Below are 143,076 nucleotides of genomic sequence, written 5' to 3'. Positions count from 1 at the left end.
GGCAAAAGAAAAGCTTTGGAAGTTCCTGTGAAGCACTTGTTTTTGTCTGCTGTCTCACACACCTGTGGGCACATGCTCACGTCCCTTCAGTCCACCTGCCTCCCACTTGTGCAAGCTCTTCACGCAGGCCTCCTGGCACTGTCCCTCCCCAGCCGCGTGACTGTGAGACGACTGGGCCTTGTTCTCCTCCTCTCTCCAGTGGAGACAGCGCTAGTCAGGGCCTGCTTCTCTCTGTAATCAGCCCTGTTGTCTACAGCAACCCTTCCACGTGTGCACTTACCATGAACGCTCTGGCGTTGCCTGGGGAAACATGCCGAGAGGAGTCCAGGAATGTACACGTACAGAAGAGTTTTCTGATTGTTCCTTTGGAACTGATTTCAGGCTAAGAAATTTCTGGTTCAGAGGGCATGAAGTCTTGTGCTTTAGTAGAATGTATGTATTGAGTTGTGTCAAGTTAGTCACCTGCAATGTAGTTTACCTAAATCCTCATCATTATTGCAATTTTGGGGGGTTTGTGCAGAAATGTTGCTTCCAGCTCCCACAGTATTAGAACCTCAGTCCCTAGGTCCTAGGATCTTTGTCTGCTCTGGCTTTGACTACCATCCCTCCCACCTGTCTCTTCCATCTGTCTGTTTGTTTAAGATACAAGGAGGATGGCTTTCATTTTGATCTACCTTTGGTTGGGCACTGTGGGCCAGGCTCTGTCCTCAGCACTGGCACGTGGTAGAGAAGCAAACCAGTAAAAGTCTAGCTGACATCCCATGGGTAGGTTTGCACAGTGTCTCCCACTTAGAAAGTACAGGGGCTCAGTGATTACACGTGCTTTATTTGGTGGTGACTTCAGTTTGGTTTGCTTCATTTCAGTCCATCATAGACAGCATGAAGCCAAAACTGGCTCCACTTCATGAAGGTGGAGCGGCAGAACTCCTGAACAAGGTAATGTTGCCGTCACTGTGAGAAATGCAGCTCTCAGGGTGTGTGCTGGCTGCCTGCGCAGCTCTAGGTGGACATGGGGTGGAAGGTCCGGCCCTGTCCACTGAGCGTAATTAGTCCGTCAAAGTAGTTGTCCTTAATGGTACTTAGTAAGAGGTTTATAAAAAATAATTACCAATATACAACTATTTTTCATGACTCTTGTGTTTTCAACATTATGCTAGATGTTGTTACATAAAAAGAAAAGTAATACCTGGCCTTTTGCCTTCAAGACCTTACGGTCTTGTTTAGAAGGGATAACTAACATTCTAGAAATGGAGACAGGAGACTGCTAACCTTTGTACCACAGGGTGGCAGAGAAGACACAGTGCCATGTGGATGAGAGTCGTGGAGGACTGGCTGTTGGGTACGGTGCTGCCCAAGCTGGGCTGAAAGGCAAAGACACAGTGAATTGTCAGAAGAGAAAGGCCAGCAGGGGACAGAGTGGGCAGCAGTCCAAGGCAGGCCCGAGGCTGGCGTGCCTTGGAGCAGAGTGCAGGCTCTCCTCCGGGCAGTGGTGTGTGTGCTAGAGTGTGGTGAGACTGCGCTGACAGGCGATGCTCGTGGTGGAGCTGGTAACGAGCGAGGGCCGTGGGCCTCTGCTCATAGGGACCCTTAGGGGCTGGACACAGGGTATGGAGTGGTGGTGATTGTGCTTAGAGGATAAGTGGCAGGTGCCATGCTGTGGAGGCCAAGAACAGAACAAGAGTTTCAGGATCAGCTAGGTGAGAGATGGCAGAGGAGGGGACTTTGGGAAAAGGCTGAGAATAGAAGGCTGAAAAAAGTCTGAGAGACTGTGAAGGAAGGAACTAGAAGTCTTAGAGCCAGAGATGACTCATAAATGTTGAGGCTGGCGGACTGGGTGAAGCTGGGATATTACTAGTAGCCAGAGCATCCAGACTCTGGAGTTTCTATGTAATTTAAAAATTCAAAGTATGAGTGAAACAATTTCAAGGATGAAAAGTACTTTGGCTAACATAGTAAAACTTGAATTTACTCACAAAGGAAATTATAAGACTTCAAGAAGAGAATGAGAAATTGAAGTCAAGACTGAAGACCATTGAATCACAGGTAACTGAGAAATACCTAAAATTATTGAAAGCATTCCTTACAGACTGAATATTGCATGTTTTCCGTTTGCTCTTGATTTTAGGCAACAGATGCATTGGATGAGAAGTCAAAGCTGGAGAGAGCACTGCAAGATTTACAGCTTGAGCACGGGAGTCAAAAGGTGAAGTCAGTTTTAGCTTTTTCATGTTTTCCAGATAGAATCAAGTTAGAAACTTCCATGAAGTCTTAGTTGCTATCATGCCCCACCACCGGCCACTCCCCAAGAAGGAGGCCACCGCTGCTGTCCTGCATCGAGACAGCCTTGTCCAGGAAAGGCCACGTGAGCGCCTGCTCAGGGCAGAGGGGGCACATGCATGGCTCACGTGCTTCGCGTGTCCCAGAGCACATGGCATCTAAGATTTGCCTAATTTTTTTTTTTTTTAAGTTCTTTTCCCTTTCACTTTCCCATTCCAATTCCAATAGGAAAGAGAGAAGAATGGAAGAGTTCTTAGTTAATTGGATTTGTTGTTGTGATTTAGTCACTAAGTCCTGTCAGAGGCTTTGCAATCCCATGGGCTGTAGCCCACCAGGCACCTCTGTCCATGGGCTTTCCCAGGCAAGAATACAGAGTGAGCTGCCATTTCTTCCTCCAGGGGATCTTCCCGACCCAGGGATCGAACCCCGGGCCTCCTGCATTGACATCTTCAGGAGTATGATAAAATGAAATTAATTTATTAGTTGTGCATCTTCAGATCCATCTGTATCTAGCAGAGTTTGTGTAAAACAGTGAAATTCAGTGTTAAAGTTCTCCAGGTTTGTCTGAGTGGAGTGACTGAGCCCCGCTCCAGCCTGGAAGCCATCGTGGGCACAGTTCTGCCTCGTGTGGCCTTTGCATGGAGATGAGACGCTATAGTAGGACCCCGCCAGCACGGCGGTTTGACTGAGTCTTCTTTGCAGCACTGGCTTTCCTAGTGGGTTTAGTGCCACTGTAAATGTCTACCAAATAATCCCCAAACTCGCTTCATTAGACGTTGGTTACCCTTTTTCTGTGGAAAATTTCAAACATGTATAAGCATAGAAAGAATAGTGTAATGTAACCCAGGCACTCGTCACTCAACTGAGCGGTAGCTCAGTCGCCAAGGCGTGGCCAGCCTGTTTCATGTTAACCTCTACTTTCTTCTCTTCTCCCCCATGATTTTTGAAACGAATTTAAGATATTACATTATTTCATCTGTAGATACTTTTTTAAAATAAAAGGATACTTCTTACATGGCTAAAATGAAAGGAAATATATATGAGTTTCAATCATTATATACCAAGGACCATAAATTTATAAAACAGCTGAATACTGTGGAACAGTTGTATAATTTCTCAAAAGTAGAACAGTTGCATTTTTGGATGATAAATTTGTTTTACAAGCTATTGAAGATTTTGCTCCAATTTTACTTTTTTAAGATTTGGCAAAAGCAAAATGAATACAGAGATACAGTGAAATAAAATCATTTTCAAGACCAGATTTCAAAAATAAGGAATTTTTCTTCTGTTGATAGCAGTGCTCCATGTTCATAGTTAGCAATTATGGACCATTTTCCTGTCTTATTAATATTATTCTTCTTTACATTATAAATGGTATCTGGTAGAAAACATGATCCAAGTAGAGAGAAGATCCAACTGCTTATGTTACACAAAGTGTACGAAAATGTGTATTTCAAATTAAGATAAAAACTTTGTCTTGTAAATGTAGCAAGCCATATACTCAATAAGTGTTAATTAGGCTCTTATAATATTGTGAAACATGTCACCCCAACTCTGGGAAACACAACCTTGTCAAATTTAGGATCTCACCTCTCTCGTTCTCCCTTTGGAATTCCAACAGCTCATAAATCATCCTTGACATACTTGGAAATCAGTGACTGCTGAGTGACCCTGTGTGTGCAGGACACCATGCACTGGGTACCGAGTGACCCTCCAGGACTGCAGCGGCAGAGGAGGCTGGTGGGGGGGCTGGCGTGCACACGCAACACACAGCCTCCTCTTTCCATCGCTGAGGTGTTGAGTCTAAAGCCGTTACTATTTAGGATGTCAGCGTGAACTTATGTGGGTGTACGTATTTTTCATAGGATTTTATAAAGGCCCAAGACTTGAGTGACTTGGAAAACACAGTTGCTGCTTTGAAGAGTGAGTTTCAGAAGACACTTAATGACCAGACAGAAAACCAGAAATCCCTGGAAGAGAATCTAGCAACGGCCAAGCACGACCTGCTGAGGGTACAGGAGCAGCTGAGCATGGCTGAAAAGGTCAGGTTTGTCTGTCCGCGTCGGACTGAGTGATGACTGCAGTCTAACTAAGGGGAATGTGGATAGCTGCAGGCTCACTGTATTTTTTCTCAAGGTATTAGGCACTTTGTGTTCTAAGAGATCTGTCACTTTTGGTAGAAAGATTGCTCTCTGACACTAAAGTATCTGTAGTAATAAAAAGCCTGTACTCCTTCCTGGTGTATGCTCACACCCACCACCCTGCACCCCCATGTTGCTTGTCCTGATCATCCCGTTTATAGTCTGGCAGAGGGTTGGGTGGTGTTTTTCTGAAGGGGTCTGTCCCTGTTTCTTAATTTACAAGCAGCATGCAGAGAACTCGGAGAAGGCAATGGCAACCCACTCCAGTACTCTTGCCTGGAAAATCCCATGGATAGAGGAGCCTGGTAGGCTGCAGTCCATGGGGTCGCTAAGAGTCGGACACGACTGAGTGACTTCACTTTCACTTTTCACTTTCATGCATTGGAGAAGGAAATGGCAACCCACTCCAGTGTTCTTGCCTGGAGAATCCCAGGGACGGCGGGGCCTGGTGGGCTGCCGTCTATGGGGTCGCACAGAGTCGGACACGACTGAAGCGACTTAGCAGCAGCAGCAGCAGCAGCATGCAGAGAACTATTCTTTTCACTTTAGGGATTAGACTCTTAAGAATATACAAGCTAAACTGTAATTAAATTTAAAATCCTCTTCTTAAAATACTTTGGGATTTAGAAAGAAGAGCATGTCTATTTTATCTGAAAATGAATTGACTGTTTCAAATAGATTTCCCATATCTGTGACATAGTATGTTTGAATTATTTGTTAATAATGTACTTGGGAAATGTTACCATTTTATTGGCTTCTCACTTGAAAGAATGTATTTTTAAAGTTTGAATAGTTTTAATTTTATATAAATACATTAAAAATAAATTAAAAAAGCACAGTATTAGTAAATTAGGGCAAAAATGTATATTTTCATCAGATGTGTTCTTTCTTTCCTTAACTATTTCTTATTAATGGACTGAAATTTTTCCTTATGTAGGAATTAGAGAAGAAATTCCAACAAACAGCAGCTTTTCGAAACATGAAAGAGATTCTTACCAAGAAGAATGATCAAATCAAAGACCTGAGGAAAAGACTGGCAAAGTAAGCTGTGCTGATCTTGCCCCTTGGATTGTCCCCCTACCGGGTTGATGTCTGTCCTTCATTAAGTCTAATCTCGTGTCTCGAGAGGTCAGACCAGTGGGGAGTTGCTTTGTCATTCAGTCCAGCAGCCTGTGCTTGGGGAAGGCAAAGGGGCTCTGGCCAGGCCTCATTCGTCACACCCACTAGGGTCTCTTTTCAGGTTCAGCTGGACCTTTAGAGTCACTCAGGGCCACCCTGGGCTGCTTTTGCCATGGATTCTCTCAGCAGGATGTTGGACAGACACCTCAGCAAGCACATAGGGCAGCACCGGGCGTTTCTGCTCAGTGGTGTCCTTGCTGCAGTCCAGGGCCTGCTCACACTGTGCTCCCACGTGACACTTCTGTTGCTTAATTGCTCAGTTGTGTCTGACTCTTTGTGACCCCGTGGACTGTAGCCTGCCAGGCTGCTCTGTCCACGGAATTTTCCAGGCAAGAATACTGGAGTGGGTTTCTGTTTCTTTCTCCACGGGATCTTCCCAACCCAGGGATCAAACCTGAGTCTCTTGCACCTCCTGCATTGGCAGGTGGATTCTTTACCATCTGAGTCACCAGAGAAGCCCCCAGATGACAATTCAGGTGCTACAAAATGAGATCTGTGTGTGGATGCCAGAGCCAGCGTGCCTTAGAAGTGCATGCCCCACGTAGGAGTGGTGTCTCTGGTACAGTTATGTGACACTCTGGCAGGGGTGTGTCCAAGAACTCCCTGCACATGGGGAAGCCTAAGCCCTGGTTTCTGCCGTGGATGTAGGGTTAGCCACAGTTCTTGTGGTCCAGATGGAGTCTTCTAATCAGGGTCATTTCTGCCATCTGTGGTTCTGCCTGGAAACTCAGCTGACATTTTACTTTTATCAGAGTTCCAGGGTACCAGAGCTGAAAAGTGAATCCCAGGTCAAACACTTCCTTAGAGAAGGGGGTTGGTTAACCTTGTACTCACAAGGCCATATCAGCTGTTTGTGTCCATCAACCTTCGACTAGATAATAATCTACTAAGCTGACACGGGTGTAGATGCCACATGTAGTAAAGACTTGGAGCCTGATGGTACGTCAGTGGTTTTCTGGTCCATTCTCTGGTCCAGGAATCCTCCGACTCACCCCCATCATGCCTTAAACGAATCTGACTTGTACCACAGCGGGGATTTTAGATGAAGGATGCAACATTACTGGCTTAGTCACTGGAAGTGTTTCAGGTAAACTCATTTGGTACAACAATTGACATTATGCTCTTAATTAAATACATATTTCTTTCCAGATATGAACCTGAAGATTAGAAACTGATGATTTCATCTGGAAGCTGCCACAACATGAAAGTACAAGCCCTTTCTCAGCTCAGGCATGTATTTGAAGCAGTTTGTTATATTCCCTCTGTTTATTTTTCGAAGATTTAGACTTTGCTTATGATATTTAGAGCTAGAGTTCCTATTTCAGTTACCTAATTGAGAAGAGAGAAAACCTCCTGACTGATTCTGGCTGGTCATCCCAAACTCCTCTCTGCGAGTACTCCAGTTTCTTAGTTCAAAGGCGGTGAGAATTCTTTAGAGTAAAGAAAGAGTTACCATTTTGCATTAATATAAAGAGTACACCTTTTCAATACCTGTTAAAGCTAGCTTTGTCTACAGTTGCGCGTTCCCTAGAATTCAAAATATAGAATTATTAAAGATAGTTTATTATAAATAAACCTTATTTTTAAAAATGAAATCCAAATTGTTTTCTCTATGTGATCAACAAAAAATATATATGTAAATTTGTTGAAAATGCGAATGCCATTTATTATAGGCATCATTTTTACCAATGACCATGAGGATTTGATTAACTCCTTGAGTCAGACATGTTTTGCAGCATACCTTTTCATAAATCCGTATTACTGATGAAGAAGGCAGAGGCATCCTTGTACTTCTACAGTTGAGAAAGTATCTGGACTCAGAATAAATGTAATCTTTACACTTCAGTTTATACAATATTCTATTAAATTATATGTTGAATAAGAACACTTTTTTAAAGATCTCTATTCAACATAGAATCAGTTACTAGACTTGAGATTCAGCTTTTGATTATAGTTTATTTATTTAGGTACACTATAGTAACTTCATTTTCAAGAGGTTTTGATTATATCTCTGTTGGCCTGCTTTTCTTGTGTTTGTTTTTGGGATAAATCATTAGAAATTAGGTATCTGGTATCTGTACTTGGATGATGCAACAATATACTATAAGGATAAACAAAATAAAGTTCATAATGCTTCAGAAGGAAAGTACTTGCTTTTAACACATTATTTAGAAAGTAATCATTCCCATTTCCACAAGATTCTATTCACCAAGAAGAGTTTACTGATTCGAGGAAAAGGTTTGTTATTTTTTTTCAAGTTTTTAATACTAGCCTTGAATTTGTTGTTTTTCTTGTAGGTTTTATATTAAAATACTGAAGGAACAAATGATAAAGGGTAAGATAACTCCCCCCAAAAAGAACACAGAAGGCAGTCTTTAAAAGGTGATTGAATGAGAGAAGCGAGGGAGAAAGAGCCGGTCATGAGCCAGCACTTCCTGCAGGGTCACTCCTCACCCGTCCCCGATGTGCAGGTCACTCCTTGGGTTCTGTGTCCTTCTAGAGCTTTCACTGAGTATTCCAGTCACACACCATACTTCTTCAGGCCAGAATTTATTCTCTCTCCAAAAACTATTCCATTGTTTAATGGGCCAGGATATTCTATTAAATTCAGAAACAGACTTTTTTTAAATGACTTGGTATCTTTTAAAAACCATTTATTTTCTTCTTACCTTAGTTTGATGCATAGGGAAGAAAGTTACGTTGAAAAACCTATGTCGCTAGGTAGAATTTCAACTGAGTATTTTTTTCTTTTTTGATAGCAACTTTGAAATATTCTGTATATCCAGTTCAATAATAAATCAAAAGTCTTTATGATACTGTAAAACTTAACTATGCCCTGCATTAAGATAAACAAACATGACATTTTTTGGCATAAATTAACATAATTCTTCACCATATAAATACTTTTGTGCCTGGTGTGTCGCTGTGTGTGTAACTCAAGTGCTTAGCAAAATGCAGTAGTGAAGCAGTTTTTTTTAACATTTTCCTAGTCTTAAGACTTATCTCATTTAACTAAGAAAGTCTTTTTAGTTGTTGTATTTTGCATTTGTAAGAAGGCTGCCTCAAGCCCTGACTGAACTTTCAGTGTGCTTAGCTCTACAGACTGTGCACGGTGGCTGCCACAATGCAGCTTTAGTTCAGCGTAAATACTCAAGGCTTCTGCTAAGTTATGACTCAGACCTTTATGGACAAAAATAAAATGTAAAGGGTTTTTGTTACTAATTTCCTCTGCTCAGAATTTAAGTGTTCATTTTTTCCTCATAATCCATTTTGAGTCATGTTAGTGTTTAATGATCATTTGTTTATGGCTTATATAACTCATAAGGAAAATACTGCCCTACATTGAGCTTATTATCCTGTGTGATAAAACCGTTGCTATTTGTTATTCCATTCTGATGAGTTGAAAAGAGTTGACAGAGATGTTTACTTGTTTATTTATTATTAATGTTGAAGTCTAGTTGGCTTACAGTGTTGTGCTAATTTCTGTTATACGGAAAAGTGACTCAGCCACACACATGCATATGCTTTTTTATGTTCTTTTCCATTACGGCTTATCCCAGGAGACTGCATATAGTTCCCTGTGCTCTACAGTAGGGCCTTGTTTGTCTGTTCTAAAGGTGGTAGTTTGCGTCTACTAACCCCAACTCCCAGTCCATCCCTCTCCCTCCACCTCCCTCCTGGCAGTCACAAGTCTGTTCGCTAAGTCTATGAGTCTGTTTCTGCTTTGTAAGTTCATTTGGATCATTTCTTTAGATACCATGTGTAAGTGATGTCATGTGATACTTGTCTTTGTCTGATTTACCTCACTTAGTATAATAATCTCCAGGTCCATCCCTGTCGCTGCAGAGGGCATTATTTCATTCTTTTTTGATGGCCGAGTGATATTTCGTTGTATATACATGCCACAGCTGCTTCATCCACTCCTCTGCCAGGGGACATTTAGGCTGCTCCCATGTCTTGGCTGCTGTAAACAGTGCTGCAGTGAACATTGGGGTGCGTGTATCCTTTCAGAACCATGGTTTTCTCCAGGTATACATTGGAGATATACTGGATTGCTGGACCTTATTGTGCCTTTTTTTTCCAAGGAACCTCCATACTGTTCTCCACAGTGGCTGGACCAATTACATTGCCACCAACAGTGCAGAAGGGTTCCCTTGTCTCCACCCCCTCTCCAACATTTATTGTTTGTAGACTTTTTGATGATGGCCACTCTGACTGGTGTGAGGTGATACCTCATTTTAGTTTTGATCTGCATTTCTCTAATAATTAATGATGTTGATCGTCTTTTCATGTGCTTCTTGGCCGTCTGTGTATCTTCTTTGGAGAAATGTCTGTATAGGCCTTCTGCCCGATTTTTTTGATTGGGTGGTTTGTTTTTTCTTTGACATTGAGCCATGTGAGATGTTTGTAAATTTTGGAGATTGATCCCTTGTTGGTCACATCGTTTGCAAATATTTTCCCCCATTCTGAGGGTTTTGTGTATGGTTTTCTTGTTTGTCTGTTGATGGATACTTGGGTTGCTTCCGTGTCTTAGCTATTGTAAATAGTGCTGCTGTGAATATTGGATGCACGTGTGCTTTTGAATTAGTCTTTTCGTTTTTTTTCTGGATATGTCCCCTGGAGTGGAATTGCTGGATCATTGGGCAGGTCTGTCTGAAGCTTTTTGAGGACCTTCTCTGTTGTTTCCCGCCGTGGCCGCACCAGTTCACATCCCTCCGGAGTACATTCTTGCCATGCGTTTTCGTGCGCTAAAGTAACATCTTTAGAGCTGCTCCAGAGTCCGCTGAGATCGTTATATATTTTAAACAAATAAGCCATCTTATGGCTACTCACCTTTTTGAGGTAAACTTTACAGTAATAACATACATGCATTTTAAGGTCCTGTTGGACGGATTTTGGTTGATGCAGTCACCTGTGTATGCGCTACCACAGTTAAGATACAGACATTTTCACCACCTACAAGCTCCTTCCTGCCCCTCTACAGATGGTCTTCTTCACCCTGGGCCCTGGGAAGCCACTGATGTGCTGTCTCTCATGATAGGTTAGATTTGCCTTTTCTAAAATTTTCATATGATCTCACATAGTGTGTCATCCTCTATGCCTGGCTTCTTTAGCTCAGCAAAATGTATTTAAGATTATCCATGTTGGTGCGTGTATCAATAGTTCATTCCTATTATTATTGCATCGTATCCCATCATAGGCTATCTCACAATTTTATCTACCCAACTAAGGAGAAGGCAATGGCACCCCACTCCAGTACTCTTGGCTGGAAAATCCCGTGGATGGAGGAGCTTGGTAGGCTGCAGTCCATGGGGTCGCGAAGAGTCGGACACAACTGAGCGACTTCCCTTTCACTTTTCACTTTCCTGCATTGGAGAGGGAAATGGCAACCCACTCCAGTGTTCTTGCCTGGAGAATGCCAGGGACGGGGGAGCCTGGTGGGCTGCTGTCTATGGGGTCGCACAGAGTCGGACACGACTGAAGTGACTTAGCAGCAGCAGCAACCCAACTAAACCTTAGAATACCTTAAGCAGTATTTACTACACTTCACTTGGGAGTTGAAGATTAGACACTCTCTTTGGACAAATTTGAGATGCCTCCCTTCCCTGACTTCCAAATGGGGATTTGGGTAGGTGGTAGACACACAAGTCCAAACATTAAGGTGTGGTCAGGGCTGAAGCTACAGCGTCGTGAGTTACAAATGTAGAGGTGGCTTGTAAAACACAGTTACGAAAGATGCAGAGGTGAGTGGAGATGAAAAGCCCGGGGCCCTCCAGTATCACGGATCATGGAAAGAGGAGGAAGAAGCAGAGGAGAGCAAGGAGGGGAACCAGAAGACAGTGCCGCCCTGGCAGCAAGCCTGCAAGGCTACCAGGAGGGCGGAGCGACCACCTGGCTCAGACTCGGCTGGGTGGCCATGGGAGGGAGGCCTGAGAACTGGCTGCTGAAGTCAGCCACGTGGGCTCATCAGTGACCTGGGCAGTTTGTTAGAGTGGCGATAGCCTGCCTGGAGCAGGAGACTGTTAGCACCAATAGGAGGAGAGAGTCTGCAGACAGAGTGGGTGTAGACATCTTTTGATGAGTTTTCCTAGAAAATAAAGTAGAAACAGGGTAGAGGCCAGAAGGAAAAGTGGGATCAAGCAGAGGGATTGTTTTTCTTGAGCTGGAGAAGCCACAGTGTGTGTTCTTACCAGAATGCCTATCCCAGAGAGCTGGGGTCTGGGCTGTCCTGTTTATTCATGCCTGCCCAGTACCTAGAGCAGGGTCCACCCAGCACAGGGGGACAGTCAGTAATTACCTCTAAGTAAACTGACGAATCAGACCTGATAAACCAGAAACTCACATTATATGCTAGATGGTGATAAGGGCCAAGGAGATAGCATGAAGCAGGCGAGAAGGGCATAAAACGTGGGGTGGTGGTTGACTTGTTAGCTAAGCTTATCTCTGAGGCCTTGGGAGAAGCTGACTTTTGAGCAAAACTCTGAGGAAGTACAAACAGCTGTGAAAAGAAGTGAAGCAAAAGGCAAAGGAGAGCAGGAAAGATATACCTATTTGAATGCGGAGTTCTAGAGAATAGCAAGGGGAGATAAGAAAGCCTTACTCGGCGATCAGTGCAAAGAAATAGATGAAAACAATAGAATGGGAAAAACTAGAGATCTCTTCAAGAAAATTAGACATACCAAAATCATGCAAAGAGGGGCTCAATAAAGGACAGAAATGGTATAGACCTAACAGAAGCAAAAGATATTAAGAAGGGGTGGCAAGAATACATAGAACTATAAAAAAAGATCTTCATGACCCAGATAATGACGAAGGTGTGATCACTCACCTAGAGCCAGACATCCTGGAATGTGAAGTCCAGAGGGCCTTAGGAAGCATCACTACAAACAAAGCTAGTGGAGGTGATGGAATTCCAGTTGAGCTATTTCAAATCCTGAAAGATGATGCTGTGAAAGTGCTGCACTCAATATGCCAGCAAATTTGGAAGACTCAGCAGTGGCCACAGGACTGGAAAAGGTCAGTTTTCATTCCCAGCCCAAAGTAAGGCAATGCCAAAGAATGCTCAAACTGCCACACAATTGCACTCATCTCACACGCTAGTAAAGTAATACTCAAAATTCTCCAAGCCAGGCTTCAACAATACGTGAACCATGAATTTCCATATGTTCAAGCTGGTTTTAGAAAAGGCGGAGGAACCAGAGATCAAATTGCCAACATCTGCTGGATCATCGAAAAAGCAAGAGAGTTCCAGAAAAACATCTATTTCTGCTTCATTGATTAGGCCAGAGCCTTTGACTGGGTGGATCACAACAAACTGGAAAATTCTGAAAGAGATGGGAATACCAGACCACCTGACCTACCTCTTGAGAAATCTGTATGCAGGTCAGGAAGCAACAGTTAGAACTGGACATGGAACAACAGACTGGTTCCAAATAGGAAAAGGAGTTCGTCAAGGCTGTATATTGCCACCCTGCTTATTTAACTTATATGCAGAGTACATTATGAGGAACACTGGGCTGGAGGAAGCACAAGCTGGAATCAAGATTGCTGGGAAAAATATCAATAACCTCAGATATACAGATGACACCACCCTTATGGCAGAAAGTGAAAAGGAACTAAGGAGCCTCTTGATGAAACTGAAAGAGGAGAGTGAAAAAGTTGGCTTAAAGCTCAACATTCAGAAAACTAAGATCATGGCATCCGGTCCCATCACTACATGGGAAATAGATGGGGAAACAGTGACAGACTTATTTGGCGGGGGGGGGGGGGGCTCCAAAATCACTGCAGATGGTGACTGCAGCCATGAAATTAAAAGACGCTTACTCCTTGGAAGAAAAGTTATGACCAACCTAGACAGCATATTAAAAAGCAGAGACATTACTTTGTCAACAAAGGTCCATCTAGTCAAGGCTATGGTTTTTCCAGGAGTCATATATGGATGTGAGAGTTGGACTATAAAGAAAGCTGAGCGCCGAAGAACTGATGCTTTTTAACTGTGGTGTTGGAGAAGACTCTTGAGAGTTCCTTGGACTACAAGGAGATCCAACTAGTCCTGAATATTCATTGGAGGTAATAATGTTGAAGCTGAAACTCCAGTACTTTGGCCACCTGATGCAAAGCACTAACTCATTTGAAAAGACCCTGATGCTGGGAAAGAGTGAAGACAGGAGGAGAAGGAGACGACAGAGGTGAGATGGTTGGATGGCATCACCGACTCGATGGACATGAGTTTGAGTAAACTCCTGGAGTTGCTGATGGACAGGGAGGCCTGGCGTGCTGCAGTCCATGGGGTCGAAAAGAGTCAGACAGGACTGAGCGACTGAACTGAACTGAGAAAGTAAGAGAGCCTGGCTCTCTCCAGGCAGCATGGCACCTTGGTTAAGTAAGCAGGGAAAATATTTCAAGCTCCTCAGGTTCAGGAGGAGACATTTTTGTTGTATATACAACAAAATTATCTTTCAGATATTTTTTTGTTGACTCAAGTGTATTTTAGAGAGGAAATTGAAAAGGTGGAAAAAGGCAGGTAGAAAGGGACCATTTACAAGGGGCCCTGGGGACATGGGAAGTGGAAAATGGAGTGGAATTTTGAGGGGAGATGTGCAGCCATGAATAAAATGAGTGTGGCATGGTGGCAGTAAGGCTCCTTCTTCTACTGGAAAAGGTAGCCGGAGCCAGCTCCCACGTGACTTCTAAAGGGCGCATTCACTGGGATCCTGCGTGTGTGCTTTAAAGCTGCATAGAGGGTCCTGCCGTGAAACCAGGTTGAAGAACGCAGCGGTGCTCCTGAGACCTTGACATCCCTGCAGAGCCCCTGGGGGTCTTGCTGAAATGTAGGCTGTGACTCAGGAGGCCTGGAGCGGGGCCCAGGAGTCTGCGTTCCTCAGTCTCCCCGGTGGTGCTCCTGCTGGGCCAGTGACCACATTCTGAATGCGCACAGGCACAAGGAGTCCAGTATAACTTGAAATGTTGAGCTTGTGAAACGAAGCGTGTGTTTTCTGGCAGAGTGAGATTCACAGGGCTCTCCTGTTATGAAATGAGAGAACAGGCGCAGAACAGCGCAGCAGGGCATGGTGAAGCCCCTTAGGGGCCACTAATTGAGCTGTCCGTGTGCTCTGACCCTGGGAAATATTTTCACAGGGCTCTGTCTGTTTTTCTCCACCAGATTATGCCTTCTAGTGGGTCCTGATTGCTTGTTCCTGGCAAACAATATTTGAGCTGAAGAAATAAGTTTAGCCAACACCAACACAAAGCACAGAAGGGTTCTTCGCGGCTCTCGGGCTGCTGTTTTCATAGCGCTTGGCTGGATCTTCCTCAGGCAGGTGATCAGCTGAGTGGTCGTGGGGAGAAACTGCGCTGTTTTCCAGATAAGCTTGTTTCTCCATCTGTTCCCTCTGACCTGAAAAAAGCCTCTTTGTTCCGTCCAGGCCTTTCTTTGTGTGTGTGTGTGTGTGTGTGTGTGTGTGTGTGTGTAATAAAGTTTTATTAAAGTATAAAGGAGATAGAGAAAGCTTCTGACATAGGCATCAGAAGGGGGCAGAAAGGGTACCTGCTTGCTAGTGTTAACAATGAAGTTATATAATCCAAAGAATATCTGGAGGTTGTAAAGACCTCATCAGTCCTACTCCCATAATTTACATTTTAAAATAACACTGTCCTCAGGCAAGATACATCCTTGTAAAGACCAGGTCTACTCCCATAATTAACATTTTAAGATAACAGGAGGTTGAATCCAAAGACTGTCCTTAGGCAGGATACATTATTGTTATATAATCCTAAGGAATGTGGAGAAAGAAAAATAGTTCGTCCTTTCTTCCTCCTTGAGAATTCCAGAGCCCTCTCTCCTTGGGGACCCCTAGACTCTTTATCAACCTGCGTAGGAAATGACTCTCTCATTCCTCCCTTTTCTTTTAGGAGAATTATATTGCCTAGGGAAAAGGGGCATCGTTCTCGTTCCATAACTGCTTCCGAGTGACCAGGGGCGTTGTCCCTAAATTGGTGAGGCAACATATTCTCCTAATCCTCATATTGAGGATATATGATCCAGGGGCCCCAAATAGTAGCTGTAGGAAGCTACAGCAGTAGCAGGAGTTTGAGCAACCATTTGTAACTTAAAAGCTTTCATGCGGCTAGAAACAAATCCAGTTATACAATTACAGATGCAGGGAGCAAACAGCAAGAACAAAACAACCAGAATTATTGTAATTAAGATAATTGTCCACCATGGGGAACTAGTTAACGTCTCCCAAAGTGAGGCAATTGAGGCTTCAGGAGTGTCCATGGCCCTAATCATCTTGTTCATGTGGTTAGTAAAATGAGTACCATTCGTGCTCATATCAGGTATATATGTACAGCACTGGGTATGAACAATGGCACAAGTTCCTCCTTGTGCAGCTGTCAGAATATCTAGGGCCAATCTGTTTTGTAAAACCACCTTTCTAATTTGTGCTTGTTCAGCATTAAGAGCTGAAATAGCCTTTTGAGAATCTTGTAATACCTGTTGAGTAAAATTAGTCAAAGCATCCACTTGTAACATAACATCTGTAGTTCCCAAAGAGGGAACAAAGACTTCAGCCAAATAATCATACCAATGAAATACAGACCTTGCCCACCGAGTTCTAAGGTGGGGTAAATTAGCAGGCTTTTCTGGAAGCTCTGAAAATATAAAGCCGTGAGTAAAGGCTAGACCCAGGGTGCATCTCCCTATCCAACCAGGGGGGAGCCATGCCCATAGGTAAGAGCCACATATCCAATAAGTCCCGTTTGGAGCAAGCCAGCGCGACTGAGATATCCAGTCCCAATTCGTGCCTAGCCAGACAAAGGGAGAACCGGAACTGGGATTGGAAAACACAGGAATGATTACATTGCATGTTTCCTGAGACAAATATCCCAATTGTTTCCAATCATTGTAATTAACTTGTTGGCTAACTTTTGGGGAGGGCTCTGTTTGTTCCCAGCATATAGAGGCAGTAGATATTAAACGTCCTTTTTCAGGAGTTAGCCATGTAACCTCATCCCATATTTGATAAACGTCAGGTAAAAAACCATTAGATCTAGACCTATTTACCTTATATGTAGCAAAATAGTCATTGAATCGAGACAATGTATAATCAAAATTAAAAGTCACATTATGTCCATAGTTAGAGTACAAAGTGTTGCACCAGTCCATTTTAGGGTTGGTAGATGTCATCAGATGAAGAAGAGGCATCGCATGTGATTGTTGTCGAAGATATTCACAGACTTGGAGAAAGTCTTTTCCTTGACTGGGGATGTCCACCACGGGAAGCCTTCCACTGACGAAGAGGGGAGGGCTCCACAGACCCAGCAGTTAGACCGATTGTGGAATGCAGCACAGGAGTGAGCGCAGGATGGGAAGACATTGTCTTGAGGATCCAACGGCAGACTCAGGATATTTGGAGTCAACAGAAGTAAGCTCACATAGGTTATCAGGTCCATCTTGTCCTGAAGGATCCCGGACGAGCCCCCAAGATGAAAGGTTGTTGTTGAATCACGCGAATACACCGGGATTCTTGGCCCCCGGAGGAGAAGAATTCAATCCGGGGCCAGAGACGAGGCTTGATCGCTCAGAGCTTTTGTGTAATAAAGTTTTATTAAAGTATAAAGGAGGTAGAGAAAGCTTCTGACACAGGCATCAGAAGGGGGCAGAAAGGGTACCCCCGTCCAGGCCTTTCTAAATAATGCCCACTTGGTGCACTTTACACATAGGAGTTCCTGCAGACAGCAGAAGGATCGACGTACAGAAAAGCCTTGCAGGTTGCTCAGCTGAAACAGTTGTCCTTTGGAAGTGAGCCTGTGGACAAAAGCGCGCAGCATGTTGAATGTGTTATTTTCTGTAACCTTACTCTGAGTCTCACAAAGCCCTGAGTTTTGACCCGTAATTAATAGTAAAGTTGCTGTTGTTCAGTCACTCTGTCATGTCCAACTCTGTGCCACCCGATGGACTGCAGCATGCCAGACTTTCCTGCCCTTCACTGTCTCCTGGATCTTGCTCAGACTCACATGCATTGAGTCGGTGATGCCATCCAACCATCTCATCCTCTGTCATCCCCTTCCCCTCCTGCCTTCAGCCTTTCCCAGAATCAGAGTCATTCGGACACAAAGAGTAAGTAATACAAATTCAGACATTTATATTATGACTTCCCTATCATTTTAGATGAAATCTTTGCATTCAAGCCTTAGACTTCTCATTCTCTTTTATCTTAAACTGCCATCCGAGTCATCTGTGTCCCATCAGTTTTCCTGTCTCACAGCAGAAACAACACTGGAAACACAGCCCCAGCCTGCAGCTGCCACGCCGGGCCCAGCTCTGTGCGGCCACCGGACTTCAGTTCTGGCCAGCAGTTCTTCAACATCCTAGGCACTCTCGGCTTCACTGACACATGCCAGATAATCGCAGTTTAGTGGAGAACTTCAGTTCGGTTCAGTCGCTCAGTCATGTCCGATTCTTTGCGACCCCAGGGACTGCAGCACACCAGGCTTCCATCTCCGTTGCCAACTCCTGGAGCTTGCTCAAACTCATGTCCACTGAGTCAGCGATGCCGTCCAACCATCCCATCCTCTGTTGCCCGTTTCTCCTCCTGCCAGCAGTCTTTCCCAGCATCAGGGTTTTTTCCAGTGAGTCGTTTCTTCACATCAGGTGGAGATACATCACAAAGGAGCGGAGCTTCAGCATCAGTCCTTCCAATGAATATTCAGGACTGATGTCCTTTAGGATTGATTGGTTGTATCTCTTTGCAGTCCAAGGGACTTTCGGGAGTCTTCTCTTAACACCACAGTTCCAAAGCATCAATTCTTCGGCTCTCAGCTTTCTTTATAGTCCAACTCTCACATCCATACGTGACTACTGGAAAAACCATAGCTTTGACTAGATGGACCTTGTCGGCAAAGTAATGTCTCTGCTTTATAATATGCTGTCTAGGTTGGTCATAGCTTTTCTTCCAAGGAGCAAGTGTCTTTTAATTTCATGGCTGCAGTCACCATCTGCAGTGATTTTTGAAGCCCAGGAAAATAAAATCTGTCACTGTTGCCATTGTTTCCCCATCTATTTGCCATGAAGTGATGGGACCGGATGCCATGATCTTAGTTGCTTGAATGTTGAGTTTTAATCCAGCTTTTTTCACTCTCCTCTTTCACTTTCATCAAGAAGCTCTTTAGTTCCTCTTCACTTTCTGCCATAATGGTGGTGTCATCTGTATATCTGAGATTACTGATATTTCTCCCAGCCATCTTGATTCCATCTGTGCTTCATCCAGTCCAGCATTTTGCATGATGTACTCTGCATATAAGTTAAATAAGCAGAGTGACAATATACAGCCTTGACGTACAGATTTCTCAGGAAGCAGGTCAGGTGGTCTGGTATTCCCATCTTTTGAAGAATTTTCCACAGTTTATTGTGATTCACACAGTCAAAGGCTTTGGCGTAGTCAGTAAAGCAGAAGTAGTTGTTTTACTGGAAGTCTGTTGCTTTTTCTATGATCCAGTGGATGTTGGCAATTTTATTTCTGGTTCCTCTGCCTTTTCTAAATCCACCTTGAACATCTGGCACTGTCTCCCATTTTACAAATGTAAAATGTAAATGTAAAATGTAAATGTATACACTCATTTTTTTCCAAAGTCTGGCAATAGCAAATATAATTAAATGCCTAAGTGTATTTACAATGCTATAATATGTATTATACATGCCATATAAAAACTAAATTAAACACATTCTCTGCAAGTTATAGGGAGAAAAAAGGTGTTAAGTAACCCCCAACGAAACAGTCGGGCAAATCCTGAATGTAAAACATACTGCAATTTAAACAATCAGTTTCGTCTCTTCAGAAAGTCAATGTCATGAAATTTAAAAGTTGGGAAAACTGTCCTAAAATGAACTCTGTTCTTACCAACTTCATGCAATCTGTGACCCTGATTAGATCCTGGGGAGCTATGAAAATCATTAGGGCCGAGCCCCCTGAAATGTTCACTGTGCATATACCATCACAGAGTCTAAAGTTATTCACCTCTGGGGAACGTTTGAATTCTTGTGCTATGCTGTGCTCAGTCACTCAGTGTGTCGACTCTGCGACCCCACGGGCTGTAGCCTTCCAGGCTCCTCTCTCCGTGGGATTCCCCGGGCAAGAATACTGGAGTGGGTTGGCATCTCCTTCTCCAGGGGATCTTCTGAACCAGGGGTTGTGTCTTCTGGGTCTCCTGCATTGGCAGGCAGGTTCTTTACCACTGTGCCCACTCTTGTAAATTACGGCTATTCTACTTTTTCAGACCTAAGTTCTGTTTTCTAGTTTTTCAAAATCCCCCAAATTGAACAGTCCTCTGCAGCGAGACCTTTGTCGTGGATTAAGGGCTCACCCTGATGTTCTGGAGCTTCATCATGAGCCTCCTATACATATTTCATTCTTTTTTTTTAATCGTGCATAAGATTGACTGGACTAAATGAGTCCATAGTGGAAAATGCTGAGCCCTAGTACTTGTATAAGTATGGGTCTGTCTCAGTTTCTTTTCTCATTCTAGAGATGTAAAGAAGCGTGTACTACTTTATTGCCCTGTGTATCTTATCTGTATCTTCTCCTATATTTTTTACCTGTTTCTGTGCAATCTTCCAGAAAATTTCTGACATATCTTTGAGTTCAACAAATCTCTTTTCAGCTGTGTCTAATCCACTTTTAAACCCATTCACTGGGTTTCTGATTTCAGTTATTTTTCATTTCTAAAAGCTCCATTTGGCTCGTTTAATAATCTGGGTCATTTTTCGTTCCTTGTTCTTTACTTTTAATTATCTGCTTTATCAGCAATGGAGAGAGGAGTATGGAAATCTCCGTCATGATGTGTCCATTTCTCCTCGTTGTTGTTCAGTTGCTCAGTCGCATCTGACTCTCTGTGACCCCATGGACTGCAGCACCAGGCCTCCCTGTCCGTCACTCTTTCCTGGAGTTTGCTCAAACTCATGTCTGTTGAGTCAGTGATGCCATCCAACCATCTCATCCTCTGTCGTCCCCTTCTCCTCCTGCCTTCAATCTTTCCCAGCATCAGGGTCTTTTCCAATAAGTCGACTCTTCTCATCATGTGGCCAAAGTATTGAAGCTTCATCTTCAGCATCAGTCCTTCCCATGAATATTCAAGGTTGATTTCCTTTGCTTCCCAGCTTTTGAAGCTATATCTTTCTGGCGATAGATGTTATTTCTATCATCAATAATACTCTATTTAGAGTCTATTTTGTCTGATGTAATATAGCTTTCCTTAGCTTTCTTTTAGATAATGTTTTCCTGCTGTTTTCCTTTTATCATTTTACTGTAAATCTTCCTGTGATCTTCTATTTGATTTTTCTCTTGTATATGGCATGTAAATGTATGTGTGAATTTTTAAATTCTGGTCTTATAAGTCTCTGTCACCATACACATTACTGATGACATCAAAGACATGTTCCCACCAATTAATCCAACAAGCCTACCATAACTGCAATACCAGATAGTAATTTAGTATTGAGTATTTCCCAGATCATGTGAATCTGAAATTCATTCTGATCCATTTCCTTTGTATTTCCAAGAATTTATGTAAGCACTGATTTCATTGCAGCATATGTACTCTTTATTGCAGCATGTAGAATTTAGTTCCCTGACCAGGGCTCGAACCCTGGGCCCTCTGCATTGGGAACCACAGAGTCTTAGCCACTGGACCACCAGGGAAGTCCTTCCTGCTTCCCGTTCTTTTTAGTCTCAGGAATTGGAGAGGGTCAGAAAAGATCAGTTGAGAGTCCTGGTAGAACACTTACATCTCAAAGGCACAGGGTGAAAAGAAACGGGTTCCTCTTACAAGACCAGCGTCTTCTAACTGCGAATGCAAAAACCCGTTTTGGAATGTCAACAGAGCCCCATCTTGGCCATTTCATGCTGGTATACTTCAGTTCTCAAATAGCCAGTTCAGTTTAGACAAATCACAGTAATATTTAGTAACACATGTCATTCACTCACCTTCACACTTCCAGACAAACTTACCTGTTCTGAATCAGGCTCAAGACCACATTTAAACTGTCAGTTTCTAAGAGTGTCTCGACCACATTTTCAAGTTACCAAGGACTGTCTAAATGGTCAAAACCAAGGATAGAAGACTTGAACGTGTGTGTCAAGACACTCATGCACACACACACAAGATGAAAACCAAACCAATTCCAAAAGACTTGTGTTGGAACACTAGGATAAAGTAGGATAAAAGCCTACACGTAAGCAATGTCATCCCGGGTTCTTCGCTTTTACAAAGCAGCTCTAATGGAAAGATGGTGTTACAGTCTAAAGAGCCATTGAGGGGTTGTTGTTCTCCAGATCCCAAGGAGTACTGAGGCTAAGCAGTATTACAATAAAATACCATTTTTTTCTTTTATGGGAACATAACTGAAGATCTCCCAGTTTTGAAAAATACACCCTAGGAAACTCCAAAATGGAATAGAGTTACGGTTTCCCATTATTCTTTCACATGGCTGGTATTAGTAGAAACAGGCAGATCAGTATCCGATGCCTCTCAGAGTCACAGTTCCCTAGCACAGGAATGGAAAATTTCCCAGATGGGGCTGCAGACAAGCCTTGGTCTAACAGGGAGTTTCTCTCTTACCACTCAGGCGATACCTGATAGCCCAAGGACTCCTCGACCCAGAATGGGAAATCCAGTAAAGCAGTGCCCCACTCAAAACCAGATGACCGAGTCTCATGCCTTCCCCTCCCCAGGAAGGGAAATTCTAATCAGGGCAACCCAGTAGGGAAGAATAGCCTGGTGGCATCACTTAGAGGTTCTGCCACTTGCCAGAGAAGTCTTAGACACCAGGCTCAAAGCCTTGTTTCTGTCACTGTGAATCAAGAGCACCTGGGTTAGCAGCAAGTTTGGGGGGTTTGTCCCTGAGACAGGGGCACTCAGGCAGCTACCGGACAGGATCCACCTGCCACCACCAGCCAGGGATCAGGGTGCCATGGGCAAGATGCCCACTTGAGACAGCTGTCCTTTCGTGGTTGCCAGTGTTTTAAGTGAACTTGAGTTCTGCTCACCCGCTGCACAACAGCAGGTTGAGGTGAAGGAAAGTGCAGCATTTGTTTGCAGAGCATCAAGCAAGGAAAACAGGGAGCTCAGGCTCAAAAGACCCTAACTCTCTGCATCTTTCAAGAAGGGGTTTCTAAAGGCAGCCTTTGGGGTGGGGGCTGCAAGGTGGAAGACTGCCTTTGGATTGCTTGGGTGAGGTAACTGGTTGGTGTTTCAGCAATCTAATTATCAGCCTTCTGATTCCAGTCTGAAGTCTGTATGCTTGGAGTCAGCAGAGTCACCATCCTCCACCTGGGTAGCAGTCTTAGTTTCTGCCTAAAAACTCAGATCTGTGTCACATTGTTACGTGTGTCCCCTGAGGGGAGTTAGGGCTGTGTTTTATCACTGAAGTAATTGGTTTTCCTGCTGAACTGCTCGCTTTTCCTTCTTTGTGTGTTCCCTCACTTCCCTAATTAGTAACAGGCTTGAGTCTGCTCTTTGGAATTCAGGCAAGGCCTAGGAGACTAAAGCCTTTTTCTCCAGACAAGAAGCAGGGCACATGGAGAAACTTCTGTACCCAGGAAGGCCTCGCAGGACCCTGCTCGGTTTCACCGTCTCCTCAGCACCACACACACACACACAGCAGAGGCCTGTGCACACATCGATGCACACACAAATACACATTTATATACATGTGTACATGCACTCACAAGCACATATGCAGGCACACGTGCAGGCACACACAAATACATGCACATGCATATGTGCTCACACTCAGCCCTGGGGCAGGGGCTCCCCCAGACTCTTTGGAAGACCCTCCTCTTTACTACCTAGGCTGGACCAGTGCAGCATTTCTTCTGCAGGACCTCCTCCTGGTGGGTGCCACATGCCTGTGCACACCGTGTGTGTGTGTGTGTGTGTGTGCGCGCGCACGCACGCCCCACAGGAGAATGAGCAGGTGCCTCAGACAGCAGAGGAGGGAGGATCATCAGTGTGCAGAGGTTTTACCTCAAGTCCCCAAGCCGGCTCCAGGCACACAGTAGAAGGTGGGCAAGAAAGACTTGAATGTCTGCAGAAACCTGCAACACGGGCGACTCAGGGTCTTGGATGAAATCTATACTGAAGTGCTCAGATCCTGCAGCAGGCTTCTCATGTACCCACAGCCTCACTGAGACTCAGCCATGCGCCTGGCATTGGGGAGTAAAGGATGACTGTAAGACACGATTCCAGCCACAGCCCGAGGGGACGTGTATGTATCTTGTAGTTTTCCTGCCAAGGCAGCACAGAAAGTGTTAGAAACCAGATATGTACCCAGTCCTGAGGGCAGGGGAGAAGAAGGAATAGATTCTGCCTGGGGATAGAGCTGCTGGCGCTTCTGGAAAAGAGTAATATTCCATCTGAGTCGAGAACAACGGACTGGCTTTCCCCTGGTCAAGAAAGGAGAGCCTGTTCCTGGTTGAGGGAACTGCCCTGAAGTATAAAACCGCACAGCTGTTTTCAGGAGGTGAAAAGTCTAGCCTCTCCTGGAACCTAGGTGAGCAAGGGTCAAATTCCTCAGGGCCCAATTAAAGAGAAAAAAATTCCCAGAGCCTCACCGACCAGGCTGAGGAGTTTGGACTTTTATCTTGTGGGGAACCGAGAGCCACTGATGGGATTAAGTAACAGCGGGGTCAGTAGGGTGAGCGCATTACTGAAAGCTGCGTGGCTGTAACTTGTGGGGTAAGAATCTGGAATCCTGGCACGGGGCTGTGACCCACACCCACACCGCTGAGTCAGGGCCACCATCCCTGGCTCCACCCTCGTCCAGAAATCAGATAAGGCGCACAGGCTGGCTTATCCTTTGGGGAGTGTGTCCCGTGTGACGTGGCCCAGTGAGACCGGACAGGCCGGTCCACGGGAAGGTTTGTCCCACACTGCCCGTCGCGGCCCCCCAGGAGCACTCGGGGCGGGGCTTCGCTGAGCCGAAAACCCTGCTGCCTGTGGGCCCTGGCCCTGAGAGCTGAACTGCCCCCGTCGCCCCTGCCATACAGAAGTTGTTCCCCAGCCCCGGGTCCTTATAGGGCGCTGGGACAGGGCCTGTGGGCTGGTGAGCACCACCAGGTACATACTCAGGAATTGTGTGTGGGAGCTGATTTCCAAACACAGTCATTATTAAAAACTGAGTGTTAGAAACCAGATATGCACCCAGTCTTGAGGGCGAGGGAGAGGAAGGAATAGATTCTAGCGGCGGATAGAGCTGCTGGGGTTTCTTAAAAAGGGTAGTAGTCCATCTTTTTGAGGAGAATGGACCAGCTAACAATGTAAATCAGAAGTAGTAAATCCCCAAAGGCCATCGCTACCTAAATTATCTCCTACACTATTAGCTCTGTTCTTACTGAGGTTGCTTTGTCATTGCATTTGTACGGTGGACATTCAGTTTCATGGTGAGCTCCTGTACTTCTCTCCAAACTCCTCGTTCGGTGACACCATGTTGGTAGCTTGGAATCAGCCCTAGTGGAGGCATCTACACCATAGAAACTGGTTAACTGACGTATCAGCGCTCTTCCCGCAGGGAGCCGGTTGTTAGACGCCTGCCAGCCCGCCGCTGCTCTGCTGGCCCCCCATGGAAGCACACTCCCCTTCCCAGGCCTGTTCTGTTCTCTCCAAGTGGCCACAGCAGCACAGTGGGGCTTGTCAGGTTACAGTCTTGTCAGATGGGGTTCAGGAAGGTGTGGGGACCTTAGCAGGACTCCTGAATATTAGTCCTGTTATGGGGGTGTCCCCGGGTGCTGCCCACGACCCACCCAGGGCCTCATGCCATGAACAGGCCCCCACGATGTCTGGCCGTGTGACTGGACGGAGGTGCTGGCTTGATCCCCAGGGTAGGGAATTGAAGAGGAGTATGGCCTATGTCAGACCAACAAATGCCAAGCAGCCTCCTGTTTCAGGTCATAGGCTGGGCATCTCCCTAAGGTGTCCTGTTCCTGAGCCACCGTATAGCCAGCTTCCCTCTGGGCAAACTCATCTATGAGAATAAGAAAATGCCAAGTGAATGGCTAGAGACAGCAACATGCCTTCTTTACCATTCAACAGCATTAAAAGGCTGCCAATCTATGTGTCACCGAGGCTTATTTTGCCACAGATTTTAATTATCTCATCATGACCCTGGAGTTGAGAGATTTATAAAAATTAAAGAAACCAAAGGGGAACACTGAAATTAACCATTGGTAAATTCTGACTTTATTAAAATTAAGTGTCTATTCATTGGTAGGTGAAGACACCGGAAGAATAAAAAGGCAACTCACTGAGAAGAAATCTGTAATACACAAAACTGACAAAGGGCTCATATCCAGAATATGTAAAGAACCAAACCCACAAGCCATTTAACAGTTGGCAGAAGACTTAGGCCCTCCAGGAAAGGATGTGCAAATAACCCCATCGGCCTATGGCAAGGTACGCAATACGGAGCTTAAAAGCTACCGTTAAGGATCACTGCACACCCACCAGGTAGGGTAGACCTTTGAAAACAGCGACAAGTGTCAGAGGCACAGCCAGTGTGTCAACTGGCGCAACCTCTGGTGCACACATGCCTGCCTTAGGGCCCCGAGTTCACTCAGTGAGTGGGTTCACGCACCCAAGGACTCATACTAGATGTCGTTAACACTTTATTCATCACGGCCACAAACTGGAAACAACACAGATGCCCATCAGCCGTGATGGACGCACATTCACACCTCCGAATACTAGGCGGCAGGGATAAAGGACACTGTCCACTGCACGCTGGGATGTGAGTAAGTCCCCCTGAGGAAGCCAGGCAGCACAGCACACATTGCAAAAGCTCAGTTTTGTAAAGGTCAAAGCAGCTGAAATGGACCCATGGGGTAGAAACCAGGGGGGTGGGTTCCTCGGGCGAGGAGGGCAAGGGGTTAAAAAAAAACACAATAAAACCCCTCTGTCTAGAATATGAAATCTAAAAGTCAAAATCATCTCCCTGTTGCATCAAGAATTTGTTCTGCTTTGGTTTTTGGAGGTAGGAAGGTTGAAGACAGGTAATATGTCTAAGGAGCCCCTACCTTCCTCACGACACCCCACTTTCTCTTCTGCCACCAGCCAGGGGCAAGTCTAACCAGAGACTGAGGCGCAATGGTGATTTCCTTTTGGCATCACATAAGATTTCCACTGGCAACTCTGCTTTTTGTCTCTCTAATTTTACTTATCAAGTATTTTCTTAACTGTTACTATATACCAAGTGGACTGTTTAAAGTATGTAATTATTATTTAGTGTATTACCTGTTCATTTATTCAGCCTATAATAACGGCTTCTTTATTGAGCACTTAGTGTGTGCCAGATAATAGGCTAAATTGTTAATTCTCACATTAACCCATGGAAAGGGGAATATATTTGTTCGCACTATAGATAAGGAAACAGAGGCTCAGAGAGGTTAAATGCCTTGTTCAAGGTCACAGCCAAGTCAGAGGCTTTGAATCAGAACCGAGATTCAAAGCCAGATCCTGCATTATTCCAAAGCACCCAACTTAGTTGTTGCTAGGGTCCTCCTTAAACCCAATCACCTTGAGAGACTGACAGAAACAGGAGGCTTCTTAGGTCCAGACCTGAGGCTAGTGAATCGGAATCTCTGGCCCCAGGAGTAGAATGTCCCACAGTGGCGGTGGGAAACCTGGTCCAGCCTCATCTCTCCCTCGGAGCCATACTCCCGGCCCCGCACACAGTAGGCACACAGCCTGTCTGTAGATGGAAGCAGATGGCTGCGTGGGCCACTCCCGGTCCGCTGGGGAGGTGGGGGAGCCCCTCACTTTTTCCTGGTCCCTGAACAAATATAAGCCCCCTCCTCCGGGAAGCCCTCCTTGACCACCCCAGCGCCCCCCCCCCCCGCCCCGCCCCGCCCCGTAACTGCTGACCCCTTTGCTTTGCCTTAGTTGCCCTCCTTGTGCGTTTCTGTCTTAAATATGGAGTAAGATAAACCATATGGAGTTATCCTTTCTGGGGGTAAAACCTGGTTGAAAACGGGCTCTTTCGTCCAGTCCATTGAAGCAATTCCCTTTACCAGAGTGTCAGCTCCAGGAGGGCTGGGGGCTATCTGTGTCGTTCACAGCCCCATCCACAAAGAGTGGCACACAGGTGGCCACGCTGTAAATAGCCCCTCCCCGGAGCTCGCAGCCGAGACACCAGCCCCCGCGTGGAACCGGAGGGGCCGGGGCGCCTCCCTGTTCGGCGCAGTGTCGGGCGCCTTCCCGGCCGCGGCGGCCCGGCGGCGGGGTGGGGCTCGCCGTCACCCATTTACTAGCCTCGCCCCTCCGACGGGCGCGCCGTTAATGAGATTAGCAATTAAAAAGCCGGCGAGAGGCAGAGGCGTGGGGCCATCCCCTGGCCAAGCCGGGCGGTACGGCGCTCCTGGCGGCCGCGCACCCACCGCGCCGCGCGCCGAGCCCGGGGGCCATGGAGAAAACGCGGCCGCTGTGGGCCACCCCGCTGCAGTTCGTGTTCGCCTGCATCTCGTACGCCGTGGGCCTGGGCAACGTGTGGCGCTTCCCCTACCTGTGCCAGATGTACGGCGGAGGTGAGTGCCGGCGCCCGGGCTGTGCCCACCCCGCCAGACCGGCGCGCGCCCCTTCCGAGCCGGGGGGCCCGGGCGCGCTGGGCTTGGTCCCGTGTTGCGTGCCAGGAAACAGGCTCAGAGAGCGAAGCGATTTGCCCAGAATCACGGAGCCCGGAATTGGACCTAGGACATCCCAGTCCACAGCTGGAGCCCTTTTCCAGAGCTCCCTCCCGAGCCCTCTGGGGCGGCCAAGCGCCCCCCCAGCATCCCTGTCACCCCGGTCGGTCAGGCTGCCGCGCTAGGAGCAGTAGGAGCCGTCAGGGACACTCTTTTCCTCCCTCCGGAGCAGTGGCAATGATCTGACTGCTAGTGTGTAAACCTCACGTTTAAGTGTAAAAAGTGAGCAGGAAATTGTGTTGTTTAACAGAAACTCGTTATACAACTTTCAGATCCGAAGCATATTCCTGGCAGCATGACTTGAAACTCAGGATAAAATGATCCTGAGCTAGGCTTTTTTTTTTTTTAACTTTTTAATCACAAGATTAATTTGGGTTTGGAACCACAGTAGGCAGGAAGGCTAATCACTCTATTTCAGTTTAGTTCGTTTGTTTTCTGCAAAATTTCCCTCATGTCGCAGGGCATCCCAGCCTTTCACTGGACAGCCGCACACCCACATAGCATTCCCCCGCCTTGCAGGGAGCTGGACGCACCTTCCAGGACCTGCCAAGGAGCCTCTGACAAGGCCAAGTGCATTTTTGGGAGGCAAGGTGGCAATAGGGATTGAAGTCTCAGCATTAAAAAAGTTTTTGAAGTATTCCGTTTCTAGAACTTTACCTAAGTAAAATCGTTCTGAGAGAAGGCAGACACCAGAAGGATAGCCTCCGTCTTTAAATAAGAGCAAGACGTTGGAGACTTCCTAAGCCCTCAATTAAAGGGGACTGCTTCCAAAAAAAGGGGGGGGGGCGGGGACTGCTTCCATGCGTTATGGGACCTGCACGCCACGCACGGTGCTCTTGGAAGCCATTAAGATGGTGTTTTCAAAAAAAGTATTTGAGTATTGTTTCATGTCATAGATTAAACAGAGGGAGGGAAGTCAGATTCGAATCTGTATAAAATGCTATGCTATGCTATGCTATGCTAAGTCACTTCAGTCGTGTCCGACTCTGTGTGACCCCATAGACGGCAGTCCACCAGGCTCCCCCATCCCTGGGATCCTCCAGGCAAGAACACTGGAGTGGGTTGCCATTTCCTTCTCCAATGCAGGAAAGTGAATGAGTGCTCTTAATTATGTTTGAAACAATGCAGAAAAAAGGGAATGAGCAAAAACATAGCCAAGAGAATAAAACAACAGATATCTCTGGGTGGTTTTTGCTGACCTCGTACTGTGTGTGCGTGTGTGGTGTCTTCTATAATCAACACGAGCTGTTTTTTTCACAATAAAGGACAATGAAAGATGTTAGGTCAAAGGATTTACCAAATTTCAGACATTTAAGAAGACTAAGACTAAAACACTGCTCCATCAGTCACTCTCACCCCCAACTCCCAGCTCAAAAAAAAGAAAAAAAAACTTGACAAAAGGTTGTACAGGTTTTTTAATATAGTGCAATCTTAACCCTCTGACTCCTTTTTAAATTTGAAAGACATGTATATTATATATCATAATTATGTGAAGTGCATGGGTTCTCATATGCTATAACAGCTTGATAATTGACTTTTGAAAGCGTCAGGATGAGATTTCCACATCATTCTGTGTTCAGCACACCTACCCGCAGTACCTGTATCCTGGCTACACGTTTCCCAAACATCAGGTCGGGTGAGCCGTACTGTCAGGGCTATTTAATCCCTTGTTGCTAACAACACCATCACCTGGATAGTCTGCAGGTAGACACGGGTAGGGAGGGGTAGTTCTGAGGTAGAACATAATTGACCCTGGACCGACATGGGGGTGAAGGCACCCATCCTCTGTGCTGTGGAAAATCCCATATAACTTACAGCCGGCTCTTTGTATCCATATTTCCTCTAGATCCACAGTTCAGCCAAATGGGGATTATATAGTATTATTGGATTTACTGTTGAAAAAAGTGTGCGTATAAGTGGGTTCATGCCGTTAAATCAGGGTGGTTTAAGGGTCAACGGTGTATATAAGTTGCTGGGGAGATGGTAAGACCTTCAACACGCAGGAAAAGAAGGAAGAAATCTTGTACCTGGTACAGGTGTCCGCTGATAGGTGGACAGGTTGATGGATGGGTGATGGTTGAGCAGAGAATGGATACTGGAGAAAGGATGGATTAGGGGGTGGGGGAGTGGATGGATGAATGGATGGATCTAGGGTGGACAGATGTAGCTTAGTTGGGTGGCATCCTCTCAGTCATGTGTCTGCAGATCAAGGACCAAAGAGTTTATCCTATCTCACTGAGCATGTGACCACCCAGCACCTACCCCTGTTCTCACCTCATCTTCCAGCACGCTCTCCAGTTATCCTGAACAGCTGTTTGTTTACTGAACACTCACTCTGCCTGCACACTTTGCTCAAGCTACTCGTCCACCTGGACGTTAGCCTGGGGCACTCCCAGCACTTGGTCTGAAGGACTACACTTTGTTCTAGAGTTTCTCCCCCGTCTCTGTGAAGTGGTGACGTCAAAGGCGGTGCCCAGTCAATGTCTGTTGAATGAAGAAGGCAGGTCTGCGAGGAAAAGCTGCCGAGTTTGGGAGGCGGGGGAGTGGGGGGCTTTCCTGAGCCTCTCACTGCCCAGTGATGTCACCTACAATCAGTGTATTTACACTCCCATCCTGTACCTGACTGCTAACCAACCACATCATGAAAAGCTCTAGTGGGGTGTCTAACTTCCCTCCGCACAGAGCCCTGGCTTCCACCACCCCTACCCCCCACCCTCCAGCCAACAAAGAGCTTGTTTATAAACCGCACAGCCAGGCCATGCCCAAACACTCCCGGGAATAAAAAGGATTAGGGTCCCGCTTCTCTCATCAGGCTCTGCCCGTGACCAGGGAGGCTGGTTTCCTGGCTGCTCTGCGGGCCGGGCGGCACGAGGAATGTTAATTCTGAAGATTACAGGCCAGCTGCCGGCCCAGAGCAAAGGAAAGGCAGCGGAAGGGACTGGTTGCAGTCTGTGCTCTGCGAGGCCAGCAGGCCTTGGCGGCTGTGCCAAAGTCTAAGGCCGTGGTGTTCGGGAAGAAGTCAGGATACAAACGTGTTGCATCCTAACGTGTGGAAAACGAGTGCACCCACGGTTGACTTTTATATAAATTTTCTCTTCCTCGATGGCTCAGCAGGTAAAGAATCTGCCTGCAGTCCAGGAGACACAGGACACACGGGCTCAGTCCCTGGGTGGGGAAGACCCCCTGGAGGAGGGCATGGGAGTTCCACTGCAGGATTCTTGCCTGGAGAATCCCATGGACAAAGGAGCCTGGCGAGCTACAGTCCCTGGGGCTCGCAGAGTCGGACTCAACTGAGCGTGCGCTCAGATCATGGAGGAATAACCGGTTCTGTGGCTGATGGAAAGGTGGATTATTTTTTCCCCCCTAAATTTTCTCTATATGATATTTACCCTTTACGGGGAGGGGGGCAGTTAGGGGACACCTGACTCGGAAGTAAGATGATGGGACTTTTCCTCAAAGCCCCTCCTGCTCCTCCCTGGTACTTAGATCTTTGCATCTCGGATTTGCCCACGAAGCTTCTTGATGAACTACTGGCCCCACCCTTAGAGATTCTGACACGGAGACCTGGGGCAGAGGGCAAACTGCATTCCACACTTTAGAGGAATCCCACCCCACCAGGCTACTAGCTGCTGGGAGCCAGGCACTGGGGCTCCATTCATGTAGTGCTGGCTTTGCAAGGAGGAGCAGGACTTAATTTATAGTGTTTGCTGGTGTGTGATGTAAACACCCACACGATGGCCAGCTTCAGACGGCAAGTGTGTTGTCCAGTGTAGTGTGGGGTTTGAGGAGACGTGCAGCTCTCGACAGCTGGTGTGAGCGGGCCCCGGCACGCCTGGAGCTACAGCCCTCTGGGCAGCACCCAGCCTGGGACTGAGCCGCACTGGGTCAGTCCACGGACGGACAGGCGGACGGCACGACCACTGCTCCCTTGTACTGTGTGTGCGTGTGTGTGCGTGCGTGTGTGTGTGTGCTCACGCACTCAGTCTCTGGATCTTGATGTTTCTGCAGTGCTCCTGGATGGAGCAGAATCCGGAGTTTCAGAGGCTGTAAAGTGTCAAGCACAATTTGGCAAGTAAGCTTGAGATGCTGGGTCCCAGGCGTCAGGAAATGTGGCCGGGCGGTCCCTTGAGAGAACACGTCTGTGGCTCATCCTGGGGATTCTGGGTTCAGTCCCAGTAACAACCAAGCTCTTGGGCTCCCAACACGTGCTGGGCACCTGGAAGGGGGACACAGGGAACTGCACAGAGATGCCAGCAGAGTTATCCTGGGGTTAGGCTGGGCCCAAAATAGGGAAGAACCTTTGTATTCTAGCACAAGTAAATCACTAAAGGGATGTTGCCTAAAGCTTGAATTATACATAATGAGCCATCTCTGGGAACCCTGGCTCCCAGGGTAAGACGCATCAAGCTAAAATAGCTTTATTTAGCTCACGGGAGGGACTGTCCAGGTGGCTCAGTGGTAAAAAAAATTTACCTGCCGATGCAGGAGACCCAGGAGACGTGGGTTCGATCCATGGGTCAGGAAGATCCCCTGGAGGAGGAAATGGCAACCCACTCCAGTAGTCCTGCCTGGAGCATCCCCTGGACAGAGGAGCCTGGCGGGCTATGATCCTTGGAGTCGCAAGAGTTGGACACAACCGAGCGACTGAGCACTCACGGCTCAGAAACATCCTGGTCAGGCCACGAGTGAATTGGCTGCATTGCTCTCCCCCACGCCCCCAATCAGGCTGACCGGAAGCAGGAAATGCTTGGCTTTACGCCCTCCCCCTTACTATAAAAGAGCCTAATTTCTTACTCTCGGCTTTGAGTCCGCCATCTTCTCAGTCTGCTAGCTTTCCAACTAGAGTTGCTATTCCTTGCCCCAGCAACTCATGTTTCCATTAATTGGCCCGTCATTCAGTCAGGAGCACAAACTTGGAGTAAGTAACAGATTTGGGGGAATGTTTGAGTAAGGCCCTAGCAGCCCTCAGGACCGCTCCTTCTGTGCACCTGGGCTTCAAAAGTCTCCGAAGCAGCACTGGCTTCTCCAGTGCTTGGCGTTTGGAGCTAGGAATTGATATCTGGGATCCGATGGATTTCATATAGTAAGGTAAATCACTCTGGTGTGTACAGCCGGAAACTTTATTTCCTTTGGGTGTGGGGCTTTTTCTTCAAAATAAGGCAAGTTGTTATGTATTTGAGTGGGCTACCCTGTTGGAGACAGGAAAGAGTTGCTGGACTTTTACCAGGTTCGTTTGATTCTTTGTTTTCTGTTCTTTTGTACAGATTTATTTTTTGGCTGCACTGCATCTTCGTTGCTGTGCTCAGGCTCTCGCTGCGAGCGCGGGCTCCAGGGCACGTGGGATCTTCTTGGACCTGGAACCCGTGTCCCCTGCATGGCAGGCGTGTTCTTTACCCTGGGACCACCTGCTTTCTCGGATGTTAGCATGTGTATGGGCCGTCTATATTTTGTCTTGAATTTCTGTCTTTAAAATGGGAAATGTTTCAACTGTCCCTAAAGAAAGCCCTCTGAGGCGTGTTTTGGGTGAGTGATCTGATTCCAGCTGTGCGTGGAAGGTGATTTCACTGTAACCCCGAGTGGCCACGGTACCTGTTAGGGTCTCCTCCCCAGGGGGCTCCAGCGGCGTGCCCCAGGGGCCCTGTGCACCAGGCACTGCCGCCCTTGCTGTGTTAGTGACGTCGCCTGTGGCCTCCTGCGTTGTTGGCATATGCAAAACCCCGAGACCAAACTGGAGGTTTATTTAGGATTTTCTGATTGTCTTTAGGGTTTTTTGTTTCATTTTGTTTGGCCCTGTTCCTCCACTTACAACCAAATCAATTTGATGATACTTAAAATACTTAATGATGTCACATGGAGGAGAGTAATAGAAAAGAAAAAAACAAAAACCTCTTCTTATCCCAGGGATAATAGAAAGGTTCTGCTTGGTTCCTAAAATCACCAAACGCCCCAGCCCAGCATTCAGCCTGGTTGTTTGATACCAAAAGGCACCCTTTTGTAGTTAGAGATAATCCATTGCTATTTATGGTCTTAGGGTGGCTGTTCTGTGAAGAATGGGGGGAAAATGGTGACATTCTCTACATGCAAGCGTTTGTGCTATTACATCAGAGAAAATAAGAAAAAGATGATAAGGAGAGTGAGGACAGGTTGCTGCAAACCTTAACTCCTCCAGCTGAGCCCAGGACAGCCCCTCCTTCAAGGGATCAACCAGAAAACCCCGTGTGAGCGCTGGGACGCCGGGACCCGGTCTGGTATCACCATCTAAGACCCGACAGGCACCAGTTGGGGCCAGAAGCCACTCCCGGGACAGGGCAACTTGGTTACCCCGTCGTCTCCTGGGGGCCTCAATGCCAACCACCTGCTGGCTAGGTTCGGATGAGTTTATTTGGAAAGATTGTGACCCCCTTACAAGGAGGCTGTCCTACAGCTGAACCCACTTAGCAGTATCATAGCTGAACCAAATTGGGTCCCAACGAGGGAGGCCTGCTCTTATTCAAACGTTGCTTCTCAGTACGTCCTAGCCGGGCTTTGAAAAGCGGACCCGAAGCAAAAGAGTCTGAACAAAATTCAAGCAATTCAACAAAAACCAGTGAAGACCCTTCTAAATTTTTGGAAAAGATTTATCAGGCCTATAGACATTATACTAATACAGATCCTGAGGCCCCTGAAAATATAAGAACGGTAAACTTGGCCTTTTTTTGGCGGGGGTTAGGGAATACCTTACAGCAGGAGAAAGTTGCAAAAATTAGTGCGTTTGGAATGAACCTTCTCAGTCGGTAGATGTTGCTTCCTAAAAGGGTTCAGCAGGGAACAGCAACAGAAGAAAGAAAAGACAAAATGAAATGCCACTTTTTTGGAAGTGGCACTGGATTCCGTCAAAGATGAATAACTCAAAGAGTTTAAAACCTTGGGCACTATACTAAGCTCTCCACGAGTTTGCCTCCAAGAGGTCTGCCTGTCCAATGAAGTAAATGGTCATTTCATTGTAACTGGAGACGTGTCAACCTGTTTAATTTTGTCCAAGTAAAAAGTCACAGCTAACACGGTTTCCTCACGCTTCTGTCAGTGGCTGGGCGCTTCTCTTCCAGGCTCATCAGGCCTGGTTCACACAGCTACATTTGCTGGTGGGTCAGCTGGGGTGGAAGGCCCCCCACGAGTTGGCAGTTGGTGTTGCGTTGGCTGGACCCCTTGGCTCTCCTTCGTGTGGCCCCTCATCCCCAGGTGGCCTGTGCGTGGTGGCCTCAGGGCTGGGCTCCAAAAGGATGAGGCTGGAGCTGGAAGGCATCTTGAGGTCTGGATTCTGTAACCATCATGGTGCCCCCTTCCCCACATTCTAGTGGACAAAGTAAGTCCCAGGGCCTCTGCCCAGACCCACGGGCGGAAATAGACTCCGTGTCTCTGCAGGAGCGGCCAAGAGCACGCCTGTGGTGGTGGGGGGTGGCGGTTAGTCTCCCACTTTTGCCCCATTGACATGCAGGGGAGCAGGTTCACCAGCCTCAGGCCTCTGTTAGCTTATCTCTGATGCCAGGCTCTCCTCATACAGAGCCTGGGTCAGAACTCTTATATAAAAGGAGTTTGAGGAATAGTCCAGTTGGAAGAGGGTTTGCTGAGTGGGCTTGTACTCAAACTGATCACAAAACAAAATTCTTTTATTGAGATTTTTTTGCATACAGAAAAATCGACATTTTTTGGTGAACAGTTACATGAATTTTGACCAGTGCAGGCAGCTGTGTTATCGGCACCACAATCCCGAGTAGTCAGCCCCTCCTCACTCCAGCCAGCCCCCGAAGCCACAGCTTTTCCCCTATAGTTTTGCCTGTTTCAGAATGTCGTATGAATGGAATCACACAGTATGTCGCATCTTTTGAATCTGGTATCTTCCATGGAATCACACAGTATGTCGCATCTTTTGAATCTGGTATCTTCCATGGAATCACACAGTATGTCGCATCTTTTGAATCTGGTATCTTCCACTTAGCATAATGCTTTTGAGATTCTCCCATGTTGCTGCTTGGGAGAGCTTGTTTTTTTTTTAATTGGCTGAGTACCATTTCCTTATATAGATACACCAGGATTTATTTATCCATGCACTCACTGAAGGACAGTTAGATTGTTTCTAGTTTATGACAGCTGTGAATACAGACCCTGTAAATGTCAGTGTATAGGCTTTTGTGTGAATGTAAGTTTTCATTTCTCTGGAGTCAATACCCAGGAGTGGGATTTCTGGGTCATACGGTAAATGTGTGCTGAACTTTAGAAGCAGCTACCAAGCTGCTTTCTAGAGTGGCTGAACCATCTTACATTCCCACTAGGGATGTATGAGAATTCGCAAATCCTCATCAGCACTTGGAATCATCAGCATTTCCTATTGCCGGCATTCTGTTCGGTGTATGCTGACATCTCATGAAGGGTCAAAAATGCATTCTCCTAACAAACACCACTTATGTATTGTCTTCAGTGAAATGTCTTCATTTTTGTACATTTCTGAACGTGTTTTCTCATTTCTGAGTTTTTATTAATATATATTCTGGATATGAAGAAACGTGGATGTCTTTGTCAGATGTGTTTCCCTGATGCTTTCTCCCAGTTCGTAGCTTGTCGGTTTGTTTTCCAGATTTCTTTCATGAAGCACAGTTTTAAAATGAAGCCCAATATCTTACCAACATTTATCAATATTTTCTTTCACAAAAAGTTTTTCTGATGTTGTATCTAAGAAATCTAGGCCTAACCCAAGGTCAGAAAGACTTTCTCTTGTGTTTTCTTCTAGAAGTTTTATAGTTTTAGGTTGTCCGTTTGGTCAGTGGTCCATTTTAAGGGCCTTTTTTGGGGGGGGGGTGAGCGGTGTATAAAATGTGAGACATGGGTTGAGGTTCACTTTTTCTGCATATGGATGGATTGTTCCAGCATCATTTGTTGAGAAAGTGATTGTAGACAGATCCACTTGGGACTGTGTGTCTGTTGGATGGTTGGGTGATGGGAGAGGATAGTAAAACCCACCGCAGGAAGGGCAGGGCTGCAGAGCCCTCATATCCCCATCTGGGCGCCAGGCCTTGAAGTTCCAACCTTCGCACGGACAGTGGACCATCAGGCAGGGCCTGTGAGAGAGAAGAACGTTCTGTGGACCTTGCCAGGCCTCCCGTGGTTACTGTTTAACACCTTGGGTGAAATGAAGCTTTTCTTACAACCACTGAAGGCTGCTCCAGGCAGGCTGTATCAGCACAGCCTGTACGGATGGTGTCTGTTGGGCGCGAGCCCCCCGCGGCCTCTCGGACTCCTTGCTGTTGAGAGGAGCCGGTGAGATGCTGAAGCCCGGCGAGGGCCTGGCAGAGTCCAGAGATGAGGGGGCAGGATTTGCCGTCACCCTGATGTGAGCAGGGAGTTCGGAGCTGGGTGTGCAGAGCCCGCTGGCGTGCGGCCTGCTCTGGTGAGCACACGCTCGCACCGTTCTCTCCGAGGTGAGAGGGTCGGGTGGGGGTGGGCAGGGGTGGGCGGGGGCTCTGCATGGCCTTGGTGCCAGCCGCCTCCTTCTGGGATTTCTCTCCCGAGGAGATAAACGCACGGACCAGGCTTTGCTTACGATGGCAGAGGACCGGCAACAGCCTAAGCGTCCAGGGCCCGATGAGGACTTGTGGGCACGTTGTCCTAGTGGAATGTACACGCTGTGGTCCAGAGAGTGGTCGTGAGAGAAGCGTGGGCTACGGGACAGCACGAGTGTGCGGTGGCGGCTCTAAAAGGAAGCCTGTTGGCCGGGTTGGGCCTTAGTAGCTGCGCGGCATCTTGGGTTGCGGGACGCAGAATCTTTTTCTTACGGCCCACGGGCTCAGTTGCCCCGCGGCATGTGGGGTCCTAGTTCCCTGACCAGGGAGTGAACCCGAGGACCCTGCATTGGAAGGCGGGTTCTTCACCACTGAACCACCAGGCCAGTCCCCAAGGGAGCATTTTTGTGAGTATTAGATGTGTCTGTGAACATATGTATTCTGTTTACCTTGATACTTCCAGAGCCAGTTCCTTGTGTAAGCAGCCCTTAATCCCTGCAGCTGTAGGGTCAGGGTTTTCTTTCACTCAGAGTCCTGCCCTCCTCTCCCAGCGAACGTTTTTTCAGGTCCACTGACAAGGAGCCAGGAGCTGGGGGAGAGGTGTCCGAGGGCATCTGGAGGAGGAGACGGGACCAGCAGCAGAAACAGTGGGGCGGCTGGGCCGGGGCCCCCCTCCAGCAGGCTGCCAGCCCCTTTCCATGTGTCTGCGGGTGGGGGGCTCCTTTCTTGGCTCTGTTCACTCCCCCTGCTCCCCACCATCACCAAGGGTCCGCGTCTGCAGATGGCGCCTTAGGAACCAGTGGCTCAAATCTGCGCTAGTCACAGTGGTGGTGGTGTGCAGTCGCTCAGTCGAGTCTGACTCGGTGCGACCCCGTGGACTGGAGCCCACTAGGCTCCTCTGTCCATGGGATTTCCCAGGCAAGAATACTGGGGTGGGTTGCCATTTCCTTCTCCAGGGGATCACCCCGACCCAGGGATAGAACCTGCATCTCCTGCATTGCAGACAATTCTTTACCACTGAGCCACTTGGTAACCTGTTATTAAAATGAAAATTTAGGCCAAGGGCCACTGTATAAAATGGACATATATACAACAGAAGTGCTCCTTCAAGGGAGGCGGTGGCCTGGGTTCTGTCTACTGGGGACCCCTTGTCTCCACACATACCTATCAAGCCCCAGCCTCATCTCTGAAGACATAGGCCCTGCAGAGTACCTGTGGTTCTTGACAATCATAAGGCCACTGAAATTTTTCTGCCTGGGTGACCCCTCGTGGGCAGGAAGCAGGGCTGCTATTCTCCTATCCTCCGCACACTCAGCTCGGGGCCTGGCCCAGACTAAGTGTTCAGTGAGGCACCTGTTTAGGGTAACACCCGCTGTGGGGCACCATGCGGGCCCCGTGAAAAGCCCAAGGGAAGTACGTGGAGGTGGGTGGCTGTCTGGCCGGATCGAGGGGCGATGTTCAGAACAGGTAACCACTCAGCGGCCTGGGCTCTGACCAGCCATTAGCTGCTTTAGTAGAAATGGAATCGGGGCTTCTGGCAGAGGGGCGGGGGCAGCTGAGGCACTGAAGGCGCTCAAGGGTCTTGGGTCAGGGCACTTTACCACGCAGGATGGAAGTATTTAGAGACATTAAGGACTGATGTGGGTGCATATGATCCGTGGGTGGCACGGTGAGTCGAAAGGTAAAAGGATAGAAGGATGGGTGGATGGAAGGACAGACGAGTGGACAGGTGGAGGGATGGATTCTGGGGAAAAGGGAAAATTCAGGAATGGATGGATGGGGCTTCCCTGGTGGGTCTCTGGTAAAGAATCCAATGCAGGAGACACGGGTTCGATCCCTGATCCAGGAAGATCCCACATGCCACAGAGCAACTAAGCCCCTATGCCGTGACTACTGAACCTGACTCTAGCGCCCCGGGGAACCACAGCTACTGAAGGCTTCTCACTGCAGCTGGAGAGTAGCCCCCACTAGCTGCAACCAGAGAAAGCCCGCGTGCAGCAACGAAGACCAAAAGTAAACGAAGACCACAGCCAAAAGTAAACAATATATTTTAAAACTGTGTTTAAGAACGGATGGATGAAGGGAAAGTTAGGAGAAGGAAGTGGCGAGTAGAATGTGGGGGGGTGGTGGAGAGGAAGGGTGTGTGTGGGGGTCCCCGGGGGGAGCCCCGGGTGACGGCCCAGCTTTGTCTCTGCCCGCCTGCAGGGAGCTTCCTGGTGCCCTACATCATCATGCTGGTCGTGGAGGGCATGCCGCTGCTGTACCTGGAGCTGGCGGTGGGGCAGCGCATGCGCCAGGGCAGCATCGGGGCCTGGAGGACCGTCAGCCCCTACCTCAGCGGCGTCGGTAAGTGGGCACCCCTCAGTCCCCTCTGGAACAGGGAAGTAGGGCTTCCCTGGTGACTCCACAGCACAGAATCTGCCTGCCAACTCAGGAGATGTGGGTTCCATCCCTGGGTTGAAAATACCTGCTAGAGGAGAAAATGCAACCCACTCCGGTATTTGCCAAGACTTGGACACCACTGAGCGATTTAACTCATGCTACTTATGGCTTGCCAGTGTTCTTGCCTGAAAAGTCCCATGGACAGAGAAGCCTGGCCGGCTACCATCCAGAGGGTCTCAAAGAGTCAGACGAGGGGGCGGTTCCACTGGATGTGTGAGGCCTGGACAGCTGTACACACACATAAGAAAGAAATGCCCAAGACAAGAGCTGTAACCCAGTGTCTGGGCCCTGCCACCGGCCGCTGCGGGACCACACAGTGGCTCCTGCTAATTACTGACGTCTCCCCCCATCAGCGAGCACCAGTGCTAGGCGCTGGCCTGTGTGAGTGTGAGCTTACGAATCATCATCACACCAGAGGGCTTGTGGGGTGCTGCTAATATCCCTGGTGCATGGAAGTAGGGGCCCAGTGAGTAGCAAGAGGGGTACTGCCTTCCCTCTCGCCTCCTGAGTTACTTTCAGCCAGTGTCTGGGGTGCCCTCGTGGGATCTTTGTCTGCCCAGCACGGCCCTCATGTGCCAGGCTCCCCTGGGAGCAGGACGAACTTTGGCCAGCAGTGGCCACGGTCTGTTCTGCTCACCTCTCTCACACCCACACCCACACACACATACAGGCAGAAAGGGGAACAGGAAAACACAGGAAAGTTTCAGGAACAGGACACGTGTGAACTGGCACATAACTTCATCTCAGGTGCAGAAGAAGTGTGTCCAGAGGCCTCACACATCCAAGCGGAACTGCCCCCTCGTCTTGAACGGCTGTTAATTTTTAACACAGAGGTGTGTGGTTTTATGATGGGCCCAAGCCGTCAATCACAGAGGGCTCCTCCGAGGCAGCGTTTGCGGCCTAATAGGAAAAACACCAGATGTGGGTGCCAGCTGGGGATGCTGGTGAATGTTTACCAGCCAGCTCTGCAAGGCGGGGTGGGGTAGGGAAGGCCCGAGGAGAGGTCCCGGAGCAGGGGCTCGGCCCGGAGGCGTGCACTGGCTCTCCAGACCCCCACACTCTGCTCCGGGTCCCCCGGCACCCCGACTGGTTCCCCGCAGGTCTGCTCAGCTCAGGGGCAGCCCCGTCCCCTCCACGCCTGACACTGCTCCCAGCCTGCTCCCCACCGCCACCGAGCAGGGTGTGGCGCCAGCGACCCCGCTGTAGGCAGGCCGAGGAGCGGGCAGCTGTGACGTCTGGCATCAGTGACACGAGGCGCGAATCCCAGCTCCACCGCTTCATAGCGGCGTGGCCTCGGGGAAGTGCTGTGTTGGCTTCCCCTCTGCAAAGTGGGCCTGAGGTCGCGCTGCAGTTGTCAGGCCCCTAGAAGAGCGCCACCGGCTTCACTCACGGCCCAGGAGGCGGGGAGGGCGGCAGAAGGCGAGACCGACCCTTAGAGGGCGCTCGCGGGTGCCAGGCCCCACAGCGGGCCCTGCCGTGGCGAGCGGGCCCTGCGGGCGTGTCCTGGCTCCGGGCGCTCCTCAGGGCCCCGCGTCCTGTCTCCGCAGGCGTGGCCAGCGTGGTGGTGTCCTTCTTCCTCTGCATGTACTACAACGTGGTCAACGCCTGGGCCTTCTGGTACCTCTTCCACTCCTTCCAGGTGAGCGGACGCGGGCGGCAGCAGGGCCCGGGGGGCGGGGGCGAGGGGCGCCGGCCTCAAGGGCGCCGCGCCAGGCCAGGGGCGGCCAGGCACCCCGGACCGAGCAGAGGGCTTCCAAGCCGGGGATCTGTGGACCCCTGCTGTTGTGTGCAATGTGTGCGTACATTTTTGGGGAGCAGGCCCCCAGATCTCATCAGGCGCTCTCTGAAGGATGTGACCCCCTCCAGAATATCAAGACCCGCTGCCTGCTGGGCTGGGGGAACCTGTGGGGACAGCTGATGGGGACGGCCCCCCGCTGAGCGTGACCTCCTGGCCTCCCCCCCCTCCACCTCCTGCCTCTCATCACGTGTCCTCCCAGGTTTCTGACCCCAGCCGGGTCCCTTCTTGTGTTTGCAAAAGTTCTAGAAGAACCACCGTCACCCTGTAACACAAAGATGCGCATTTGAAACACGCATTTCTGACTGTAGCCCTAGCTGATGCTCACTGTAGAAAATGTGGAAGGGACTGGGGCTTGTGGCGAAGAGAGGACCCTAATTCCACACCGAGAGGGGGTCTTAGTGTCCAAAGCTTCCCCTCGTGGCCTGTGTCCACATCTTTTCCTCAGAGTCTGTCTGTCCGCCCCCAGGGCCCCTCTTCATGCGGCCTCCTGCACCTCAGCCTCTTCCCAGACGGGGAAAGATGGGGAGACGGGAGCCCCCGGGGGGGATGCCTGCCCCTTCGCCACTGAGCCAGGCCTTCACGAGCCAGACCCTGTCTCCAAGGTCAGAAGCTATGTGGGCCTGGTCGTGGACTCGGAACTGACCCCAGCTTGTGAGGCCAGTCTCTGGAGCATTTGAGTACACCCTTGAATCTTTGGGGCCCTGAGAAATGCTTGGGTGAATATTCGACCTCAATAGTCAAGGGCTGGCATCCTTCTCAGAAGATGCTATATCCACATCCAGCGGTAGCTTTCCACTCTGCCACACCCAGGTCATCTGGTTGGAAAATGCCCTGACAGGACGGACTCTGCTCTGAGCTCACCTGTGCCTCCCTTCCTCCCCCTGGCTCAGCCTAGAGTTCCATGAAGACTAATCGCAACCGTGCCCCTCCTCCACCTTCTGGGTGGCAGCGGGGCAGCCTCTCTGCTCTCCTGCCTAGGGACCATTCCCTTCCTCCATGCTGGGCTACCATGTGTGGCTGGGCAGGCTGTGCGCTGCACGATGCCATTCCAACTGCGGCGTTGTCATACATGCTGCAGGCATTATATATAGGCATCCTGAAGGCCGTTTTCCAAAAGTGGAAGCATTGTGTGAACAAATCAAGATGATTTGACCATTTTCCAAAGGCAAAAATAAACTATATAAAGTAAGGGGGTACCATTTTCTAACCCTCAGAAGTGTCAAAGTCACGGATTCCTGGAAATCACTTGGCTGTTCATTCCGGCCCTCACAGGTCCATGTGCCTCTCCCGCATCCCTCTGCCGTGAGGCTGCCTCCATGGTCCCGAGGAATGACCGTGCCTCCAGCTGCAGACACTCACTCACACTTGCTCCGGGCCAGCTAGCGCCACCAGCACTTTAGAACTATGCCCTTGTGTAATCACAACCACACCCTGCGATACTGATGCCCCAGGTTCCAGAGGGGCGAAGTTGGAAGGCTGGACGCAGCAGCCTGGCCGTGGGGTCTGTGCTCTGGTCCAACCAAGTCGGGCTTTCCAGCTTTTCCCCGTGGGAGCTCCAGGCTAATAAGCATGTGAATGCAGGGATCTCGGCCTGCTCACCTAGTGATTCAGGGGGAGAGAGGCTGGGTGCTGAGAAGTGGTCAGTCTAAGTCCTTCCATGCTTAAAGCTTCTCCATGCTGGCTGCGAGCTGGAATCACCTGGGGGAGCTTTTAAAACTCAGACCCAGGCCCCACCCAGACCAGTGAAATCTGAGTCACTGCCCGATGCAGCCTGGGTGTCAGAGTTTTTAAAGCCTCCCTTCCTCTGAGTGATTTAAGTCATGTTTGTGTAGCCAAGGTTGGCGACCAGGCTGTGCTGAACAACAATGAATGGACGCAGTCAGTCCCCCCTAGGCCAGGCGGACCCAGGGGGGCTGTGGTCTGGGCTTCAGATCCACAGGGACCCCCCGCCTGATGGGGGCGCAGTCCCGGCTGTCACTCCACTTTGGTTTGCTCCACGCGGCCTTTCTCTCCACCAGTCCGCCTCGCTCAGCAGTCCAGCCCGAGGGTCTGTGCAGGGTGCTGGTCCACGAGGGTGAAAGTAAAAGCTGCAAGGCCTCGGATGTGAGGCCAGGAGGTCATGCAGCCGCACGTTGCCTCCTGTTGGTCAGACCTGGACACAGGTCAGCCCGGGTCACGGGCAGGGGCAGAGGGCACCGCCTCTCAAGGGGAGTTGCTGGTGGTCACCTTTGGAAGCATTTTAGGTCAAAGCTAGAAACCGGCTTGGAGGGGTCGTTTTCTGCCAGGGGTCCCAGCAGCACAGGGGCCTAAGCACTTTCCAGGTGACAGACGTGGGCTCCAGCTCCTTACCAGCAGAGTGGCCCTAGCCCATCAGGTAATGCTGTTGGGGCTCATTTCTGTTTCCTGTGAAATATAGGGGTTGAACCCATTGGGGTTAGACTTGCTTCTGTCAGCGGGGAGTTTTTATCTAATGAAATCTGATCCACGTGGGGCTGGTTTTTGGCAGAGCAGAGGTGGGACCCTAACCCCCCTCCCTCCCCCACTCAGTTCAGCATTTCTCTTTAGCTCTTGGCCTTGGGTCATGTTCATCATACCTGCACCATCTCAGTTCAGTTCAGTCTCTCAGTTGTGTCCAACTCTTTGCGACCCCATGAACCGCAACACGCCAGGCCTCCCTGTCCATCACCAACTCCCGGAGTTCACCCAACCCTCTGCACCATTTAGGCACTCTGGTTTCTAAGGGAGAGAGAACCCAGCTGGAACTAGCTGATGCAGAAGAAGCCCTTCCTGGCTCTACCTGCAAAGTCCAGGAGTGGAACTGCTTCAGGTGTAGCTTGACTCAGGCTTAACAGGAGTCATCAGTACCTGCTCGTCTGTCTTAGATACAGAAGAAGGCTGCGGTGGGAACAAACCGCAGTCCCCTCGAACTTCCAGACACAGTGACTGTTAGGAAATGCCCGTCTCCACCCAGGTAGCAAGGACAGGACCCAAGTCTTATTCCTGCTGGGCCTTGCTAGGGGCTTGTGGAAATAAAGACCACCCAGATGAGAGCAAGCAGAGGCTATTTATCCGGAGTTTGTTACGACGAGGGAGTCCCATCACTTGCATTTGACAGAGACTCCAGGGCAGGCAGAGGACTGGGGATTGTGTTGGGTGTGTGACTGCTTAGGCAGGGGGTCTCTGGCTTTTTCCTCTTGGTCCTGAGTTGGAGGGAACACAGGTTCAGAAAGCTGCAGTCAGTGACCCAGTCCTGACCGCTCCTAGCTGATGACTGCAGGTACTGCGGTTTGGGTTCCTGGGCTGGAGGCTACAGAGGTTGTGGGCCAGAGTTCATTTGTCATAGACAATCTGGCCATTGTCCCTTTGATTCGATCTCTCCCACCCAGCATAGAGCCGAGATGTTTTCAGCAGACACCCACGAGATTGGTGGGAGTGTGGGGCCCCTGCCCGCCTGTCCCTCTGCCCAAGCCCCACCTGTGCCCGGGGTGGGGGACAGCCTTTGGCTCCTGGTCTGCCTTCAGGAGCTCCTGCCCTTTGGGGACCAGTGACCTCTTCCAAGAGCCTCCCCTCAGGGCCGCCTCCCGTCCTCCCACCCCAACCTTTGGCCTCCACCCGCACCTCTGAGTGTTTCTTTTGACCCCGCAGGACCCCCTGCCGTGGTCCGTGTGCCCGCTGAATGGCAACCGCACGGGCTACATCGAGGAGTGTGAGAAGGCCTCGTCCACGCAGTACTTCTGGTACCGGAAGACCCTCAACATCTCGCCATCCATCCAGGAGAGCGGGGCGGTGCAGTGGGAGCCGGCGCTGTGCCTCATCCTGGCCTGGCTGGTGGTGTACCTGTGCATCCTGCGGGGCACCGAGTCCACCGGCAGGGTAGGACTTGGGGGGTTAGTGCCCCAGGCAGCGGCGAGGCCGCCTCCGCAGCCATACGAGTCCACCTGGCCCCTTGCTCCTGGCCAGCCCGGTCACCTTCTCCAGCCCGCCTTGTGTCTCTAACACTGGCTGGTCTGTTTATGCTGTTAGTCCTAGCGTGGCGCCGTCCTCGCTGTAGCCTGTGGCATCTTTTGATGCGGTGTGCGCGCCTCTCTCCGGCTGTGGCATGTAGTCTCAGGAGGTGTGGTGTGCTGGTTTACTTGCCCCACAGCACATGGGATCCTAGTTCTCTAACCAGGGATCAGACCCCTGTCCCCTGCACCAGAAGGCGGGTCCGAGACCACCGGACCACCAGGGTAGTCCCCCCACTGTGTGTTTCTTGAGGCATCGAGACCAGAGCTACCCACAGTATTTTAGGTGTCCAGTGACACCCCAGTACCGTGTCTAGTAGGTTATCTTCTTTCGGTTTCCGGGGCCCCGTGATGGCCAGCATCTTAGTCCCAATAACCCCCATCTCACCATCAAAAAGCTGAGATTCTACAGCAACTCACTCTGTCCCATCTTGAAGTTTGGAGGATATTTTATGCTCAGAAAAAAGGTTTCACCAATGGCCTCTGCCAAATTATCATGAACATGATCCAGAAGATCCAAGGGCAGTATCTGCAAATGTGGAGATTCAGTGTTCAGTTCAGTTCAGTCGCTCAGTCATGTCCGACTTTGCGACCCCATGAACCGCAGCTTGCCAGGCCTCCCTGTCCATCACCAGCTCCTGGAGTCCAGCCAAACCCATGTCCATCAAGTCGGTGATGCCATCCAACCATCTCATCCTCTGTTGTCCCCTTCTCCTCCTGCCTTCAATCTTTCCTAGCATCAGGGTCTTTTCAAATGAGTCAGCTCTTTGCATCTGGTGGCCAAAATATTGGAGTTTCAGCGATGAGGCCATCCCTTTTCCAGATCACTGAGAAACTTGCTAAATGAGGACACGTCATGACAGGAAGACTGACTATTTCCTCGGCTTAAGCTACGCCCCCCTCCATGACAAAAGTGCCCAACAGTTGTTAGTTTATGGTGTACAGCAAAGCGATTCAGTTGTGGGTATTCTTTTCATATTCTTTTCCTTTATGGTTTATTACAGGATATTTAGTGCATCCTGCGCTAGACAATAGTGAAAGGTTGTTGTTGAATCACGGGAATACACCGGGATTCTTGGCCCCCGGAGGAGAAGAATTCAATCAGGGGCCAGAGACGAGGCTTGATCGCTCAGAGCTTTTGTGTAATAAAGTTTTATTAAAGTATAAAGGAGATAGAGAAAGCTTCTGACATAGGCATCAGAAGAGGGTAGAAAGAGTACCCCCTTGCTAGTGTTAACAATGAAGTTATCTAATCCAAAGAATATCTGGGGGTTGTAAAGACCTCACCAGACCTACTCCCATAATTTACATTTTAAGATAACACTGTCCTCAGGCAAGATACATCCTTGTAAAGACCAGGTCTACTCCCATAATTAACATTTTAAGATAACAGAAGGTTGAATCCAAAGACTGTCCTTAGGCAGGATACATTATTGTTATATAATCCTAAGGAATGTGGAGAAAGAAAAAAAGTTTGTCCTTTCTTCCTCCTTGAGAATTCCAGAGCCCTCTCTCCTTGGGGACCCCTAGACTCCCTATCAACCTGCCTAGGAAATGACTCTCTCAATGGGACTTTGCTGTTTATCCATTATATGTATATATGTTTTATAGTTTGCATCGGCTAATCCCAGACTCCAGTCCAAGCCCCCCACCCCCTTTTCCTTAGCAACCACAAATCTGTTCTCTGTTTTGTAGCTACGTTCATTTCTGTCATATTTTGGATTCCACGTGTAAGTGATATCATATGGTACTTGTCATTCTGACTGACTTCAGTTAGTACAACTTGTGGGCCCATCCGTGTCACTGCAGATGGCATGATTTCATTCTCTTTATGGCTGAGTCGGAGAAGGCAGTGGCACCCCACTCCAGTCCTCTTGCCTGGAAAATCCCATGGACGGAGGAGCCCAGTAGGCTGCAGTCCGTAGGGTCGCTGAGAGTCTGACCCGACTTCACTTTCACTTTTCACTTTCATGCATTGGAGAAGGAAATGGCAACCCACTCCAGTGTTCTTGCCTGGAGAATCCCAGGGATGGTGGAGCCTGAAGTGACTTGGCAGCAGTAGCAGCAGCATGGCTGAGTAATAGTCCATTGCTTACATATATCACATCTTCTTTATTCATCTGTTGACGGACATTCAGGCTGTCCCCATGTCTTGTCTGTCATGAATAGCGCTGCTGTGAACGTAAGGGTGCATGTATCTTTTTTACTTTTAGTTTTGTCTGAGTATATGCCCAGGAGTGGGACTGCTGGGTCATATGGCGACTCTAGTTTTCGGAGGCTTTCTCTAGTGGCTGTGCCATCTTACATTCCCACCAACAGTGTGGGAGGGCTCCCTTTTCTGCACACTCTCTCCAGCATTTGCTATTTGTAGACTTTTTTTAATGACGGCCACTCTGACCGGTGTGAGGCGATGCCTCATTGTAGTTTTGATTTGTCTAGTGACTAGCGACGTTGAACATCTTTTCATGTGCCCATTGTCCATCTGAGTGTCTTTGGGGAAATGTCTCTTTAGGGCTTCTGCCCATCTTTGGATTGGGTTGTGTTTTTTTTTGTTTTTTGTTGTAGCTGTTACTGAGTCATAGGAGCTCCAACAGCTGTATTTATGGGGGTGAATTTTGTTAAACCCTGGGTGCTGTATGTTGGCTTTCTTTGTTGGACTCTGCTTTCTTCCCCTCCCAGGTTTGTTTTCAGATTATTCACAAACGGTTTTTCCAAGTAGTTTAGCCTGGATCACACATCCAGCAATCCTTCTAGCTTCTCTGACTGGGGAGAGGTGAGCCAGCCTGGTCTCGACTGAAGAGAGCTCTCCAGGAAACGTGCCGACCTGAGGGGGACCAAGGTCACCAAACCTTGCTGACCTTGGGGGCGACCAAGGCCTGGCTCCGTGTGTCCCCCGAGTGCCCCTGGTTACAGACAGTGGTCACCCCTTCCCTGTTGTCTCTTGATTTCCTTCAGCTCACTGGCCAGATGCCCTCTCTTTCCACTTTCCCATTCCCATCTTGAACCTGGTTTATCTTCGTGTAATCTCATGTGGCTGTATTACACATCTCAAGTTACAATATCCTCACTTAAGAAGCAATCATAGAAGACACACCTGACTTTTGCCTGCTGTCCCCAGGGTGACAGGGCAGAGCACCACTCAGGTGTCCTTGGAAATTCTTGGGAAGATAGTGCCACACCTCAGTGGGAGTGGAGGGCCGGGTGCAGCTGGACTTGAGTCACCAGCTCTGGTTCTCACAGGGGGACCCAAACATGACGGGAACTGCTTTTACTTAAAAAAAAAAAAAAAACAAAAAACAAGAAAGAAAAGAAACAAACCCAAAACAATCCCCTCCCGCAGCCACAGAAGATAACCACGCAGACAAAAAAATGTGCACAGTGTTGGAAAAGGGGCTCTGCTGCACATACAAGTTGATCTGCAGAAAAACTAATTCCAGCCCCGTGTGGGCATCCGTGCACTCGAAGGCCTCTATTGTAAGACTTTGTGGAAACACTGTGCAGTGTGGAAAAGCTACCATGAAAGTCGAAGATAAAACATCAGTGAACCCATGACATACGTCAGCAGGGAAAGAACTGGTTGACAAAAAACATCCCACTGATATGCGCCTTTAAAGCCCAGGGAAGGCCTCTCTCACCTTCTGAGGTGGCCCACACTCTATGTGGGGTGTGCTTCCCTCTGAATACATCTACTTTGTACCTTAAAGAAAAAGCCCGTGGAAGTGAGGCCTTTCATGAAAACCATTGCATTGCTATTGTATTTTTCACAGGAACACCAGATGACACTGCTTTTCCTTTATACACTCATGGCCAAGCTTGTCTCGGGCCCCAGTCCTGGGGGTGCCTGACCTTCCTCCAAGCTCCTGGGTTTTTTTTGCCTTTCAGAGATGATATAAATCCTGTGTGACTGCTTCCTGCTCTGCCTGGGCCATGAGGAAGCTCAGATCAGTCTGGCTCAGAATCTGGGTAGCACCTCACCTCTTCTGTGAGCCGCCTTTTCCTCAGGGCGCATCTTCCTGGATTGCCCACATTTTCTTTTTACACGGATATCTCATGATGTATTCCTGTGGGCAGCCTTGAGTCCTTTCTGGAATAAGGTTGAGTTGCAGGGAGGCTGGAGGACAGAGCTTTCCAGGACCTGTTCCTCTTCTCCACTGAACAGGAGATTTCCTGGGGGTCACACGCATGGGCATCCATGTCCACCACCCAGTTCCCCAAACTCAGAACCCGTGTCTGACCAAGAACCACAATACCTTCCCAGCTGTCGGTCACCCAAACAGCCAAGATGGTGCTGTGGCGTTCCGTGGGGGTGGCGGGTCTGCCTTCCTTGGGCCTGAGAGCCCTGTGGTCCCCGCTTCTCCAGGGAGCTGACTCTGTGCTCTGGGGCCCACAGGTGGTGTACTTCACTGCATTGCTGCCCTACTGTGTGCTCATCATCTACCTGGTCAGGGGCCTCACGCTCCATGGAGCCACCAATGGCCTGGCATACATGTTCACTCCCAAGGTATGGGCTGGAGGGGAGGGGCCCCAAGGGTACCCCCATTCATTCCCCCACCTTCCAGGACGGGTGGAAGGGTGAGACCAAGCGGGAGTGGAGCAGTCGTGAGCCCGCCAGGCAGTGAGGGTCATGGCTTCCCTGTCCTCAGCCAGGGAGCCCCCACGCCTGTGAATGCTGTGGCGTGACCCTGTGGTCCACCTTCATGCTCATCCTCCCTGCCCCCAACCTCTGCTGCCCCAGTCTCACCCCAAACCCTCCACTCCAGCTGCGGACCAAGTTGTTCACCAGGAGCATCCCTGCAGTCAGCTCACCCTCCTGCTCGCACTTCTAGGCACCCCTTTCCCTATGGGGGTGAACCCACACACGGCAGGGCCCCTCATGATCCTGTTGAGAGAGCCCCTGTTGCCTTTGGGACGCGACAGTCATTTAGCAAGTCTGGTCCCTGGAAACAGTGACTGGAGCAGCATTGCCCCTAACGTCAGTGCCGGAGCACAAGTCAGCCTTGGGCACCAGCACCTCCATTTCTGGAGGCCGAGACCCATGCAGTGCGTGGGTCATGGATCAGGGGCTCAATTCCTTTGAGAACTATTTTATCTGACACCATCTCCTCTGGGTAAGAGGCAGTGGGGGCTGTGACATGAGGATGTGTTTTATCCGCTGAGAACCTGGCCCTGCCAGGTTCGAGCCTCAGGCCTGCCCTGGCTGGCTCTGTGCCGCAGGCCAGTTCCTTCCCCTCTCTGGGCCCCCGCCCCCTGCTGGTCTGAGAGCCTGGGGTTCCCACCTGGGGTTCACCCACGCTGTCCCCACTGGCTTTCCCCCCCAACCGCTCCCCACAGATGGAGCAGTTGGCCAACCCCAAGGCCTGGATCAACGCAGCCACCCAGATCTTCTTCTCACTCGGCCTGGGGTTCGGCAGCCTCATCGCCTTTGCCAGCTACAACGAGCCCTCCAACAACTGCCAGAAGCACGCCATTATCGTGTCCATCATCAACAGCTCCACCTCCATCTTTGCCAGCATCGTCACCTTCTCCATCTATGGCTTCAAGGCCACCTTCAACTACGAGAGCTGCTTGAACAAGTAAGCCTGGGCCACCTGGTGGGCCCCAGGTCTCAAGGGGGGCAGTGAGCCTGCACGGGCCTGAGCTGAAGGGCCTCTGAGAAGAGGCAGAGCCCGGAAATCAAGGGGTATTTTGATACCCCTTGGGGCAAAGGGCACTGTCTTTGCCACCCTCGATCCAGGGTTCAAATCAGAACCACTGGCATCTGCCTGAGGGGATGAGGGCAGTTTTGTGTATTCAGAGCACTTAGCACCAAAGGGCATTCAATACATGGGAAACCAGCTTCTTCTGCCCCATCTCCCCCACCTCAGAGGTAACCAAGAGCTCCCCAGCTGAGCCGTGGAGCCTGCAGAATCTTTCTGGTGCCCCCTTACCCAAAACAAGAAACATCATCCAGAAGCTATGCTGGCCAGTACAGCAGTCCCTAGCCACAAGGGCTATTTACAAATTTAAGTGTAAATTGGTTTAACACTAGCTAAAATTTTGTTCTGTTGTTGTTGTTCAGTGGGTAAGTCGTATCTGACTTTGCCACCCCATGGACTGCAGCACACCAGGCTTCCCTGTCGTCCACTGTCTCCCAGAGTTTGCTCAAACTCATGTCCATTGAGTCAGTGATGCCATCCAACCATCTCATCCTCTGTCACCCCCTTTTCCTGCCTTCAATCTTGCCCAACATCAGGGTCTTTTCCAGTGAGTCAGCTCTTCGCATCAGGTGGCCAGAGTATTGGAGCTTCAGCATCAGTCCTTCCAATGAATATTCAGGGTCCGATGTCCTTTTAGGATTGACTGGTTTAATCTTTTGCTGTCCAGGGCACTCTCAAGAACCTTCTCCAGCACCACAGTTCAAAAACATCCATTCTTGATTTAAGATTGGTCTCCATCTCGGCGTAAGGTAGTTGAAATCAGCCTCTCAGCGGCTCTAGCCTCATTCGAGTACTCAGTGGCCACGTGTGGCGAGTGGGTACGAGATTGGAGAGCACTCAAGTAGAACTTGCCCATCGTTGCTGGAGGTTCTCTGACAACGCTGATCCTGAGGTTAAAATAGCCCACCCAGCCATGTGGGTTTGGTTCCTTTGGTCATCACCGTTTCTATCTGAGGCTCCTTCAAAGTCATTTACAATCACCCTGTCCTTTAAAAGCTCACCAATCAACACATTCCATAGGTGGGAGAGGGTTTGGTGACAGCCACCTTTGTAACCAACTGCTGTGCTTGCAGGGTGATTCTGCTGCTGACCAACTCTTTCGACCTTGAAGATGGCTTTTTGACAGCCAACAACCTGGAGCAAGTGAAAGATTACCTGGCATCTGCGTACCCCAGCAAGTACAGCGAGGTGTTCCCACAGATTAAAAACTGCAGCTTGGAAACGGAGCTGGAGACGGTAAGCTGCTGGCAAAATCGTGACTTGCTTCACCCACACTCTTCACAGGGGCCTTTGACCCTGCCCATGAGAAAAAGCGACTTGAGGGGTACACACACCCCGTGAAAATCAGGGAAAACTCTGAATTGTCTTCCCTGTGCCTCTTAGAGGATGAGCGCCCTGCCCACCATTCTCCCGGGTGCTGCATGGGCATCCCAGTCACTACACAGCTCCTTTGGGAACCCTGTGTCCTTTGCTTCTTTAACTTGGCTCTTTTCAAAATTTAAAAATAGAAGAAAGGATGAAGAGTACTTAAACAAACACCCACCTGTCCACCTCTCAGAATGAAAAATTTAAACATTTTGTCAATTTGGGGCTCAGATTTTCTTTTTTATGTAAAAGGAAAGAACATTTTAGGGACAAAGGTAGAATTCTCTTTGTTACTCTCCCGAAAAATCTATCCTATTCCCAGAGCCCAGAACCTTCGTTCTGACGACTTTATTTCCCATATATATCATGGGTAATGTCGTTTTTCTTGGCAGTTTTTAAGTGGAAATAAGTGGTCCTAAGAGAGACCTTTCTCATTCAGCATTTTATTTGAGATTGCTCTGTGGGGATACACATGGACTCCCATCCATTCACTGTAAGAGTGACACTTGGTTCTATCATACATACCCCACACTTGATTGAACCTGAGCCACCGGCACTGGAAGCCTGGAGTCCCCAGCTGGACCCCAGAGAATGCTCTGTGACCTTCCCTACTGATAAATATTAGGGCTTTTCAAAAAACTTCTGCTACAAAAATCGCTCTTGAATACATTTTACAGAATTAAATTGCTATGCTGGGACCTCTATTTTTAAAAATGTTAAAAAAAATTTGAACTCTGCTTGATTTAAAATCTGTTATTTTCTTATAAACATCACAGTGATTCAGTTACACATAAATTTTTCTTCATATACTTTTGCATTAAGGGTTAGTATAGATTATTGAATACAGTTCCTTGTGCTATAAGTATTACCTTGTTTATCCAATATATCAATAGATTGTGTGTGTGTGTGTGTGTGTGTGTGTGTGTGTGTAAGTTTTCATCTCCAGGTCTAACTCCCAATTCAACCTTCCTTAGCACCACCCTCCATGCAATCACAAGAATATTCTCAATGTTTGTGGCTTTCTTCTTTCATAGAAAAGTTCCTTTTAGTCATATTATTTTGTAAATTATTATTAATATAATTTTATTTTATGAGTACAGTTGATTCATGCTATTGTGTTTGTTTTGGGTATCCATCAACTTCAAACAGTTATACATAAAAGTATATCTATTATTTTTCAGATTCTTTTCCCATATAGGTTATTAAAGACTGTAGAGTACAATTTCCTGTGTTATAGAGTAGGTATAATTGATACCTCTTTTATATATATATTAGTGTGTATATATTAATTCCAACCTAAATATTTATACTTCCCCAACCTGGCTTTTCCCCTGTGGTAACCATAAGTTTCTTTGTGAATCTATGAGTTTGTTGCTATTTTGTAAACAACTACATTGGTATCCATTTTTTAAAATTTATTTATTTAAATTTATTCATTTTAATTGGAGGCTAATTACTTTACAATATTGTAGTGGTTTTGCCATACACTGACATGAATCAGCCTCGGGTGTACACGTGTTCCCCATCCTGAACTCCCCTCCCTCCTGCCTCCCCATCCCATTCCTCTGGGTCATCCCAGTGCACCAGCCCTGAGCACCCTGTTTCATGCATCGAACCTGGACTGGCAATCTGTTTCACATATGATAACATACATGTTTCAATGCCATTCTCCGATATCAGCCTGCCCTCACCCTCTCCCACAGAGTCCAAACGACCGTTCTATACATGTGTGTCTCTTTTGCTGTCTCACATATATGGTTATCATTACTATCTTTCTGAATTCCATATATATGCATTGGCTATGGTTTTTCCTGTGGTCATGTATGGATGTGAGAGTTGGTCTGTGAAGAAGGCTGAGCGCTGAAGAATTGATGCTTTTGAACTGTGGTGTTGGAGAAGACTCTTGAGAGTCCCTTGGACTGCAAGGAGATCCAACCAGTCCATTCTGAAGGAGATCAGCCCTGGGTTTCTTTGGAAGGAATGATGCTAAAGCTGAAACTCCAGTACTTTGGCCACCTCATGCGAAGAGTTGACTCATTGGAAAAGACTCTGATGCTGGGAGGGATTGGGTGTAGGAGGAGAAGGGGACGACAGAGGATGAGATGGCTGGATGGCATCACTGACTCGATGGACATGAGTCTGAGTGAACTCCGGGAGTTGGTGATGGACAGGGAGGCCTGGCGTGCTGCGATTCATGGGCTCGCAAGGAGTTGGACACGACTGAGTGACTTAACTGAACTGATACTGTACTGATGTTTTTCTTTCTGGCTTACTTCACTCTGTATAATAGGCTCCAGTTTCATCCACTTCATTAGAACTGATTCAAATGTATCCTTTTTAATGGCTGAGTAATACTCCATTGTGTATATGTACCATAGCTTTCTTATCCATTCATCTGCTGATGGACATCTAGGTTGCTTCCATGTCCTGGCTATTATAAACAGTGCTGTGATGAACATTGGGGTACATGTGTCTCTTTCAATTCTGGTTTCCTCAGTGTATATGCCCAGCAGTGGGATTGCTGGGTCATAAGGCAGTTCTATTTCCAGTTTTTTTTAAGGAATCTCCACACTGTTCTCCATAGTGGCTGTACTAGTTTGCATTCCCACAAACTGTGTAAGAGGGCCCTTTTCTCCATACCCTCTCCAGCATTTACTGTTTGTAGACTTTTTGATAGTAGCCATTCTGACTGGAATGAAATGGTACCTCGTTGTGGTTTTGATTTGCATTTCTCTGATAATGAGTGATGTTGAGCATCTTTTCATGTGTTTGTTAGCCATCTGTATGTCTTCTTTGGAGAAATGTCTATTTAGTTCTTCGGCCCATTATTTGATTGGGTTGTTTATTTTTCTGGAATTGAGCTGCAGGAGTTGCTTGTATATTTTTGAGATTAATTCTTTGTCAGTTGCTTCATTTGCTATTATTTTCTCCCATTCTGAAGGCTATCTTTTCACCTTGCTTACAGTTTCCTTTGTTATGCAAAAGCTTTTAATTTTAATTAGGTCCCTTTTGTTTATTTTTGCTTCTATTTCCATTACTCTGAGAGGTGGGTCATAGAGGATCCTACTGTGATTTATGTTGGAGAGTGTTTTGCCTATGTTTTCCTCTAGGAGTTTTATAGTTTCTGGTCTTATGTTTACATCTTTAATCCATTTTGAATTTATTTTTGTGTATGGTGTTAGAAAGTGTTCTAGTTTCATTCTTTTACAAGTGGTTGACCAGTTTTCCCAGCACCACTTGTTAAAGAGATTGTCTTTAATCCATTGTATATTCTTGCCTCCTTTGTCAAAGATAAGGTGTCCATAGGTGTGTGGATTTATCTCTGGGCTTTCTATTTTGTTCCATTGATCTATATTTATGTCTTTGTGCCAGTACCATACTGTCTTGATGACTGTAGCTTTGTAGTATAGCCTGAAGTCAGGCAGGTTGATTCCTCCAGTTCCATTCTTCTTTCTCCAGATTGCTTTGGCTATTCGAGGTTTTTTGTATTTCCATAAAAATTGTGAAGTTATTTCTTCTAGCTCTGTGAAAAATACTATTGGTAGCTTGATAGGGATTGCATTGAATCTATAGATTGCTTTGGGTAGTATACTCATTTTTACTATATTGATTCACCCGATCCATGAACATGGTATGTTTCTCTATCTATTAGTGTCCTCTTTGATTTCTTTCACCAGTGTTTTATAGTTTTCTATATATAGGTCCTTTGTTTCTTTAGGTAGATATATTCCTAAGTATTTTATTCTTTTCATTGCAGTGGTGAATGGAATTGTTTCCTTAATTTCTCCTTCTGTTTTCTCATTATTAGTGTATAGGAATGCAAGGGATTTCTGTGTGTTGATTTTATATCCTGCAACTTCACTATATTCATTGATCAGCGCTAGTAATTTTCTGGTGGAGTCTTTAGGGTTCTCTATGTAGAGGATCATGTCATCTGCAAACAGTGAGAGTTTTACTTCTTTTCCAATCTGGATTCCTTTTATTTCATTTTCTGCTCTGATTGCCATGGCCAAAACTTCCAAAACTATGTTGAATAGTAGTGGTGAAAGTGGCCACCCTTGTCTTGTTCCTGGCTTTACGGGAAATGCTTTCAGTTTTTCACCATTGAGGATAATGTTTGCTGTGGGTTTGTCATATATAGCTTTTATTATGTTGAGGTATGTTCCTTCTATTCCTGCTTTCTGGAGAGTTTTTATCATAAATGGATGTTGAATTCTGTCAAAGGCTTTGTCTGCATCTATTGAGATAATCATATGGCTTTTATTTTTCAATTTGTTAACGTGGTGTATTACATTGATTGATTTGCGGATATTGAAGAATCCTTGCATCCCTCGTTTAAAGCCCACTTGGTCATGGTGTATGATCTTTTTAATGTGTTGTTGGATTCTGATTGCTAGAATTTTGTTAAGGATTTTTGCATCTAAGTTCATCAGTGATATTGGCCTGTAGTTTTCTTTTTTTGTGGCATCTTTGTCAGGTTTTGGTATTAGGGTGATGGTGGCCTCATAGAATGAGTTTGGAAGTTTATCTTCCTCTGCAGTTTTCTGGAAGAGTTTGAGTAGGATAGGTGTTAGCTCTTCTCTAAATTTTTGGTAGAATTCAGCTGTGAAGCCATCTGGACCTGGGCTTTTGTTTGCTGGAAGATTTCTGATTACAGTTTCAATTTCCGTGCTTGTGATGTGTCTGTTAAGATTTTCTATTTCTTCCTGGTTCAGTTTTGGAAAGTTGTACTTTTCCAAGAATTTGTCCATTTCTTCCACGTTGTCCATTTTATTGGCATATAATTGCCAATTATATGTAGTCTCTGGAAGGAATGATGCTAAAGCTGAAACTCCAGTACTCTGGCTACCTCATGTGAAGAGTAGACTCATTGGAAAAGACTCTGATGCTGGGAGGGTTTGGGGGCAGGAGAAGGGGACGACAGAGGATGAGATGGCTGGATGGCACCACTGACTCGATGGACTTGAGTCTGAGTGAACTCCGGGAGTTGGTGATGGACAGGGAGGCCTGGCGTGCTGCGATTCATGGGGTCGCAAAGAGGCGGACATGACTGAGCAACTGAACTGAACTGAAGTCTCTTATGATCCTTTGTATTTCTGTGTTGTCATGATCTCTCCATTTTCATTTCTACTTTTGTTGATTTGATTTTTCTCTCGTTGTTTCTTGATGAGTCTGGCTAATGGTTTGTCAATTTTATTTATCCTTTCAAAGAACCAGCTTTTAGCTTTGTTGATTTTTGCTATGGTCTCTTTTGTTTCTTTTGCATTTATTTCTGCCGTAATTTTTAAAATTTCTTTCCTTTTACTAACCCTGGGGTTCTTCATTTCTTCCTTTCTAGTTGCTTTAGGTGTAGAGTTAGGTTATTTATATGACTTTTTTCTTGTTTCTTGAGGTATGCCTGTATTGCTATGAACTTTCCCCTTAGCACTGCTTTTACAGTGTCCCACAGGTGTTAGGTTGTTGTGTTTTCATTTTCATTCATTTCTATGCATATTTTTATTTCTTCTGTGATTTGTTGGTTATTCAGCAGCATGTTGTTCAGCCTCCATATGTTGGCATTTTTAATAGTTTTTCTCCTGTAATTGAGATCTAATCTTACTGCATTGTGGTCAGAAAAGATGCTTGGAATGATTTCAATTTTTTTGAATTTACCAAGGCTAGATTTATGCCCCAGGATGTGATCTATCCTGGAGAAGGTTCCGTGTGCCCTTGAGAAAAAGGTGAAATTCATTGTTTTGGGGTGAAATGTCCTGTAGATATCAATTAGGTCTAACTGGTCTCTTGTATCATTTAAAGTTTGTGTTTCCTTGTTAATTTTCTGTTTAGTTGATCTATCCATAGGTGTGAGTGGGGTATTAAAGTCTCCCACTATTATTGTGTTATTGTTAATTTCCTCTTTCATACTTGTTAGCATTTGTCTTACATATTGTGGTGCTCCTATGTTGAGTGCATATATATTTATCATTGTTATATCTTCTTCTTGGATTGATCCTTTGATCATTATGTAGTGAGCTTTTTGTCTCTTTTTACAGCCTTTATTTTAAAGTCTATTTTATCTGATGTGAGTATTGCTACTCCTGCTTTCTTTTGGTCTCTATTTGCATGGAATATCTTTTTCCAGCCCTTCACTTTCAGTCTGTATGTGTCCCTTGTTTTGAGGTGGGTCTCTTGTAGACAACATATATAGGGATCTTGTTTTTGTATCCATTCAGCCAGTCTTTGTCTTTTGGTTGGGGCATCCAGCCCATTTACGTTTAAGGTAATTATTGATAAGTATGATCCCATCGCCATTTACTTTGTTGTTTTGGGTTCGAATTTATACACCCTTTTTGTGTTTCCTGTCTAGAGAATATCCTTTAGCATTTGTTGGAGAGCTGGTTTGGTGGTGCTGAATTCTCTCAGCTTTTGCTTGTCTGTGAAGCTTTTGATTTCTCCTTCATATTTGAATGAGATCCTTGCTGGGTACAGTAATCTGGGCTATAGGTTATTTTCTTTCATCACTTTAAGTATGTCTTGCCATTCCCTCCTGGCCTGAAGAGTTTCTACTGAAAGATCAGCTGTTATCCTTATGGGAATTCCCTTGTGTGTTATTTGTTGTTTTTTCTTTGCTGCTTTTAGTATTTGTTCTTTGTGTTTGATCTTTGTTGATTTGATTAATATGTGTTTTGGGGTGTTTCTCCTTGAGTTTATCCTGTTTGGGACTCTCTGGGTTTCTTGGACTTGGGTGATTATTTCTTTCCCCATTTTAAGTTTTCAACTATTATCTCCTCAAGCATTTTCTCATGGTCTTTCTTTTTGTCTTCTTCTTCTGGGACTCCTATGATTCCAATGTTGGAGCGTTTAATATTATACTGGAGGTCTCTGAGATTGTCCTCAATTCTTTTAATTCATTTTTCTTTTTTCCTCTCTGATTCATTTATTTCTACCATTCTATCTTCTACTTCACTAATCGTATGTTCTGCTTCCATTATTCTACTATTTGTTGCCTCCAGAGTGTTTTTTATCTCATTTATTGCATTATTCATTATATATTGACTCTCTTTTATTTCTTCTAGGTCCTTGTTAAACCTTTCTTGCATCTTCTCAATCCGTGTCTCCAGGTTATTTATCTGTGATTCCATTTTGATTTCAAGATTTTGGATCGTTTTCACTATCATTATTTGGAATTGTTTATCAGGTAGATTCCCTATCTCTTCCTCTTTGGTTTGCTTTGGTGGGCATTTATCCTGTTCCTTTACCTGCTGGGTATTCCTCTGTCTCTTCATCTTGTTTATATTGCTGAATTTGGGGTGGCCTTTCTGTTTTCTGGCAGTTTGTGGAGTTCTCTTTATTGTGGAGGTTCCTCACTCTGTGTGGGTTTGTACTGGTGGCTTGTCAAGGTTTCTTGGTTAGGGAAGCTTGTGTTGGTGTTCTGGTGGGTGAAGCTGGATTTCTTCTCTCTGGAGTGCAGTGAAGTGCCCAGTAATGGGTTATGAGATGTCAATGGTTTTGGAGTAACTTTGGGCAGCCTGTATATTGAAGCTCAGCACTGTGTTCCTGTGTTGCTGGAGAATTTGCGTGATATGTCTTGCTTTGCAACTTGTTGGCCCTTGGGTGGTGCTTGGTATCAGTGTAGGTATGGAGGCGTTTGATGAGCTCCTGTCGATTAATGTTACCTGGAGTCAGGAGTTCTCTGGTGTTCTCAGGATTTTGGACTTAAGCCTCATGCTTCTGGTTTTCAGTCTTATTTTTACAGTAGTCTCAAGACTTCTCCTTCTATACAGCACCAACGATAAAACATCTAAAGGTGAAAAGTTTCTCCACAGTGAGGGACACCCAGAGATGTTCACAGAATTACATGGAGAAGAGAAGAGGGAGGAGGGAGTTAGAGGTGACCCGAATCAGATGAGGTGGAATCAAAAGAGGAGAGAGCAAGCTAGCCAGTAATCACTTCCTTATGTGCGCTCCACAGTCTGGACTGCTCAGAGATGTTCACAGAGTTATACAGAGAAGAGGGAGGAAGGAGACAAGAGGTGACCAGGAGGATAAAAAGGGGAGAATCAAAAGGAGAGAGAAGTTATCAGTTCCCTAAGTGTTCTCCACCGTCCGGAACACACTGGTGATTCACAGAGTTGGGTAGAGAAGAGAAGGGGGAGGGAGGAGACAGAGGTGACCTGGTGGAGGAAGAGGAGAGTCCAAAGGGGGAGAGAGCAGTCAAGCCAGTAATCTCGCTCCCAGGTAAAAATGGGTACTGAAGATTGGGTTCTTAAAGGTACAAAATTGATAACAAATATCAAAAAGCAAAGATTAAAAATCTAGAGTAGAGGTTGGATTTTCAAAAATACAATATTAAAGAAAAGAATAAGAAGAAAAAGACAAAGTCACAAAAATTATAAAACATATATATGAAGTTTGATTTTAAAAAATAGGGTCTTTTTTTTTTGCAAAGTAATAGTAGGTTATAAAATTTAAAATTAAAGGAATAATAGAGGATTTAAAAATTTTTTTAATTAAAAAAAAATAAAAGAATGATCGTAAAAATAGTAAAAGTATATCTAGGACTTTCTCTGGTGGTGTTGTGGGCAGGGTGGGGTCAGTTCATTTTCATATAGTTCCTTGGTCCAGCTTATATTTCTCAAGATCTGTAGGCCCCTTCCTATGTAGTCGGTACTAACTACAGGGTTTTAATCTATTGCATCTGTCACTTCCAAGGCGGTTCCCTCTATTTTAGCTTCTTCTCTTTGCTGGTCTCTTCAGTGTCTGATTTCTTCCCTAACACAAGGAGGGCGGTGGTGGACACTTTTTTAGGCTCACTTGTTCAGTCGCGCTGTGGGGAGGGAGGGACGCTGCAAACAAATAACACTGGCGTGTGCTCGCAGTGTCTCAGCCACACTGGGCCTGCCCCCGCTCACGGCGCATGCACCCTCCCTGCCCACGCAGCTCAGGCTCTAGGTTGCTCCGCCGGGAACTGTCGGAGGCTGGCCCTGGTCTGCATGCACCTCCCAGGTCTAAGCTGCTCAGGTTCAGGCACTCAGGTAGTCCTCAGAGGTGCAGATTTGGTTGGAACTGCGTCTTGTGCCCTTCCCAGGTCCAAGCAGCTCAGGTGATGACGTGTTTGGTGAGCGCAGTCGCTGCGACTTATCACCTCCCCCATCCCTGCCACTTGGTTTTCTGGTGTACAACTGGCGCACCTTCTCAGGCAGATGTTGACTGTCCAGAACCCCAAGAAGTCTTAGTTAGCAAAGAAGCCTGCTTGCAGTTTGGTAGATAATGTCTCTCTGGGGCTGCAATTGCCCCCTTCCAGCTCTGGCTGCCTGTCACCGGAGGGGAATGGTCTGCAGCTGGCTAGTTCTGTTCAGTCCTTTGTTCTGTGCACAGGCCTGGTACTATCTTAGGTTAGGAGTTTTCACGTGGTAGCTATCCCACAGTCTGGTTTGCTGCCCAAGTTAGTTCGCTCAGACTGCCCTCAGGGCATTCAGGACCAGTCCTTACTCTAAGCAATGCAGCCGGCGCCTCCCTGCCTAGCCCCTGCTTGCTAGTGGCGGGTGCAGGCGTCTGCACTGCTTCTCCACTGGGGGAGTTACTGTTGGGCTCGTAATCTGTGGGTTTTAATTATTTATTTTTCTTCCTTGTTATGTTGCCCTCTGTGCTTCCAAGGCTCACCACAGATTTGGCAGTGAGAGTGTTTCCTGGTGTTTGGAAACTTCTCTTTTTAAGACTCCCTTGCCAGGATGGAGCTCTGTCCCTACCCCTTTTGTCTCTCTCTTTTTTTTTGTCTTTTATGTTTTTTTCCTACCTCCTTTCGAAGACAATGGGCTGCTTTTCTGGGTGCCTGATGTCCTCTGCCGACATTCAGAAGTTGTTTTGTGGAATTTACTCAGCATTTAAATGTTTGTTTGATGAATTTGTGTGGGAAAAAGTGGTCTGCCCATCCTATTCCTCCGCCATCTTCGGTTTTTTGTATTTTCATACAAATTGTGAAATTATTTGATCTAGTTCTGTGAAAAATACCGTTGGTAGCTTGATAGGGATTGCATTGAATCTATAGATTGCTTTGGGTAGTATACTCATTTTCACTATATTGATTCTTCCAACCCATGAACATGGTATATTTCTCTATCTATTTGTGTCCTCTTTGATTTCTTTCATCAGTGTTTTATAGTTTTCTATATATAGGTCCTTTGTTTCTTTAGGTAGATATATTCCTAAGTATTTTATTCTTTTCATTGCAGTGGTGAATGGAATTGTTTCCTTAATTTCTCCTTCTGTTTTCTCATTATTAGTGTATAGGAATGCAAGGGATTTCTGTGTGTTGATTTTATATCCTGCAACTTCACTATATTCATTGATCAGCGCTAGTAATTTTCTGGTGGAGTCTTTAGGGTTCTCAATGTAGAGGATCATGTCATCTGCAAACAGTGAGAGTTTTACTTCTTTTCCAATCTGGATTCCTTTTATTTCATTTTCTGCTCTGATTGCCATGGCCAAAACTTCCAAAACTATGTTGAATAGTAGTGGTGAAAGTGGCCACCCTTGTCTTGTTCCTGGCTTTACGGGAAATGCTTTCAGTTTTTCACCATTGAGGATAATGTTTGCTGTGGGTTTGTCATATATAGCTTTTATTATGTTGAGGTATGTTCCTTCTATTCCTGCTTTCTGGAGAGTTTTTATCATAAATGGATGTTGAATTCTGTCAAAGGCTTTGTCTGCATCTATTGAGATAATCATATGGCTTTTATTTTTCAATTTGTTAACGTGGTGTATTACATTGATTGATTTGCGGATATTGAAGAATCCTTGCATCCCTCGTTTAAAGCCCACTTGGTCATGGTGTATGATCTTTTTAATGTGTTGTTGGATTCTGATTGCTAGAATTTTGTTAAGGATTTTTGCATCTAAGTTCATCAGTGATATTGGCCTGTAGTTTTCTTTTTTTGTGGCATCTTTGTCAGGTTTTGGTATTAGGGTGATGGTGGCCTCATAGAATGAGTTTGGAAGTTTATCTTCCTCTGCAGTTTTCTGGAAGAGTTTGAGTAGGATAGGTGTTAGCTCTTCTCTAAATTTTTGGTAGAATTCAGCTGTGAAGCCATCTGGACCTGGGCTTTTGTTTGCTGGAAGATTTCTGATTACAGTTTCAATTTCTGTGCTTGTGATGGGTCTGTTAAGATTTTCTGTTTCTTCCTAGTTCAGTTTTGGAAAGTTGTACTTTTCTAAGGATTTGTCCATTTCTTCCAAGTTGTCCATTTTATTGGCATATAGTTGCTGATAGTAGTCTCTTGTATTTCTGTGTTGTGATTTCTCCATTTTCATTTCTACTTTTGTTGATTTGATTCTTCTCCTTTTGTTTCTTGATAAGTCTGGCTAATGGTTTGTCAATTTTACTTATCTTCTCAAAGAACCAGCTTTTAGCTTTGTTGATTTTTGCTATGGACTCTTTTGTTTCTTTTGCATTTATTTCTGCCCTAACTTTTAAGATTTCTTTCCTTCTTCTAACCGTGGGGTTCATTTCTTCCTTTTCTAGTTGCTTTAGTGTAGCTGCTGCTGCTGCTAAGTTGCTTCAGTTGTGTCCGACTCTGTGCGACCCCATAAATGGCAGCCCACCAAGCTCCCCCATCCCTGGGATTCTCCAGGCAAGAATACTGGAGTGGGTTGCCATAGGTGTAGAGTTGGCTTATTTGACTTTTTTCTTGTTTTTTTGAGGTAAGCCTGTATTGCTATGAACCTTCCCCTTAGCACTGCTTTTACAGTGTCCCATAGGTTTTGGGTTGTTTTCATTTTCATTCATTTCTATGCATATTTTTATTTCTTTTTTGATTTCTTCTGTGATTTGTTGGTTATTCAGCAGCGTGTTGTTCAGCCTCCATATGTTGGCATTTTTAATAGTTTTTCTCCTGTAATTGAGATCTAATCTTACTGCATTGTGGTCAGAAAAGATGCTTGGAATGATTTCAATTTTTTTGAATTTACCAAGGCTAGGTTTATGGCCCAGGATGTGATCTATCCTGGAGAAGGTTCTGTGTGCCTTTGAGAAAAGGGTGAAATTCATTGTTTTGGGGTGAAATGTCCTTTAGATATCAATTAGGTCTAACTGGTCTCTTGTATCATTTAAAGTTTGTGTTTCCTTGTTAATTTTCTGTTTAGTTGATCTATCCATAGGTGTGAGTGGGGTATTAAAGTCTCCCACTATTATTGTGTTATTGTTAATTTCCCCTTTCATACTTGTTAGCATTTGTCTTACATATTGTGGTGTCCTATGTTGGGTGCATATATATTTATCATTGTTATATCTTCTTCTTGGATTGATCCTTTGATCATTATGTAGTGTCCTTCTTTGTCGCTTTTCACAGCCTTTGTTTTAAAGTCTATTTTATCTGATGTGAGTATTGCTACTCCTGCTTTCTTTTGGTTTCTATCTGCATGGAATATCTTTTTCCAGCCCTTCACTTTCAGTCTGTATGTGTCCCTTGTTCTGAGGTGGGTCTCTTGTAGACAACATATATAGGGATCTTGTTTTTGTATCCATTCAGCCAGTCTTTGTCTTTTGGTTGGGGCATTCAACCCATTTACGTTTAAGGTAATTATTGATAAGTATGATCCCATTGCCATTTACTTTGCTGTTTTGGGTTCGAGTTTATACACCCTTTCTGTGTTTCCTGTCTAGAGAAGATCCTTTAGCATTTGTTGGAGAGCTGGTTTGGTGGTGCTGAATTCTCTCAGCTTTTGCTTGTCTGTGAAGCTTTTGATTTCTCCTTCATATTTGAATGAAATCCTTGCTGGCTACAGTAATCTGGGCTGTAGGTTATTTTCTTTCATCACTTTTAAGTACGTCCTGCCATTCCCTCCTGGCCTGAAGAGTTTCTATTGAAAGATCAGCTGTTATCCTTATGGGAATCCCCTTGTGTGCTATTTGTTGTTTTTCCCTTGCTACTTTTAATATTTGTCCTTGTGTTTGATCTTTGTTGATTTGATTAATATGTGTCTTGGGGTGTTTCACCTTGGGTTTATCCTGTTTGGGACTCTCTGGGTTTCTTGGACTTGGGTGACTATTTCCTTCCCTACTTTAGGGAAGTTTTCAACTATTATCTCCTCAAGTATTTTTTCATGGTCTTTCTTTTTGTCTTCTTCTTCTGGGACTCCTATGATTCAAATGTTGGGGCATTTAACATTGTCCCAGTGGTCTCTGAGGTTGTCCTCATTTCTTTTAATTCTTTTTTCCTCTCTGCTTCATTTATTTCTACCATTCTATCTTCTACCTCACTTATCCTATTTTCTGCCTCCGTTATTCTACTGTTGGTTCCCTCCAGAGTGTTTTTGATCTCATTTATTGCATTATTCATTATATATTGACTCTCTTTATTTCTTCTAGGTCCTTGTTAAACCTTTCTTGCACCTTCTCAATCCTTGTCTCCAGGCTATTTATCTGTAACTCCATTTTGTTTTCAAGACTTTGGATCATTTTCACGATCATTATTCTGAATTCTGTGTCAGGTAGGTTCCCTATCTCTTCCTCTTTTGTTTGGGTTGGTGGGCATTTATCCTTACTTTACCTGCTGAGTATTTCTTTGCCTTTTCATCTTGTTTAGATTGCTGCATTTGGGGTGGCCTTTCCGTACTCTGGCAGTTTGCAGTTCCTCTTTATTGTGGAGGTTCCTCGCTGTGGGTGGGGTTGGATGGGTGGCTTGTCAAGGTTTCCTGGTTAGGGAAGCTTGTGTCGGTGTTCTGGTGGGTGGAGCTGGATTTCTTCTCTCTGGAGTACAATGAAGTGTCCAGTAATAAGTTTCGAGAGGTCAGTGGGTTTGGTGTGACTTTGGGCAGCCTGTATATTGAAGCTTGGGGCTATGTTCCTGTGTTGCTTGAGAATTTGCATGGTATGTCTTAGTCTGGAACTTGTTGGCTCTTGAGTGGTGCTTGGTTTCAATGTAGGTATGGAGGCTTTTGGATGAGCTCTTACCGATTAATGTTCCCTGGAGTCAGGAGTTCTTTGGTGTTCTCAGGATTTGGACTTAAGCCTCCTGCCTCTGGATTTCAGTCTTATTCTTACAGTAGCCTCAAGCTATACAAGCCTCAAGCTTCTATACAGCACCAATGATAAAACATCTAGGTTAATGATGAAAAGTTTCTCCACAGTGAGGGACACCCAGAGAGGTTCACAGAGTTACAGGGAGAAGAGAAGAGGGAGGAGGGAGATAGAGGTGACCAGGAGGAGAACAGGTGGAATCAGAAGGGGAGAGAGCAAGCTAGCCAGTAATCAATTCCCTAAGTGTTCTCCACAGCCCAGAACATACAAAGAGCTTCACAGAGTTGTGTAGAGAAGAGAAGGGGGAGGGAGGAGACAGAGGCGACCTGGTGGAGAAAAAGGAGAGTCAAAAGAGGGAGAGAGCAATCAAGCCAGTAATCACACTCCCAAATAAAAATGGGTACTGAAGATTGGGTTCTTAAACGTACAGAATTGATAACAAATACCAAAAAGCAAAGATTAAAAATCTAGAGGTTAGACTCAAAAATACAATATTAAAAAAAGTCACAAAAAATTATTATATATATATATATATAAAGTTTGCTTTAAAAAGTGTTTTTTTTTTTTTTTGCAAGGTAATATATTATAAAAATGAAAATTAAAGGCGTAATAGAGGGCTTAAAAATTTTTTTTTAATTTAAGAAATGATAATAGTAAAAATATATCCAAGAATTTCTCTGGAGCTGTTGTGGACAGTGTGGGGTCAGTTCAGTTTCAGATAGTTCCTTGATCCGGCTTATACTTCTCAAGATCTAAGGGCCCCTTCCAGTGTAGTCGGTGCTAACTACAGGGTTTTAATCTGTTGCACCTGTCACTTCCAAGGCGGTTCCCTCTGTTTATTTTAGCCTCTTCTGTTTGCTGGTCTTTTCAGTGTCTAATTTCCACCCTGACACAAGGGGGCGGTGGTGGTCACTTATTTAGGCTCACTTGTGGGGAGGGAGGAACCCTGCAAACAACTATCACCAGTGAGTGTGGGGAGTGTTCGCAGTGTTTCAGTTGCACCGGATTTGCCCCTGCTCACAGCGTGTGTGCTTTCATGGTTGTAGGCTCAGGCTCTAGGTTGCTCTGCCAGGAACTGTCTGAGGTGGGCCCTGGGCTGCATGTGCTTTCCAGGTCTAAGCTGCTCAGGTTCTTGGGTACTCCACAAAGGCGCAGACTCAGCTGGGCCTGCGTTTTGTGCCCTTCCCAGTCCGAGGAGCTCAGGTGACCAGGTGCTTGGCGAGTGCAGTTGCCCCCAGGTGGGGGGGTGCATCTTATCGCCTCCCCTGTCCCAGCTGCTCAGTTTTCTGGGTGTCCAATGGGCGCACCTTCTCAGGTGTGCCGTGTGTCTCTTCTGGGGAGCTGATCTCTGGCTGCAACCCTACAGGCGGAGGTCAACCATCCAGAATTCTAAGAACTCTTGGTTAGCAACGGAGCCTGCTTGCAGTTTGGTAGAGGATGCCTCTCTGGGGCTGCGATTGCCCCTTTCCAGCTCCGGCTGCCCCGCCCCCCAACCCCGCTTGTCTCCGACGGAGGATGGGCCGGTCAGCAGCCGGCTAGCTCTCCTCTGGTATTCGCTCAGTCCTTTGTTCTGTGAGCCGGCCTGGCAGTGCCTCAGGTTAGGGCTTTTCATGGGATAGTTCTTTTCCTTCCTCTCTCTCTGGCTATCCCACAGTTGGGGTTGCTATCTCAGGTTAGTTCCCTCAGATTGCCCTCAGGGCATTTGGGCCCAGTCCTTACCCTGAGCAATGCAGCCAACCCTCCCTGTTCAGCCCCCGCTTGCTGGTGGCGGCTGAGTTGCCGTTAGGCACGTAATCTGTGGGGTTTAATTATTTATTTATTTTTCCTCCCAGTTATGTTGCCCTCTGAGATTCCAAGATTCCCCACAGACCTGCCCGTGAGTGTTTCCTGGTGTTTGGAAACTTCTCCTCTTTTAAGACTCCCTTCCCAGGACGGATCTCCATCCCTACCTCTTGTCTCTCTTTTTATATTTTGTCCTACCTCCTTTCGAAGACAATGGGCTGCCTTTCTGGGTGCCTGATGTCCTCTGCCAGCATTCAGAAGTTGTTTTCTGGAATTTGCTTAGCGTTCAAATGTTCTTTCAATGAATTTGTGAGGGAGAAAGTGGTCTCCCTGTCCTATTCCTCTGCCATGTTAGGACCACCCCCCCATATCCATTTTAAAGTTACGTCTATAAATGGTATCATATAATAGTTGTAATTATGTCAAACTTGACTAGTATCATCATCTCTGGTTCCATCCACGTTGCTGTAAATAGAGATTTCATTTTTGATCTAATAGTCCATCATATGGATGGTGCATGTCTTCATGTGTATTCTGTCGGTGGACAGATGGGGAGTTGACATGCTTGTTGTAGGTAGACGGGAAAAGGCCAGTGGACTCCATGTGTAATTGTTGTCAGTGGTTTTCTCTTTGGACAGACAAGCAGGAGGGGCACTGCCGGATCTTCAGGGAGCTGTACCTTTCCTTTCCTAAGGACCTTCTCTACTTCTCTCCATACTGGCTGTGAGAAATTTACCTCTCCATGTAGACATTGCACAGGGTCCCTTCTCTCCAGGCCCCTCCATCATATATTCTGTGTATTCTCTTTAATGACTGGTGCCAGGAGATACCTCCTTGTAGATTTTATTTGCATTTCTCTAAGCACTAGAGATGCCCTCCCCCCGCTACCCCAGGGGTTTTAAAAAGAAAACCCAGGTTGAGTGAACTTTCCCTTTTTGAATTTGTCTTTGATTCCCTCATGCAGACAACGTCTTGAGAGCTATGGTGTTTCACAGCCCCTGAAGCCTTTTTGCATGTTAAGTACCCAGAAGCACAGGGTTTAAGGCGGTTGCTCCTAGAAACGGCCACAAGGCGGCAGCACTTCTGCGTCAGCTCTCTGGTAACCTAGGTAACCAGAGTCTAGAGAACGTCCTGTTTCTTGCTTGTCAATCAGGTGGAAAGTGCCCTAACAAACGCCCAAGGGCTTGTGTCTCATTTCTCCTGGCTCCATGAACTTCTAGACAGATCCCAACACCTGCACCGGTGGTATGCAACTGAGGGACTGTAAGGAAGGAGGCTAGAGGTACCTATTCACCAGAAGCCATGAAGACTGGGGCCTTGCTGTCCTGCCCAGGGAGTCCACCCTTTAGCTGTATGAGACTTGGTTTACCTGTAGGATGGCTCATGGTTTGCCTGCAGAATGGCTCGACTGTATTTAGAGATCACGGTCCCATCCAGAGGAGACCAGGTACTACAGGTCCAAGGTGGCTTGTATGCTGGCTGTCCCATTCTCCCCTGGTCACTGGGGCTCCTGACTGTCAAAATAGGGATCCAAGCCACCTCTGCACTCCAGGAGATGAGCCCAACCAGAATCAATTAAGCCTGAGTGAAACAGAGGTGTTTTTACATCGAATTTTTATTTTCTCCTGGAATATGGTCAATTTACAGTATCGTCTTTGAGTTCAGTAGGAACTGGATTCAAGTTCACATAAACAAGGACCGATTTTTCTTTTGATTCTTTTGTGACAGTGTTTGTAGAGTGAGTAGAGTTGTCTGTGGTATGCAGTAGGGCCTCATTAACTGTCTATTTACATTTGTTTGTATGTAAGCGTATTCAGTCTAACCGTGATTTTTCTCTCCAACCTCGCCATCATGCTCCACTGGAAACTCCGCATTTTTTCCCTGAGGGTGGGTGTTTACATTTCCCTGTCAATTAGTTCAGTTCGGTTCATTTCTAGTTTCCACCTAGAAGTGATATGATCAGCTTGGTCTTTCTCTGACTTACCTGAGTTAGTGAGGTCTTCTCCAGGTCCAGGCATGCTGTTGTCAATGGCGTGTTGCAGTTTGGTTTCCTGAGTCAGTCTGTTGTATACATGGGGTCGTCTTTGTATAAGATGTATACATACGTCGTCTTTGTCTGTTATACTATCGCTGGACAATAGTTTGCGTGCCGTGCCCATTGTAGGTAGATGGGAGAAGGCCAAGGGAAGGAGTGTGTGATTTTCACTGTTGATCTTCTCTTTGAACATAAAAGTAAGTGCATGGCCAGATGTGAGGAGCTGTAGTTCTCCTTTCTTAACTAGCTTCTCTATTTCTCTCTATACTGGCTCTGAGCAGTTTACCTTTCCACGAATACCTTGCTCAGGGTACCTTTTCTCCAGGCCCTCTCCATCATGTATTGTTTGTAGGATTTTTGATGATTTGTGTCAGAGATACCTCGTTGTAGATTTTATCTGCATTTCTCTAAGCACTAGAGATGCCCTCCACCCAACCAGGGGTTTTAAAAAGAAAAACACAGGTTGAGTGAACTTTCTCCTTTTGAAATTGGCATGTGGCAAGCAGACTCTTATGAAAATTTTTCTTCCATTACCTCCTACAAAACTTCATGAAAGCTGTGGTCTTTCACACCCTTCAAGCCTTTTGCTTATTAAGTACCCAGAAACATAGGTTTTACCTTAGGGCCACAAAAAGTCAGACATGACTGAGTGACTTCACTTTCAACATAGGTTTTAAGGTGGTTGATCCTAGAAACAGCCACTGTCAAACCTGGGATCCAAGCTGCCTCAGGGCTCCAAGATATGACCCCAGCCCGGACCAGTTAGGCCTGAATGGAAAAGAAGGGGCATTTCTAAAGTGAATTCAAGTTTTGAGTTGAATGGGAACTGGACTCAGATTCAAATGTACATGGAATGACTGTTGTTTGGATTCTTTGGGACATAGTTATTTGCAGAGTGAAGAGTGTTGTCTGTATTCCACTGTAGGGTCTCCTAAATCATCTATCTTAAATATGTAGACAAATACAGGCATATCAGTGTGCAGCTGTGAACTCGGAGCTCATAATTTCCCTCTCCACCCTCCCCATCTTGCTCCTTTGGCTGTTTACATTCCTTTGGTGTGTTGGTTCAGTGCTTTTGGGTGTCCACCTATATGTGGCATCGTCTGTGCTTGGCTTTTTTCTGTCTGACTGAGTTACGTAGCCTGTTCGGGTCCATTCAGACTGTCGTCAGGCTGTGCTGTCATTCGGTTTTCTGAGTAGCAGTCCATTGTTTATCTGAGCTCATCTTCTTTATCCTTTCTTCTGTCGCTGGACGTTCTGGTAGTTTCCATGCCTTGCCTGTTGCAGGTAGATGGGCGAACCCCAATGGAGCGCCTGTGTGTGTTTTTGAACGACGGTCTCCTCTCCCCACATGCAAGCCGGAGTGGGACTGCCGGGGCTTTAGGGCGCTGCACCTTTCCTTCCCTAAGGACCTCGTCACTTCTCTGCATACGGTGAGCCACTCAGCCTTCCACAAACACCTTCCTCAGAGTCACTTTTCTCCACACCCTCTCCAGATATTTTGTGTCGTCTCTGATGACAGATGCCAGGAGATACTGGGCATCTTTACAGGGACCTTAAAAAAAAAAAAGCAAGTTCACGCTACTTCACCCTCTGACGCTGGCTTGTCGCCAGTTTGTCCCAGTTGACTTTTTATGGGCTCACCTCCTGCAGTAGATTTCTTGGGAGCTGTGGCCACGCACAGCCCCTGGAGCCTTGTGCATATAAAGTAACCAGAAGCATAGCGCTGGAGGCTGCCGTTCATACAGGCGGCCACAAGGCGGCAGCACTTTTTCATCCCCACTCTGGTCTCCCGGGTAACAGAGTCTGGGACAAAGCCTTGTTCCTGGGATGTCAATCAGGTCAAAAGTGCCCCAATAGGCACCCAAGGTGGGTCTCATTTCTCGCCCCGTGGAAGTTCAAGACCGATTCCAAGGCCTGCACCAGTGGCATGCAGTTCAGGAACTCTAAGAAGGAGGGCAAAGCACCTCTGCTCCAGGAGCCATGAAGACTGGGTGACTTTTCACTCTGCCCTGGGATACACCATCCTTTAGCCATAGGAGGTTTGCTGTACCTACAGGAAGGCTCATCTGATTGGGTCCCATCCAGGGCTTACCAGGCACTTAAGGTCTGCTGTGGCCTCCATGGAAGGCTGTCACTTTCTCCCCACTTAGGGGAATCATGACTTTTTCTTGAGGCGTCACGGCCACTTCAGGTTCCAGAATATGATCCCGTCTCGAACTGTGTATTCCTGAATGGAAAAGAGTATTTCTAAAGTAATTCACTTTTTATCATCTCCTAGAGTACAATTAACAGTGCCATGTTGAGATCATTAGTAACTGGACTCAGTATCACATATATAAGGACCATATTATCTTTGGATTTTGGGAGATAGTCATTTGTGAGTGAGTACAATTATCCCTGCACTACAGTAGGCCCTCGTTTACTGTCTATTTAAGATACAGATACATACATAACACACACACATACATATATATATGTACACACACACACCTGAGTACCAGCGTGTGTGTGTACTGAGAACCCCACCTCCTAATTTCCCTCTCCACCCTCCACATTAGCCATGTTAGAAACACTCAGTTTCTTTCCTGAAACTGGCTGTTTCCATTTCCTCAGTGTGTTAGTTCCCTGCTGTTAAGTGTCCACCTATGAGTGGTATCGTATGTGCTTGGTGTTTCTGTCCAACCTACTCTAGCTATGAGATCCTGTCCAGGTCCATCCAGACTGTCGTCAGGCTGTGCTGTCATTTGGTTTTCTGAGTAGCAGTCTGTTGTTTATCTGAGCCCATCTTCTTTATCCTTTCTTCTGTCGCTGGGCATTCTGGTAGTTTCCACGCCTTGCCTGTTGCAGGTAGATGGGCAAAGGCCAGTAGAGTGCTTACGTGTGTGTTTTCGAATGATGGTCTCCTCTCCCCACATGCAAGCGGGAGTGGGACTGCTGGGGCTTTAGGGCGCTGCACCTTTCCTTCCCTAAGGACCTCGTCACTTCTCTGCATACGGTGAGCCACTCAGCCTTCCACAAACACCTTCCTCAGAGTCACTTTTCTCCACACCCTCCCCATCAGATGTTCTGTCATCTCTTTGATGACAGGTGCCAGGAGATACTTCGGTGTTGATTTCACCTGCCTTTCTCTAAGCCCTGGAGATACTGGGCATCTTTTCAGGGATTTTTAAAAAGGAAAACACAAGTTCACTCTTCTTGACGCTTTGGCGCAGGCTTGTCGCCAGTTGGCCCTCACGTCCTGCAGTAATTTCTTAGGAGCCTGGTCACTCACAGCAGGAGTGTTGAGGAGTCCTAACTTCCCTGGGTGTGTAACTATGTTCTTGCCTCGCATAGGCCGTTCAGGGCACTGGCCTGGCTTTCATCGTCTACACGGAGGCCATTAAAAACATGGAGGTATCTCAGCTGTGGTCAGTGCTCTACTTCTTCATGCTGCTACTGCTGGGCATTGGGAGCATGCTGGGCAACACGGCTGCCATCCTCACCCCTCTGACGGACAGCAAGGTCATCTCCAGCTACCTGCCCAAGGAGGCCATCTCCGGTGAGTGGGCCAGGCACCAAGGTGGTGGGGCTCGGGGGGCCGAACAGAGGTGCTGTCCTCAGGACGCACCTGCTCCCTGAGTCACTGCCGCATCCAGGAGTCCTGCCACAGCTCTGTCAGGTGCTCTGGGAATGTAACTCACCCCACGTCTGGCCCTCCACATCATGGGCAAGTCAGGTGGTCACCCCAACCTTCAGCAAAGGCCAGACTCCCAACATGACCCGCCAAGCTCTCCAGGCATTCAGAGAACATGCTTTTGTCTGTGCTGACCCAAGAATAATGACGACAATTTGTACATTTCTTAAATACACTCTCAGTGAACCACCACCGAGTCAAGGTACAGAGCCTTTCTCTCACCCGAGAGCCCGTTCCTGCTGCTGTCCAGGCAGCACGCCCCACCCCCAGCAGCCACCTCTGCTCCGAATGCTGCCTTCTGAGGTTGCTCCTGCTCTCACACTGCACGTCAGTTAAATCACACTGTACTTACCCTGTCTGTCTGTTGTCGTCATTCAAACTCAGTCTGTGAAATCCACTCTGGTTCAGTTCAGTTGACTCTGCGACCCCATGAACTGCAGCACTCCAGGCTTCCCTGTCCATCACCAACTCCGGGAGTCTACTCAAACTCATCTCCATTGAGTCGGTGATGCAATCCAACCATCTCATCCTCTGTCATCCCCTTCTCCTCCCGCCTTCAATCTTTCCCAGCATCAGGGTCTTTTCCAATGAGTCAGTTCGTCGCATCAGGTGGCCAAAGTATTGGAGTTTCAGCTTCAGTCCTTCCAATGAATATTCAGGACTGATTTCCTTTAGGATGGACTGCTTGGATCTGCTTGCAGTCCAAGGGACTCTCAAGAGTCTTCTCCAATACCACAGTTCAAAAGCATCAATTTTTCGGCGCTCGGCTTTCTTTATAGTCCACCTCTCACATCCATACACTCTGTGGCAAGCAGTAATCATCTCTCTCTTTTCTGTGAAAAAAATCCATCGACAGCCCACACTCGACAACATATCTGCCCATTCTGCTCTTGGTGGACAAGCATGCCTCTCCACTTCACTCCACCACCCATCCACTCCTCTCCAACCCTCAGTGTCTGGAGGGCCCTGGCCCCCCAAGCCCTGCCTCTGATGACACCATTCCAACACATCCACAACGGCCCTCCAGCCCCAACCCAGCTCTGCTCCTGTCAGCGCCCGCTGGCATCTCTCCTCTCAGGAGCCAGCACTGTGCGGCTGCAGCTCCCCGACGGCTCACAGCCTGTTCTCCCCTCGGGACGCCGGTGGGGCTCATGGCGGGTGGCAGTGGACGGCGAGGGGGCAGCGTTAGGGCCTCATGCTTTTTGGGGGGGGTGTCTGAATTCCATCACTGCTGCTTTTCGTGCTGTGTGATGTTGGCAAAGTTACCCGACATCTCTGAGCTTTGGCTCCCCCACCCTATAAAAGGGGGCTCACCTCCCGCTACCTGCCTCATAGCCTTCAGGAGCCGACAGGGGACAAATGCCTAAGGCGCCATGGGATCTCGGTCAGCGTTTATTTCTCCTCTTCCCCTCTCTACCCCTCTCCCCGGTCAGATGTCAGGCCTCCACTGGGAGTCCTGCAGCTCAACTCTCCTCCCCCGAGCTCGGAGGTTGAGTCGTTGGGATAAACAACATAAGCAGGCCCACAGCCCGGGTGGGACCACTTAGACATCAGTGCCCCGTTTTACCTTCTACACTGGGTCGGGTGTCCTCTGCCAGACCCCTCCGTGAATGAGCGTCAGGAAGTCCTGCTGACACACCTCCCACTGCCTTGGCCCCACGGGAAGCTGGGGGAACAGGCGGGTGAGCAGGGGGTCCTGTGGTCCCAGGTCTGGTGTGCCTCGCCAACTGCGCCATCGGCATGCTGTTCACCATGGAGGCTGGCAGCTACTGGTTCGACATCTTCAACGACTACGCTGCCACGCTGTCCCTGCTGCTCATCGTCCTGGCAGAGACGGTCGCCGTGTGCTACCTGTATGGGCTGAGCAGGTAGGGCTGCACGGGAAACGCACCCACGAAGGCCACGACTCCCAGCACTTTCTCCACGTGTAGTTTCCAGAATCCCGGAGAAGCCTCTCCAGTCTACTGTAAGACAGACACTGTCAGGCTATGTCTAAATTCAGGCAAGGGTCAAGCTATGAGAAACAAAGAGAGGGCCCACAGACACAGACACCACAGTGGTGGGCTGCAGGGCGGGAGGGACGGGGCAGGGCTGCCCTCGGGGCCCCCCGGGGCTGAGGACGGCTTCACGGGCGTCTCACCAGGCCCTCTGTGCCTGCTGGTGCTGGGCGCTGCCCTCCTGTCTACAGCAGCAACCTCTACCTGGAGGCTGGCACCAGAGGCATGTCCTCTGATGTCCACTCACCTGTGGGCGGTCGCTTTGCCCTCTTGGTGGCAGCCTGTGCCCTTCTCCCCTCCCCCAGGACCCCTCTCCCCATGGTCGTGTTCAAGCACCAGTAGTGCCCAGCACAAAAGCTTCCTGAGCACAGAGGGCTCCATGGCCTGGACCGCCTGCCTTCAACAGCACGGACTATCCAGACTTTCTCTCCCCGCTCTCCAGATTTGAAAGCGACCTCAAGGCCATGACTGGACGCGCCCTGAACTGGTACTGGAAGGCCATGTGGGGCGGCGTGAGCCCGCTCCTAATCATCAGCCTCTTCATCTTCTACCTGAGTGACTACATCATCACAGGGACCCTGCGGTACCAGGCCTGGGACGCCGCCCAGGTACCTGCCACCTCGGGGGTCTTCCTTGCCTCTCCAGAACAGGGGCGGTTATGTGTCACAGCGGGGAATCATCATCCAGGTCCTTGCTTTCTTCAGTTTTTATTGGAGTATGGTTGCTTGACAATGTTGTGTTAGTTTCTGCTGCATGACAAAGTGACTCAGCCATACACATATCCATTTTTTTTTTTTTGCACTTTCTTCCCATTTAGGTCACCACAGAGCTCTGAGTAGAGCTCCCTGTGCTACAGAGCAGGTTCTCATTAGTTATCTATTTATACACTGTATTATATATATGTCAATTCCAATCTCCCAATTCATTCCATCCTCCTCTCCCGCTGATACCTCATTGTAGTTCTCATTTCTCTAGTAATTTGTGAAATCGGAGTCTTCTGTGTTTCCAAGGGTGGAATGTTTCGTTCTAGTTCTGTGAAGATGTCCTTGGTAGTCTGACAGGGATTGCAGCGAGTCTGTGGCTTGCTTGGGGGACGTAGTCATTTCACAGTATGGAGTCTTTCAGGCCAAGAACACAGTAGATCTCTATTCGTTTGTGTCATCTCTGATTTCATCACTGTTTGATAGTTTTCTGAGTACAAGTCTTTTGCCTCCTTAGGTAGGTTTATTCCTAGGTGTTTTATTCTTTTTGTTGTGATGGTAAATGGAATTCTTCGTTTCTCTTTCCAATCTTTTGTTAGTGTACAGGGATGCGAGACTTCTGTGCATTAATCTTGTGTCCTGCAACTGTAACAGATTCACTGATTAGCACCAGTTTTCTCGTGGCTCTCTAGGATTTGCAGATGACATACGATACACAGAAGAGAGTGATCGTTCACCTTCTTTTCCAGTGTGTATTTCTTTTTCCTCTCTGATCACTGTGGCTAGGACTTCCAAAACTATATGGACTGGACCTACTAGTGCACAGCACAGGGCACTGTGCTCCGTGGCATGTGGCGGCCTGGATGGGAGGGGAGTCTGGAGAGAATGGATACATATGTACGTATGGCTGAGCCCCTTTGCTCTCCACCAGAAACTATCACAACACTGTCAACCAGCTTCACTCCAGTACAAAAAGTTAAAAGTATCTCAGAAAAAGAGTTATGGATATAAAGGTTCCCACTACTGTTGTAGCAGACACTGCTCCTGCTCTCAGCATCTGGGAATGCATCCCTTATGCATCCCTTCTGTGTGGACATGGAAGTGATTTGTGAACTCAGAGCCAAAGTGCTTGCTGTTTCCTCAGATGTACAAGCTGTTTGGCTGGAACTCTGCAAGCTTATTACCAGTCTTGGGCATTTTCTTAATTTCTAATTCCTAACAGGAAATAAAAAGAGGGGGAACAAAGTCATTAAGGGGGCATACGCAACGATTTCAGAAGAATAGACTGAACATACACAATATACCCTTTCCCCGATTATGAGCGAAAGAGGCTGTTATAAAGTCATAGAAATAGTAATTTGAGAGGGCAATTTATTCTGTTTACATGGAAAAGAGAACACTAGTATCTTCATCTACAAATACAAAGCAGGTCTACAAAACAGCACCTCACATGAAGCCCCCAAAACAGGGAATGGGAGGAAACTGTGGAATAAGCATGGTGGGAGGGACGTCCTTGGCCCGTTCCTGATCTTAGCGGAAATGCTTTCAGGGTTTCACTGAGAATGAGGTTTGCTGTGGGTTTGTCATTTATAGCCTTTATGATGTTGGGCAAAGTTCCCTCTTTGACTACTTTCTGGAGCGTTTTTACTGTGAGTGAGTGATGAGCTTTGTCAAAGCTTTTTCTGCATCTGAGACAGAGAACATAAAGAGCAACAGACGCCTGTGGGCTGCTTCCCACAGCCACACTCGGCGCGGCGTCTTGGTTTACACACCGTGCATACGTTGGTTGACAGCAGGCTCCCTCGACTCGAGCGTCCTCTGGTTCCTTGGTGGGAAGGCAGCGTTTGTTGGCTTTGGGGCCTCAACTGGTTTGTCATCAATTTTGCATTTAGGGAAATACCACAAATCCTACCAACTAAGTCCGTCAACCCTTCTCTTGAGACGAGAGCTGTGTTACTGGACTTAGTAGCTAACAATCCACATGGGGGTGGTTTGAACTCATTAATATTAAATAAAATTTAAAATCCAGCCCTCTCATCTCTGGCCACATTCCTAGGGGCCACCTGTGTCCGATGGGGGGCAATCCAACGGGACAGCACTGGGCAAGGGGAGCCCCTGCCCTTCGGTGCCTCTGTTGCTGCCTTGAACACAAGCCTTCATCATTCCCATGGTCGCTCTTCACAGGGAGCCCCAAACAGCAAGCACACTGCTTGTGTTCACTGAGGGGCACGGACACGCTCCTCCTCCCACTGGGGGGGCGTCTCCTGACACTCGGGTTCTCTCCTCAGGGTCAGCTGGTGACCAAGGACTACCCGCCCCATGCCCTGGCCGTCATCGGGCTGCTTGTGGCCGCCTCCACCATGTGCATCCCGCTCGGGGCCCTGGGCACGCTCATCACACGCCGCCTCAAGCGAGGAGACACAGCCCCTGTGGCCTGAGAGCCGGGTGCCCCGGGACCTACACCAGCCGCTCTATTCCAGCCCCTCACCCAAAGGTGGGTGCATCGGCTGCTGCCAGAAATCCCAACTCCAGACCCTCTCGGCCTGCTGTCTTCTTGCCAATCAGGAAGGTGAGGAGGTGACTCCCTGATGAGGAGCCCCGTCCTGCCCACCAGGCGGCCCTGTGTCACCTCCACGATCCCAGTCACACCCCGCAACCAGAGGCAGGATTCCCACAGCGAGTCTGGAAGGTGGCTGTTTGATGGCAGCAAAGTCCAACAAGCAGGGTGCACTGTGAACTGAAATTTGACTTTAATTTTTATTAAATAAAATTTCAGCATTTTTTTTCTGAAGAAATCTCAAAATATTAGAGGGCATTCATTTGTAGAGAAGTTGGGAAAAGGAGTTTTCAGTGCCTAAGATGACAAATCTCAATGTCATCAGAGCAAAATGAGTTCTACTTTCAGTCACGGTGAGCCTGCAATCAACTGTGTTCTTCCCTGAGAGGATGGGCTGGCCATAAAGAGGGGCTTTGCTCAGGGCTCACACAGGAGGTCACGATTCCCTCACCTGCGGCCTCTCCACGAACAACCCCAAACCCCAGTGTCTCAGAGCCCTCACCAGCTGCCAGAACCACTGCAAGGATGAAAGTGAAGCCAACTTTCCCACAGGCCTAAGGTAATATTTGGACATAACGACCAGCTCTTTACAGGAAAGGCCATGATCACAAGTTAGTGTTAATTTACCTGTACGTAAGTCTTCCAAAATGTAAAGAGAGGCTCTGTTTGAGACCAGTCTTTCTAAAGTGAAGACACCGTATTTATGACACGGCGTTAGTTCACCATGCAAACATCTGCTTTTAACCTGTAACAGTAAGCAGGTCAAGGTCACTCTGACTTGAGAGGGTCCCTTCCTGTTCTAACATTCCTGAATCCCATGATCGCAGTGAAGCACAGGAAGGTTCTTTGGGTACATTGTACAGACATCTTTAAAGACACTTAAACACTCACCTGGGACATCGGCTGGAGATGGCTTTTCTTTTAAAACTTTTTATTTTCATGCTATAAACTTCCAGCTTCACCTGATGCCCAGTTATAGAAAGACCATTTGGAGATGTGGGGTAAGCTGGAGAGTCACATGTAGATCAATGAAGTTAGGACAGACCCTCATCCCAGATACAAAAATAAACCCCAAATGACCTTAAAGACTGAATTAAATATAAGACATGACACCATAAGATGCAGAGAACACAGGCAAAACATTCTCTTGGCATAAACCACACCAATATTTTCTTAGGTTAGTTTCCCAAGGCAATAGAGATAAAAGCGAAAATAAAATAGGGCCTAATCAAACGTATAAGCTGTTGCACAGCAAAAGGAAACCATAAACAAAACAAAAAGACAACCTATGGACTGGGAGAAAATATTTCCAAATGTTACTAACAAGGGCTTAATTTCCAAAATTTACAGATAGCTCATACAACTCAACAGTAATACAGCAACCTAACCCAACACTGAGCAGAAGACCTAGACAGACATCTCTCCAAAGACAGCGTACAGATGGCCGATATGCACATGGAAAGGTGCTCAACATCAGAAATCATGAGAGAGATGCAAATCAAAACTACAGTGAAAACATCACATGGGTGAGGATGCCCGTCACTGACAAGTCTGCAAATAACAAATGCGGGGAGGGTGTAGCAAAAAGGGGCCTCCTACACTCTTGGTGGGAGTGTTCACTGCTGCAGCCACCGTGGAGACCAGTATGGAGGTTCCTCACAAAACCAGAGTTGCCAGATCACCTAGCAATCCCACTCCTGGGCATACATCCAGGCAAAACTAGAATTCAAAATGATGCATGCACCCGTATGTTCTTGCCAGCACTATCACAGCAGCCAAGACCTGGGAGCAACCTCAATGTCCATCAGCAGATGAATGGAGAAAGATGTGGCACGTATATGCAGTGGAAGATCACTGAGCCACAAAAAAGGACAAAATAATGCCGTTTACAGCAACAGGGATGGACCTAGAGATTCACACTATGCAAGTGAGAAAGAGAAAGGCAAATATCATGATATCGCTTGTAAGTGGAAGCTAGAACACAACACAGAGGAACTCATTACGAAACAGAAACACTCAGAGAACCGACTTGTGGTCACCAAGAGGGAGGGATGGTGGCCGAAGGATGGCCTGGGGGTCTGGGACTACTATGTACAGGATGGACAAACAGCACGGTCCTACCGAAGGACACAGGGAACTGTATTCTACATCCTGTGATAAACCGCGATAGGAAAAAAAACCACTCGGCTTTAAAATGTATGATTTACGTACCACATCTAGTCAGTCCTGTGAGTTCTCATCAGAGGGTTCTTCAGTGTCCAGACCCCTCAGCTGTCAAGGCTTGAAGAGTGGACACGCTCGACAGAAAATACACCAGAGTCTGCTCCTACCACCTTCCAGCTCGGGCCCCACCTCAGCCCTCAGTCACGATCCTTAAACAGAGGCACCCCTCCGGGCTTGTTCGTCAGCTGGGCGTCTCAGCCCCAAATGCCAGGGTCCTTGGGAGCGTGGACAAATTCTGTCCTCAAGCAGCACCACACTCACAGTGCTTGGGCCTCGGTGGTCCTCCACCACAGTGTCCCTGCCAGCCCGCCGGGCGCACTTAAAACTCCTGGTGCGCGGGCCACCCCGGAACCTGAGAACCGGTGCCCTACTGGAGAGAGATGGGGAATGGGCCACCCCTGGGACCTGAGAACCGGCGCCCTACTGGAGAGAGAGGGGGAATGGGTCAAACATTCAGGCGCATTAACATCAAAAGTGACCTTTAAAAGTCTGAGAGCACTTTTGAGCACAGAAAAGTCACTTCTCCAAAATAATTTCTGCTCACAAAAGTCAAACACAGAAGAACCATTATTATAGACTAATGTGCTCCAGATGAAACTGTCTCCAGTTTCAGTTCAGTTTTATCCTGGTTTCTAAGAACTGCATGAAGAGCAGAACATTTCACAGTCATCCTCTTAAACCACTAGTCCTGTTTCAAAGAAGCCTTTCCTGGCTGTTTTCTAGGGACTGCACCCGAGCAGTCATCTTGCCATCCGTCCACCCTCCTCCAGGAAGCCGAAGGAAGAAGGCACACTCCATCCCCGCACGCTCAGCGGCACCATGACATCAGCACCAGGCAGGGGCTCTGTGAGCTTCCCACTTACACTAAGCACACCAACTCCTAGGGCTAAAAAGTCAGGCAGGGAAATATTGTGTTTTTAGCCACCGTCATAATAAAACCCTAAACAGGTATCTCTCTCGGTCTTTTTGGTCATTTATGGAATGTCGTTTCGAAATCTCTAAACACAAGTTTTTCCCCTCATTATGTAAACATACTACCTAATTTTGGAAAAAAAAGGAAAATAAAGGAACAGAGAATCTGTCTGATCTCTCTTTCATGTTTGCTTCCTCCTATGCACTGAAGCCACACCAGTGCAGTAGTGTGGGAGGGTCATCACCTGAGAACAGGGTCAGATGGTAACAGAAAGGGCAGCATCCCAAAGAAAAATCAGGGAAATAATTCTAATTTGCTGGATTTAAGCAGAATGTAAGCTCTTCTGAATTGCTGCAGAATCTTTCCAATCCTTCTGAGAGAGAGGTCCTGGGCAATCTGCCCACCTCAGGATCCCTTGTTGGCTGAGGCCACAAGAACCCACTCACTAGGCCTGGGTGTGACCTTGGAACTGCCCTGGGGTGGAAAGGGTGTGTTACCTACTGTGTTAGATTTTTTTTATAACTTGTTGTACATAAAAATTTGTGGCTATTGCATTTTATAGACAGAAAAGCTGGGGAAAAGAACTCACCCTACATTTTCTACCGAACATTCAAGGAAAGAAAGAAAGAGAGAGAGTGACCGGTTTAAAAAATCCTTTTGCAAGGCAAAAAGTGCATCTACAAATATGAAATTCTCAACCAGAACTTTCTGACCCGTCTCTTCAGGTCAATCTCATGTCCTTTGGCTACTGCACGTGGGCAGTAGCCAAAGGACAGGATCCACCTTCATGGAGTCTGAAAACCAGCCCTGGGGAGGTTCTAGGGACAGTTCCGGTCCCTGGACTTGATCGCTATCAGATTCTAGAAGGGAAGAGAAACAATAATAGATAATAAATGATACGATCACAGACTGCAGTCTTTTCTAAAAAGGAAATAAACGAGCCTGGTGATGGTGTGAGAGGGACAATGCGTAATATCAAGTGGCTGAGGAGGAGAGGTGGGGCCTGAATTTTGGAGAATGAACTGTAGTTGCTGGAATTGCTGGAAGGTCCATCCAGGCAGAGGCAGTAGCCGTGCAAAGGCCCGCAGGGAGGAGGAGCAGAAAGGAGGCCTGCAGCTGGACTGGGGAGGAGAGTGATGGTGGGTGGGCTTAGGGAGCAGAGGGGGACCAGGTCAGATGAGGCCTGGTAGCCATGACAATGAGGTGGCATTTTCTTCAGAGAGCAGCAAAATCTCACCCGAGGGCCTTAACGTGGGGCCCTGGGTCACCCAGCTGACACTGGAAGATCACTGGTAGCTGTGGAGAAGGGACCGGAGGGGCTATAAACGGGGGTACGAGCCCATGGGAGAGACGGGGTTGGGGTGGACACTGACAGGAGTAACTGGTGGGTCTGAGGTGTATTTTGGAGGGGAGAGCTGCTAAGACTTGCTTAGGGACAGGATGCATAGTTGAAAGAAGGAGACGGATATAATGTCACACTTACTGGGTGGATGTTGGTGGCATTTTCTGAGATGGAGAAAGCTGGGCATGGAACCAGCCAGTCTACAGAGTACAAATCAAGAGCCCTGGGTTGGGGGCGGGGGGGGGAAACACCTCTGCTAGACTGCATTAAGTTTGAGGCGACTGTGCATCAGGGGGGGAATATGTGGTAGGCTGAACATTAGAATCTAAGCTTTGGGAAAGATCCAATCTAGAGGCATATTTTTGGGAATCACAGTATAAATATAAATATAAATCAACCCGGGTTTCTAAACAGCATCACCAGGGGCGAGTGTGTACGTGGAGAAGAGGGCTTAGGGCGGAAGGCTACAAAAACGCCAGTTTGCAGACACAGCCACGGCTTCCTTTCCATTCTTCTCACAGAAGAGGGGGTATGTGTGCCTCCCCAGGCATCTGAATGGGCTTCTGAGTGATCCGACCAGGGAACCTGGTGGAAGGGACGCCCTCTGACATCAGAGGCTCGACCACACAAGCTTCCACCTGGATTAGTGGACCCCTCACTCGGGCCGCCCGAGGCTGCAGAGCCGCGTGGAGGCGCTGAGCTAACAGAACCAGTGGCGCCCGCCTCTGGCCTCCCTTGTGTAGCGCCAGACCAACCTGGACCAGGAAGAGCAGCCCCTCTGTCAGCTAATAGACCCCCGTCAGCGCCCCCTGGGTCACAGGAATCACCCAGCTGAGCTCACACCCAGCTTTGACTCCTGACTCACAACACTGTGAGACTACCTTCCAGTAAGAGGAAACCAGAACATAGAGAAGACATCAACGGGTGAGACTGTGGAGTAGAGAACCCAGGAGGAGGTGTGCTCCCAGAAGCTCAGATAGAAGGACATCTCCAGGTCTCCTAGACACGACTGACGACCTGTACTTTCTACTTCTCATCTCAGAATCTACACTTAAATCCGACTGTAACAGGAGATCAATTTAGGACACAAAATGTAAGATGATATTTTAATGGATGATACTGTAGCTCTGTACAGCAAGAAAAATAAATACACAAAAGGCATGCATCTGGGCCTTGGGCTAAAACAAAAAGGAAAGACAAAGTCATGCTCAGAATGGTTAAAGGAAGTGCTAAGAACAAACAGGCCATCTAACCAGTTCAGCCAGGACCAGGGCATTCGTGGTGATAATTACACATGTCACAACAACTCATTAACTGTTCCGCTCCCCGCAGTGAAACCCCGTTCATGGCGCCTCTGCATGACGTCCAACCCAGAGGACGGGAGCTGGACCTCGAGGAAGACCTTCCGCCTGTAGACTTACCTGGGCTTCTCAGCAGGTGTGTGTGTGCATCCGTGTGGTGATCTTAGCGAACTGCCGTGTGGATGAGAATCAAAAAATGTGCAGAGACCAAGTTCAACACTCAAGTGAGGTCCAAATACAAATCCGAGCCCACGTTTCTCAACTCCAAGGCCAAGTGATTGCTCTCATGCACGCCTTACCCAAAATCAATTTCACAGGATGCTCTGTAGATAAAAAAATCCCACAGACCAAAAATTCTGGTGCTGCTGTGTTATACACACCCCTCTCTAGCAGTCACTTTTCAAACCTCTGACAAGCCCAAGAGTTGAGACAACTGTGACTTTAATCTGATGTCTGCAAATGGCTCTCACCTCAGATCCCTATTGTCAAAAAAACAAAAACAGCTATGAGTACCCAAGACTCGGGTTACTGAAAAACACCCTCCGGAGAACCCTCCGGCCCACAGACTGAGGAGCCGGGGCCCCGAGCTCAGGGCAGAGCCAGGCCACCCTGCAAGAGGCATCAGAGTGAGGACGCGTTCTCGGCAGTGGAGAAGCCCGACGCCCCAGGGAGTGGAGGGAGCCTGCAGCCCAACAGGCGGTGCTGTACTACAGGGCGGGGGAGTCGGCAGGCTCTCTGCTGCCTCTCCCAGGAACCACGCAGGACAAGAAAACTGGACCACGTGTCAGGTCACAGCACACAGTCTCTCCCGGGCTGCGCTCCTCCATCCCGCACTTCAGGTTTGGCCACGAGACCTGCTCTGACCAATGAAATGTGAGCAGAAGGGGCTGTCACCTTCAAGTGGAAATGTCTCCCTTTCCTTCCTGCCAGGACAACTGGTCATGTTCCCGTGTGAAGCTGTTCCATCACGGGGCCCCAGGATGCAGATGGCACGTCACAGAGCTGCAGCAGACCCTTCAAGGACACACAGAAGCAGTGAGAAATAAGCCTTTTTTTTTTATGCCCTTGAGAGCTGGGAAGAAGCTTCCAGGTGGAAGCTTGTGTGGCTCATTTGTTACCTCAGCATAATCTGATCTACCTGGACAGACACAGACCCTTTCCTTACTTTACAGGGAGGAAAAAAGACCTAAGAGGTGAAAAGATCAAAAGTATGTCAAAAGGATGCCCCCACCTTGGAGTTGAGCCATGTGGCCATACCCAGGCACAAGCGGTGGGAGTGGATGTTTGGTAAATTCAACACCACTGCAAGTACACACTTCTTTCACCAAAAGTCACAAGAAAACGAAGAGAGAAGTCACCGACACCAACAGAGAATTCCTCTACAAACAAGTATTCCAACAAATCTTTAAGGACAAGCAATCTTACAGACAATTCAGAAGCCCCAAAGGCACAGCACAGGGAACACCCGATTCTCACCAGCTCTGAGTCACGACCTTGGATTGCTCCCCTCCTTCCAGGCTACGTGGCCAGGCTCGCAGAGAGGCCCTGCCCTGTACCCGTGCCCCGCGCGGTCCCCTCCCCGAGTGCGCTGACCCAGTGACTTGTTTCTAGTGCAGAGAAGAAGGCACGTGTGAGAGATGAGAGGACACTTCGGAGATGAGGTTCAAGAAGACTGTGACTTACGGGCTTTGATGAACCAAACTGCCAAGATGGAGAGGCCTATGTGGCAAAGAACATAATGTTTTAAAGATAATAATGACCGTGCGCTGCTTTGCATGATTCTTAAAATTCTGAAATAAAAAAGAATATCCCTTTGAAGACAAGGTATAGGAATGACACCAACATTAGTTAGAAAAGAATATGTCATTTTATTTTCACTTACAGATGAGACAGTACATGAATTTAGGAATAAAATTACTGCAGGTTTCTGAAATATTGACACCTCAAGGTCTAACACACCAACATTAGCCCATTCACTGCAAAACAGCCACATTAGCATTCAGATTTGGTCTTTGTCATGGTTGTTGAAATAAGTTCTTAATGTGAAATGCCCAGTAGCATCTGACGATCCATCACAGTAGACATAAACCGAGTTTTGATATTTTCTCTTTGGAACAAATGATGCTTATTTACAAGTTAAGAGTAGGCAGTTCTAATTACTTACCCTATTGTGAGTGTTAATGACTGACTGTAAGCTACAGAGGGTTTTCCAGCTATTATTTCCTTTAGAGTTTCTAAAAGCAACAACTCTTATTAATGTTTATAAACGATAATGTTGGGAAAAAAGGTGATGTTAAAATCAAGGCGCTTTTTAGAGATATTTAAGGACAACAAAAGGTATTACCATTGGAAAAAAAAACTGTACATAATTTTCAACCACAACACAAATATTGCAGCGGTATTTAATCGAACTATTATAAAATAATGGCAATTACACTATCTTAGATACTTCCTAGTTTTTAAACCTCATAATTACAATTTCAATATACAGTTTCCGACTTATTAATTAGAACTATGCACAGCTTCTAAAGCGTATTTTTCAGGTTTATTTCTGCACATAAATTAAAGCTGTCAGTTGGTCCTTGATCTGGAGAGCGATGACTACCTGGAAGCACTGAATTTCAGACACACTTACTGATGCAACAAAAATAATCACAGAGTGAAAAGCGCCAACACTGCCGTGTGTGCACAAGCAGCTGCTGCCTCCAAGGGCAACACAGAACTCGGCATGAGCCGCGCTCAGGGACCTGCATGTCTCGAAGAAAGACCCAGGAAAGCACAGGGGCCAGGAGGGAGGGGCTGACCAACCGCGGCTGCTCCCACACCGGGGCAATCCTCAAGACCGAGGCGGCTTTGGACCTCTAGCATGAGGAATAGACTTTACATTCGCTGATTTCATTTACACCTTTTAAAAAAGATAGAGTACATCTGAAACTTTTCTCATCACACTTAAACTGCACAGTTCAAACTGACTGAACTCGTAAGGCGGTCCAACTAGAACTCGAGAGGAACACCTCCTTCCTGCTATGTAGTCATGGACGATTTCGTCCAACTACCTGATCTATGTAGATTTACATGTTATGAACAGACTAGTTAGCTTATCATTAAGCTGTTAAGAAAAGTCCAAAGGTATATGGAAAAGTAAGCCTGCTAATAGCAACTGCTTTTACAGTGACCATAAACTGAGCTACAAAAATAATTTCACTGTTTCAAATGAGGGAAGAAGCTAGATTTTTTAAATATACTACTCATTCTGCAATGGCTGATTCAACTGACGATGTATAGGTTCCTTCCATTCTGTGAGCTGAATTCAGGTTACATTTTAATTATAGACTAGCTTCAAATTGTAAATATAACTATCCCAACAGTAAAGAGATCATCAAGGCAGTTAACACCAGATCAACTCTAAGTCATCACCCCACACCCAGCACAAGATGTGTTCCTGGATAAACGATTTACAAAGACCTCGGCTGCCGTGGAAAGCGGGTCAGTAAAGACTCCAGTTCTGCATAATGGAATCTTCCAGGCCAAGCCGCTTTCCACAGACACAAATTCAGTCTATCTTTTCTTTTTGGACCAATCTGGGAGCATCAACAAAGTCTTTGCCATTGTAAAGAATAATAAAAAATGTTCCGATGCTTGCGACTCCCCAGAAGAGCACATAGGCCAGTGTTTCTGTCCAGGTGTCACCTGTTGATTTTAAAAAACAAAATACTGATAAATAACAAGCCATTTTATTGACACTAGTTCCAGCTTTCAGCTGTTTAGCACATCTTGACAGCATTCAAGTTTACAAACACATCCAAAGGAAAACATAAGAACTCTCAGTTAAGGTTTGAACCAGTGGTTCTCTGACTCTGGCTGGCTTGAGAATCTTCTTCAGGGCTGGAAACAGTGTCAGCGGCGGGGCTCATCCCCAGCCTGTGTGCTTTGGCAGGGCTGGAGCAGGGCCCCCAAAGCTGCATTTCTCAAAAGTTCCAAGATTATGCTGATTCTACTGGTTAAGGGACTACATCTGAGAACCACTTGACAACACTTCCCTGGTGACTCAGACGTTAAAGAAGCCACCTGCAGTGCAGGAGAGCCGGGTTCGATCCCTGGGTTGGGAAGATCCCCTGGAGAAGGGAATGGCAACCCCCTCCAGTATTCTTGGGCTTCCTTTGTGCTCAGCTGGTAAAGAATCTGCCTGCAATGTGGGAGACCTGGGTTCGATTCCTGGGTCAGGAAGATCCCCTGCAGACAGGCAAGGCTACCCACTTCAGTATTCTGGACTAGAAAATTCCATGCACTGTATAGTCCATGGGGTTGCAAAGAGTTGGACACGACTGAGCGACTTTCACTAAAAACCAAAGAAGGGGCTAGAAATCAAACACTGTCACATCTACCACCACAAAGATCATTACGTTACAACAACTGACATCACAGATCACTATCCACAGCATCCAGTCCGTCTTCACTTGTGCAACATTCACACTTGTACAGTTGCTGATTCTGACAGCTCTGGGTTTTAAAGGTCTTTCTGGATAAAGAGAAAGGCAGTTCCTCAAAAGTCCACCCTGGGTTGCTCCCCAAAGGGATGATCCATTTGTTCCGGCTGAGTCTCGGTCCTGGCATCCCTGCTTTTGCAGACACTCTATAGGGAAATGTGCGTATATAAAAAGACCGAGATTAACAAAGCTAACTCAACAGTGAGTGGCTCCCAGGAAAGGCATCCACCGGGCAGTGTGTTAAAGAAAGAAGTCAGAGGACCGAGGGCGTGGACTGAACTGTGAGCAACACAGTCCGCTGGTCCCTCATTTTCCTCCCTGCCCCAAACGTGACGTAGGCCCCCGTCCCGGCACACAGCGATGCTGCACTCGAGACGCCCTGGCCTGTTTTCGTCCTGTGAGAGTTCTTACATTTTCAAACAGCTGCAAAAACAGTGTGCAAGAGAGACCATATGTAGCTTGCAGAATCGAAAATACTCATTGTCTGGCTCTTTTCGGAAAACATACGCTAACCTCTGCCCTAGAGTAACAGGAGGGCAGCTCCTTCCTATGTCGTGACCACCTTCACTGCTGAACACTCGGGGATTACAGAGACGAACAGGTTCCGAGCCACCCCTGAAGAAGCTGGCAGAATTAGTGAGGGGGGTGAACAGGAGGCCTTAATCCAGGAAACTTTTGCTGAGGGCTTCCTGTACCCAGTATCCTTGCCTGGGAAATCCCATGGACAGAGGAGTCTGGTGGGCTACAGTCCATGGGGTCACAAAGAGTCAGACACGGCTGAGGCAACTTAGCACGCACGCCCTGTGTCCTAGGCACAGGAGGTAAAACAGTAAGACAGGTCTCTGCCTTCAAAAGGTTGCTGATGTACTCTGAAAGATGAGCAAGGATGCAAAGCATTACCACTCTACCAAACTAGAAACACCACGGGGTGCTGGGACAGCACGGGGCAGAGCGCCTCCGAAGATGAATCCCCCAGTGCTTATGCGGTTAGGAGAGGGAAGAGGGAGGGATACACCGCACTGTGGAGCCCAGAAAGGGGGAGCCAAGGTCTGTGCAGGGGAGCAAAGGGACACTCGAGAAGGGAGCCTGTCAGCCCAGCGGCACCCTTCAGAGTGCCCGAGGCTGCACCTCCAAGCAAAACACAGCATCACAGACTCATTCTCAGAGCGCTGAACAGCACTAAATAAGCAGCTAAGGAACTAACCCCATTAACTTAGCGACACAGGCAAACACTGAGGGAAAAAGAAAACCAGCAACATTCCTGTCTGTTAGCTCAGGTTCCTAGGCAATGCTTCTATTTAAATTTAGTAAGTAAGGTATTAATCTATAATACTATTGACTTGCCCAACAACAGGTGGTTGGTTACATAAACTATACATCCATCAACGGAATACTTTGCAGCCATTCAAAATAAAAGACATGGGGAAATATTTATACTGCTCGGTGAAAAAACCAGTACAAAAAAGTTTATAGGATCTGCGTTTTGAAAAAAAAATACACACCTATAAAGATTAAAACATCAAAATGTTAAGAGTAATTAGCTTATCTCTGAAAGGAAAGGTGATAACATTTTCTTTTTTGTCTAACTGTATTTTCTGTAATTACTATGTATTACTTTGGTAATGAGAAAAAAAAAAAGAGCTCAAGTGGAAAAAAACACACTATCAAGCTACCGAGTATACACTTTCCTTCCTGTCATCTAAGGACTCACCTCACCTGCTCCCTTTACTCATTCAGTTTAACAGGGACACACCACGTACTGAGCAGGCACAGACGTAAGATGCTATACAGGAAAGATCAACATTCTAAAAGATGAATGTGAAATCAGTGCAGACTTACCAGCCATCAGCAAACAGATAATGCACATGGAAAAGGCAACAACCATGATGATAGGCAGCTGGAAAAGGAAACAGAGAGAGAAACCGTCACGTAAGATGCTAATCGCGGCTGTAAAATCAGCTTTCCCTGAAAGACAACAGAACCCGTCTACATCTAATACACAAGATACCTTTCTTTCAGAAAAAGTCATTAGAGTTTTGATCATAACTGCCCAAATCTTCAAACAGATTAAAAGATCTGAAGAAAGAGGAGGGAGGTCACCCAGATGTGTACTCAGACTCTAGGCCCCCCACTCCAGGACACCCTGCCTGCTCGCATGAAACCCGAGAGAGGCTCTTGCAAAGTCTGGTGAATGAGTCAGAAACGAGAGACGTGTCAAAAACATACAGATTTCTACATCACAAGTTTGCCTCCAGCAATCCCTGAACCTCAGGGGGAGCAGAGTCTCCCTGAAACGAGAGACCCTCACAACTGTTCCACGTCTGTGCTCTCACTTAAACAGCATCTGCAGCTGGACATCTAGGTGCTTCCGCGTCTTGGCTATCATAAACGGCGCTGCGATGGACGCCGGGGTGCGTGTCTTTTGGAACTGTGGTTTCTCGGGGCATATGCCCAACAGTGGGGCTGCTGGGTCATATGGCAGATCGTTCCTAGTTTTTTAAGGACTGCATGCTTTTCTCCATAATGGCTATGCAGGTAACATTCCTGCCAGCAGTGAAAGAGGGCTCCCTTTCCTCCATATCCTCTCCAGCATTAACTGTTTATAGATTTTTTAAAATGTGGTACATATATACAACAGAGTATTACTCAGCCATAAAAAAAAAGAACAAATTTGAATCAGTTCTAGTGAGGTGGATGAACCCAGAGACTGTTCTACAGAGTGAAGTCAGAAAGAGAAAAACAAATGCTGTGTATGAACCCATATACGTGGAATCTAGGAAAATGGTACCGATGAACCTATCTGCCGGGCAGGAAATACAGATGGAGAGGACGGGCACGTGGGCGCAGTCGGGGAGGGAGAGGGTGGGACGGGCGGAGAAAGCAGCACTGATGTGCACACACGATCATGTGTAGAATGGAGCTGGTGGCGAGCTGCTGGGAGCCACAGGGAGCCCAGCCGGCCCTCTGTGCTGACCTGGAGGGGGCCGGATGGGGAAGGGAGGGAGGCGCAGCAGAGACGGGCTTTATGTATAATTATGGCTGATTCACGCTGCTGTACAGCAGAAACCAAGACAGCACTGTAAAAGTTAACAAAACAAAACAAAGGAGCTGCAAAAGACAGTCAAGTTCGAGAGAAGACAACATTCCAAAGTTACCCCACTCTTCTCCCTGATCTGCTCCTTGGGGCAACGTAAGTATTTATATTCCATTTAGAACAACACATATTGTTTTATGTCAAGGGGAGTTGGACCGTCTGTACCTTCAGTCATAATGCTATTAACAACTTAAAAAACATAAAAGGTTTCTTACAGCCAGGAATTTCAGATCTCTTGGAACACTTAAAGGACTATGAGATTCTAATTCATCCACTGAATAGTTCCCAAGAAATAAGTCTATGGAATCCTAGAAGAGAAAAAAAGGGAAACAGTAACTCCCCAATTAGGTATGGGGAACAGTACAAAGATACAGCCACCAAATAACCACAAATTAGCATCAGAAAACAAACTTACTTGTCTAAATCCATCAGAAAAGTTGTTCTTGTAATACCGTATTAGTGAGTTCCAGCCATCCATTATAAGTCCCAACTGAGTTCTCTTCCCAGTTCTGGTTAAATAAGAGGTTAAGTTTTGAATCACAGATTTGCATATTAAATTCTCACACTGTTTATGGCCAATAAGTACGTGGTATGGAGATAAGTAAATTGTAAAGATTTCTTTTTTACAATTCCTGAATATATAAAGGAGACATGTCACAAAAGAAAGCAGTACTGAGTCCAAAAAATGTGCATCCTCTTTCTAAAGCCTTACACAGTAGACACAGAGAGGAAACACGCTCAGTTCCCCTTGCAAAGACAAGAAGCAAGAAGAGAAACACAGCCCAGGCTAAGCAGTATAAAGCAAACAGACTAGAAACCTTATCTTGCTCCCAGGGAATCCATACGGCAGAAAAAGACCCAACCACATCTGTAACAAATTCACAGAGTTCCAACCTCTCACTCCCCAGTACGCTCCTTGAAACCAGCCCCAGCATCACGCGGGCACAGTCCCAGGCCCCTCCCCGACCTGCTGCAGGGCCTGGGGTGAGTCAGGTGCACAGCAGGTGGCTGAGAGGAGCTGAGGCGCCATGGCGCTCAACCCCACTGTGCACCAGCATCACCCAGGGGCGCCACAAAGCCACCGGTGCCTGGGCCTCCTCTCCCCCGAGTCCCAGCTGACGGTCTGGAACGAGGCCCAGGCACCAGTGGGTGCTCTTGGGTAAAAGCTGCGCGAGCGGTCTGCCAAGCACCGGAGCTGTGCAGCCCTGGACTGACGCGGTTTCAGCGCGGCTTGCCTGGTAAAGTCCGTCTTCAAGGCGCCGGTTCCCGCGTACTGTTTGGCACAAGCATTTGCGTTGTCAGCCCAGGCTGTGGAGGGGAGAGGAAAAATCAGTTAGTAATCATTGACACCAATGCTCTGAGTCCAAAATATTTACTTCAAAATCTGAATAACCTTGCCTCTGTTCAAGAAATGACCTACCATTTTTGTAAATCTTCTCAAATTCATCTTGTTCTTCGAGCTTTTGTCCCACATGCAAAACTCCTAGTCTCTGCAACAAGAGTCATACCCATGTTTACATGCTACAGATTTCAGCACGTGTGATTTAGAACACAAAGCATAGTCTCCACAGAGTCTCACGTGGTTGCTGGCTTCAGCCAGGAGATGTCTTCCTTGTACGCGTGGACCACAGCCCTCTCCTGCTCGGCCCGGCTGCAAAGCCTCTCTCTGGGCTCCCATCCGCCCACAGCCCCTCTCTCCCCTGAGCCCCAGACCACAGCACCGGCGGCAGAATTGTGTAAACCCAGAGACAGGGGCAGAGGTAAAGGCGGGAGTATGCAGTCAGTGCTCCCTCCTTCCCTGCCACCACCCCCAACCTCCCACCACCTGGACCCTCTGCCCGCCTCACAATTCACCACCCAGACTGCTGCCCTCCACACTTACCCTAGCCAGGGGCCTTTGAGAACCAGAGGAATGCTACCTCCCTCCCTCCCCACAAACTGCACAGAAGCACGGCCCTTTGCATGTCATCTCAGGACTCCGGGCAGCCCGAGTCCCTCCATGGACTCCCCTTTGGAGCTCACTGACCACAGATTAGGGACTCCTACCTTGGTCTTTGTTTCGGGCCCGCAAGCCTCTTAGAACCACTATCCTCACTGCTCGCCTTGGATGAGCCCTCCCTCACTCCCCCAGCACAGGGCCTGCCCACGCCGGTGACCGGCCCTCTCTGGAAGGGGACAGGCACAGCTGGAGGCCCGTCAGCGGGCCCTGAGGCTGGAGAAGCTCCTGCCCGAAGGCTCTCTGCAGGTTGCTGAGCTTGTATAGGACTGTTTTTAGCATGTAAATTAGTTAAATACAGATTACAGAACCCAGTCCAATAGATTCCTGTTAACCAGCCTTGGAAATAACCAGTCCCTATATGGTTTCTATTGAAAAATATCCTCTGAAGTAAATCCATCAGACTGACAAGGACTCAGTATCACACAAGCTGGAGTACTCAAAGGCGGTGAGCACGCCTTCAGCATGAGTACGTGAGGATTCGGGGAGGGATTTTACTCCACAATTCTTCCCCAAGTTCCACAGAATTGCCATAAACAAAGACAAATTCTTACAAATGATTTAGGCGGAAACCATTTGGGATGCATTCTGTTTGCTCCCTACAACAAACAGGACTGCGGTCCGAAAATCTAGGCTGTATGTATTTTTAACTCCATATATAAACAAAAGAAACTATTTATACCTACTCTTTCTCAAAAACAGTCACACTGGTGAAGCAAAGCTGTGTCACGAGTATTTCCCTGGGTGTTAACATCCCTTGCCGACAATAAAAGAGATGCAAACAAAACAACTTAAGAGGTGCTACTCTGTACCGTTAGAAAAGAAAACATTCCTCAATAAAAACAATGCTAGCAAGACTCTTTTCTTATTGCTGGCTAGTGTTAGGGTAAACTGGTGCAACCCCCTTGGAGAGTGTGCATGCATGCCAAGTTGCTTCAGCGAGTCAAACGCTTTGCAACCCGCCAGGCTCCTCTGTCCATGGGATTCTCCAGGCAAGAATGCTGCAGTGGGGTGCCATGCTCTCCTCCAGGGGACCTTCCCAACCCCGGAGTCAAACCCACGTCTCTCTCGTCTCCTGCACTGGCAAGCGGGGCCACGTGGGAAGCCCCTTGGAAAGCAGAAATTCTCTTTAACCCAGAACGAGTTAACTTGAAGGAAATAATTCAAGCTAATAATATACACAGGTGTATTCTCTACAATCTCATCTATAAGCCAAAAATGTAGCAACCTAAATGGCTTAGTGAATTACAGCACACCAGTACAACTCTTAAAAAACTATAATGCTAGAGCAAAAGAGCAGACTTTACAACCGTATACACACACTGACCGCGGGCACGCACAAACTATACCCATGGATGCCAAGACACAAAACCACAAAGAGCTGGGTTAGGGTGGGGGCATATGAATGTGTTTATTATTGGTTTTCAAAAATTGTTTACTTAATAGAAGAAAAAAAGCATGCGCACCTGAAGCTGGGCCTGAAGTGAACGGCGAGCCAGCAGACTCTGGATCACATTGGTTCGGTCCAGACAGTCCATGCAGTTGCTGCGGAACACGCCCTCCTGGGTACTCAGCACCACGCCGGCTGGGTCTACTAGAAAATAACTAAAACATATTTGTATAAACACTCTCATACCAAAGCCAGCCAAGCGATCTTCCCAACCCAGGGATCGAACCCAGGTCTCCCATGCTGCAGGCAGGTTCTTTCCCAGCTGAGCCACAAGCGAAGCCCAAGAATACTGGGGTGGGTAGCAGGGGATCTTCCCCACCCAGTAATCAAACCAGGGTCTTCTGCATTGCAGGCGGATTCTTCTCTGAGCTATCAGAGAAGCCCTCCCACTAAGGACAGTCCTCTTATAACACAGGTCTATGTCAGAAACATTATTAAAGCCGGTAAATTAAAGGACAGACAGGAAATGTACAGTTCAGGTATATTTGATTACCAAGGACCAAAAGGAAGTTTGAACAGAACAGGCAAGACAGACTCTATCTCAAAACAATTGCAGCATCAAGGTCACTTCACCCAACAGATGTGAAAAAGGAGGTGGGAGTATTGTAACAGATGCAATGGGCAACACCATGTCTCCCCAAGGCCGGAAGAGGGCTTCCTTTGACGTAGCAACTATGACCCGCTCCTCAGTCCCTGTGCTGCATCACGACTCCCGGAGTTGTTCATTAGAAATGAACGTGCTTGATCTTCATTTTTAGCAAACAACTCAGAAATAAACTGAATAAGAATCTCCGAAGAAAGGATTGGATATTGTGCATTAAAAACATTTACAAATCCCTTCTTCAAATGGCTAATATATGCAAATAGTACATAGTTTATAGGGTATAATAGGGTATTACTTGAAAAATCTGCTTTACTTTCTCCCCCGAATCACCCAGATGTCTGCACTGGAGCCAAACACAGTTACAAGTTCCTGTGGGTCTGTCATTTTTAACAATACATTCAGATAATTTTATGAACCCCCAAATTTTACAACATATAGTGTGGTGGTGAGGAGCATAGACTTTGCCAGAAAAGTTTGCTAGCCTTAGTTCCTAGGCAAGTTACTAGCTATGTAATTTTAAGTAAATAACCTAATTTCTCAGAGCCTGTATTTTTTCATCCACAAAGTGGAGATGGCAGCACCACTAACAGGCTGCTCTACAGTTCAATGAGATCGTGTATAATGCATACAAAGCGCTTGGCAGAGGGTATGGGACGAAAAATACGATGAATACTAAACAGTATTAAATTAACCACAGTTACTCCCTAAAATCAAAAAGTGAAGGGGAAATACAGTAGATTCACCACAGGCTAAAAATCACGACCTTAAAAAACATGGGCTTAAGGGATTTCCCTGGCAGTCCAGTGGTTAAGACTCCATGTTTCCAATGCAGGGGACATGAGTTAGGTCCCTGGTCAGGGAACTAAGATACCATATGTCAGGACGCAAAAAAAAAAAACACCCAGCTTAAAAGAATGTGTTTAGACTAAAGATATACCAGAGGTTCCTTCCAAACCAGTGAGGTTCAATCAGAGTATGTATACATAGAGTGCATGTGAGTGTTGGCACCCCATTTTCAGTCAGTCGCGTCTGACTCTCTGCGACCCCATGAACCGCAGCACGCCAGGCCTCCCTGTCCATCACCAACTCCTGGAGTCCACCCAAACCCATGTCCATCGAGTTGATGATGCCATCCGACCATCTCATCCTCTGTCGTCCCCTTCTCCTCCTGCCCTCAATCTTTCCCAGCATCAGGGTCTTTTCAAATGAGTCAGCTCTTCACATCAGGTGGCCAAAGTACTGGAGTTTCAGCCTCAACATTAGTCCTTCCAATGAACACCCAGGACTGATCTCCTTTAGGATGGACTGGTTGGATTTCCTTGCAGTCCAAGGGACTCTCAAGAGAGTCTTCAACACCACAGTTCAAAAGCATCAATTCTTCGGCACTCAGGTTTCTTTATAGTCCAACTCTCACATCCATACATGACCACTGGAAAAACCATAGCCTTGACTAGATGGACCTTTGTTGACAAAGTAATGTCTCTAATGCTTATAAAATAAATACTACCTATTTTATAAAGATTACTTCTTAAACTACAGAACAGGTCTAAGAGATAAGTATTATTATCTCCACTTTTCAGATGGAGAAATCAAGGCTTGAAGATAACTAACTTGCTCCTGTTCACACGGCTAATAAGAGGCAAACTGAGATTTCAAACACTCTGGATAGGGCCCCAAAGCCCAGATTCTTTCCACTTTCCCCCAAAACCCTGAGAACAAATGTGCAGAGAGGTCTGAACGTCACAGTTTCGTGAAAGGGGTCTACTGTCCCTGTGGAACATGGTGACCACAATGGACACAGATTTTGGCGTCAATCTCTCCTTTCTTAACTCTTGTGGGGCTGCAATTAACAGGTGAACTCAAGGAAACACCCCCCGACAATGTTTGTCTACACCCCAGTAATGATACAGGTCAACCCCTCTACACTAGCTATGCTCAAAACAAAACCTCATGGGGAAGGGGTGGGGGTGGGGGAAAAAGGCAGATTAAACTAACTATAGCTGGGATTACTGGAGAAGGAAATGGCAACCCACTCCAGGATTGGCCCAACCCACTCCCAATCCAGTACTCTTGCCTGGAAAACCCCATGGACGGAGGAGCCTGGTAGACTACAGTCCATGGGGTCACAAAGAGTCAGACACAACTGAGCGACATCACTTTTCTTTCATTACCAATATAGAGACTCTCAAAGATTTTAAAAAACATGAAACAAAAGGTTGTAATTAAAGAGAAGGCAGAGGCAATTCTTGGAGAAGGAAATGGCAACCCACTCCACTATTCTTGCCTGGAGAATTCAATGGACAGAGGAGCCTGGTGGGCCACAGTCCATGAGGTTGCATAGAGCTGGACATGACTAAGTGATTTAGCAGCAGGTATTACTTAATATGTACAAAAATATTTTTTTCTTACAGCTGAGCAAATAACTATAGGAGAAGCTTTACTATGTTACCATGAAACTGAAATTCACACAGTACATTTGGCTTGCCAGGATTAGAACTATAAAGGCAAAAACAAAATAAGACTAGCTTCCAGATTCCTACTTCTGGCTCTAAAACAGGTCAAGACTGATATGCACAGAGTACAGTCCATCTATGAAGCCACACAGTAATTTACACCTTAACACACCTAAGTACCATAAAGATATTTAGACCCTTCAGTCCATTATCCTACCCTGAAGAACTTAAGAAACAATTTAACGGAAGTAAAACTATATTTATACCCAGTGATTCACTGAAGCAGTCTTTGAGGGAAGGAAGAGAAAAGGAAATGAACCAGATGCCCAATGTGAAGAAGAGCGTTCAGCTAACTGTGCTATGACACAGTGGAACACGGCAAAGCCACTACATGCTGACATTACAGTCTTGGCAGGCTAACGACAAAAAGTAACAGAACATTTAGTGAAAAGAACTGAACATAAAACAGTAGCAAACTATCTTTAATTGTGTTAAACTTTGTAAATGTGTAGAAGATAATACATAAAAATATGAAAATACCTAGACCTGGGTCATTTTTAAGATTTTTAAAATACTTAAAAATCACCAAGCCTAATCTTTCAGGAAAAAAACACAAACTAAAAATGAGAGCAGACCAGTGGTATGAACCTAGTGAACTACAGGTCTGCTAGCTAATGCATAACATATGTGATTAATGTATGCACCTATCTCATCCCTCAATTTCCACAGAGAAATAGCAGAACTTACCTTAATTCATCTTGCATTTCTGCTACTTGATCCAATAAAATACTTAGCCGATCCCACCTCATATTTTTACATTCCTTATGGAAGTCAAAGGCAATGTACCTAACAAAACAAAAGATATTCAGAAAGTGACTGAAAATTAATCATTTTTTCTTTAGTAATACCTCATAAGCTGATCTTCCTCTCCAAATACATTTCACCTAGGAACATACATTTACCCTGGGTTTACCACTATACATACACACACACAGAGGCATGCACAGATGTGCTGACCTTCTCATGCTCATATCTACTGAAGGAAAACAATACACACTAGTATCTTTACATGTTTTTCTAGGGGCCCTAAGATAGGAGTCAATAAGCCTAGCAAAAGGCACAGCAATGAGGCCTGTTAATACAAAGTAGCCTGTCCAGCTGAGCTATCTGCTGTGTGTTTACTCTCTGCCCCGGGTGCAAGAATAGGGCCCCTTTCTGATTTTCCTATCAATCAAGATATTCCAAATGGTCAAACTCGATTCAGGCCAAGGAGGGCTGGACTGTGTTGCGTGCTTGAGGCTGTGAGAAGAACAGAAACAGGATGGTCCCTACTCCGGTTGTTACTTGTTCACCCTGCCAAAATATTCACTTTATCAACAGCCACACATCACACACGCAAGTGGTAGAGAGAACTTTCTGATCTGTCAACCAGGAATGGGTTGTTTTCAGTCATCTGATATTTAAGAGGCATAAATCTCAAAGCTGGAACACATCTAACAGTGAAGGTGTCCTCCTAGGAATTGAAAATGCTGCCCCTTGAGGGGGAGAAGAAAATCATTAACCACCTCCTGAAACTCAAGAGAGGAAGAAGAATGCAAAGAACCCGGGCACCAGGGTAGCTGACGATTCTCACACAAGCCACTTTCACCCAACTTCCTGTTCAAGCATCAAGTCAAGTCATGGAGGACGAGGACCAGAAGGACACTACACTGTCCTCAACAGAGCAAAATTCAGGTTAGGCGCCCGCTCTCGTGTGACTTCCGGGCTCCAACGGCTGAAGGGACAACAAACACCAATACAGGGTGGGCTTCCAGCAGGTCAAGAGCGTGGTTCTCTCACCTCAGCGGTTATCTCAGGGCACAAGAGGGGCCTTAGGCATTACCATAAAAACAGAGGTTAGCCAACTGTGGGGCCTTGTTGTTGCTGAGTCGCATCCGACTCTTTTGCAACCCCACGGACTGTAGCCCGCCAGGCTCCCCTGTCCATGGGGTTCTCCATACTAGAGTGGGTTACCATTTCCTTCTACAGAGGGACCTTACACATTAGCATAAAGACAGAAGTTAGCCAACTGTGAGCTAGACTTCGGGCAGACTGAGAGTGGGGGAAGCACTTTCAAAGGCAGCTCCATTAAAACTGGTGGCATCATATTTATTTTTGGAGAGCTCTGATCATGGCCATAGACTCCTCTGAAGAATTTAAGTGGCTCATTAGCACCTAAATGCATTTGGATTCTTCAGCTTACATCCTTCTAAAATTATGTTTGTGTCTCTCAGAATATGTCTTACATCATTGTATTTCGGTAACAATAGCTTTAGGGCTTCACTTCCGAGTGCACTGGAACACCAAGGGCACAACTTTAGACTGACATATGCCTCAAGTTCTCAAAGTTAGTTTCTGCTGCAAACCCGCCTACAGAAACCCTCTGAAACACAGAAAGGGTCTCATCCAGGGGTGTAACCCAGCAACCAGGAGATAAACTTGCTAGAATATATGATACATGCTGGACTTTAAACCCAGAGATTCTGATTTTTCGGGTCTTAGATATATTCTGAGTAATTCCTCTGAAAATTTTAAGGCACATCTTGGACAGGAATCACTTCTCTGATACATGCAAAGTGTGTCTGGGCAGGTCCCACTGTGAGAAGGCAGAAATGTGCATGAAGCAAGGGTCTGAAGAATTTGCTAGAGTTTTTGAGTTGGATAAAACAAACTTAATTTCTTCCCCAAAGGTTCATTATGTCCTAATTTTGTTTTGTCCCCAAATAACCCAGTACTATTTCTTTGAAAGCTTTCCCCACTGCCTGTGACCATTTCCTACCAGAGTACACCCCCATCTCCTAGCCCAGATTCTGGATGCAGGACGCTCCAAATGGGCTGACTCATCAGCCTGCACATGACACAGGGCAACTACTAATGTTTTAGGATCCCCCTCTTTTCTGACAGAGCTTCAGAGAATTTCTAACTGTTGTCTGGTGACTGACAGGAGAGACAAGCTGCCGCTCCAGACAAGGCCACCACACAAGAGTAAATGGCTCCAGCTTGTGTGGGGTCAGGACCAGGCAGAGGTGAGGAACTTAAAGACCCAATGGCTGTGGCAACAAAAAGCCTCAAGGCGAGGATTTCAACCAAAATTCAAATTAAATTATTTGTTAAATTATTGTTAAATTATTTTAAATTGTTAAATTATTGTTAAATTAAATTACTGTTAAATTATTCTGTACAAATGAGCTCATTTATAAGTAGAGTCATGGATGTAGAAAACAAACTTACGGCTACCAGGGGATATGGGCTGGCAGGGGATAAACTGGTAGATTGGGACTGATATATACACACTACAATATATAAAGAGATAAAACTAGTAAGAACCTGCTGTGTAGCAAAGGGAACCAAGGAACTCTACTCAGGATTCTGTAATGGCCTATGTGGAAAAAGAATCTTAAAAAAAAGAAGAGTGGATATAGGTATGTGTGTAATTGACTCACCCTGCTATATACCTGAAACTAACACAACACTGTGAATCAACTGTACTCCCAGTAAAAATGAAAAAAGAAGTTATCCTGCAACATGAGTTATGTCAGAGAAAATTTCAAGCAAACAAAATCACGCTTTAAAAACAACTGAAATGTGTCTAGAGAGAGATCTGTGTACTTGCATGTACGTGAAGTGCACACGTGCCTGAAAGGCCCAACAACAGATTCCAGTGGGTACCTGATCATTCCGTTCCCCAAGGAAGACACCATTGTTGCAAACGCCTGTTCAAGCGGCTTCTCTGAGCCCTTCTGATTTACCTGTAAAAATTAAAACCAGCACAGCTTTAAGTTTAATTAAAAGGAGATAGTGACATGAGCAAAATGGCAGACTATGACGCTTTAAGCTCTTGTACCTTCACAAAAACATCGGAGAAAAGAGATGCTGTCTAAACCAAATTTGTAGGAACTCTGGAAAACAATCAAAGGTTTCTAGCAACCAAGGAGAGGTCCAATCAAGATAAAGCCATCTTCAAAACTGGAGGACAGTTTTGTAGCATTTTCTTGCCCTTGCCTTACCCTTTCCCAGTGCAGTGACAATCAGCTTAAGCAGCAGCACCACTTCTCAGTCCCCCTCCTCTAACTGGAGGGAGCAGAGGAGAACTGATTTGCAAACTATGGTGTATGTTTTGTTCTGATCTGAAGGAGTGACTCGGCCGTCTCTGTCCTGCATAAATGTGAACACAGGCAGGGAAAGTGGTAAACACTGTTCATATAAGCTGCAAGAGGACTAAAAACCAGCAGATGCCTAGGGCAAGATATTTCAGGTGGTGACATAAAAAAAGACCATCTAAAGCTGCAGAAGCAGCTGGGGTGTTAATGATGACTCTTTGGGAAATTAGGATATTAAAAAACAGCCACATTCGTGGAGGGTTTTAGAAAGCCCTGTGCATACCCAAGCAAGATGCACACTCTGAAAAATCCTAAAAAGACCTTAAGGCTTCACCTCAAGCTAATCCCTAGGTTCCGAGCAAGCCTAACTAAACACGTGAAGGACTGCTCCACCACAGAACCAGTCAGCAGAAATTGGGAGATGGGTTTGTTCTCTTTTTTGGTTTTTCCTTTGTCTATTTCAGGGCCTGATACTCAAGGAAATTTCTATCACACTGTTAGCTGAACACAAGCAAGCTAAAAGAATAGAGACTTTAGTGAGCATACACAAGGAACAGTCTTTGCAAAAATAGTTTGGAAAAGTCTCAAAACAGATGGATTACTATAGCATTCAACAATCAAAACAAAACAGGAAACCCCTAGGAAAGAAGAATCTGACTTCCTGAGTTACTGTATTATGTATATCCAATAGCCTGTTTTCAACAACAAAAAAATCATAAGGTATACAAAAAAAAAAAGACAAAGCTTAGTTAATGAAAAAGGATAAACTGACAGAAATCATCTCTATAGAAGCCCTATTTATAAAGAACTTTCAAAACAACTGTCCTAAATATGCTCAGAGCTAAATGAAAACACAGACAAAGAAGTAAAGGAAATCAGGAAAACAGTATATGAAAAAAAATGAGAAGATCAAAGAAACAAGAATTATTCTAAGGAACCACACAGTAAGTCTGGAGTTGAGAACTACAAAAGGGAAACTAAAAATTCACTAAAGGAGTTCAACAGCACATTTGGGCAGGAAGAAAAAAGAATCAGCAAACTTGAAGATAGAACAAATGAAATAATCAAGTTGAAGGAGCAGAAAGAAAAAAGAATCAGAAAACTGAACAGAGTCTAGGGGACTTGGAACACCACTGAACACACAATATATTCACTATAGGAGTCCTAGAAAAAGGAGAGAAAGGGCCAGAGAGGTTATAAAGAGAAAATGGCAAAACAACTTCCCAAATTTGATGAAATATAGAGATCTTCAAATCCAAGAGGTATCCAATCTCCAGATATGACAAATCCAAAGAAATTCACATCAGATATTATAATAGAACTACTTAAAGACAAAGAGAGATCTTAAAACCAGCAAGAGAGAAAGGACTCATCACATACAAGTGATTCTGAGTAGAATTATATGCCAATTTCTCTTCAGAAACCTTAGAGGCCAGACGGCCACAAGATGGTCTATTGATGTACTGAAAGGAAAAAAAAAGGACTGTCAACCAAGAATTCTATATCTGGCAAAACTGTAATTCAAAAATGAGAAATTAAGATAGTCTTAATTTTAAAAAAAGCTGAGGGAATTGGTAGCTCAGCTGGTAAAGAATCTGCCTGCAATGAAGGAACCCCTGGTTTGATTCCTGGGTCAGGAAGATCCCCTGGAGAAAGGATAGGCTATCCACTCCAGTGTTCTTGGGCTTCCTTGGTGGCTCAGACAGTAAAGAATCCACCTGCAATGCGGGAGACCTGGGTTCGATCCCTGGGTTGGGAAGATCCCCTGGAGGAGGGCATGGCAACCCACTTAGTGATCTTGCCGGGAGAACCCCCAAGAACAGAGAAGCCTGGCAGGCTACAGTCATGGTGTTGCAAAGAGCTGGACATGACTGAGCAACAAAGCACAGCACAGATCTGCCCTACCAGAAACACTACACAGAGTCCTCAGCTTAGAATGAAAAGACACTACAGAGTAACTCAGAGCCAGGTAAAGAACGGTCTGCTTAAGATAAGCAAGACACAAAGGAATGAACGCTACGCAGTATAATTTAGATGAGGCACTTAGAACAGGCAAATCTACAGAAACAGAAGCAGAATAGAGTTAACGGGAGTTGAGGTGAGAGGGATAATAGAAGGTTACTACTTAAGGGATACTGAGTTTTTGCCTGGTATGATGAAAACTTCTGGAAATGAAGAGTGGTGATGGTTGCACAACACTATACAATAACTTAAGGCCACTGAACGGCACACTTAGAAATGGTTACGATGGTTAAATTCTGTCATGTTAAAAAAAAAAGATGCTAAGGTTTTGTTCCCCAAGAAATGTAAGAAAGACACATACCAGATTGATTATGACTTGCTTTCCATAAATAATTATTTGTGAATCAAAATGCCTTTGGAAACCATCCATCTAGAAAGAGGGAAAAAAAAATTATTTACCAGATTACAAGAATACTTCCAAGATAGTTAAAAGGATCTCCTTAAATGTCCTATCTCTATATTCAAGAGAATGACATTAAGCTGTCTTCTAGATATTCTTAATACCGTGTAGTAAGTAGTAATTATAAGCCATTCTACTCTGAGCTACAATATTACTATTTTATTTCTGAGCATAATCTCAAATAGAATACACTAAATATTTTAAACAGCATAAGGTTGCAAATCTCACTGAGATCTCTAAAATCAAAATTTACTGTGACGTTCAATTTGTTTTTCCACATTTTAATATGCCATCTATACAGTCTCTTGGTTTAGAGGTCCACTCTGTGCCAGAACCAAGGAGAAGGGTCTCAAAGACATTGAAGCCTGACTCATGAGGAATACATGCTCTATATGCAAATTATAACTCCAGTAAGCTTCTATTCATATCAATGAAAACAGCATGGAAGATACACACATGATTTGCTACTTTGTTGATCAGTGGCAATGGTTTGTACTTGAGGTTTGGTCTTTGAGACCAGTAAAGTGGTATTGATCCTCGAGTCTACAAAAAAAGAGAAGACATGTAAAAAGAAACATATACACACACACTTGTTTTTCTCAGCTTTCTGTCAGGGGTATGTAAGTATCAATGACTGAAAAATAGAAAAATAAACATATGACCTACTAACTATGAAACAAATTCATGCTTACCTGCTCCTAAATTCATATTTGGTGGGGAAACATTTAGAAAGGACTTTTTCTGATTTTACATACATGTACTTGTAGACAGTTGGGCTTCTCCCAAATTCTAAAATAAATCAATTTATCTACAAGTAAAAATTACCAAGTTATGTCTGCTATATAATTTGGCATTATAATAAAACGAGAAAATAGCTTTATTCATTCTCAAAAGAGTACCTTTATGAACTTAAAAATATTTTTAGCCATTAATGCTCTCAACCACCAAGTGAGCCACTGCTCGGGTATTACGTCACAATGCCGTGCACGGCACGTCGGGTCGGGCACAAGCCAGCTGCTTGTCCTGTGCTCACTGCCCTGTAGAAGTCTGACGGGTTAAGCACACAGATGCCCCATTTCCACAACCCCTGCACAGCCTACCCTATCCTCTTCTGTAGGCATTTAATTCAAGGGCCAGAAACAGAGGAAGCTGAGTGCCAGCCAGCTTAATGGAATATCCTTATTCTGGGTGAACTCTATCCACATCATAGACTGTGATATTACTTTAAAAAAGGAGAGAAAAGGAGAAAACCTTCAACAATATAACGGGAAACCACAACCCAAGCTGAAAAGGCCAACTGGCTGGCTGCCTCACAGACGCGGTAACTTGCCTGTACAAATGAAGCCCTGCTCCCATTGTAATGCACAATTTGTTCTGTTTCTACAAAGTTAGCTGCATGGCCTTCGGAGTCAATTCCTGAATTGAGAAAAAAATTAACTATATTTATTACATAAGAAAAACACAAGAAACTCACTAATTCACTCTTAACTTGAAGAGAATTAAGTCAGTTCAAATTAGTGGAAAAGTACTTTCAAAACTAAATTTCAAACAAATGCAGAGTACACCATCAGAAAGCTAACAACAGATGCTTGCTCATTTACATGGGCTTAAAGGCAGTATTAAGGACCTATTAATAAACAAATGCTGTTGACTGCTATTTACTATAGCAATTATTTATATACACACAATTCCTCCAAAACAGTGTTTCTCAAACTTTGTACATCTTTTAAGAAAAAACAAGTTCTCAAAAACCTCTGAGAGTGTATTATGACATAGATCCCAGTTTGAAAAACACCATTTTGGAAGTTAAACCGTTAAACATAGTATTAAATGCAAATATGGGCCATTTTGTTAATAGTTTTTGTTATAATGATGCAAGTAACCCAGGAGATGCTGATAATTTTAACTATCAAAATGAAAGCACAAAAAACTGTATATAATACTATAATTTCTAGAACTCCATGCATACACCAAAAAAAAACTAATTTGAAAAGCACTGCTCTTATTTAGCCTTGATTTAGTTAGTTCTTTCAAATGTTTGAAGCATTACCTTACTATCTTGTTTATATTATCTATTTTAACTAAGGAAAGTTTGCTAAAAATAAGCAAAGGCAACTTTCAATTAGTGCCTGACTCAAATTATCAGGAAAAAAAAAAAAGTAGATTTTTAACCATCTCAAATATTTCACATCCTTTCTATCTGACATATTTTTAAAACACATAACACTGAGGTGTAACATAAATATCACTGTTTTTGCTAACGTATTTACCAGAAAGGGAAAAAAATTATGAGTCAAATCAGCAATAAAATGCCTTTTCAACACCTTCTAAAACCACTTGTTGAAGCATGGGCTATACTCGGGTCTGCCCAGAATTTTCATTAGGGATAATATGCGGTTATTTTAAAAACTGAGACTGGGAGTAAGAGTGTGCAAGAGAGAAGAGCGAAGAGTTATGTGAGAGAGAGGATCTTTAAGAAGGGATTTTCAGTATATATTTAGTTTAAAAAAACCCAAGGTGCAAGAAAATGTACACAGTATACAACCACTGCCTACAAAAGGAGAACACAGTTGCAGTAACACAAACATTATCTGGAAGATAAGAAACCAACAACAGGTCAGCTGGTCAGGGGTAAGACGCTGCAGATACAGTCAGAAAGGAGAAATATTTTTAATTGCATATCTTTTTATATTTCTTGACTGCACTGCAAATTTAAAGCTTTTAATTAAAAAATATGACTCCATCCAAGACAATCCAGACATAAAGGCATTGCTAACTTTAATCCTGGTTCTATAACCTTGGTCAGGTAACTCACTAAATGTCTTTCTTCCTCTGCTGTGCTAAAGATTAATGAAATGACTTTTACAACCTCCTAGCCCAAAACTTTCATGATTTACCATAGAGTAAATCCACAGTTTTATTCTGATATATTTTGGTTTAAAAAAATAGATTCAAGGAAACTTCTCTTCATAATGACAGTAACTTTTAATACAGATTTTAATACCCTGGTTTAAGCAAATTAGCATGTTGCTAGGACAAAGTCTAGAGAATAAATGCTCGAATGTAAATTTTAAAGGCTGAAGGCACAAAGTCAAATGTCTAGCTTTATACATGCAAAGAAACCAAGAGCAATAAAAGAAAAATACTTTCTGATATGGGTTTAGGTTACTGAAAACTACAGTGATTTCAGCTATGCTTTCAGACATTCAGCAAATAACATGATCGGTTCATCTTAAAGTATTAAGCAGTCTACAGTGTCTCATGAACAATGCAATGACTGCCACTACAGTAGCTGGAGTAAAGCACAGAAGACCTACCTAATTATTATAATGAAGCAGGAGATAAACATTTAGTGAGGCTATCAAATGATAATGAAAACAAATAAAATACAAAAGGTTACATTCATGTCACCATGAGCCAAACACTAATTAGAGACAGATATAACCCAGTACCAAATCGCGCTGACAAAATTCATCTCACCTCTCACATAATAGCGCACACCAGCTCTGAAACAACTCCTCCTCGAGATGAGAATCCAATCAAAGTATTTTCCATTAATAGAACATGAGTGCATGGTAATAACTCAACTACATTAAGAAAAATACAACATGTGGAGAAATCATATGTATTATTTTCAGATGAAATTTGAATCTCTCTACCCTAGTTAGAATGACTCTGTCTCTAAAAGGGAAAAAAAAAAGCACAGAGAATATGCAGATCTTTGTTTCTTCATGAATATTCATTCACAAGCCTTTACTTCTGATTGTGAAGTTCTGTCAAGTCAATAAGCCTATGATGACATATAGTCAGTGTGTTTAAGTGGTTCATTAGAGTGTCTCTATTTACATAATATGATCTCCTTTCCCTGACAGTCTCAACCACTTTGTGGAAGTATACTAACCACATCACAAAAAAATCATCTTTGAGTCAAAAACATACACATTTAAAAGTAGATTAACCTTCAAATAAGAAATGGAAAAAAGACTACGCTACTGAAATTTGTATTATATATACTATATACATAATTACAAATAACAGTTGGTAAGCATATGAAGATTTACAGGTCAAATTGTAAATTAAAGACTATTCAGAAGCAGATAATTAAAAATTATCTCCTCCTTCCTCATGTGTTTGGCCATGGTTATTTTATATATATATATATATATATAACATTTTTCTTAATATAGTTTGATTCATCCATTATAAAGCATTCAGTTCAGTTGCTCAGTTGTGTCCAACTCTTCACGACCCCATGAATCGCAGCACGCCAGGCCTCCCTGTCCATCACCAACTCCTGGAGTTCACTCAGACTCACGTTCATCGAGTCAGTATTATAATAAAATATCTATAACCTACTTTCAACTTCCAAACAGTATCAAAACCCTGAATCTAACCATCTGCTCCTTGATCCCATCCAACTGTCTACTTGCCCACAAGGCTTGTGTAGACCAGTCTTCTGCCTTTTAAGTGTAATCCCTGATAGCTCATTTGGTAAAGAATCTGCCTGCAATGCAGGAGACCCTGGTTCAACTCCTAGGTCAGGATGCTCTGCTGGAGAAGGAACAGGCTACCAACTCCAGTGTTCTTGGGCCTCCCCTGTGGCTCAGCTGGTAAAGAATCCACCCACAATGTAGGAGACCTGGGTTCAATCCCTGGGTTGGGAAGATGCCCTAGAGAAGGGAAAGGCTACCCACTCCAGTATTCTGGCCTGGAGAATTCCATGGGCTGTGTATAGTCCATGGGGTCCCAAAGAGTCAGACACGACTGATTTTCACTTTTTCATATGCAGCCATGACTTAAAAACACACAGCTTGTTTATAAGAATGGCACAACACTCTTAATATAACTCCAAGTCCTTGTTTATTCCCCCAGTAAGTACCTAACAGTCATCATTACTGCATGAAGCAGCAGTTCGGTCCTTTTTGGTGTCGTATGAAATCTGAAAGGACCGTATCACAAAAGCCCTAATTGTGCTGATGGAACTTGCAGTGTTCAGAGTCGGTTCTAACATTGGTGCTGTGGACATTCTTGGAAAACCTCCTGGTATAAACATGTTGGGTATACAGAGGGGAAGGCCTAGTAAATTCACAAGGAAATGCTAAATAATTTTCAAAACAGCAGTACCGAATGACACTAGCCATATGAATTTCTAATGATTCATCCTTCTCCATCACTTGGCATCATCAGCTTTAATGACTCACCTTGAGCTCCCAATTCACAATCCTTTAAAAGCACAGTGCTAAAGAAGACTTCAAAGCACTACTTATGCATTCATTTGCTCAAGTTACCTCTTTGGAGCAGGGCACAAAGATGAATCAGACAGGAGCCCGCCCTGACAGAACTGAGTAAAGCATGGAATATGTCTGACTGTTTGATGAATCATTTTCTTCTGATTACAAGATGAATATCCTTCCAGAAAGCATTGGAAGGAACAAGAGAAAAATGAAAAGTCATGCAGAAGCCCATCATCACAACACAGCTTAAGTCAATGTGTTTACTTCTAATCTTGTATCAATTAGTGACTCCCAGGGCCACACGCTCCCACGTGGGATGCCCATTTCACATGTTGTCCTCAGCTTCTGACTACTGCTCACAGCTAACGGCACTGCTTCCATGTCACCATGAAAGTAGCCGCCACCACATGCTCCCACCACGCCCATGCAACCGCCGGCCTCCATGCCCACAAAGCTGCTTCCTTTCTGCCACGGCGGCTGAGCTGCACAGTCCAGCGGACGAGCTGTCCTTGCCAGGCCTGTGACCTGTGCACGGGGCCCCAGCCCCTCACACACTCAAGGACACTGTGCCGGCAGGGGCTGTGCTCTCACCTTCTCCACAACCTGGCTTCCCGGGATGTGGCGAGAGCCCCCACTGGGGAGGGCAGAGAGGGAGCAGGAGCCTAACCTCCCTCTCTAACGGTCATTTTAAACGACCAGCAGCACGTCAGTTGATCTGACCCTCTGCGTGGACACCTGGTATGCCTTTGCTTTGGGACACAGCTCTCACTTGGCTGGGTCTCCTCTTCCTCAGTGGCCTTTGCTGGGTGGTCTTCATTTCCCCAACTTTAATCTTAGAGCCACTCTGTGTGACCAGTCCTTCTACTCACTCACTCCGACGCCCCGCTTCAAAGGCCCTCCGTCCTCTCTGGGACTCTAGCATGGACTATCTAGGATCCCCTTCAGACAGTCTTCTCTCTTCTCCACACCTTTTTCTTCGCTATGTACCTTTCTCCCTTTGAGGCTCTCATCCCGTAGCTCTGAATGCCATCTGTACCCTGAGGACCCTCAAATATATGTCTCCAATGTGGACTTCCCGCCTAAACTCCATTTTCATTAATCCATGTTTTCTTGCCATCTCTACTCTGATATCTACAGATACTTCAGGCTTAACGTGTCCAAAGAAAGGCCTGAATGCTCTGGCCTCCCTCCCACCTCAGCTCTTCCCCGTCAGTGTATGGCTTCCTTCCACTTACTCTGGCCAAAAACCTTAAGATGCATACTAAACCCTCTGTCCTTCCCCATGTAATATAATTTGTCAAACTCCTTTTAGCCCTATCTTCAAAACTTATCTGGAGCCCGAGCACTGTTGATCACCATCACCTCCCATCCGGATTACGACAACTGCTCCTAACTCCGCCTTGCATCCCCCCTGCTCCCCTTGGGCTTATTCTCTGCACCAGTGTCCAAGTGGCCCTGTCCGACCATGCCGATTCTCTGCCCAGATCCTGAGCGCTCCTCCTGACAGTTAGGCCTCGCTGCTGAGGGCTGCAGGATGCGGGCCCAGCTGCATCTCGGAACCCAGCTCCCGCCTGCCCTGTCCACTCTCTGCCCCAGTCATGCTCCCGCCACGGGCCCTCTGTTCTTGCTGGTCTCTAAGTACACAGAATCCCTGATGACAGTTCTAGTCAAAAGTCAGCACTAAACAAAGAACAATGTAGGGCTTTCCTGGTGGCTCAGTGGTAAAGAACTCCCCTGCCAATGCAGGAGACACAGGTTTGATTCCTGGTCTGGGAAGATCCCACATGCAGCAGAGTAACTAAGCCCGTGTGCCACGACTACTGAGCCTGTGCTCCAGAGTCCAGGAGCCGCAACTACTGAAGCTCTCACGCCCTACAGGCCGTGCTCTGCAGAAAAGAGAAGCCACTGCAATGAGAAGCCCACGCACTGCAGCCAGGAGCAGCCCCCACGTGCTACAACTAGAGAAAAGCCTGCACACAGCAACGAAGACCTGCCACAGCCAAAAATAACTACATACATTTAAACACTTTTTAAAAGGCCAATGTTAAGCTTCAGATTTAAAGCTAAATGGATAATCTGTTTCTATAACCCCATTTACCATTATTTGCCCATTCACATCTCATTTTGGAATTAAAACACACACACACAAACAAGTGGCCCAGATCCTTGAAGCGCTACCTACACAGAACATTGCTATCAGTTTACCCTCAGGAGAGCTTGAGAGAGCTTCAGGGAAAAGGCAAAACAAAACCAGAAAAAACAAGGGCTTTTATCCTGACATTTTCTGCTTTCTATTCCCTCACAACTGTAGAAAATCTCTCCTGCATTGCTATTTTCTGCTTTCAAGTATAGTAAGCATGATAATTTAAGGAAATCACATTCACCATGAACAGATAAACCACAGACTGCTGTGTCGGCTCACAAGCTTCTCTGGGAGCACTCGAGAGAGACCCCTCGGTTTCTAGCAGAGCCCGATCTCGGGCGCTCAGCAGCACACTGGGCGGCCCTTTACCGGCCAGCTCAGTCTGCTTCCGTTTTTATTAATATGATGATGTCTCTGATAAAGACTTTTTTAAAATGAACTTACAATTAGATAACCATTACTCACTCTGTACTAGTACCGTACCTGCTCCGCAAGCATCATTCTTTGTAAAAACATCTATGTTTCATTTTTTCTGGGGCTATTTCAAATGACAAATATAATTTTCAACTGTAATTCTCCTCTCCAAGTTGCTGGTCACCCTAGTTCCTGAGTCTTTCTTAATTACTAAGAAAAATGTTCACAAGTCAGGCTAAAATTATTCTTGTTTATTGATAAAGTCTTAAAAAGCCAAAACACAGTGGACATATTTCTTCTTTTAACCCACTAGCCCCGGAATTCTGGGAGAGCGAGAACATGATTCAGTCTAAAGAGTTCATTCTATTTAAAAAAAAAAAGGTCATTTACAACCAGTATTCTCAGATTTTGTTAATAGGTTTGATTTTATCAAAAGCAGTACCTACTAATTCTAAAATACTCTCCTCATGTAACAGTTGAGACTGTCTTTAAATCTGCCTTATAATAATATTTAAATAAAGCCTGCCAGAAAACTAAAGAGTAATATGTAAGGATACAGCCATGTAATACCGGAAGGGCAAACCGATGGACCTGAAATGAAGATAATGTTTAGGAATAAATATACTTTAATAATAATAAAAAGAAGCACTATATAAAAAATATTTAAAGATGGGGAGGTAATATACAAATACAACAAAGTAGCAAACTTATGGGCAACTTAATTTTAATGAAATTTTTCTAATGTCACATTGCCTTTTCAATTTAAAACATTTAAGTATTTGCTGGAATCCTTTGGGCTTGAACATTCATAGATATTGGAACACTAACAAGATTACACAAGGGTCAGAATGTTTATCTCTCTTTATCAGTCTTGGCCTACAACAACTGCACTCCTCCAGGGAGTTCAATCTACTTTTCCCAAAAAAGCAAAGCAAATGTCAAAAAATGAAGCCATCAGGCAAATCTATTTACCTAGATTCCATACATTACGCTTCTGAAGTAGGCCTCCTTATTTATACCTCATTTGCATAAACCAGGAACAGAGGAAGGTGCCATCTATGCACGTCTATCCTGGGTGACTGAAGGGAGTCAGGATCCCTTACAGACACAAATGCAGAGCTTTCCACTTGCCTGGGGAATTAGCTATGGCCCGATTTCTACACTATTCATTTTCCAATACGTATTCTCTCTCTCTTCCTTATAGAAACCAATGTTATTTTTACTCAGGTATGTTTTTCCTGTATTTAAGGCTTCCATAGAAGAGCAAAGTAAAATAACTAGGCTTCTTCAACCTAGAATGAGGTAGATCTAATCAAAGTCCACAAGTTTATAAACAGAGTTAAATCAGATTTCTTTACCAAAATCCTTAGTGATTAACTAGCCATTATGTAACATGTATTCAATTACAACTTGGATGGTGACGAATAAGCTGGTTTTATGTACTGTACATTACCTCTGGCTGAGCAGAAAGTTCTCGGAGAAGATGACCATTCCATACAAACCGCTGATCTGCCTGAGAGAGAAGTTTTAAAATTAATGTGGGCTCAGTCATGTCCAATTCTTTGCAACCTCATGAACTGCAGTATCCCTCTGTCCTCCTGCAGACTCCTCTGGCCTCCACTGTCTCCTGGAATTTGCTCAAATTCACGTCCACCGAGTCAGTAATGCTATCTAACCATCTCATCCTTTGTTGCCTCCTTCTCCGTACACCTAAGCCTACATATAATTTTACCAGAGCAGACTATTATAGTCTTTAGTAAGTTAGTCAACTAAAATATTGATTTAGGGTGAACTATATAAAATTATCACTTTTATGGATCAAAAATGGTCAATTAGTGGCAATTTCATATAGTCTAAGCCAATAGATAACTGACTGCAACTTTATAAATGCTACCTGCCCCCTAAACCTATCTATTTTTGTTAACAACAACAAAAAAAACCAAGGCAGCAATTATCTAGGTTCCTGAACAGCAGAAATTTCATGTTAAATCATCTGAGGTCTAGTTTTAAAGATATGCTTAATAAAAAAAAAAAAAGCGGGGGAGGGGGAATCACAAAAAATCCCACATTAAACAAAAGCATATTTTCCAAGTTAACAAGCTGTTACTTTTCTTGTTGTAAAAGCTATAAATGACACCACTACAAAAAGAAGTTCATCTCTTAGGACATTAAGTTTACAAGCACAATGGTGTTGCTAATGTTCTGTTATACCACAGACCACTGAGAGCTAGGAAATGACCAATGTGTTCAAGCTAGATTTCTGAAAATGCACAAATGCAGTTCTCGATCGTGTCTGTGAAACATACAGATCCTGGGATCTTGAATCTGAAGTGTGATGTCTACTTGAAACATGGTATGTTTTCAAAGCTCCATACGTGATCCTGATACAGCCAGGACTGAGAAAAATCAATATATATTTTATGGATAAAATAGAGGCATGCTCCCAAAAATTAAAATTAAAAAAAAAAATAGAAGATTAAGTTTACCCTTTCCAAGAGACTCATTTCCTGGAATTCTGGACTAGTGTTGGAGAGCCGCTGCAAAGTATGGGTCAAATCATATGTTGTTGAAAAGTAAAACCCATCCATACTCAAGACATGGTTCATCATTGCTAGGAAAGTTTTATTATCTTGTAACTGCAAACAAAGCAGAGAACACAGTCAGTCTATCTTATCCCTGAAAAGGAATCAGCATGATCAGAGAGTCAAAGTAAAAATCTTTAAGTCAAGCCCTGTTAAATGCCATCAGCACAAAGACTGGACAAGGGGGATGCTTGCTTCCCTCGGACCTGGGACAGTTCCTGTCACACGGGCAATGCTCAACAGCACAGGGCATTACAGAAGCTGGTGGGCAGACCTCCTTCCCATTAGCATCCTTCACAGTTTTTGCTCTAAAGGGCAGAAGAGGTAGCTTAATCCAGCACCACCACCTTAAGTTACGACCCCCTGAGCCTCACGTACTTTATACAGCGTCTCTGTCGTGTTCCCAGAAGCTCCTTGCTAGCTTACCCTAATTATCCTCATTTGACAGAACCCAGTAACACAGAGAGTGAGTGACAAGAGAATAACACCGTCCTCACTCCTAAGAAACTGCACTGGTTTGGGCTAGTTGGGAAGTCAAATGGAATTCTTTTTAAAAAAAGCAAAAATGGAAAAGTCCAGGAGAGAGTGCAGTGGTCAAGCCGGTAATGAGGAGGACCCTGAGCTCACCTCCTCCCACAGGCACTGAAATTACCACAATCCACACAGCAACTGTCTATGAAAGCAAGCTGAAGCCTGGTGGGACAGATCTTTCACAGCTAAAGATATCCAGAAGGAACCATGAGATGGGTGAGAGAGGTGAAGACCTGGTATAGTCAAGACCCACACCCTCAAGGAGGTGATTCACCAATGGGAGGATTATCACAACTGCCAAGGTTGTGACAATCCTTGCCCCTTTTCCCAGTGGGCGAGGGGTCTGAGCCCTACGTCAGCTCTTGAGGTCAACGATCTTGTACCAGCAAGACAAGCTCCCAGAAATGTCTGGATTTGAAGGCAGGCAGGGCTTGTGTACAGGAGAGCAGGAGCACTGCAGGAAACAGAGGCTCTCCTCCTAAAGGCCTGCGGAGGATCTCACGTGCTCCAAGGCCTAGCAAGGGGGCCTGAAAGGAGCCAGGGCCAGACCCACTTAGTGATCTTGGCAAGCCTCCTGGAGAGGCAGAAGGCAGCTGGGACTGCCACTGCAGGTGGAGACGCTGGCAGCAAGCACCTTAGGGAGCTTGTTCCACCAGAAGGACAGAGGTGCTAGCAAGCGCCATTCTGGACCCTCCTTAGCACCTATTAGTGGGGGGGCTTCTGCGCCCACCAGCTGGCTGGCAACAGAGAAAAACAATGAAACCAAGACCTGATCCTTTGAAAAGGTAAACAAAATTGATATATCAAGGGAAAAACAGAGAGGACCTAACTAAAGTCAGAAACAAAAGAGGACAAATTACAACAGACACCAAAGAAACACAAAGCACAGAAGAGCTTATTACAAACAGCTGTACGCCAGCACAACAGACAACCGAGGAGACAGATTAACTTCTAGAAACGACCTCCCAAGACTGAATCAGGGAGAAATAGAAAATATGAACAGATTTATTACCAGCAACGAAACTGAATCAGTAATTAAAAAACTACCAAAGTCCAGGATCAGACAACTTCACCAGTGAATTAAACCAAAGAGTTAACGCCTCTCTGAAACTATTTCAAAAAACTGAAGAGGAAGGAATGCGTTCAAACTCATCCCAAAAGGCCCATATCACCCTGATACTCACATCAGATACAGTTATCACACAAACTCACAATCATAGGCCAGTATCACTGATAAACACAACGCAAAATCCTCAACAAAATACTAGCAAACCAAATTCAACAATACATTAAAAAGATCACATGCCATGATCAAATGGTACTGAGCCCAGGGATGGGAGGACAGTTCAGTACCCACCAATCAAACAATATACTACATTAACTGAAGAATAAAAATCATATGATCATCAACAGATGCAGAAAAAGCATTTTACAAAATCTATTATCCATTTGTGATAAAACTTCTCAACAAAGCATGTGTGCTGTGCTTGGTCACTCAGTCATGTCCGACTCTCTGCAACCCCAGGGACTGTAGCTGGCCGGGCTCCTCTGTCCGTGGGAGTCTCCAGGCAAGAATGCTGGAGTGGGTAGCCTACCCCTTCTCCAGAGGATCTTCTCAACCCAGGAATCAAATCAGGGTCTCTTGGATTGCAGAGAGATTCTCTACCAGCTGAGCTATCAGGGAAGCCCATAAAGGGAGTGTACCTTATTAATAAAGACCATATATGATAAACCTATAGCCAGTATCAAGTTCAACAGGGAAAATCTAAAAGCATTTCTTCTAAGATAAAGAACAAGACAAGGATGCCTATTCTTACCACTTTTACTCAACATATCAGATGTCCTAGCCAACTTGGTTGGAGAAGGCAATGGCAACCCACTCCAGTACTCTTGCCTGGAAAATCCCATGGACAGAGGAGCCTGGTAGGCTACAGTCCATGGGGTCGCTAAGAGTCAGACACAACTGAGCGGCTTCACTTTCGCTTTTCACTTTCATGCACTGGAGAAGGAAATGGCAACCCACTCTAGTGTTCTTGCCAGGAGAATCCCAGGGATGGGGGAGCCTGGTGGGTTGCCATCTCTGGGATCACACAGAGTCAGACACGATTGAAGTGACTTAGCAGCAGCAGCAGCCAACCTGGTGGACATGAGTTTGAGTAAGCTCTAGAAGTTGGTGATGGACAGGGTAGCCTGGCATGCTGCAGTCCATGGGGCTGCAAAGAGCTGAACATGACTGAGAGACCGAAGTGAACTGAGCTATAGCAACTAGACAAAAGAAATCAAAGGAATTTAAACTGAAAAGGAAGAAGTAAAATTGTTACTGCTTGCAAATGACATGAAACTACACATAGAAAACCCTAAAGGAAAGAGGCCACCAAAATAACTAGTAAAACGTCAGGATATAAAATTAATATATTAAAGTCCATTGCATTTCAATACAGTAACAATGAACTAACTGGGAACAGAAATTAAGGAGAAAATCCCATGTACATCTGCAAGAAAAGCATAAAATACCCAGGAAAAAAATCTAACCAAGATGGGAAGAAAATCTGTCACTGGAAAACTATAAGACAAGGATGAAAGAAATTAAAAATGACACAGACTCCCAGAGAACAAACTGATGGTTACCAATGAGGAGTGTAGGTAAGAAGGATGAGTGAAGTAGGTAAGGGAGACTAAGAGATACAAACTTCCAGTTATAAAATAAGCAAGTCATGGGGATAAAATGTACAGTATAGAGAGAACGTCGATGATGCTTTGTATGGTGACAGATGGTCAGGAGATTTATTGTGGTGATCATTTTATAATGCATAAAAATACTCAACTACCATGTTGTACACTCGAAACTAATATTGTAAATCAACTATACTTCAATAGGAAAGAAAGGAAGATTCAGTAAAAGTAATATTTCTACTTATTTTCTGATGATCATTTTAGCTGGCTTTCACAATGAATACTGAGACATTTGTTTTTATCCTTGTTTTAAAAAGTAATTTTTAATGTCTGGTAATAATGTTTAACAAATGATTAACATTGAATCTACATATTACAAATCTACATACTACAAAATTTTTATTTTGGCCTCAACATTGTTTTGAAAAACGGAAGATACAAATAAGCAATTAGTTACACAGTCTGACAACAAATTAGAGCAATCAAGAAATTGTTCACTATTACTGGGCTATTAAATATAAACATTTTCATTGCCTTAAAATTATCATGTCTCATAGAGGATGAATATATTAATACACTGATTGATATAAGTAGTAGAAAAAATAAATTTTAAGTTTAAAGTATAAAAGCCATATTCTATAGTTTTGTCGTTTTAAGTCGCTGTTGTGTTCGACTCTTTTGCAACCCTATGGTCTATAGCCTGCCAGGCTCCTCTATCCATGGAGTTTCCCAGACAAGAATACTGGAGTGGGCTGCCATTTCCTTCTCCAGGGCATCTTCCTGACCAAGGGATCAAACCCATGTCTCCCGTGTTGGCAGGCGGATTCTTTACCAGTGAGCCAACAGGGAAGGCCATTCTACAGCTTTACTTAAGTCAATAAGACAATAGCGTTAGGACTAATTTTTTTAAATGTCTATTACAGGTAAGATACATGTTTCAGAATAGTTAGCTTTTTTTCAAAAACAAACTTTTTATAATTCTGGGAATAAAAATACAATGTAAAAAATTTTTAAAGCTACTATACTATAGTACATACTAATATAGTACGTATATACTAATGTACATACTATAATGTACATTTAGAAAACAAATACTCAATAGATATAAATCTCTAAACATAATGTTGATTTAAGGTAATTTTCAAAAAATAGAAGAGTTAATGCCATTCAACTAAGTTTTTAAAAATACTTCAAGCAAAAATAGCTTTGTTTGAATAAGAATACTGGCAGTCTTTGCTTTGCACAATAGGGCTGGACCATGCAAATGACCAGGTTATCCTTCTCAATAATCTTAACCTATGTTAATAATCAATAGGAAAAATTACAACTGTTGCATGACAGATTTTTAAAAACTCAAAACATTAAAGTACACTCCTACTGTAAGTTATAAATGGAAAAATGAAAACATAGTAAAACTAATATTATTTAGTATACTATAATTTAAAACATCAAGAATTTAAAATGTTTTATTTCTTGTCAAAACTGCATCAAGAGTAGCCTGAACAGTGCTTGTGCTGCTCCCATCATGTACCTTAGGAGCCATCTTTCTGTACCCTGGTGGACTATCACACAGCTAAGCCGGAACCAGTTTCTAACGCTTAAATATGAACTGAAATCTATGTGTTGAGTACATGGGCATTTTCAGTTTGTCCTTTTCTCTTTTATGAAATTTCATATTTTAAGAATTGAGTCAGTTAAAAAAAAAAAAAGAGCAACAACCCAAGAGCAATAAAATATATGAAGGGATATATACACCTCTCCCTGGTCAGGGAACTGGACCCCACATGCCGCAACTAAGAATACGCAAACTGCAACGAGAGATCCCTCATACTGCAACTGAGACAGCCAGATAAATGTATTTTTTTAAACTGCACCAAACGTTCTGTGTTCCACCTCCGTTCCCCACCCATGCCATGGGACTTCTTTGGGTTTTGCAATTACTGTTTCCAGTCCTTACCTGAATATCAGTTAAGTGCAACATCGTCTTCTTATAAGAAAGGACATCAAAATCTGTTGCTTTCCAGATTACATGATTGAAAAATTCACCTATTTTTTTCTTTTTGGTAATGACAATTAGGTAATTACCTGCAAAAAGCAAAGCCAAACCTAGGTAAACAGAAACAAGGCAACTAGAAAGCCAGAAGCAGCGTCCTTTAAACTCCAGAGGCAGGAGTTGTGCTAAATAAAGGACGAGCGCATTTTTAAGGCAATCTTATAATTTATGAATAGAGAGACGAGCATATTATTTAAAAATATTTTTTTGAACGGTCAAATTTTTTCTCAAAAAGGTAAAAGCAAAAGCTTTTGGTAACCAGAGTAGTGATCCTTGCAGATGGAAAATAAGAGACAGAAAACACCTCTCTCTCTCTCTCCGCCCTAAGCATACATGCCTCTGCTAATGCATTTCCCAACGTGTAGCTTGAGGCATCACAGGTCATGAGATTTGGCCAGTGCAGGACAATGTCCCGTCTATACCCCCCACGTCATCCCATTACTCTGAATGGCAGAGAGATGTGCTGGGCAGCATAACTAACTGGTTACTGGTTACACTGGTTACACTCCAAAGATGAGTGGTCAGGAAGCAAGAAGCCATCATAGCACCATGTATAACACACCAGCCCTGATCTTGGCCACCTCCCCTTCCTCCCACAAATAAGCCAGGGAAAGCATTTACCACTAGATTTATTCTTCAGATCTGTTTGGGGCTCTAACAAGTGCCCTCTCTGGAAGTTTTCCTAGGTACACCTCTCTCCTAGAACTTGTCACACTGTACTGTAGTAACTTACCATTTAAATGCCTCCCTCATTTGACTGTAAACTGCAGGACAAAAGGGACCTGCACCTTTTACAACAGCATTCAGCATTTTATAGATATAACAGCATTCAGTTATATTCAGCATATAACTATATGCCTGAAACAATAGGAACTTTTTAAAAGTATGAAATAAAATTTAAATTCGAAAAATCACTCTTCTAATAACTAGAACCAGGTAACATTCTCTAACATGCTCTATGTCATAATCAACCCCAGTAAGAAGCTGAAGGTAGAGAATACTCTGGTTCATCAATGCATTAAAATTTTTGTGTAAATACTCTTAGAATTTATGAAAAATCTCTAGCAGACTAGAGATTTCAACTCCAGTTGAATAAAACCAGAATCAAAAGTTTAAAAAAAAAAGAACCTCAGGCTTATAAATTTAACCACTTGCTACTAGGGGTAGATTACTTTTAGAAATTAAGGACAAATACCTAAACTACAGATTCATTGCTTCAAGTAAGATATAAAGTGTGTCTCCATCTTTATACTCTAGTAGGGTCGATTTAATTACTGTTTTTCCCCACTTTAACTCATTTTTCTTACCTGCCACCAGATGGATTGTGCCCAGTATACCAAATATTGGTCTCGTAACCGCTGAAGGAGGAATATCTTTCTTGACTTTAAAGAAAAAAGTAAAGGAAAAAAGAAAACTCACTGAGAAAAAGCTCAGCAACAGAAAAAGAAATTTAGTTTCATTTCAATGGTTACTTCAACTAAATCAGTATGCGTGCTTTGTTCTAAGAAAGCGATATTCCTTCATTAGTGCTAGACCTCCATTTTGGCAAAATATAAAATAAAGATGTCCATGTTACATCACAAAGGTCTCTGCCTGGTCTAGAATATGGTGCCAAAAGTAACATGCTTCAATAACCTCACTATGTAAATTATGGATTAGTTCCAACGGCAATTTTCAAATCATTTATTCAGCCTCTTGTCAGAAACCCAATCTGTCCCTTTAAGAGAATTAGAAAGTAAATGGAGATTGAGATGAGATTTTAATTTCAACATGCAACAAACGGAATATAAAACAGGACTCTGGTGATCCTAAGAATGTGGGAAGTGGGGGCAAAGACCCAAGAGAGGAAGGAGGCAAGACAAGCCTCCTCTTGGTGCCTAAGAGCTGACACAAGCACCCAGGGAGGCCGTGATTTATCAGCAATGCCTTCATGAGTGAAGAGAGCCTTAGATTCAAGGTTCATTTCACAACTGTTAAACTTTAAGCCAATGTGCTACACAAAACATACTTTGTAGAACTGCAGTTTAGGGAATAATGGAAAAAAAGAGGGAAAGTAGGGTCTCCTAGTCAAAGAAGAGTGTTTTGGTACATCCATAGAAACTCTGCTTCCTCTGAGTAACAATGTACAGTGGGAGATTAAAGGCTCTGAGAAGGCCTACGGTAAAAGAAAGCTGCTCCATGGTTGAATTCAAAGTTTTCCAAATTTACACAGCTATAAAGTGTTTCTTTCAGTCACATTTTAATTATCGTCCATTGTGAAACACTGCTGTCTCGTTTCTTTACGACAGTCCTGTAATTCTAAAATTTACTTTTCTCTCAATAATTCAATTTACTTAGTAATGCTATGCCATAGCTAACTACCATGAAAAATGGGAATACCAGTGCAGTAAAAAGCTCAGAGAAAACTCTGAACATATTGAGATATCTGATAAACTTAAATGTACTACTGATAGAACTGTAAGTTATAATAACTAGAGTGTAACAGCAAGGGAAGGAAGAGTGTCAGTCACTCAGTCATGTCCGACTCTCTGCGGCCCCACGGACTTCAGCCCACGCTCCTCTGTCCGTGGAATTCTCCAAGCAAGAATACTAGAGTGGGTAGTCATTCCCTTCTCCAGGGGAATCTTCCTGACCTAAGGATTGAACCCAGGTCTCCTGCATGGCAGGCAGATGCTTTACCATCTGAGCCACCAGGGTGATAATTTCTAGGACTATGATAATTTTTCATGGAAGAAAAAAAAAAACTCCTCTTTCTGTGGCAATGGTCTGCATTCCCGGTGGTAAAAGGAAACTGGCAGAGAAACTGGGATCGACAGGCTCTCATCACCACTGGCTTAAGGTCAAAGCATCTCTTCATGTGTCTTCCGATGACCACTAACATTCTTACATCCACACTATTCAAGACCTTTAGCTTGGTCCACTCAAATGGGTCAGCAATCGCTACTTCAAATAAAATGTCACTGACAGGTCAGAAGAGTAACTGAAAATACATCTACACTAAAGCTTTTATAAGACACTAGGTTGTATCAATGTGGTATAAAGTTTGGGGACTAAAGTTTAGAAGTAAACTAACAGTGTGATAAAACCAGTCAGCCATTCTGAGAGAGCAGCCACCAAGCAAGTCATAGGAAACGCCACATCACCAAACTAAAACACCCATCACTCCACTGGTCAAACGGAAAGTTATACACAGTCCTTAAGGAGAACAAGCAGATACCCAAGAACACAGACTTAGAGTCCTGTCTTACACTTTAGTGCCCTATGCAAAATATGTTCATGTCTCACTTTATCCATTCAAAGGATAGTTACTATTTACCGAAGTGACATATGACATTCAAATGTGATTCTCACATGGCACACTGATTTGTCACTGAAATTATTTCACATTAGTCAGAAATCAGTGTTCCACACAATTGAACAACAAGTTGTTTTTCACACCCAAGAGAAGCAAAACCAAAATACAGATAGATTAGATAAACCATTCTGCCTAAAACATAAGTTTTAGTGATATATATATAATTTTTCATTTATTAAATTAATAAATGAAATTTATTATATAATTTATATAATTATATAAATTATAATTTATATAAATTAAATTATCCTCGTAATCATGAATATTTTCAAAAACAAAGCGGTTGTTAAAATTCCACACATTTTATGCTACAACAACTTTCTCACACTCTATAGTTATAGTTAGTTAGAGTTAGAGTTAGAGTTAGAGAGGAACATTAACATATCAACAAAATCAATCCTGTTATCGGTACCATTGAGAAAACAAATAAAGAAATAATTAAGTTTTTAAACCCTTATGAACAGTAAAATGCTAAAAATTTCAAGAAAAAGCATAAAATCAAGGCACAAAAATCAACTGAGGTAGTAAGAATTAAATTTTTTCTAAGAAGGCACTCAGATCCACACACCGACACAGATCTCGCCAGTTTAACTGCTACTGTAGCTGAGGTGTAAACTCTTTCAGGACACTTATAACCCTGGCCATGAAATACCTGAGAGCGTAACTTCTGTGGACACGCGGTCGATGATAAGTACATCATCTGCTCCGTCATCACAAGCTTCCACATAAAATTTTTCAGGGGTGACATGCCTAAGAAGAAGTTCAAAACCATAAATAACTGAAGGAAATAATATGAACACTTCCCCAAAACCTACTGCAACAATGTAGTTCAACTTGGCATCACTTCCCCAGCTTTAACAGAAAGCTGTTATGCTCTTCTTATGTGTTCACTGCAACTCTTATGGCTTAATTTAACGCTGATAAGGTTCTAATCTGCTCTGACACCACTGTGACTTAGAGAAGACAATCATGCTAGAATCTAATTTAGAGTCAGCAGGGTGCAGAGGGAATGCAGCACAGCAGTCAGGAGCACGGCCTATGGGACCAGACTCACTGTGCTGTGTGAACTTGGGCACGTTCCTTCTCCTCTCTGTTCTTCAGTCCCCTTATCCACAAAATAAGGATACCACCAGACTCATGAAATAGCACTGCTGTGAGGACGGAAAGAGCTACCCACTGAGTAACTTTCAGAACACTTGATACACAGTAACCAAGACGTGTTAGCCAAAAATACTAAGAAACACATTTCCAGGAAATTGCTTAAAATAAACTTTAACATTTTGGTATTTTGTTAGAATGCCACCTATAATGTTCTTGGGGGGAAGACAGACATTCTGCAAAATAAAAAATAGGGTAAAATCAGGGTTGGGAAAGAGTACTCAAAATGCATGCAACTTTTTAATCTGAGTTCAACAAAAATGAACAGTTGGATCTTTGAGAGAGAAACTGGGTAACTTCAGCAAGCAACTGAGCATGGTTCAGGAAATAATTATCAACAAAAACAACACAGTGAAAATCAAGATTTGCATGCACTAACAATGGAGATTGAGGCTGTTGTTAAGGTGGTGTGTGTATTAATCACGTCTGACTCTTTGCGACCCCATGGAGTGTAGCCTGCCAGGCTCCTCTGCCCATGGGCTCTTCAAGCAAGAATACTGGAGTGGGTTGCCATGTCCTTCTCCATGGGATTTTCTCAATCCAGGGGTTGAACCTGTATCTCCTGTGTCTCCTGCACTGCACCTGGGAAGCCCACTGGGTTTATTATAATATTATTAAGACAGATAATAATAAACCATGGCCTCAGACAGTTGGAGTATAAAATGAAGAAGGGCAAAGGTTAACAGAGTTTTGCCTAGAAAACACACTGGTCATAGCAAACACCCTTTTCCAAAAACACAAGAGAAGACTCTACACATGGACATCACCAGATGTAATTAGCCCCAACTTTGCTCATTATTCTTGAGAGTCCCTTGGACTGCCAGGAGATCCAACCAGTCCATTCTGAAGGAGATCAGTCCTGGGTGTTCTCTGGAAGGACTGATGCTGAAGTTGAAACTCCAATACTTTGGCCACCTCATGCAGAGTTGACTCATTGGAAAAGACTCTGATGCTGGGAGGGATTGGGGGCAGGAGAAGGGGACGACAGAGGATGAGATGGCTGGATGGCATCACTAACTCGATGGATGTGAATTTGAGTGAACTCCGGAAGTTGGTGATGGACAGGGAGGCCTGGCATGCTGCGATTCATGGGGTTGCAAAGAGTCGGACATGACTGAGACCGAACTGAACTGAACTGAGTAATGCTGGCCAAGTTAGGAGTGCTACCTCAGCCAGGCCTTGTTAGGTACTAGAGGTACAAAGTCCCCGGATCACAGAGCTTACATGGCAATGGGAAAGACAATACACATGGAAGTGATTCAATGATTTCAGATGGTGATCTGAACTATAAGAAAATAAAGGGGCCTCCGGTTCAAGAAGGTAGAGTAGAAGGACATGTGTTCATCTCATCCTGCGAGAACACCAAAATCACAACAATCTGTTGAACGACCATCAACAGGAGGACGCTGATGCTGCTACTGCTGCTAAGTCGCTTCAGTCGTGTCCGACTCTGTGTGACCCCATAGCCGGCAGCCCACCAGGCTCCACCATCGCTGGAACCTACCAAAAATGATACTCCATGGCCAAAGACAAAGGAAAAACCACAGCAAGACAGCAGGAGGAGCACAATCACGATAAAATCAAATCCCATACCCGCTGGGTGGGTGACCTACAAACTGGAGAACGATACCAAAGAAGTTTCCCCACTGCTGTGAAGGTTCAGAACCCCATGTCAGGCTTCCCGGCCTGGGGAACCAATGGAGGGACCAGGAGTCCCCAGGGAATGTGACCCTGAGGCCAGCAGGATTTGATCACAGGACTTCCACAGGCCTGGGGGATGTAGACGCCAGTCGTGGAGGGCACAGACAAAACCGTGTGTGCACCAAAACTCAGAGGAGAGAAGCGCAGACCCCACAGGAGTCTGAACGAAAACCACCTGCTAGTGTTGGAGGGTCTCCTGCGGAGGCGGGTCCGCAGGGGCTCCCCACAGGGACGGGGCACAGCAGCAGCAGGCCCGGAAGGCCCCCTTGGTGTAAGCGCTCTTGGAGGTCACCAGTAACCCTGCCACAGAGCCTGCAGACCCCGGGGCTGGGTCACCTCAGGCCAAACAACTACCAGGGAGGGCGTGCAAGCCCACCCCTCAGCAGGTAACTGGATTAAAGCTTTACTGCGCAAGGCCCTGCCCTCCAGAGCAAGACCCAGTTTTTCCCACCACCAGTCCCTCCCATCTGGAATCTTACACAAGCCTCTTAGCTTCTTCCATCAGGGGGCAGAAAGAAGAAGCTAGAAGTGGCTTCTTGCTACAGCGGCTGAAAGAAAAAACGTATTACAGAAAGTTAATCAGGATGAAAAGCAAAGTTATGTCCCAGAGGAAGGGACAATATAAAACCCCAGAAAAACAACTAAATGAAGTAGAGATAGGAAACCTTTCAGAAAAAGAATTCAGAGTAATGATAGTGAAGATGATCCAGGACCTAGGAAAAACAATGAAGAAGATTCAAGAAATGTTTACCAAAGACATACAAGAACTAAAGAACAAACAGAGATGAATAATAAACACACTAGAAGGAATCAATAGCAGAACAGTTGAGGCAGAAGAACAGATAAATGGCCTGAAGGCCAGAATGGTGGAAATCACTGCCACAGAAGAGAATACGGAGAAAAGAAAGAAAAGAAATGAAAACAGCCTCAGAGACCTCTAGAACAACAGTAAATGCACCAACATTAGTATTAGAGGGGTCCCAGGAGGAGAAGAGAAAGAGAGAAAGGACTTGAGCAGAGAGTCCCAGACAGGATAAACCCAAGGAGGAACACACTGAGATACACAGTAATGAAACGGACAAAGATTAAAGACAGATAAAATATTAAAAGCAACAAGGGAAAAATAACATATAAAGGAATTCCCATCGGGCTACAAGCCAGAAACTCTACAAGCCAGAAGGGAATGGCACCATATGTTTAAAATGATGAAAGGGAGGACTCTACAACCAAGAATACTCTACCCAGCAAGACTCTCCCTCAGAGTGGACAGAGAAATCAAAAGCTTTCCAGACAAGCCAAAGAGAAGAGAGTTCAGCACCACCAATCCAGCTTTACAACAAATGCTAGAGGAACTTCTCTAGGCAGGAAATACAAGAGAAGGAAAAGACCCACAGAAAGTAAACCCAAAACAATTAAGAAATGGTAATAAGATCTTATACGTTGGTAATTACCTTAAATGTAAATGTATTAAATGCACCAACCAAGACATTGACTGGATGAGTGGAAATGAGCACGTATGCACTTTCACTTACCACACTCTGCTCGACCCTCCAATTGTATATAATTATTTTATATTGTTTAATTATGTTTCCATTATGGCTTGCAACTGTAATGAACTTTTATTTTTTGTTTTTTTTTGAACTTTTATTTTTTGTCTGGCTATTGATTGTGAAAACTGACAAACATCTTTCACTATTGTAATTATGTAACTATTACTCACTTAATACCAGTGCATCATGATTGGTCAACAGAAAAATAACAGAACTCTGTATCACCAAAACTACAACTTAATAGAAAAAACTGTAGTCACTTTTCAAAATCCAGGTGCATATCAGAATTACCTTGAAATTTTTTGAAAAATACAAATGCCCAGGTATTGCTCTTTTTCTCCAGAGATGTTTCTAATGAGCAGTCATGTTTAAAAACAACTGGACTATATGATGATCTTTTACTTTTAAAGATCTAGTTTCACTTTTTCTATTTCATATTTAGTACTCCCATTTCATTTATTCTCCAATGTCTCCATCTCCTTTTTTCAAGTTCTTCCTCAAGCCTTTGTCAAGCACAGTAGAAAAACTTTTGTATACATATATATAAATATGTATAATATATATTAGAAAACTTATGAATTTTTGCCTAATTAGAAATCTATAACCTTCTGATTACACTTGTTTGACTTAGTATGAATAGAATGCTAGATTTCTAATAAAAAAAAAAAGATACGTAACAAGCAATGAAAGTTTACACAGAGCACAGGGAACCATAGTTGATATCTTGTTACAACCTATAATGGAAAATAATTTCAAAAATAATATGTGTACATGTATAACTGAACCACTTTGCTGCACACTGGAAACAATGTAAGTCAACGATACTTCAGTGAAATATATATATTAAGAAAAAAAAAGAGCTGCAGAATAGGAGAGCATAGAAAGGAAGAACGGGGAGAGGAAGAGGGGGGTATAATCCAGGACGCTCAACATCCGCGGAGCAGGAACTTCAGGACAGCAGACAAGAAAAAAAAGAAATCAAAGAAATAATGCACAAAGAAACCTCAAACCAAAGGACAAGTTTCCAGATGTAAAAGGCCCACCAAACAAACATGGAAAGCGTCCACACATGTGCGTGCGTGCGCACATACACACACACACACACACAGGCACTTTAAGGGTAAAACTTCAGAACACCACACAGATACAATCCTAAAGTTTCTAGGAAAAAAAAAGAAAACAGCCAAAAAAGTAAGAGAAAGAAGTACTGAAATATTCAACAGACAAACTACTGGATTACTCAAGAGCAACACATTCTGGACTATTCAACAGCAAGGTCTTCAATTCTAAAGCATAATAAAATCCTAGCGGAGAATTCAATACTTAGCCACAGTATCATATAAAAGTACCTGAGGACAAAATGGAAACATCTGCAGATGTGCAACATCTGAAAAGATACTTCTCTTTCACTCTTTCTGAGAAAGAAGGAAAAGCTCTTTCATCAAAATGGAGTAAATCAACATAGTTAGAATCCAGAACAAGAGAGAGGTAAAAGAAATTGTCGAGATGATGGTAAAGGGAGGGTCCAGGACAACAGCTTACACAAGAGGCCTAAGGAACAGCCAGTCAGATTAAAGCCGAAAGGACAGGGCTCCCGGAGGCGAGACTCAGAGAAGGAGATGAATCGACAGCTACCTGACCTCCCTGAGAAGTTTTACTGCTGTCCCAGAAACTGAAGATTTATTAACAATAAGGACATAAAGAAAAGCCAAGCAAATAAAATACAGGCACTTTTTTAAAAAAGCTTATTCTGTACTGGGGTCTAGCCCATTAACAAACAACGTGGTGGTGGTTCCAGGTGAACAGCCTACACAGCCATGTATCCATCCCCCCAGCCCCTCTCCCATCCAGGATGCGCAACAGAGAGCAGAGTTCCACCTGCCTCCTTGTTAGTCATCCATTTGCAATACAGCAGTGTGCACATGCCCACCAAAAAAGACACTTTCTAATTCAAGGAAAAACAAAGCGTTTTTATAAGCAAATGTAATATTATAATATGCTGTTGATGTCCTTTGAGTCAATCCTATGCAACCATAATAATGTGAGCACTAAATTACTTCATTGAGAGAAGAGAAAGGTACAAAAACTGAATTCCCATTTTTTGAAGCAAAAAGTCATCATATGACTAAAAGTGAAAAAAAAATCAGGAAATGGCACTATAAGCATGTTGTTAACAAGTGCGGAGCAAAGGATCAGAGGAAACTGCATAAAAACATGAAAGCTGATCTCAGGGACAGTGGAGCTTGGGAGTGCGGAAGAGTGCTCTTTTATAATAAGCTTTGCTCGTTTTAAACCGTACACTTGATTTAGATTACAATGAAAATTAAGTTTTAAAAGGTGTTAAAAGAACAAAAACAAAAATAAGAGTAACTGCAGATCAAGCTAAAAAAGAGTTCCATCTAGCCCAAGGGCTCTGGGACCTTTGCTGAATCTAAGTTACTCCTGGTGCTGCCAGCAGGCTGCTCTGATCAGTGTCATTGAAAAGTTTACGAATTGGAAAAATGAAGATATGAACAGTGACTGCTACCTAATCAACATTTCTAAGCAGAGTAATTATAAGTAACAGCTCAGAAGCCAACTAATTATAACAGCAAGTATCATTCCAACTCGTATCTTGGTTAGTCCCTAGGTCCTCTCAGACTCTTTTCGATCCCATGGACTATAACCCGCCAGGCTCCTCTGTCCATGGGATTTCCCAGGCAAGAATACTGGAGTGGGCTGCCGTTGCCTACTCCAGGGGCTCTTCCCAACCCAGCGATCGAACCCACTTCTCTTATGTCTCCTGCACTGGTAGGCGGGTTCTTTACCCCCAGTGCCACCTGGGACGCTCTTCTGCAGTTATGCTATAACCAATAACAGGAGAAAGAAGAATTGGGTTTTCTCTGATTAGAAGCTCTACAAACTATCACTAAAGCCAAGCCAAGTTCTGCCTGGAGTTTTTCCAAAATTAACATCAACAGGCTACACCAAGTACTCAATGGCGTAAGTACACAGAAACTAAGAACACTCAGTGATGAACAAATACAAGCAAGGACTTCCCTTGTGGGCCAGTGGTTAAGACTTCCTGTTCCCAACGCAGAGGGTATGGATTCCATCCCTGGTTTGAGGAACTTAAGATCTCACATGCCCCTCTCTGTGGCAAAAAAAAAAAATCCTAAGATAAAAATAAAGATTGATTCTCTGGTTTGCATGTGTGTGTGTGTGTAAAATTTTCTTCCTGTTGCAAAAGAGAAAATACCGGCCCTCAACTATGTGATGTTTTTTTCAAATTACTTATCTTACAAGGTAGATTTTAGAAGTTAAAGAAATTCCCTGTGAAAAGATTATTTGATCATTAACTATGCTGTTGATATCAAATCTCTAAAGTTCAAAGTAATATCGCATACTAAAATAAACTGGTGAGGTCATAAGAATCCAGGAGGGATTAACAATTCTAACTCGACAGGAATACTACCTGGTGTCTTTCAAGACAGCGGATTTGACATCAACCCAGAGTTCTGGCTTCTGTTAAGATGACAGTTTTTGGAAGATACATCAAAATAGGCCCAAGCTTGCACTCTCTCTTCTTGATCCCAGAGACCATGGACTTCAAAGCCCATTAGGTTTTAAAAATAAAGGGCTGTGAGGCCCATGGAGATGGGTGGCCAAGATGGCAAAGGTAGGAAGATTGTGAGCTCGCCTCCTCCCACAGGCACGCCAACATCACATTTCCAGAGCAACTACCGACGAGACAAACGATAGACCAGCAGAAGAGATCCTCTACGACTACAGACCCAAAGAAGGAACCACACAAGACGGGCAGCAGGGAGGAGACGCAGGGTAGGTGCGTCCATACCCCTGGTAGGTGACCCCCAAAGGGAGGGTAACTCAACTGCAGAGGCTCTCCCCAAGGCGCGAGGGCTCCAGCCCCACATGGAGTGGGCGCTCCAGTTGGGTGCTCCTTCACTGGGAAGATCAGCCCCTACAGCGTTTCACTTCGAAGGCCAGTGGGCCTTACTTTCAGGACAGCCAGAGGGCTGTGGGAAATAGATTCCACTCTTAAAGGGCGCACACAGAATCTCACATGCTCCAGGACAGAAGCAATCATTTGAAAGGAGCCTGGGTCAGACTCACCCGCTGACCCCAGAGGGAGAAGGATGCTGGCAGACGTCTTTCCCTCTATCATACGGGCACTGGCAAGTGCCACTCTGGAATCCTCTTAGCTTATTAGCACAAGGACCTCGCCCCACTAGCTGTCTAGCCTGGCCTGACTCCACAAGCGTCAGTACTGGGGCACCTCAGGCCAAGCAACTGGCCAGGCAGAGATACAGCCCACCTACCCACCAGCAGACATGCTGTCTTAAGACCCCTGAGTCCACAGCTGCCCCATGACCCAGCCCTGTACACCAAAGGGCAAGGGATCAGCCCTAGACACCAGGGTCCCGGGACTAGCCCCAGGATCTCCAGGACCCTGCAGCCAGAGGCCCTGGGACCCAGCTCCACCCACCAGTGGGCTGGCACCACCCCTGGGGCCCCCTAAGTCCCTGCCCCACAGTTCAGTGGGCAGACAACAGCTCCAGGAGCACTGAAGCCCTACAGCCTGCCATACCAGAGCCCAGCCGCACGTTCTGACACCGAGCTCTGCCCACCAGCAGGGCAACTCCGGCTCTGGGCCACCGTGCACTCTGCAGCCAGTGGATACAACCAGGAAAATCACCTACATCCACAATAAGCAGTTAAGGGATATGCAAAACAAGAAGATGTAAAGGATGATGTCAAATGAACACGCGGAGCTGGGGGCGGGGAGGACAGGAGTAAAAGTGCAGGGTGGTGAAAATGCTTTTCACTTAAGAGAGCAGCAGCTTAAAATAATGATAGACAGAGACTTCTATATATAAACCTCGCAGTAACCACAAACCAAAAATCTGTAACAGATACACACACGTGTGTGCGCACGCACGCACACAGACACACACAAGACTTCTTCCAAGTGCACAAGGAACATTGTCCAGGACAGTGTGTTGGGAAAACTGTGGACAGCTACATGTAAAAGAACTAAACCGTTCTCTCACACCATGGACAAAAGTGAATGCCAAGTGGATTAAAGATTTAAATGTAAGATCTGAAGACATAAAATTTCTAGAAGAAAACACAGGCAGAATGCTTTTTGACATCCATCTCAGTAATTTTTTTTTTTGATATGTCTCCGCAGGCAAAGGAAACAAAATAAAAAATAAACAAATGTAACTACATCAAATTAAAAAGCTTTTGCACAGTGAAGGAAACTATGAACAAAAGGTAGCCTACTGAACGGGAGAAGTTATATGCAAATGATATATACGATATAAAGAACTCTAACAACTCAAGAGAAAAAAAAACAAACAACCTGATTAAAAAATGGGGCAGAGGATGTGAACAGACATCTTTCCAAGAAGATATTCAGATGGCCAATACGCACATGAAGAGGTGCTCAACGTCACTAATCATGAAGGAAAAGGCAATCAAAACCACAACGAGACACCGTCTCTCACCTGTCAGCCGGCTACTATCAAAAAGACAACAGAGAACAAGTACTGGCGAGAACGTGGAGAAAACGGAACGCTTGTGCCCTGGTGATAAGTTAGTGCTGCTGCTGCTGCTGCTCAGTCGTGTCCGACTCTGTGTGACCCCAGAGACGGCAGCCCACCAGGCTCCGCTGTCCCTGGGATTCTCCAGGCAAGAACACTGGAGTGGGTTGCCATTTCCTTCTCCAATGCATGAAAGTGAAAAGTGAAAGTGAAGTCGCTCAGTCCTGTCTGACTCCTCGAGACCCCATGGACTGCAGCCTACCAGGCTCCTCCGTCCATGGGATTTTCCAGGCCAGAGTACTGGAGTGGGGTGCCACTGCCTTCTCTGATAAATTAGTGCAGTCACTTTAAAAAAGAGAAGGGAGGTTCCTCAAAAAATTAAAAACAGAAATACCATATGATCCAGCAAGTCCATTCCTGGGTATTTAAGTGAAGAAAACAAAGACAGTAATTAGAAAAGATAAATGCATTCCTACATTCAATACAACATTATTTACAAAAGCCAAGATAGGGAAACAATCCAAGTGCTCGTCAATAGAGAAATGGATAAAGATGATGTGTTTTATACACACACACACACACACACGATGGACTATTACTCAGCCAGAGCAAAAGAGCGAAATCTTGCCATTGTAACAACCAATGAACTAAAAGGGTATTATGGTAAGTGAAATGAGTCAGAACGAGAAAGGCAAAATCTGTACGACTTCAGCTGTATGCAGATTCTAAAAGACAAAGCAAGTGAACAAACCTAACGGAACAGAAGCAGAATCACAGATGGAGAGACCGGGGTGTTGCGGGGGTGGGGGGGTGCAAGATTGGAGGGAGAAGAGGGAAGAAAGGAACACGTGAGGGACATTAACAGGTACAAACTTCTAGTCAGAAAATAAATGAGTCAAGGGTATGAAGTGCACCAGGTGGGAATACAGTCAATAGTTACTAATATCTCTGACGATGAAATAGCATAACCAGACTTATACACTATGAAAAGCACAAAAAGCAAATCATTATGCTGCGTACCAGAAACTAACATAGTGTTGTAGGTCAATTATACTTCAAAAACAAGCTCATAAAAGAGAGATCGGATTTGTGGTTCTCGGAGGCCACAGGGGGAGGCAGAACTGGATGAAGGCACAGGGAGAGAGACGTGTGAAAGGTCTGAATGCTCACCGTACTGGACAGACTACCGGCGCCGTCAGCACAGACTAGCCCGGTCTACGTCTGTTCTCAGGGTTCTAGCGCCTCTGCCCTGGTTGACCTCACAGCTATGACCATTTTTTGAAAAAGAAAGGCCACTTCTTAACTGAGGAAACAGTGTTTCTTTAGATATAAGCTGCAGCCTGATTCACTTGCTAGATTTCCTGCCTTACACATTTTTCACCTGACACTGTAAAAGGAAAAAGCACCTTTCAATGTTTCCAATAATGGATTTCTGTTGTTAACTGTCTTGTAATTTCAGATTTCTCAGTTTGACATCAAGCTTACATAAATGATTTAAATGAAATAGGGTACTCAGAACTGCCTGGATGTTAAAGTTACATAAATTTCAAGTTCCAAACAAATCAATGTTATTTTCTACGTGTTCAAATTAAAATTGCACATGTCCATTATCTCCAATAGTGAGTAACTCATTTCCACACCACCCCAGGACTAAGAGGAGAGCAGACTGGTAAGAGAAGAAAAGGTAGCACGCAGTGAGCAGCGCAGTGTGATGGGAAGACCAGCGGACTCTGGGCCTGCCGCGTCCACGGCCAGCTCTGCCACCGCTGGGCTGGGTGACCTACCCGGGGGCCAAGGGCACTGTCCTCCCTGTCCTCCACAATGACAGAGAATACACGTCAGCCTAGATGTCACAGAGGCACTGGAAAGATAACACCATTCAAGAAATGACTTAAGTTGCTGCTGTTACATCATACACTCCAGATCACCCCAGACTGTGACCGTTTTGAAGTGCTAGTACTAGAAGGCAGCACCGCAGAAAAGCGCTACTTTCTATACTAGGAAGTTCTTTCATTTACTCAGGCGCTCCACTGAGGGCCTGCCGTGCACCAGGCTTTATGCTAGGTACTGAGGAGGACCAGAGAAGAAATGAACATTCAGATGTTTCTAGTATGTTCTACATACTTGTAACCCGGCTGGAGAAACAAAGTGTACATAATGATTTCATCGTTTCTAGACGGCAAAGTGAGCACCACAAGCAGTGCTATGGAGCAGTCATTCTGTCAGTCCTCCTGCCCATTAGACCCTAAGTACACTGTTAACGAATCCTAAGAGACAGACGTGCAAACCCATATGGACATCTGGGGTCTGGTCCCTGTGAGAGCAGACTGTTACAGGAGCCCAGTGAAGAGACAGATACGGGGGGAAAGCTTCACAGAGAAGAGGAGTTACCTGTTAAGCATGCTGGTTTTGTCTACACTCTGTCAACCCTTACAATAATGATACTGTGAGGTAGAAACCTTCCCGTTTTACAGATTAAATCCCATTCAGAGAGAGTAAGTAACAGGGTCAGGACACAAAGCGGCAAGGGAATATAAGTCTGCTATGACTGAAATAGCTTGCACTCGCTCAGCTCTACCACAAATGTGATCAGCATGTAAAGAGGGGAGAGAGGAAGAAGCCCTTCTGGATACGAAGATCAAAATAAGACCAACCTGGAAGTAAAAAGAGGGTGGCCAAGGCTGGCGAAATGAGAAACAAAAGGCATTGAGCAGTTATGGGAAATAAGGTCAGAGGACAGACTGTGGAGAGGCAAGAACACAGGTGGCTGAGAAACCTGGGCTTAATCCTATGGGTCAATAAAATGGAACTGGAGACTGTAAGCAGGAGAGTAGAGGATGAAACGCAGGCCTTAGGAAGGTGAACGTCTTATGACACAGATGGGCTGGGAAAAAATGTACGGCATAACGAAGGACAAATTTTAAAATCCCAAGCACTTCAATATTTAAATAAAGCCAGTAACAATACTTCCATTATAAAATAACCATACTATCTCTTGCACAAATCTCTTAAAACACATTTCTAGGCACTTTAGAAAATGACCATTGTGTCCCACTAATTCTTACGTGGGTCAGAAACTACTTCTGCCTCCAATGCATCAAAAAAACAAAAACCAAAAAAAAAACCCCCTCAGGTCAGAGAGGCCACATTTTAAAACCAAGCCTCAGAGCAGCAAGGGCAAAACAGAAGAAATAAGAGCAGGCTCCAACACACACACTCCCTGACAAAGAAAAACAAAGTTGTAAAAGAGTTGTATCTATAAAAAAAAAAAGTTGTATCCTCATTTACAGAAGCACTTAGAACTATTTTTTCAGGCAGAAAAAGTTAAGAACTGACAAAGTGGAGCGTGACTTTCATATAACCCCAGATTTGCTTTTTCACCCAAACAAATTTATAGTTTCCACTTCTCACAAAAATCAATACAAAAAAGCATCAGGCTCACCATGTCAGTGCCAAATTTCCTTTCTCTTTTATGTATATGGAGCGCCCTGCCCAACCTTTTTAAGTCTGGAGACTGCATTCAGTGCCTCCTAGGCAGTTATCACTCTAACTCTCAAGTTCTCCATCCCAGTCAACCTTGGCCACAGGAAAATTCGACCTCGTTTCCTAACCTAATGCTGAGCAGCAATCAAGCCAAGGCTCCAAACTGCTTCAACACAATTGACACCTGGTGTAGGATCCCATTAAACCCTTCAGTGACTATCAGGTAGACAATAACCTAATTAGCCAGGACGGCCCACGTGACACTAGTCTGGCCAGTACCAGAGTCAAAGACAGCTCCCTAGACTCAATTAACCAACAAGGATCACCTTGCAAAGGAGAACCAGGCGAGAATGCGTGCAGCTGGGGTTTTCCAAGGGAATTAGAGTCAAGAGACTGGCAAGGTGGAGGGCGGGGAGCGGCTGAGGAAAAAGTAATAGTCTTTTACGCAAAACATCTGACGTGGACATGACCTCACTTTGAATTTTGCAGCCATAACCTTTATCTGAACCTTCCAGAAAGTTAAGTGAGCTTGAGATTCTGTCAGCATAGGAAGTGTTCAAACCACATCTTCTTGTCCTCCTTTCCCTGTAGAGGAAATGTGATATCTCTGCCAAAGTCCGAAGATATTTTAACTTATTTAAGGACAGATAAGCTTCTGGAAAATTACATTTGCTTTTGCTGCCCGACATTCTGAGGTACCAATCACTGGATTTTCAGTCTAGAGGTAAAACATTAAAACACAAAGTGAGTAGAACAAAGTTATTCACAGACAAGCAAAGTGCAAGGGCTGATGGTAAACCCTAAGGGAAATACACGTTACTGCTTTTTAATCCAGGACAAATCTCAAACCCTACAAACACTTAATTCACAACTCTTAACAACCAGAGCCTATTTTCTCAAAGCCTCGAGAGCTTGGCTTTACCGAAAACTCGATCTGCAGAGCCCAAAATTCTCGACAGTAGCCCCTGGCTGTCAACATGGATTTAGCAATCTGCTTTATGCTTGGGCGGCACAATATTTAGAGCCAAGTAGGAAACCCACTCCAGTGTTCTTGCCTGGAGAATTCCAGGGACGGGGGAGCCTGGTGGGCTGCCGTCCCTGGGGTCGCACAGAGTCGGATACGACTGAAGTGACTTAGTAGTAGTAGTAGACTTTTTTAGGACCTTGAGTACTGACTTGTACTTTTAAATTTTTCCTGCAGCCTAAAGACTGGTCGGGAAGGCTTCAATGGCCAGCTAGACCAGGTTTATCCACTTGTGTGTGCGCCTTTAAAATGCTGCCATGGGCCCATGAAACAAGAAAAAAACTTTTTCTCTCCTAAGCAATAAGGATAAATTTAGACGCCACCTCTGCAAAAAAAAATAAAATGGGAAGGAGGGCGCCCAGAGGGCTGCAAGCTAACGCCGAGCCCGGCGAGCAGCTCTGCGCCCCCGCCGCGGGCGCTGAGGCGGAGTCCAGCGGAGAGAGGCTGGCGGGACTGTCAATCCCGGGCCTGTGGCGACTCCGGCAGGGCCCCAGGGGCGGCCGCACCCGGCCAGGAAGGCGGGGAGCGCGCGGGGCTCCCACACCCGGCCCGCCGCCCCAGGCGGGGACTCAGGAAGCTTCCCCGCGGCCGGCGGCCGACACCTGCCCCCCACCGCACCCCGCTGCCCTGCAGGCCCCCTCGGGCAACGGCCGCTGGCCCGCGGAACTCACAGCTTCAGCCGCTCGTAGGTCGTGGCCGCCATCCTGCACCACAGCCTCCCTCCTAGGTTTCCGACCGCGCCGCCCCGCGCCACCTCGGCTCCAGCGATACCGGTCACCCTCCTACAGCGGCCGCAGGTCCCAGCCTCTTCCCACCGCCCCGCCCCGCCAGGCTGAGAGAGAAAACGGGACGCGGCGCTGGACAAACTTCGTGCGCGGGCACTGAGCGCCACAGGCGCACATTCCGACGCGACGCCGTGTGAGGGCGAGGAAGAGCGCGGTGACGTAGCGGCTGAGGATTGGCTGAGCGCGTTGGCTGGGAGAGGCGGAGCCTTGGGAGCTTGCAGACCCGAATCACGCAGAGCCCGGCCGAGCGTCGGAAATGCAGCGCTAATGTCGTGGAGCCTGTCGTTAGGTGCGTAAGGCGTGATCTGCGCTCCAGTGCAAGGCTAACTTGTACAGGGCCAGTGGCGCAATGGATAACGCGTCTGACTACGGATCAGAAGATTCTAGGTTCGACTCCTGGCTGGCTCGAGGTGTACTTTTTGTCGTGTCTGGGCTTGATGTTAACGGGGTGTCCTTAGCAAGGACTCTGGTCAGAAGGGTAAATGTCTCGAATGTTAAGGCTTGTTGTGTTGCTGTTCATTCGCTACATCTTGTCCGACTCTTGGCGACCCTATGGACTGTAGCTGGCCGGTCTCCCTTGTCCTCCGCTATCTCCCGGAGTTTGTTCAAATTTATGTCCATCGAGTCAGTGATATTTCATCCTCTGCTGCCCCCTTGTCCTTTTGCCTTCAGTCTTTCCCAGCATCAGAGTCTTTTCCAGTGAGGCGGCTGTTCGCATCAGGTGGCCAGAGTATTGCAACTTCAGCATCAGTCCTACCAGTGGATATTCGGGGTTGATTTCCTTAAGCCTGCTCTGTCCGAAACGTCATCTGTTGAGCTGGGTTTGGAACCCGGAGTTGTCTCAGGTGGTTTGTAAATTGCAAAGTGCCCTAATTAATGATGCACACGAGGAGACTCTGTAAACGGGATACATTTAGGAAAACACAGCTAGGATGGTGGTAGTTGCGGGGTGGAGGGTGTGCTGTGGTAGGAGGTTAGCTAGCGGATGACGCAACTGCGCATTTAAGGCAGAGATTCTGGCCCTATTTCCTGTGGAGCAGAAACCCCCGCGGGGACGCGAAGAGCCGCGCAGTCCGTTTCCCGGGATCCGGCGAGCTCTAAGCTGCAGCGGAGGCGGGAACGCTGCAGTGCGACTGCGCGAGTTGCCTGGGGGTCCGCAAAGTGCTCGGGGTCTGCAGCCCTGTCCTTTCAGAGGGTGTTACCTAATATATTACTGCTCCTTTTATTGGTGCCTGAGTGGAAGACCTAAGAAGGACGGAAGGTCTGTGTTGGAAATGAGAGTGAAACCTGAAACGTAACATCTGACACTGTCCATTCACTAATCATTCAATCGATCAGTTAAACTCTCCAATACGTTTTTTCCTCCTGAAGAAATTACAAGACATTTGTAAAATACAGGAAAGTACTGGGAATTAAAAACAAAAATCCAAATTCCCATCACGAGATCATTACTATTAACGTCGTAATTCCTCCTCATTACTATCAGCGTCATAATTTTTCCTTATGGACTTCTTCCATACTTTTTAATATAAATAAACCTATACACGTATTTTTTCCCAAATCTTTTTTAATTGAAGGATAATTGCTTTACAGAATTTTGTTGTTTTCTGTCAAACCTCAAGTATTTTTTCCAAATTTGAGATTGTTTGACAAATGTTCTCATTTTGTTCCCTTAGCTTTCGTCTGAGATTTATGGTCATTAAATATTCCTTGAAGATAGCCCGTGAAAAAACTATATATTTCAAATATTAACCTTTTTTGGGAATTTGAATCATCAGTTTAATACTTAAAAAATAATGCTGAGTTGAATTATTTCTGATATGTATTAAAAGTTTTTAGATGTTGAACCATCAGACAGATGTTTTTAAGGTCCATTTCATGGATGTTTTTAATACTTTGGTACATATTTTCACATTGCCTGCCAAAAAACTAGATACACATTTCCATCAATAGCATCAGTTTCCTTGAATGCTCTTCAGTATTATAAATTTCATTATTTTTTGCAATTTTCATAATTGAAAAATGGAACTTCCTTTTGCTTATATTTATTACTTAATGTATATATTTTATCTTGATATATGTACTAATTTTCTTAATAGATTTGTTGAACTTTTAAATATATTAAGGATTTTAATTCTTTAGCTGTCAAACACATCGCAACGTTTTTATTTATTTACATTTTCCTCTTCCTTGTATTTTTGAACTTCCAGTAATTTTCACTTTTATATACTCAATAATTATCTCCTGGTTTTTTCTTTTCAAATTGTTTTTGTTTGTATTGCTTTTTTCCCCGTACTTTGATGCATTTGTATTTTGTTGATTGTCCCCATGGAAAGATCTAGTAAGTCTTCAAACCTGTAACTTGAGCAGTGGCTTCCCTGGTAGCTCACATGGTGAAGAATTCGCCTGCAATTCAAGAGATCTGGATTCAATCCCTCAGTTGCGAAGATCCCCTGGAGAAGGGAACAGCTACCCACTCCAATATTCTTGCCTGGAGAATTCCACAGACAG

The 143,076-nt window shown here is 45.5% G+C and overlaps 3 protein-coding genes, 1 long non-coding RNA gene and 1 other non-coding gene across 10 annotated transcripts in view; 3 read left to right on the top strand and 2 right to left on the bottom strand.

Moving 5' to 3' along the window:
- Positions 1-7,738, top strand: part of LZTFL1 (leucine zipper transcription factor like 1) — an 18,649-nt gene extending 10,911 nt beyond the window's left edge. The window contains exons 5-10 of one of the 2 annotated variants that reach the window (XM_027522844.1): positions 865-936; positions 1,978-2,043; positions 2,126-2,203; positions 4,143-4,319; positions 5,356-5,459; positions 6,747-7,738. In XM_027522844.1, coding sequence (XP_027378645.1) covers positions 865-936; positions 1,978-2,043; positions 2,126-2,203; positions 4,143-4,319; positions 5,356-5,459; positions 6,747-6,765 — 516 coding nt within the window. In that variant the 3' untranslated portion in view covers positions 6,766-7,738. The remainder of the gene's footprint in view (positions 1-864; positions 937-1,977; positions 2,044-2,125; positions 2,204-4,142; positions 4,320-5,355; positions 5,460-6,746) is intronic. The other variant, XM_027522845.1, reaches the window with a different exon arrangement.
- A 19,783-nt stretch (positions 7,739-27,521) lies between these two features.
- Positions 27,522-83,213, top strand: SLC6A20 (solute carrier family 6 member 20). Of its 4 annotated transcripts, XR_003507839.1 has the most exons (12): positions 27,522-28,171; positions 40,066-40,206; positions 41,850-41,941; positions 45,746-45,973; positions 50,495-50,605; positions 51,436-51,677; positions 52,874-53,036; positions 74,315-74,519; positions 76,363-76,522; positions 77,094-77,259; positions 79,641-80,468; positions 81,260-83,213. XR_003507839.1 is itself a non-coding variant. In XM_027523421.1 (11 exons), the coding sequence occupies exons 1-11, from the start codon at positions 28,051-28,053 to the stop codon at positions 79,788-79,790; spliced, it is 1,779 nt and encodes a 592-aa protein (XP_027379222.1). In that variant the 5' UTR covers positions 27,522-28,050; the 3' UTR covers positions 79,791-83,213. The 4 variants fall into 4 exon arrangements, 3 of the variants coding, with proteins under 3 accessions (XP_027379222.1, XP_027379224.1, XP_027379223.1); XM_027523421.1 differs by having other exon boundaries at positions 79,641-83,213; XM_027523423.1 differs by lacking the exon at positions 27,522-28,171 and adding an exon at positions 32,920-37,779 and having other exon boundaries at positions 79,641-83,213.
- On the bottom strand, positions 70,540-75,125 carry LOC113880821. Its single transcript, XR_003507841.1, has 3 exons — positions 75,007-75,125; positions 73,074-73,208; positions 70,540-72,533 (listed from the first exon to the last, which is right to left on the bottom strand). It is a non-coding gene; the product is annotated as an uncharacterized LOC113880821 (long non-coding RNA).
- Positions 83,214-87,532: 4,319 nt separating the features above from the next.
- Positions 87,533-140,759, bottom strand: SACM1L (SAC1 like phosphatidylinositide phosphatase). 2 transcript variants are annotated; one of them, XM_027523424.1, is made up of 20 exons: positions 140,452-140,759; positions 125,971-126,068; positions 123,271-123,345; positions 121,868-121,995; positions 116,611-116,760; positions 115,578-115,637; positions 114,682-114,715; positions 109,814-109,915; positions 107,664-107,749; positions 106,790-106,876; positions 106,235-106,303; positions 103,481-103,560; positions 100,520-100,618; positions 96,732-96,870; positions 94,690-94,759; positions 94,505-94,577; positions 93,685-93,778; positions 93,485-93,577; positions 92,015-92,072; positions 87,533-89,378 (listed from the first exon to the last, which is right to left on the bottom strand). In XM_027523424.1, exons 1-20 carry the CDS (start codon positions 140,481-140,483, stop codon positions 89,242-89,244), a joined length of 1,764 nt encoding a protein of 587 aa, XP_027379225.1. In that variant the 5' UTR covers positions 140,484-140,759; the 3' UTR covers positions 87,533-89,241. The 2 variants fall into 2 exon arrangements, with proteins under 2 accessions (XP_027379225.1, XP_027379226.1); XM_027523425.1 differs by lacking the exons at positions 121,868-121,995; positions 140,452-140,759 and having other exon boundaries at positions 125,971-126,045.
- A 141-nt stretch (positions 140,760-140,900) lies between these two features.
- On the top strand, positions 140,901-140,973 carry TRNAR-ACG. Its single transcript has one exon. It is a non-coding gene; the product is annotated as a tRNA-Arg (tRNA).
- Positions 140,974-143,076: the final 2,103 nt, after the last annotated feature.

Source organism: Bos indicus x Bos taurus, chromosome 22 (genome assembly GCF_003369695.1).
Source record: "Bos indicus x Bos taurus breed Angus x Brahman F1 hybrid chromosome 22, Bos_hybrid_MaternalHap_v2.0, whole genome shotgun sequence".
Lineage (NCBI taxonomy): Eukaryota > Metazoa > Chordata > Mammalia > Artiodactyla > Bovidae > Bos > Bos indicus x Bos taurus.
Note: the sequence above shows the minus strand (reverse complement) of the source record. Positions and strands in the feature narration are given on the sequence as shown.

Coding starts and splice junctions, on each gene's coding strand:
- SLC6A20 (XM_027523421.1), top strand. CDS start 28,051: ATGGAGAAAACGCGGCCGCTGTGGGCCACCCCGCTGCAGTTCGTGTTC. Junction 28,172..40,065: donor GTGCCAGATGTACGGCGGAG/GTGAGTGCCGGC, acceptor GCCCGCCTGCAG/GGAGCTTCCTGGTGCCCTAC. Junction 45,974..50,494: donor GCACCGAGTCCACCGGCAGG/GTAGGACTTGGG, acceptor TGGGGCCCACAG/GTGGTGTACTTCACTGCATT.
- SACM1L (XM_027523424.1), bottom strand. CDS start 140,483: ATGGCGGCCACGACCTACGAGCGGCTGAAGCT. Junction 114,716..115,577: donor AACTTTCTGCTCAGCCAGAG/GTAATGTACAGT, acceptor TCTTCATTTCAG/GTCCATCGGTTTGCCCTTCC. Junction 93,779..94,504: donor TTGAAGACGGACTTTACCAG/GCAAGCCGCGCT, acceptor TTATTTAACCAG/AACTGGGAAGAGAACTCAGT.